This window comes from Microtus pennsylvanicus, chromosome 6 (genome assembly GCF_037038515.1).
Source record: "Microtus pennsylvanicus isolate mMicPen1 chromosome 6, mMicPen1.hap1, whole genome shotgun sequence".
In the NCBI taxonomy this organism is placed as follows: Eukaryota; Metazoa; Chordata; class Mammalia; order Rodentia; family Cricetidae; genus Microtus; species Microtus pennsylvanicus.
Window position 1 is genome coordinate 80,740,577 of NC_134584.1, and position 144,179 is coordinate 80,884,755.

General features: G+C 43.0%; 1 protein-coding gene and 1 pseudogene across 1 annotated transcript; both read right to left on the bottom strand.

Moving 5' to 3' along the window:
* Nucleotides 1–19,544: 19,544 nt before the first annotated feature.
* Hhip (hedgehog interacting protein) lies at nucleotides 19,545–109,201 on the bottom strand. The gene is made up of 13 exons (XM_075976542.1): nucleotides 108,276–109,201; nucleotides 102,536–102,728; nucleotides 94,767–94,923; nucleotides 93,767–93,968; nucleotides 48,284–48,435; nucleotides 47,660–47,833; nucleotides 47,022–47,165; nucleotides 42,948–43,069; nucleotides 40,605–40,728; nucleotides 39,481–39,611; nucleotides 37,129–37,210; nucleotides 24,800–24,948; nucleotides 19,545–22,748 (listed from the first exon to the last, which is right to left on the bottom strand). The coding sequence occupies exons 1-13, from the start codon at nucleotides 108,552–108,554 to the stop codon at nucleotides 22,555–22,557; spliced, it is 2,103 nt and encodes a 700-aa protein (XP_075832657.1). The 5' UTR covers nucleotides 108,555–109,201; the 3' UTR covers nucleotides 19,545–22,554.
* A 24,406-nt stretch (nucleotides 109,202–133,607) lies between these two features.
* Nucleotides 133,608–144,179, bottom strand: part of LOC142853070 (large ribosomal subunit protein uL6-like) — a 12,766-nt pseudogene continuing 2,194 nt past the window's right edge.

The following is a 144,179-nucleotide window of genomic DNA, read 5'->3' on the forward strand; positions in this document are numbered from 1 at the left end:
TTAGCTGCCCCCCCCCCCCCCCCGCGCCCCTCGGGAGTGGGGCTTCTGGAGCAGAAGAACTGGGGTGGAGACGAGCAAAGAGGCGCCCAGCTCCCTGACAGCCAGAAGTACAAACGGGGCTGCAAGATTTGTGTTCTGAGACAAAATGGGAAAACCCCAATTTCATTCGTTCAACCCTAGGCATGGCATTTAAAAGTCGGCACTTTTCTGTTTCTTAGTAATCCTGTGCTTTCCAAGGTCAATGTTGCTGATGTCACTATTGAGGTTCTCTCCTTCCTTCATCTAGCTCCATTCTCTAAACCCCTGGAACCTTTCCGGCTGCTCTAGGTGAGCCTCGAGCTCACCGTGAGTTCAGAGCGACACCCGATAGTCCACAGTGCTTTCTTTCTCCTCCTGGGAAATGGAGATGGGAATATTTTCCATATATTTCTCAGAAGTTGTCGTGAGGCTTAGTGAGATCATATGGGCAGGGTGCTTCGAGGCCTCGGAGGAAGAGCGTCCCAGTCGCCTAGCGTGATCCTCGTCAGCGTTATTCAAACTGCAGCCCGTCGCCCACTCAACAGCTACAGTCAAGACGGCATTAGTAGGGCTTTATGGATTTCTCTCCGAGATTACTCCTAAAGCCGAAACTGCGAAGTGGTCCCCGCTGTGAAAGTTGAAACCGCCGTAGAAATGAGTGCTCCGCGCTGGTTCACAGGAGTCCCAGGTGGTGTGACGTGGCCTGGACAGGCTCCAGGTTCCACCAACTCTGGTGACCTGTGGGGTAACCTGCCCTTCTGCACTTTCAGAGGTGGTAGACAGTTAACGTGGTCTTGGCGGTTCTGGGAATTAGGCTAAAAGTCCGAGGTCTGGGATGTTTTTCCAGCCAATGGGGAGAAGACAGCATAATTATTACTAGCCTTATTGACCTAAAATGTCGGTCACTTTAGCAGGCTGCACACTTGCCTGGCTCTATTTGAGCAGAGGGAAGTGGGTTCCATGCCTAAAGTGTTTCAGTCTGATAGCTTCCGTACCATTTCCCCACGGAAGTGGGATGACCGGATGCTCAGAGATGGGCCTAGACTTTCGGAACTCCAGCATCCTGTGACCTGGGCACTCCAGGTTCTAATGACTTGTCTTAAACGCATATTACACTGTTCAAGGCTTTTGAATGAAGGTTGAAGAAATTTGTCCTTTTTATTACATGTTCATTCGTTTATTGTATGTGTGACATACACACAAGCACACACTTGCATACACACACACACACACACACACACACACACACACACACACACACACTGCAGTGCTCATGTAGAGGTCAGGGACAACTTGGAGAAATCGGTTGTCTCCTTCCACCAAGTGGGTCTTAGTGATTGAGCTCCGATTGTTAGGCTGTGAGGCAGGTTCCTTTAGCAACTGAGCCATCCTATTGGCTCTGAACTCATCTTTAGAAGGAAGTAATTGCTGGGGATTTTTATGTAACCATTGTCCTCCGGTGAGGGACTCTACTGTAGATCTAGAGCTGAAATCGCTACATCTGAAACAGGCTGACTGCAAAGCCCTTGACTATGAGAAGAAAGCCTGGAGACAATGGCTGAAGCTCTTTGATCCCTATCTTGGTATTTTGATTACATCTTTGTTGTTGGACGTCAGTGACCTTGAGTCAGAATTCTGAAAACAGCCCCCTAGGGACCTCTAGAATAGGTGATCCTGATCAGTAGTTTTAGTGTAGGGGCCAATGGTTTCCAGGTAAAGTTGATACTGCTGGACATGAAGTCATGCCTCTCCCCCCAACCCGTGTGTGTGTGTGTATGTGTGTGTGTGTGTGTGTGTGTGCATGTGTCAGGCGCACATGGAGGCCAGAGGTCATTCTCTTTGTTTCTGTCTGTGTCTCTGTCTCTCTCTCTCTCGTGTGTGTGTGTGTGTGTGTGTGTGCATGTGTCAGGCGCACATGGAGGCCAGAGGTCATTCTCTTTGTTTCTGTCTGTGTCTCTGTCTCTCTCTCTCGTGTGCGTGTGTGTGTGTGTGTGTGTGTGTGTGTACATGTGTCAGGCACACATGGAGGCCAGAGGTCATTCTCTCTGTCTCTGTCTGTCTCTCTGTCTCTGTCTCTCTTATGTCTGTGTGTGTGTGTGTGTGTGTATGTGTGTCAGGTACACGTGGAGGCCAGAGGTCAATGTCTGGTGTCTTCCTCAATTGTTCCTCCACTTTATTTTTGATGGTTTCTCATTGAACAGGTTGACTGACTTGTCAAGGATCTAGCTCTCTCCACGTCCCTCCAACTCTCTCCCCCTCTCTTTCTCCCCCTCTCCAATGCTCCCATATGCCTGGCATTTTACAGGTGTGCTAGGGGTCCAAACTTAGGCACTCAAGCGGAGCCATCTCAGCAGCCCCGACAACTACTCTGGAATTCCTGTGCTCAGACTACGGGATGGAGAATCTGAGTCTGACCTCCAGCAGTCTGGTCTGTTCCCACGATCTTGGCATGCAGCCTTACGTTCCACTCCCAACATACGGCACTGGGATCTGTATTTTTCACGACTCCAGGTGGTTAGCACAGACCTTGAATCGAGAAGCCCTGCTCTAAGGTCTCCCCCGTGTTTGTTATGAAATCTGTGGGTTGTTTTAGATGTCCCGGGACGGAGCCCTCCAGCTGAAGACACTGACTGTGGTCAGTGACCGAAGCTTAGTGCCGTTGAGCCCAGGCTTCACTCATCTCCCGGATGTTTTGTCAGACAGTGAACAGGGACCCACATTGGCTAGAGAGCACAGACAAATGACACTTGAACACTGAGAAGCTTGCTCCAGCACAGGAGCCCCAAAGTCCCAGAGGGCGGCACACTAGGACTCTGTGGGAGCAGAATCCTGTGAACCACAGAGAGCCAATGGTGGCCACGTTTGGGCCTCACTGCACAATTCTCTAAATTCTGTGCAGCAGAAATGTCAATACAGCTCTTGGCAGAGCTGGCTGCGGTGCTGTGCGGAGAGGCAGGTGTTTAACATCAAATAACACTGTCTTGAACCTGAGCAACCCAGAGAAAAATGTAAATGAAATTTAAACAGTTATGATAAGAACCAGTCGACCACCCGGCCCACCCCCATCCCCCCATCCGCCCTCACCTGCCACCCCCCCCTTCCTACCACCTCTTCGCACACAGAGCTAGAAGTCTTCGAGTATCTTTAGACTTGTAATTGTTGTTAAAAATCAACAAACAAACAAAAGCCAACTGCGACAGGGTCTGATTAAATGAAGACTTAAAAGCCAAGAGTGTCACTTGGAGGGGTTTATCAAGATTTACAGTTAAGGGGAAGGTTAGATTACAGTTTGCTAAATGTGTACATTTTTTTCCCTAATCAAATATTTAGTAAGTCTTTTGCGGCTTACACTGTTCCAGACACCAAGGGCTAAGAACATGGAGAGTTACAAGGCAAAACTCCTTGGGAAGGAAAATTACAAAAAAAAAAAAAAAAAAAAAAGCCCAGAGTGTAATGTTGAAAGGCTTTAGAGAAAGATGTCCTACTGGTCAGGAGACCCTGTGAAGATAGAATTCCTCCTCCCTGAGGCCTGGAGGTGAGGGCCACAGCAATGTGGGCGGAAAATGGTGAGTGTGGTCGTGTGTATACTTTCTCTAGATGCCACCCATTTGATCTCATTTTGGAAGCCTCATCTTTGGGCTCCCACACACCAAGAACAGTGCAGAAAGGATGAGGGAGCCGAAGCATCTGGAGTGATGGGTGTGGATTTAAGGGTTCTAGGGGCTTTAAACAATCCAAGGGCTTTCCCCGCACTTACAGTGAAGCCCAAAGTCCTTATCAATTCCCAAAGGCCTTATGTAATCACCTCCTGCCTTTGTGTCCAGCTCCATTCTTCCGTTTACTGACACTATTGGAGCTATTTTGAGACCATACCTGTGCACAATTTTTTCTCTCCCTTTGGGTCTTGGTTTCTTCCTGGGATGCATTTCCATGACTTCCTCTTATCTTTCCCCCAGGCTGTGATTTCTGGGGCATCCTGTTTAGAATGGTGCTTGCTTCCAGCAACTGTCCTTTATCATCTTGTTCGTCTCCTTCATAACTGTTCTTTTGCCAATTTCCATGCAAGGAGAAAGCCCGTTCAAACTGAGTTGTTTAAATCAAAAGCAGTAATTTATGCCCGGCTCACATTCCATCTGTTGGGACGGAAATTGAAGGTGTGGCTAGGTGCCTTTGATTTGGGTCTCCCACACAATTTCAGATGAGGAGAGTGGAGCTAAAATAATCTGAGGTTGAAACGTCTAGGCAGCATAGACACCCTTCATTGTCAATCACATGGTCTCTCCATGTGAGCCAGTTTTAGTATCTTCACAGTTTCATGACCTTAGAGCAGTCCAACGGTTTACGCAGTAACTGAAGTCTTCAACAGCCAAATGTTCCTGTGGCCAAAATGCAGACATTGCATTATTTTTTTTTGACCCAGCCTGGAAAGCCACTTACCAACATTTCTGATTTTCTACTGGCTCAAGTATATAAGCAAAGGAATAGAGTCAGGGCTGACTACAAGAAATCTCTCTCTTGTGGTCTCACGGTCTCTAGAGCAATTTTAGCATCTTCATGGGTTTTCTAAGGCTCCAGAAGCCCATGCCGTTGTCCTGCCCCTTGGAGTTTCCTGTTCGCTTCCTCCCCGTCTCCTGCTCTGAGTTCTCCAGTTCAAGGCAGTGAGCATGTGAAAGAAATTCTCTGCTACAACACTTAATCTGAGGATTATTAGTTATTGATTGCCTAGCTATATATGAGTTACATTGCCTTATACTTTTTCAGGCATTGGGTAAGGAGCAAGTTTATGGACATTTCTTGACTTCAGTTCCATTCTTTAGCCCGTCTTTCTACCACATTTCCCACAAGTGTTTTGTTCAACAAGCAGAATCCAGTATGAATGACTCCAGGCAAAATCTTCCAAGTGGACTTTTGAATGCCGGTGAGGGGTGTGATGGGCCACTCGAAGGGATGCTGTGCATACTGCTCTGGGAGCATCTTCCTAAGGACAGTGATGGCGGATCTTGTGTGGGAACTTCTAGACGAGGTTTCTTCACAAACAATTGCTCTTCTTCCACACTGAGGCTAGGAGCTGATTGGACCGTGAAGTCAGCCTGTTAGACTAGGGTGCTGATCTTGAGAAAACATGGATTTTAGGTTTTCATCTGTGGCAGCATTCACATGTGTCTTTGCACTGGAAAATCTGACTTTATCCTAAGTTAGTTGAACACACTATGTTTCAACAGAGTGCAGAAGCCGTACAGTTACCGGTCCAGGCTACCTACCTTCAACTTTCCTAAATCTCAGTGAAGTAGCTTATGCACCAAACAGCCAAAGAAAGGCAGTGCTAATGGACCCGAGGTAAACAGACAAAGGCATTGAAGTTAGAAGCTGGGGGCTGTAGGAAGGTGTTGCTTGCTGGCCCAGGGCTCCAGCAGGCTGCCTATGGCATATGATGATAGCAGGGAATCTTAGCAACACCCAGAGTGACAAATGGTGTTGGCCTCATCTAATGGACTAAAGGAAAATCTTACCTGGAATCTCAGCCATGACATAAGTAGGATCTCACCCTTTTCTCTTGACCCAGTACCCAAACACAGGACTTAAGTAAATAACCAAAGTGGACTGGATATAAGCCAAAAATTTCACTTTGCCTGCTAAGTACTTTTAGACACTAATAATGTTTTCTTTGCATGTCTGGATATTGTTTCTCCTCTTGGATGCTAAGCATTGCGAGACTGAAGGGCCTGCCTTGAATACCTTTATCTTCCCAATAAGGCCGGTTTGGTCTCCAGTAAATCATCTATCAGTTGAGTGGCAGATTGCACAAGTATTCTTCACATGACTATGCAGTGAAATCAGCGTTTCCTGGCCCCGATGCTGGGTGTTATTATGTAAAGGGAAAGACAAACTCTATGAGAAAAAAAAAAGCCAGTAAATGTCCTCCTCCCTCCTTTCTCTCTCCATCCTTTCCCCCTCCTTTCTTCCTTGACTCTTTTTCAGTGTAGAAATGTAGGACTGTGTTTACTTTGCATCTGTTTTCTCCTAAACACCCTTTACATGTGGAGCGATTATAATGCATTCACTTAAGTGTTTAGCTTTACATATAGTATGATAGGGGGTTGGAGAGTGGCTCAGTGTTAAAGCGCTTTCCATGCAAACATATGGACCAGAGTTCTGATCCCTAGAAAAAGGCAGGGTAGGTATGGTTATCCTACCTGTAATCCCAACATGTGGGGACCAGGGACGGGAACTCCCTGGGACAAGCTGGATAGTCAGACTAGCCTAGACGAGCTATAGGTTCAGCGAGAGACCCTGCCTCAGACACACACACACATACACACGCATGCATGCACACACACATACATGCACACACACATGTACACAATGCATACTTGGACTTGTGCACACACACATGCACATACATGGATATGCGCACATGAAACACAAATGCGCACGGATTGTACAGCACACAAACATACATATACAAAAACATGTAGTGTCACAGACAGGATGATCAATTAGTGGGGGCCCATTGCTATGAGATCCTAAGACAGAACAAGTTGAAGAAAAAGACTTTAAAACATGCTTCTAAGGGGCTGAAGAGATAGTTAATAGCATTTGCTGCTCCTGTAGAGTTTGGTTTCCAGCACACACACGCCAGGGAATCTGATGCTTTCTCTGACTTCCACAGGCACTTGTACTCAGACGCTCACACCCCCACCCTTCACACGCCCATGCACATAATTTTAAAATAAATCTTTTTTAAAATCTTATTTTTTTAAAAAAAATTAAATAACCTTCTAAGAGGCAAAAATAGGTAATTTCTTACCATGAAACAGTGGAGGCTGGTCTTCGCACAGATGCGTGAGAGAGGATATTGAAAATGAATTTAGACACTTTAAGACCCCGCCTGAGCAATATCACAGGCTTTGTGAGGTAAACGCAAGGGAGCCTCCACATGACTGCTGTTTGATACTCACCATGCTTTATGGACTCTGTTTTTTACCAAAGTTGAGAATGCAGTGCTCTTTAACCAGATAAGGGCAAACTTACCGATGAACAGTGCCCATGTATCAAACTCATCACCAGCAATAAATATCTGAAAAGGATGAAAATAGTCATTAACTTGGCAATCTCATTATAGAAGGCAACACAGATATCCAGGAATTTTAAGTAATTAAGTCATTGTGGCCTTAATTAGCTTAGAAAATACTAATTGGGCCCATTTAAATAAACTTCAAATCCCCATCCCCTTTTTGTCCTAACCAGAAAGAGCTGATGCTTGTTCTTCTGCCTATGAGAATCTAGGCCAGTTTAATCTGTCAGACTTTTAGCAAATCCATTTTTGTGGATGGAACACTGTCCTCAAAATGCCTTCATTGTATTATCTCATTTGATATTGGCAAAAATGTGACAGCTATTGGTCTATTCATTCTGCCAAAAATGAAATGAAGTACTAATGATGTTGTCTTGTGGACGCTGGTGTTTCAATGTCTCTTGAGCATAAGAAGATACCAGAAAGGCCACCAATCCAGGCATGCTCAGAAGCTAACTTGAATTCTTCCACTACTGGTCAAGGATCTTCCTGCCAAACCATCATCTGGTCCATGTGACTGTGAGACAAACTAGGGAAACAGAATAGTGTAAGAAGACATTAGGTCAAGACTAGCACTGACCTCAGTTTCCATTGTGAGGTCAAGGGCATGGAAGAATTGATATGCTATCCCATTGTGAGGTCAAGGGCGTGGGTGGAAAAATTGCCATAATATTTCATTGTGAGGTCAAGAGTGTGTAAGAATTGCTATGTCAACACATTGTGAGGTCAAGGGTGTGGAAGAGTTGCCTGGTTATACCATTGTGAGGTCAACGGCATGGAAAAATTGCCGTGATATTCCATACTCCTATTATTTTTGCTGAAAATGTGTTCTAGAAGAAGAGCTTGTTCTCTCTGATGCCATCTTTTTTTTTTTTTAAAAAAGTTCAGGTGTATTTAGTTTACACGAGTCTTCAGGTCTTCTCGCATATGTTCTCAGGAGAAAAGACGGCAACTTAGCTTCACAATTCTCTATTCTAACCTTCTGGCAGTTTCTCTCTAAAGAGAAGTCATCTTACTCTGTCCTGGGAGCTTCATGAGTTGCAGTTTAACATGACCCAGTTAATGGTTGGTGGGGATGAACAATGAGTACTTGTTAAGGGATCTGGTAAGGGTGTCTGAGGTTGAGGAAGCAAGGGGGTTGGTTCACTGCGTGTTCTCTAGGTGTAGTGAGTCCTGCAGTTCAAGGGTTTTGGCACTAGAGGGAGATATTGGGTTACACAGATAAGTGAGTCAGCCCCCTCTAGGGAAAAGAAATGCCATCTTGAAGATGGGCTACATACGCTTGGTCATCCAAATTAAATGTATTCTACTTACTAATAATGGCTAACTGGTATTTACCACGAGCTATATGCAGACACTATACTAGGCTTCTTACAGGAACTTTTATCCTTTGGTCACTATTTATTATGACTCTAGTTTAAGATGAAGAAATGAGAGATTAGGGAGGCTAGGAAATATGTTTATCGTCACACATCCGAGAAGGGACAAGAAATAATGGAGCATGGGTCAGATTGAATGTGAGTCTGCACTGTGACCTTCCAATATGATTGTTTCTCTCCACAGCCCTCGGGGGCAGACATTAAAATAAGCAACTGTGGCTCTGTGAAGTGACAGAAAAATGAAGGACTGACTTTGAATTGTGGGTATTTTAACTATTCTTTTTTTGGGAGGCAGGTGACCAGAGAGCATGCTCGGCTCTAGAGCAGCAGTGTCAGCCTGAGGGTTGAGGTGACGTCTTGGCAGACCTCTATCTCCAAAAATATTCCATTGTGATTCATAACAGTAGCAAAATTACAGTCACGAAGTAACATGGAACTAATGTTATGGTTGGGGGTCACTACAACATGAGATGCTATCTGAAGGGTCACAGCGTTAGGAAGGTTGAGAACCAAAGCTCCAGAGCTTTGATCTCTAATTCAGAAGACATTTGTCACACGTGGTCATCAGGCCCCAGGAAGGAGGCCACTTTCACCCTAAATGGACTATGTAAATGGCTTAATTTTCAATAGTTTAACTATAGAAAGGAACAGTTGATTCTATAATCAGTTGGAAAACTTTTGGGCATGATTATAGTATTGAGTGTATGTGAATCTATTTTTTTTTCAGTGAAAAGCTTCCCAATTAGATAGCAGTCAAATATTTCTGATGAAAATTTAGTGTTCAAATTGAGATGGGTCGTCAATGTAGAATGTGCAGTTGTTTTCAAGGACTTATTTATTATACAAATGTAAGGTGTTTGATTAATAGTTTTTATATTGAGTATATGCTGGAATACTAGATGTGTAGTGAATTACAGAAAATGAACCATTAAATTTGTTTCATATATTTCTTCTTACTTTCGAAATGTATTCAATAGAAGGTTTAATTACACATATACACATGTATACACATACACATCACACACACAAATGCACACACATGCACATTTAAACCTAGCCATAGGTATGTCTCAAATGCTATTCCTAAAGCATGATGCTTCCCTAGAGGCAGATTGCCTGTGATAAGATCTTAATTCTACAACCAATAACTGGGGCATCTTATCCCCTTCAAATTGAGCTTTCTTGACATGTTTTTGACTTTCCAGATATATTTGCCATTCTGAGTACCATAATTATATCTTTGTGTTAGAACAGAATTATAAAATCCCTTTCTGAAAACGCAGTGCACACTGGCCAGTTCAAGCGCTGGCCAAGATGTGAAAACACAGGAACTGCTGTTTACTTAAATAATATTGATCAATCGATTGACTGATTCCACCCCCACTCCATGTGTGTGTGTGTGTGCACACGCGTGCGTGACTAGGCCCAGGACTCTGACTCAGGTCAGCAGGCTTGACTTCAGCCCTCTTTACCCACTGACGCGTTTCACTGGTTCAGGAACAACCACATTGCTGGGCAGCGTTCTATCAAACTATATGTGCTTCATGGCCACACTCCAGCAATTGAACGCTTAGGTATTCACCCAGAACAGCCCAGAAACACACCCCCACAAAAACCTGCTCACAAATGTGTGTAACCTCTTTGTTTATAGTTGCCAAAAGTTTGCAAGCGAAGACGGTCCCTTTCAGTGGGCGTGGAAATAAATAGATTGTGTTATACGGATGTATGATGGAATACTGTTGGGCATGGGTCTGTAATGGGCTGTCGAGTCATAAAAATGAGACAGAAGAAAGTTAAATGGGCAGGGCAAAGAGAAAAGTCAACCCAAAGCAGCTTCGTACTGTGTGAGCCCAAGCACAAAGCATCCCAGAAAAGGCAAAACAATGGAGATACTAACAGGCTGGTGACAACAGCCAGGGCTTGGTGGAGGAGGGATGAGTGGGTGGAGTCTCTGCGAAGCAGTGAAACTGCTCTGTGTTACACTGTCATTGTGGGTACCTGTCACGCCCCATCTTCCAAACACCCTAGGACGTGAATACCAAAAGCAGACCTTAGTGTGAACCATGGATGAGGGAAAACAATGTGCCACTTGTGGATACATTATGTCAGTTGTCACATCTGTTGTGACAAATGAATTTCTGGGGAGCAAGTATAGATATTGGTGCAGGCAGTGCATATGTAAGAAGGGGGGATATTTTCTGTACCTTCCGTTAAGTTTTGCTGTGAACCTAAAACAACACTACAAAATAAGGTCTATTAAAGTAATTTGTAAGGATATTGAACATCTGACTTCTATTTTCCAAGCCCTGTCTTTTCATTTAAGCATATTAATTTGTGGTGATATTTACCTTTTTAGCTTTTTTTTTGTCCTAGCAAGAATCCTTCTTGATACTACTTCCTGCTGGCATGACTGAACAACTTAAAGCTAATCTCAATGAATGGCTTATATGTGGGGGCCACAGAAGCGGGTTCATCCCACCTGGACCAAAGGTCAGAGAATTCAAGCCTATTCCTGATCCTTCAAGGATATGACAAGGGCCTTGACCCAGAGAGTGGCTCCCTACAGGATGCTTGGTCTAAGCTGTGGTCACTTCATGTCCTGCCTAAACAACAGAATACTTAACTCAGGATATAGTTACTTGATGCTTCTGATGCTTCAGGCATTGAAGCAGGGAATTGCTCTGTGTGTTCTTTGTATTGTGTTAAAGCAGTCTTTTGCTTTCTTTTGCCCTTTTTGGATTGGGGTATATAAGCATATGGAAAATAAATGCAGGCAAATTCAGTATTCGCTGGATTGTCCTCCCGATTTTAGTCTCTTCTGTGTCTCTGTTCTTTTTCTTTCATATCTTTGTTCCTCCTGCCTGGTAATTCTAATCCTTCTATACTCTGGAACATGCAAACCCCATTGAGGCTGGATACCAACCATCACGCATTTTATTGTGCAACCCAGCGTAAGTTTAGCTCAGGTGCGAGATCAGCTCCAGCATGTTGATATTGCATGTTTGTGGGATCATAATTCTACGCTGGGAAGAGCAGTCACTGCGGTGGAAATCCCTTCCAGAACCAGTATCCTGATAACTGTCCCCAACACACTGACTTAGTACCACCACATATTCTACTTTGTAAGCCCGAGCCTGGAACCTATGGTTGCACTGTGCTGTTCAGATCTGGAAAGGGATTCAAACTAAAGGCTTCGTCCCTAGCTTGGAGCTACTGAGTGCTTATCAAGGCTTTCCAGGGTGGGGTGTGGTGGAGGATTTAGGTTATTAGGGGACTCTCTGCTGTAGTTTTCTCTGACCTGTTATAACTGACAGAGGCAAAGTGGACGTGAAGGACCCTGGAGGGAGCTGTTGTTGCCTCTCTGTGACCACACCTTTGACAACTTGAGGAAATAAAAGGCACAGATCAGACACCATAGGATTTGAGAGGGAATCAGAATGAACCATCTAGGATGGGAGAAGCAATAGCGACAAACCCAGAGAAATCAAAGACAGACCCACAGAAGGGAGGAAGAACTGTGGGGGAGGGATGGAAAGAAGAGGAAGATGAATAAGGATGTCCTTTAACATTATTATCCATGCATTTGGTGTGTGTGTGTGCGTGTGTGTGCGTGTGTGTGTGCGTGTGTGCCCATGTGTGTGCGTGTGTGTTCGTGTGTGTGCGTGTGTGTACATGTGTGTGTGTGTGTGCGCATGTGTCTGGGAAGTATGCTTGACTGTAAAGGCATGCTGACATTCAGTGTCTTCTTCAATTGTCTTTCCACCTTATTTATTGAAACAGAGTTTGTCATTAAACCTGGGGGTTGGTGTTTTGCCTATTTTGTTTGGAGTTGCTGACCATGATCGGAGTCTCACTGGAGTAATAGATGTGTCCTGATATGATGGGCTTCTGTGTGGTGCTGGGGTCCAAACTCAGGTTCTGAGACTTGAGGTGCCTCCCCAGCCCCAGCTTGGAAGGAACCTAGTCTTCTTCTTCTTAACAGAAGAAAGCTGATTCCCAAGTGTAGTGAGAGGTGTAAGAACACCAACCAGGTAATCCATTCGAGATCCAGACCTGACATCTGCACCTCACAGCCTTCCCCGAGGGTCCATGCCAGTGTCCCTGACATGCGTGACTCCTGGTAGCTGGAGATCATGGCGCAGAGTGTCTAAGATAAGCGAAGTCGCTTTCCACGAAGCACATGGATTTTGCATCAAGGGGTCTTAATTACAAGGTTGTAAATATGTCAGAGGAATCTGACAGCACCTTATTAAATTCCAAGCCTGAGCTCAAGCGGCTTCTGATGCTGGCACAGTTCCCCAAGGAGCCTCACAGTCACTGCCAACCCAGCCTTTCGCTCCCTTTCCCCGTCCCCCTTCCCTTTTAAATTCTGTTAATTATAAAAAATGGCGCATAGGAATGCACTATAAATCAAATTATGAAAACACATTAGAAATACTTCATTCACAGTGTTTGCCTTATTTTTATCCTTTCATTTCTTTGAAGGATGCTACAATTTAATCTCTAGAGACACCTATTTGAGTGCTAAATAGGAAAAAAGGTAGATTTTAAATGAGACACTAACTTGTGGCTGGTATTTAAGGTTATATTTCTCAGGAAATAGGACATCAGTTTCAAATCTGCTTTGTGTGTGTGTACGAGTGAATGTATTTGTATGACTGTGTATATATATGTGAGTGTATGTGTCTGTATGTATGAGTGAGCATGTCTGTATGAGTGTATGTATGTACATAGGAATCAATGTGTATGAGTGAGTGTGTCTATGCATGAGTGTGCTTGTATGAGTGAGTGTGTGTATATGTGTGTGTGTGTGCACATGTGCACATGTGCACACACGCACACACAATTGGAAGCCAGAGGCTAACATGGAGGTATCTTATGTCACTCTCCACCTTATTTTTATGAGATAAGGTCTCCCTCTGCACCTAGTGGTTACCTTTTCAGCTAAGCTGATCCATGCCTCAGTCTCTCCAGTGCTGGGGTTACGGACGTGTGTAGTCGTGTCCTGGCTTTTTATGTAGGTGCTGGGATCCTAACTCATGTTACCACTGAGCTAACTCCCCAGGCCCAAATGTCCTTTCTTTTCTCTCTTTTAAAGTGTAAGTGTAAAGGGGCAAGTGCTTAGAAAAACTGTCACACGGACTGTGATGCCCAGAGAAAACTGAAGCTGGTAGTTGCATTACGAATATAGCCTGTGCAAATCCTCAGTGATGGCCAGTAGGTTCCATATTTTCCTAACCTCATTTTACTGTGCTCATACTGGGTTTCAAGAGAGCAGATTCTTATGACATCCCAGAGAACATTTCTTCATGTCTTCTTCTTCTTCTTCTTCTTCTTCTTCTTCTTCTTCTTCTTCTTCTTCTTCTTCTTCTTCTTCTTCTTCTTCTTCTTCTTCTTCTTCTCCTTCTCCTTCTCCTTCTCCTCCTCCTCCTCCTCCTCCTCCTCCTCCTCCTCCTCCTCCTCCTCCTCCTCCTCTTCTTCTTCTTCTTCTTCTTCTTCTTCTTCTCATCGTTTATTCTACTCTCATCTTTTTGTGGTGCTGAGGATGGAACCCAGGGAGGGGCCTGAGCCTGCTAAGCAAGCACCCTGCTGCTTAGCTACAGTCGTACCCTGCCATGTCCCATTCTCATGGAGGAGCACCATCTCGCTTCCCACCCCTCTCTAAAGCACATGTTAACGTATGTATCAATTGAGAGCTTTAAAATCAGCATGGAAGCAACTTTAGATGTTCACAGATCACGGAATTTCAAGCAAGGAATTCATTTAACCAGTGACGGCAGAGCTGAGAAGCCAAATGAGGGACCCATGAGGAACCCAGAGAGATCAGTAAAAGCAAGACAGCTTCCATCTCTGGCTGTGTGCAAACTTTTTAATTTTACTTGTGTGTGTAGCAAGTCTTCGAGGCCTGTCAGGGATTCAAAATGTGACAGACACATGCAGGAGTCACATGCTCTGTGTGCTGAGGCAGGGGGATGTGCTCTAACAGCTCGAATTAAAGTGACTGAAAGATGTCTCTGGTGCTTCCTGGGTCCCTATGGAACCTGCTAAAAGGTGCATTCCTTATGTCATTTTCCCTGAACTTCTAGGAAGCAACCTAAGTTCTGGGCCGCTTTATGAATGGATCCAACTACATGTTTTATTCTCTTAGCAATAATCTTTTATAAAAGCCGCCATTCAGGAAGCTAGTGAGCTATGTTTATTTAGGAACATGGGGAGTGGGTTGAGATGGAAGTAGATTGCTCTTCTAATGTAGAAGGGAGCTGTGGGCCGCTTCCTGCTGCCCGGCTCCCAGCCACCGGCTAGATTCACCCGAAATAACAACACACAAACTGTATTCACATAAACACTGCTTGGCCCATTTCTATTAAAGTGTGTAGCACCAAGAGGTGGTGACTTACCAGGAAGATTCTAGCCTATGTCCATCTTGGGTCAGAGCTTCATCGCGTCTGCCCTGGAGAGGAGCGGCATGGCGTCTGCCTAACTTCCCTTCTTCCCAGCATTCTGTTCTGTTTACTCCACCCACCTATGTTCTAACCTATCAGGCCAAGCAGTTTCTTTATTAATTAACCAATGAAATCGACAGATTGATATATGACACTCCCACATCATTCTAATATCAGCTCCAACTCACTCATCAGTCTTTTGAAAACACGTATGCGTGATTATCGGCCAGATGTGCCCCCATGCATCACAGGACCTCTGAAAGTCAGAAGAGGGTGTGGGGGCCCATGGGACTGAAGCGACAGATGGCTGTGAGCCGCTGCCTGGGTCCTGAGGATCAACTTTGTGTCAGGACTCTCAACCACTGAGTCATCTCTCTAGCTCTGCCGATCAGACTTTTGACAAAAGAAAAAAGTCTGCTTCAATTAAGGAAAAGCCAGATAACACGGCCACAGAGTTGGGGGGTACCTGCCTTAGCCCTGTTCCCTGTCCCCATGTGCTTCTTCCTTGACTACGGGGCCCTGTATCACACATGTTCTTCTTTGTTCTCTATGTCTTAGCTTTCACTTGACCAGTAATTCACACTTCAAAGGATTAGGTTTATTTAGGTCAGTCGTAACTTAGAACAAATGTAGACCAATGACCTATCTTCTGGTGCCTAATATAGCTATACAATGAAACTGACCCTGACATTAGGTATAATTTGGATGGGAAATATTAAAATTAGAACATAAATAATGACAAAAGACAATAACATTTACACGTAGCTTGAGTATAGACTATTTCAAAACCAGTGTTTGTATGACAACCAGTCTGAAAACTTAGGAGGAACTTTTTAAAAGTTTAAAATAAAAACAAATTTTGAAAGGGCACATAACATAAAGTCATAAGATAAAGTTTAATACATTTGATCATGTTAAGACACAAAACACAGCCAATCTAATCAAATTTCAGGCATGCATTTACATAAATATATTAAATTAAGAAAAGACATTATACACTTAAAACATCCTTTCACCTAAAAAACATTAAATCCACAGATCAACAATAAAGCCAATTCTCTGCATTTACCACTTTTCAAGATAACACAAATACACTTGTTAGAATTTATATGCATTATACATATATTATATATTACATAGATAGTGTGTATACATATGTAGTGTTTGTACAGATAGATAAATATATATATACATGGGTGTGTGGACATGTACAGATACATAGAGATGTACTTGAGACCATCTGTACTACTCATCGCTGCTGGGGTCTAAGGCTCAGGAAAGCTGGAGCTAGTTGGAGTGAAAGTCTCTTTTGTTTTGGACATCTTAATCATCCCAGTGAACTTCCAGCCCTGTCCTTGCGGATGCCCTCGCCTCTCAACGGTGGGAGGTTATACGAGGCACGTCAGCGTTTATATTGCATTAATGAATGGATTGCTGGTTGAATCAAGGAAAACTGCATATTTTTACAGACCGATTTAATGAAACCAGATTAGTTCAAACTCCGGAGGATCATGTGAGCCAGTAGCCATGCGTATTAATTTTTAGAATGTTCTAGAAATCATAAAGAGTTCCTAGCCTAGTCCTGATCCTTTCAGCTTGCACCTGGGCTTCCTAATCGTTCCTACTATCTGCTGCCTCTTATTAACAGAAACCCAAGGATGGATTGGTTCTGAAATGTCCTGTAACATATGGACAGACCGACCGCTTTAATTGTCAATAACCTGAGGGAAATAGACAACTCAAAACACCAAAATATATGAGAAGAATCAAACACAAAACCACCCCTTAACACTTAAACAAAAAACTCAACAATCACAGATAAATCCAAAGAGTACACCAGATTTTCCTATTACAATTCTTTTGTGCTTATGGTCATGACTCAATAATTTTTTTTCATTGTAATTAGGTAGATTTATTTTAAATAGTAGTCTGTTAGCTTGTCCCAGAGAATCGAGTTTCCCGAATTCTACAGTACTTCAGTATGACTATTACTTCACGGTTCTTAGCAGCATGCAGGTTCATACACATCCTCTGAGCAGAGAAAGATATGGGGATATCTGATATCATCAGGTTGTCAGCTTAGCTTTTCAAATTAATATGATGAAATGAACCTTCTTAACATGGATTCTTAGTTCATTCCAGAAAAGTCATGCCCAGATTTTAAGATTATGGGGTAAAGAAGCATCCAATGTTTATTCTGGCACAGACCATCCCCAGCCTAGTCACCCCTCATTCGTGTGAATGGAAACAACTGATTAGCCAACTTTCAGTCCAGAAAGAAATGTTCAAGACTGAATCTTTAACTGTGAAGAAAAAACTTATATTATTTGGCCACTGTGAATTTTCCATCATAATATATAGTGTATATATATTATTGAGATATAATATACATATACTATAGAGAAAAATTAAATATATACATTAGATTATATATATATATATTAGATGAGAAAAAGCTATTCTTTTTTACTTAAAGGAATGATAGCCAACTGAGATAATATACTATATATAGGTATGTTTACTTGCCAGGATGTGGATATATGTATTTCAAATCTATAAAGAATACATATTCAGAAAAGAAAACCTGAATAAGCAATGACATCTTACTTTGTGATGGACATGAAACATTACCTTAGAATGAATGCTGAATTAGTACCGTTCTTAAAAATTTTACTGTTGACTGACAAAAACAAATGAGAAGGTTTAGGTGTAAGGCTTTTTATTGATACAAGAAATCTATTACTTATTTGCATCTTCTCAATTGGCTGATACATGCCCTAAATAAATTGTATGGGAAAACAAGGCAAAGAATGGGTGGATCTTGGCTTCACACTTAATAGAACTTTAGGAAATGCCAATCTCATAAATGAAGAAATCTCTCCAAGGCTGCTAGAATTTTGGGAATCAAGCATATAGCTCCACTTAATCTTCCCATGAGTATTTTGTACTCTGGAGTGACCTCAAGCCCATTCCAGAAGTTACTCAGAGGAGATGGTACTGAGGAAGACAGGCAGGATTTGCTAAGACCCGCACCTGACAGGCTCAAAGAACATGTTCTCAACATCTAGATGTGTCTGCTCTTAGACTTTGTATCTCATTTCATGTCCTATTTTAATCGGATGTGTGGCCCATTTGTGCTGTTGTGACAAAGAAAGAAAGAGCAAATGCATGTCTCACATATAGAAAGGGGAGCTTGCTGATGGGAATCCATCAACATTCCCAGAAACAGCGCCACCACTTTCCCCAGGGAATAAAAGTGTGTTCGTTTTCTGGGCATATAAATTTGGTTGAGTTCTCTGACACGCAGACCTCATGGCAGGGAGGATAAGTGTCTGAGGTCATCATCACCAAGGCACTAGTTTCCTGCCAAATGGATTTGGATTAGTTTTCTTCAAAGTAGACTCTGTAGAGATGGCTGTCACTTTGATAGAAAGTAGCTAGGAGTGTCCCTCCTGTCATCTCAAACTTTCTACTATGGTGGCTCTCCTCCTCTTTCTAGTGACTTTGCTGGAAGACCTGCAAGGGGCAAGTACGCCGGTGGATCTGTGTGCTTTTTGTCATTTCTTTCAATGACTGCAGCAGACCAGCCTGCTGTGCTATTTCTCTACTCCTTAGTGAGACTGAACTTAAGTCAGCGTGGCTCCAGGAGAGAAAACAAAGGAAAACAAGCCCCAGCAGAATGTATAGGTATCTGTCCCAGGACAATGTCATGACAGGCATACGTGGTGCATCTGTTCAGAGAAACGAACATAAAATGCAGGAAAGTGGAGGAAGAAGAGATCCAAAGAGAGATGGTAGAAAGGTACGGGTGGAGGAGCAGAGAAGGGTGAGGGTGGAGAAAACCTAGGTAACATTCTAGACAGAGGCTCAGAAAGTAAAGTGATATACCTCGTTGACTGGCATATTTCTTCCCCTGACCAACTTAACCTGGGCTTCTCTCCTGTGCTAAGAGAAAGAAGAGGGGCTCCTAGCAGATTGGTGTGTGCTTAGAAAGACCTCAGCTGCGCAGCCCACCTCCTACCTCATTTTCTCACCCTGAGTAGACTCGTTGGATCCTTTGTGGTTCAGGTAATTAAAACAAAGGTCATAAACAAACAAAATGGCAGTATGTTATTCTGTAGCCGTTCCCAAGACAGCCACTAGGGAAGCCATCACTACTCAGAGGGATGCAAATGATAAGGAAATAGTTTTCTAGCTGGGTTTTGTAGACATGCATTCTTTGCCCATCCTTCATGAAACTGATCAGTTAAATTGTAGAAACTTCTGAGTAAGCTTGCGAAATATCTTTCAATACCTAACATGAAAAGGTATGAACAAAAACATTTTTGCCATCACTGAGCTTGCCTAGATGTTCCTCCTTTGCAATTTAATGATATTTAGTTTTCCTATCATTGATTTATGTGCTTTGAATCAGGGCAAAAGTTTGGCAGCAATACTGGTAGGAGGGTTACCTCACACTCAGCTGGTACCTGGAGCTAAGATCTAGGATGGGCAGGGGATAGTAACTGTTTACTTCTTCTTTGTCATACACAGCAGTGTTCACAGAAACGACATTCTTCCATTTTAGATTGTGTGCTTTGTTAGATGGGTAGATTTTGACTTTTAAATGATTAAACATTTATTTTTCTTAGCTCATACTTTTTTTTTTTACCAATTCCCATCTATCTTTCACAAATCATTTATGATAATCCCCAGTCATATATTTTAAAAAACAACTTCAAGGAAGAGGTCAAAGAAAATTTTGGAATCGGTCATGTAGTCTAAAACACAAAGTCATCTATAGTCATTGTTATCTACTTTCCTCCTAAGGACAGAAAGAATGGAGTCTAAGAGACCCTTTGCTTGGGTTAAATATCCTATCTTCTATAAAGAGAATTTGGTATTACATTTGGATAACTCATTATAGAAAAGGCAATAACATCTCTAAGTCACTTGAAAGAGAGCTATGTAAAACAGCTCTGTCTAGGCTGCTTGAGTAGAATTGCCTACCCATGGAACATCTTCTCTTTAAGATGTAAAAAGAAGCACTTGGGCTTTAAGACTTTGCTGGATTTCCAGGGGTATCCTTCTTGTTTTTGTTCAAACTGTGAGCGGGGGTATGTGTAATAAAACTGTACGATTTGACAGATTTAGACAGCTGGCTGCTTCATGAGACATTTGCCTTCCGCCAGTGTCACCCATGCTGAATAAAGGATGATTTGATAGGAAGGTCTGCTTACAAAAATGGTGGTCTGATGGAGGAAGGTCATTGGTTAAAAAAATAAAGAAACTGCTTGGCTGGCCCTCATAGGTTAAAACATAGGTGGGTGGAGTAAACAGAACAGAATGCTGGGAGGAAGAGAAAGTGAGATCAGACTCGATAGCTCTCCCCTCTCCCGGGCAGACACGCAATGAAGCTCCGACCCAGGATTGACATAGGCTAGAATCTTCCTGGTAAGCGCACCTTGGGGTGCTACACACATTATTAGAACTGGCTAGTCCAGGTGCGAGAAGAGGCTAGATATAATGGGCCAAGCAGTGTTTAAAAGAATACAGTGTCCGTGTAATTATTTTGGGGCAAAGCTAGCCAGGCGACCAGGAGCTGGGGTGGCCGGAACGCAGCCCCACAGCTCAGACAACAGTGGTCAGGGCAGTTTTTCCTTTTGTTTACATTGTAAACCTTTCTGTGATGGAATTCAGTAAAAGGACTACAAAGAGAAAGCCACAGAGACAAGGGGTTGCTCTTCACCTACAGATGCAGGCTACTGCATGGTTCATTGCGAGATTTGTCACAGTGCTGGGCCAACGGAGAGCTGGTGCGATGGCAGGGACCACCCTTCTTCTGGGGTAAGAGGGCAATTTGGTCTCCATGCTCATTTAGTCGCAAGACTTCTCTGAATGGACTGTCAATTGAAGCTAAATTGTGCACAATTATGCATGCACTTTTTAATGCAGGCTATTGTTCACTAAGCACCAAGATTTCTCAACCCATTTTCATTGGTATGAGGTCATTGGAACCCCATGTAATCATATATGGAAGACAGGAGTAAGTGGAGCCAACAAATTGTTCTACATTGTGGATTCCTTAGAACTCCTTCGAATCCACAATGTAATTGCAACTCTCTCCCTGAAAACAACAGAGGACTACTATCCGGGAGGCTGCTGTTCGTGTTTCAGGATTAAGACTCATATTCCTGAGGATGGGGAGCCTGTGTGCAATATCATCCAGGGCTGAGCACTTATACGATTCTACAATTTGGATTCCAGAGGAATGGATGTCATGGTAGAGGGTGTGTGCTTATCACAGTCAGTAGTACAAAAACCCTTACACACTGTTAAAACCCAAACGTGGAAAGATGGCAAATGGAAAACCGTTAAGAAAAATGCCTGTCAGATGCTTGTAATTTAAGTTTAGAGTACATTATTTCTTTAAGAAAATCTGAACAGAGCGTTTGTAGGAAATTGATCGAGGCAAGAACCAAAGGGGGTTGTCCCAGCATCCTGAAGGGACCTATGCACTGGCAGTTTGTGATGTCAAGAATGAGGATCCTAAGAATCTGCATTTGGCAGCTTACACAACCTGAGCTGGCTATGAACGAGCAGGTCATTCTCCATGGAGGGTGGATTCAGAGTGCACGCCGTAAACTTTTAATCCCTCAGATTGACAGATTGGCTGTGGCAGAAGGCACTTCACGAGTGCACGATGCTGGTGCTCTGGAAGGACTGGCTGCTTCCTTGCTTTTCTGTCTGACCAGCCTGACCAGCGTGATTACACGGTGTCATAAGGACACACTGCTAGACTGGATCCATAGCACATTAGAGGCTGTTTGCTTTCCTGCTCCCCTTCTTTCCAATTAAGCTGGTGAAAAATGTAACTTTAGTATTTTACAGGACGGGGAGAGGTGTTTCATCTAGGTGCTGTCTATATTATAAAAATAAAATAAAAAATATCAATATGTAACACAAACCCAGTGCCTATTGTTACACAAAATATACAATAGAAGCGGTCTATTCAGGAAGATTGCTTTTTCAAATAGGTCATTCTGATTTAATCATGAAACATTTGAAAACCATCTTGAGGTTAAGCTGAAGTAGCTAGAGTGATCTATCAAATAAAACGGGAAATGCGCAACATTCTGTAATAGACATGGAATGAAGCTGACAACCTAACATCAAGTTGCTTGTTCGGAAATTCACCAAGGAGTTTGGAAACATGCTCTCTTATAGACCTTTAATATAAAAATATTTCCACCACATTGCACAACAACACTTCAAAAGCCTACTATGGTTGACGGTAGTAATCATAGACAGAAATTTCCCAGGAACTAAAAGCATATCTTCTGGTGCCATAAACATTCTGAGATCAATCCGCAATGGACCTTCTGTGTGACGCACTCCACACTAGGAAGTAGATATTAAAAAAAAAAAAAAAAACTCAAAACCTTGAGTTTCGGGATTGTGTGTGTGCACACGTGTGGACGTGTGTATGTGAACAAACGGCCAACATACACACTGAAATCTGCACATTTCTGGAAATTGCTTTTAAGTTACTGAAAGAGAATGAACTCACGGGAGTGTGTAGCAGGAGGAGAGTCTCTCGTTTTAATGACAAGATCAAATAAATGCCCACCAGGAAGGAATACTCAAACTGTCCCAGAAACTATACAATGTAGCTTGTAAGATCCAGCAAATAAGATGTCATGTCAATGATCTGATCCAGAATACCTGCCCTGGCAACTCTGCGGATGCTTCTGTCCACTTGTTCACACTGAGGACCAAGATAGCCTTTCTTACAGAGACACTTGTTCGGTCTCACACACACCCCTCCGTGACGACATGCTGGCTCACATTTGGCTGCAAGAAAGAAGACAACATGAGAATTCTTAATCTTCACATCAGAAGCTATCCACGGATGAGGTCAAGTATTTGATTAGTAAGGAAAGGTAGAAAAAGAAGGCGGAAGACAGTCACAAAATGGTGGGCAGAGGAATATGCAGGCAGGACAGTTTCCAGACATGCAGGTTTTTAGGGACAGAAACCAAGCTAAATGTCCGGGTGTCAGCACACTGAGAAGTAGGGCTCATGAGAAACTACGGCGGTCATCTGAAGAACTGGCACTAACACAAATGTCAGCCCTTTCAGCTTCTGCTCCAAGGGGCATTTCAGCCAACAGCAATCCCTTCCTCCAGGGTAGGACGCATGGGAGGGAGAGAGGCTGGCCTTGAGAAAGGGGACACTTGCTGGAGCACTTGCACTGTGACACTGAAATAAAGTCAGTTTGGGACTGAAGCTGCATGCAGTATCCGGCATCTGGTCTCCCTGGCAATCCCTGCTTCCCATTCTAAGACAGGATGAACAGGCACATTGGTCTCTGAGTATGTCCGAAGTCCCATCCTGGGCTCAGTGCAAGAGGTTGGCAGAGGGCCTACGGTATAACGTATTGGTACTTAACATAATTTGTTCACCCCCAGTTTAAGCATGTTGCCAAGAGAAGATGCTCAGAAAATATTTTTTAAGCTACATTTGTTCGCGGTAACACAGCAGTTAGACAAAGTGCAATGAAGCTAACAGAACTGGCTGCCGTATGAAGAAACAAGGGGTTAAGAGGAGTACATATCAAACACAAAAAGAAGTGAGGAACAATATCCAGGCATATGACTATCATTGCATTTGTACATTGATTCTTAATATGGGCTCAACTGACCAAGAGGGAGATGGACTTGGTCCATAGAGTGGAAGTTCTTGTTCTAAATAGCTACCTGGATTCTGCTGAGTTGTAATTTGTCGCTCTAATTCTAATCAGATATTAGTAATGTTACGAAATGGCAAAAACAATTTAAGCTAAAATATATACTGTCTATATGACTCTTAAGTATTGATTGCTTTTGTTAGGCAATGTGGGAGATGGACAAGTCATAATTATAATATATCTTGAAACGAATACATGTTTAGAATAAAAAAATCAGCATTTATGTGTCAAGAGAAATAATATTCATTTAGATTTTGGTTTTCATTGGCAGGGTATACTTTGCTGTGTAAGACTGTACGGGTCAAAATCACTATTGATTAATGCGTGCACACACCTTGCTGAATTTGTATTTAAGTTTCTAATTCATTCACTTTTCTTTTTTATTTATTTATGTATCTGAGTGCTCTGTCCTTCTGTATGTGTGCAGGACAGAAGAGGGCATCAGATCCCTCTGTAGTGGGTGCTGGGAATTGAACCTAGGACCTCTGAAAGGGCAGCTGGTGCTCTTAACCACTGAGCCATCTCTCCAGCCCTTATTCATTTTTCTTAACTTCACACCGATTAGCATTTAACATAGCACTAAATGGAGGGAATCTCACACGAGGGGCTAGAGCCTCGCACACAGATGTGCTTCGGTCCCTTTGAGCCGCTGCGCACTTTATGACGAGGCACAGGGGCAGAGCAGAGTAGAAGAGTGTTTAACTGTGCCTAGATAACTGCGCTTTCCCCTTTTAGCCAGACCTCCCCCCGCCACCCTGAGAACCTCTGCTCCCAGCATGCCGCAGTGAGATGCAAGCAGAGAAGCTAAAGTGGGCATTGGTGGGGTGTCTGGAAAATGCTTGCACTTGGCCAGGACTTTAACAAGCGCTAACTCTTTAGCGGTGTGAACAATGCAAATGTAACTCTGTGGTGTGCTGTTTTCATTTTTCTTTTTTTGTGAAAGGATTCAGTCATTTAAAGATCTTTTATGCTTTTGATTACCTGAAATATATAAACAGCCCATATTAAAACATGAAAGGTTCCATTTGTACCTTCAGAAAGAGATATCGTAAAGCGCCAGCCACTGTATACTAGATGACTCTAGAGATTGATGATGCTAGTTTCTCAGGCACCAAGGGCCACTTTCAGTGTCCCCGATGATAACAGAAATACTAACCAATTCTGCAGAAGTCTCCTTCCCAGCCTGGACTGCAGCAGCACTTGCCCGTGGGGGTGTAGTAGCCATTCCGACAGAGCCGGGAGCAATCCGAGGTCAGGGTCTGTGCAGGTTGAACCGTGACTCTGCATTCCTCAGGCATTAAAGGTCTGCACCCCAAAACAAGAGTTGACATAGCACATCAGTTGAAAACCAGTATGATGAAACTTAGTGATCTTATGGCTTACCAAGGATGTTTGTTGCTTTCAAAAGAGATCTTTTTTTGTCAAGTAATACAGTCAACTCACAGCTTCAGGAGAACAGAAAATCACACCAGTGATGCGAAGTAAGTAGCCTAAGAAACTTTATTACCATTAAAGTTCTCCATAAAAACATAAGGAGAATAATATAGCTCTTTTGTATTCGTTACAATTCTAGAAACTGTAATGTTAAATGTTTAAAATTGGTATTTGACGGTATGTGTGTTTGTGTGCATGCATGTGCGCAGATGTGTGTGTGTGTGTGTGTGTGTGTGTATGGGTGTGTATGGGTGTGCATGTGCCATGGTTGTGTGTACGTTAGAGGTCAACCCTGTGATGTCAGGTCTCTCTCTTCACCTTTCCATGGTTTTGGGGATGGTGCTCATGCCATTAGGCTGGCTCAGCGAGGGCTTTTACTCCCCAAGCCTTTTTGCCAGCACTCAAACTGCACTTTTAAAAATAGATGGGCATGAATATTTTGAAGCTTCCTTCCACTACGATCCATAAACACTTTTATAGATAGCACCTGGGAGTTCCTTCTTGTGATTGGCGTGGCTGACAATATCCCAGGGCTGGTTATGTCTGTCATAGTGAACACTGGCTGCCTAACAAACAGGAATGAATCCCTTTGGTTCCCTTCTCTCTTCTTTCTTTTTAATGGTTCTTGGGGTCACACACAGGGCTTTGAACACATTAGGTGCATGTTCTGCTGAGCTACATGGCTGCACTTCTCTCTGTCCCCCACAGTCTTGTCTTTTGGGGCAGGGCCTCTTAGTACCTCTCTCTTTCTTGTCTGTCTGTCTCTCTCTGTCTCTGTCTTTCTCTCGTTCTCTCTCTCCATTTGTGGCAGGGTCTCTCCATCTCTCTGTCTCTGTCTTTCTCTCGTTCTCTCTCTCCATTTGTGGCAGGGTCTCCCCATCTCTCAGTCTCTGTCTTTCTCTCGTTCTCTCTCTCCATTTGTGGCAGGGTCTCCCCATCTCTCTGTCTCTGTCTTTCTTGCCTTTTGGGGAAGGGTCTCTTTGTAGTTCGGGCTGCCTCAGATTCGTTTGTATATTGGACTTTAACTGGAAAACCTCTTGCTTTAGTCTCTCAATTACCAGGATTACAGTTGTGTGCCAATGCACCCGGATCATTTTGTATTTATTTTGAGATAACAGCCTTCTGATTTGTTCTCCTTGAAAGAGATCCTAATATGCATGCATAGGTGAATATTTACGCTACTGAGTAAAAATTTAAACTATTGATGCAAAGAAAGGCATATAGAATGGAGATTTTATGGATTATATAAAAAAGTCAAATTAATTTTTTGTATGTAATAATTTAATTAACTCCTGTTATAAAGAGAAAGAATGTTAATAACAAGCACAAATATATCGTTTGTGATGTGAAACTTCATGCATTTTGTATGAATTGTTCTACACTGTTGTCATTTATAGAAAAAGCTAAGCCATCAAAGATTTTTTAAATTATTCTTCTGCTTCCCTTTCTTTAGTTCTGAGCTTAAAGGTGTCTATCACCACACCCTGACCAACTGATAAACTTTTATGTCATCAACATAAAACTAAGCCCCCATAAAACCCCCAAAATTTACTGTATTTTTATTGCCTACCAATCCTTATAGTATAGTTACATTTATTTATTATATATTATTATAGCATTATATATACTAATATAAATGATGTGCTTTTATACTAGCTACAATATTAGAACATCAAAGGCTAAAATGTCAAGGTCAGCACATCCTGAAGACAGGGATTTGTTTCCTTCTCCAGAGAAGAGGCAAGCCAACATATTTAAATTCATTTCTCTAGGACGATGTGTGATCAAGTCTGACAAAGATCTTTGGTAAAGTCACGTGCTCCTTCCCCTCCCCATGATGTTTGTTATGGTTCCAGCCTCCTTTCCAGTAAATAGACAGACTCCTTTACATGGACTGAAGGAGGAGGAGGAGGGACAAGGTAGTGCATAAATACCGCCTAGCTATACCTAGAGGACAGCTAAGCAGAAATTGATAGTGTGCATCTGTTATACGGCAACTAATTCAAATATTATTTTCAGTGGCCTAGAAAATTGTGTGTTTAGTATATAATCTAATTAGAATCATTTGAATAGTTCTGTTCTTTTAAACAATCATTTTTTTTAAATGACTCTGGGTTCTGGACTCTGAGTTCTACTGAATGGAGTCAGAAGTAACTTTCAAAACAGAAAATATAGCCAACAGGGTGTTTGGCCTTGCAATAAAAAAAAATACACTGAGTCTATGTGATGACAGCTATCCCCACAGCTCTTAAGCTTAATTCGAGTCAGAAAAACATATTTCCTCATCTCCTGACATGACAGATAATAAAACACTGAGGGGCTATCACAGAAAATTGTCCCACAGTCTGCAATTTATAAAATACTGTTTTCAGAAAGTTAAGGCATTTTTCTCAGAAACTCGCTGTGGCTGGTTTTGTGTAGTGATGCAAAGGTTTGGACACTTCTTTGAATGAGGAGGGACAATGGGAAACATAGGTCATTTCCAACACACACTGTCTGTATTGACTTTCTGTGACTAGAAAAGGCCAGCAGTGGCTGTCTCTGGGTAGTGGGGTTTGGGGTGGTTTTAATTTAATGCCATGTAATTTAATAAATGAAGAAATAAGTTAATAGATGAAACATCTCCTGTCAGCGTGTGTGGAATCCTCTTCTTCTGAGTGAGTAGTGTTGACATCCATTTTGCATTTCACCAAAAAAAGGCTCATTCTTAATTTTTTCAACAGTATACACATTCCAAATCCATTCTCTTATAAAACTGGACACGTAAATCTTAAATGCAGCTTACATATAAAATACTGGCCCACTAGAGGTATTAGCAGATTGGGTAATCCCATGGCTTCTGTTGGTGACTTCCTGAAGGGGCAGGGGATATAAGAACTGCCTTACTCCAGTCACTTACAGTCATGCAGAGCTCGTGGAAAGTGTCTCCTAGCTATCGTCACATTTATGACGCCGTTCCTCTTCCATAGTTCTCCCATTCTCAATAGCTAAGAGAAATCAGTTGTCTAAACCTTCGTTACTCACAGTCTAGGCTCTGGTGAATGGCAGTTAGCAGGATGGCAGGAAGCGTCAAGAGCTCTTCTAACTGAGGGCCCATTTCTTAACCAGAAGCAACGAATGCAGTCATTATGAATTAGTGTGTTCAGGAGCTTCCGTACCGAAAGCTTTGGAATCTTATAACTGGGTGGAGTCTGTTCTCGGCAGCCATCTTGCTATGCCATGACAGCTAATCCTATGGTTTGGTGGATTCCCCAACTGTGTGATACCCTGCAATCACCTTACTGCTCCCTGTGTCTAAAGGCAGCCTCAGCTCCTCTGCTTCAAGAGGGGGAGGAGAGGGAAGCTGCTTATGATGGTGTAGATCTGCCTGTTACCCATTTGTGTAAGTCAAGGCAGAGAAATGACCCCCGAGTGCTGTGCTATCTTGTGAAAACCTCGTTCCTAGTCTCATCTTCCAAGGTCAATGCACACATAAATTGCTTTTCTTCCTATGATGGTCTTTGGTCTGGTTAGTCAGTGCGACATTTTTCTTTTACAGGGCACTCATGAGGATAGAATTCTAGAGAGCAAAGGATGGCCAGCAATGTGTGACTGTCCACAGACACCGTGTAACCAATTTTGAAGTTGCCATTGACAATTTATCAATTCAGGTGGGCTGTGAGGACTCTTCCTCATCGGGAGTAAAGGCATAGCCCAGGTTCAACATCAAGAGGGACTTTCCTGTGTGACTGAGAAACAGCCATCTTCTTGGGATATGGGGTCTGTGTGAACAGGAAGAGGTGCTATTTTTGTTTTTGTTTTGGCATTTACCAGCATTCTCCTCTTTGGAGATCCTGAACGCTTTTGAGACCATGAGTCTATTCCAGTTTCCAGTCATTCCTGAGTCCCCGACAAGTGCTCCTGGGGAGGGTAGACTTCAATTCAAGAATAACTATAATCTTGCATAGGTCATATTATATGTAATCCCATTGCAACTTTTTAGCTTGTACTGTGTTTCCTAAAGCTATAATTTAGACAGCTAGGTTCAGTGTTCTGTGTCATTTCTAAACAGCATATAGAAATTTCTGTTCAGAAATACATTGAACAAAATGGGTCTGGGCAGTCTGAGGGTTCCTGGAGTCTAAAGCTTCTCCCTCACAGCCTGGACTCACCAACTTTCCTGACACGCTCACTAAGAGGGCTGAGTGGCACTAACACCTATAATGTGATTACGGTCTGGTCACTACCTCAATCCCACAAATATCTAAAATGGCACGGGAATCTCTCACACCAAAGCTTACATCATCAGCCTCTCTATTTTCATGGGAAAATCAGGAGGTAAAAATCATGTTTTTTTTTTTCTTTTTTCTTTTTTAGAGTGTGGTGTCTAATCCCAATATTCTTTGGGAGGCAGAGACAGGTGGATATATGTGAGTTTGAGGCTAACCTGGCTTACAAAGCGAGTTCCAGGACAATCAAAGCTACACAGAGAAACTTTGTCTTGAAAAACTAAAAAGAAAAAAAATGATGGAGGAGGGTCATTTGTCTATCTGTTGCTTTCATTGGTTAATTAATAAAGAAACTGCTTGGCCTTTGATAGGACAGAAAATTAGGTAGGCCGAGTAGACAGAACAGAATGCTGGGAAGAAGGGAAGTGAGGCAGTCGCCATAGCTCTCCTCTCCGAGATGGATGCAGGTTAAGAATATTCCCGGTAAGACAGTACACCACCTCATGGTGCTATACTCATTAGAAATGGGTTAATCAAGATGTGAGAGTTAGCCATTAAGAGGGTAGAGCTAATGGGCCAAGCAGTGTTTAAAAGAATATAATTTGTGTGTTGTTATTTCTGGTATAAAGCTAGCCATGCTGGAGCTGGGCGGCAGCCCACTGCTCCCACCATCAACAAAAAAAATTGTAACATTTCTTACTCTAGGCAAAGTAGTTAAAACTGAATGATAATACCATTTGCTTTTAGATGGGAAGTCAAGTTTATCAAATTACCATAGATGTTTGATACATTTACAGCCTCCTGACTCTAGACAGACAGTTCCCGATTTATCGTAGGATTGGAGGTTGGGAGAGAGCTTTGGCAGTTCAGTTAACAGCACAACTAGAGCAGGAAGCTAGCTCGCTGGCTTCGGGGAGACTGGAAACACACACAACCAAACTGTGATGGATGTGAAACTCTGAGCTCAGGAGGAAGGAAAGATCAAAGAGCTAAGTCAGGGTCCCCATAGGGGTGGGAAACTCGGACTTTATTTTCACCTGATCACTAAGGCAACTACTAATGATAACGTAATAAAAATAAAAATAGAATAAGAACGTAAGATATTCAGGGGGTTGAATACTATCAGGTTCTAGCACCGAGCCAGAGGGAGCTGGTGGTGAAAGGAAGATATATGAATTTTAGAAATGCCTTTAAGAATCTTGAGCTCTTAGTAAATGAACCCATTTTTGAAGGACAAATTTTTCATTATTCTTACTCTCCATTTTAAGTATTTGTAAATAGAAGCCATTTGTAGGTGTCAATTCAGTCAAAATCTCATGGCAGTTGTATATTTATCATAGGGATTAATGGTCCAGCATTCAAAATTGATAGATTAAGAAAGACTATAATGGAATAAAATGGAAAATTCCTTTGAATGTTTGGTTATATGTCAAATCTATAGGATATAGGGAATATATAGATATATTTATATGTGTTCTTACCATAAAAATCAGTATGAGAGCTAGTGGATATGCTAATTAGCTTGACTTAATAATTTCACATTTTTCACATAATTATAAAAAATCAAGTTATCCCTACAGCGTTGTGTTTTTTTTTTGTTTCCAGTGGTCCAAAAATGCTAATGGAAAATTTCAGAAATGAACCAGTAAAGCTTTAAACTCGGCCATTCTAGCATGCTGTTACAAGTTTTCTGCTTCACTGTGAGTCATTGTTGTGACTCTCTCTGCTCCTAACTTCTGTGTTAACCTTTACCATGGGCATGTGCTGGAGAAATGCTCATAGGGTAGACGCCGTCTGCAGTTGCAGGCACCCGGTAGGGTTCTTGAAACAAATCCCCCAAGGGTAAGGCTTGGGGGCGTGTGTGCACTGTAAACATCTCCAGTTCTTGTTGGTCAGTTAATTGTGAACTAACAGAGCTAGGGAAAGCAGTTTAGATTCATCGTGATGGCTACAAAATCAGGGGAAACTTCAAGAGGGGGAGAAGCAGAATTAGCTTAGCATTTTATAAATATAAATCTGTCATCATTTTGAATAAAGGCATGATTGTTTTCAAAAATAGGACCCAAACAGTATTTAAAATAACATGGACATACTAGTTTTTCCTAGGTTATGCAAGACTTTGCTGTGAAGCAGGTAAAGGTTCTGTGCAATACTGCAGGGATCACACATGTCTAAGTCTGCCTGTAAATACACACATGTACACATGTGCAATACTGCAGGGATCACACATGTCTAAGTCTGCCTGTAAATAAACACACGTACACATGTACAATACTGCAGGGATCACACATGTCTAAGTCTGCCTGTAAATACACACATGTACACATGTGCAATACTGCAGGGATCACACGTGTCTAAGTCTGCCTGTAAATACACACATGTACACATGTGCAATACTGCAGGGATCACACATGTCTAAGTATGTTTGTAAATACACACACGTACACATGTGCAATACTGCAGGGATCACACATGTCTAAGTCTGCCTGTAAATACACACACGTACACATACACAAATCTTGTTAAAGTTTGAGAAGATTTTAGTTATATCAAAGTTGTTACAATAGATTATGCAACCACGATAATCCATTCATTAGAAGTTTTGACCTTGATTTTGCCTGTTTTGAAATATAAAACATCTTTAAATTTTCAGATGATCCATGGCAACTTAAAAAAATTTGCTAGCCAAAAGGACATTTTTTTAAAAAAAAAAACTACACATGAAATTAACTTTATCAGTAATGAAAAGAAATGCAGGGAGATAAGTGTACATGCAGTTCTGGTTATCTGATATACATAATAAAAATAACAGCAAAAATGTGGAAAATGCTTGCCTGTCTTTTAGACTTCAAATTGACCATGCTGGATGGATTTTTATAGGGCATATACTTGTTCATGACCCCTAGTGTTAAGAAATTCCGCCCTGTTTGGGAACTAGTCCCCTGTGGATCTTGTATCCCAGTTAATAGCTACAAGGTCAATGGAGCTGCTAAACAGTTTGTATTACTGTCAGGGTGGCCACGAAAACACCACCTGCCGCAAGAGGACTTGGCAGCTGGGTCAACAGGCACTGTGGGAATTTATCAACTTAGGGGGCCACTTGCATAAAACTGACTGATGAATTGGGACTCCAGTGGCTTATTGGACGAAAGCTGCTCTGTGATGCAGAAGTTTCTTTAGGATGACAGAGCTGCCAGTGCACTCCCAGACATGCGCAAAGGGTGAATAGGACTGGCTTACCCTTGTGATTTTTTAAGCAAGACTTTAGCATCCTGCATAATGAGGTAGGATGAAGTGATTAAGAAAAAAACTATCAAAACAGGGTTAGTAAGTGGCACCTCATGGGCATGGAGAGGCAGCAGAGAGATAGGTTTTGATACTTGTCACAGAGGAGTTTGGGGACACAGCCTTCTGAAGGATGACCTCTCAAGCTTGGGATTTGTGTTGTTGATTTATAGATCTCTTAAAGGGAAAGTCCCCGTGTCTTGGTTGGAGAAGAGCTAAGCAAGGTGTTGAAATACAGGAAGAGTGGACTCAGAGAGGGGGAGCAACAGGGAGAGCATGGCCTTCCACCTTCCTGGACAGTTAGCCCTGGGAACATCTCAAAGTCAAAACAAAGGCATTTCGGTTTAAGTTCATTTGAAACAAAATTGGAGTCCTGTGTTCTACAGTGGTAAAACTTCGAAGTCACCTGTGTCAGACTTTTGAGTTTCCACCATTGCCAGAGAGTGTTTGACCCCGATTCTTTTCCATTTTATTTATTTATTCGTGCAGTCATTTATTTGAGTGTGCGGGGTTTCATGTCACAGTTCCTATTTGGAGTTCCGAGAACCGTTTTGCAGACTGCCTTCTCTCCTTCTGTCTTTAGATTATGGGACTCGAACTCAGGTATCAGGCTTGTGCTGCAAGTATCTTTGCCTGCTGAGCCACCTCACTGCCCCCCACCCCAACATTTGGTTAAGTTTGAGAAGAGTTCATAAAGAGCAAGCACGTAAGGAATGACGCCCCGAGAGCATTTGTTCGGAGCTTCGGTAAGCTCTGTGGACACCTGCATCCTAATTTTAGAAGTGAGAGAAACTTAAAAGTTGAGAAATCACCTGAAAATGATTATGGAATGCCAAGAATGAGGCCTGACAAGACTAGAGATTAGAATACACTTTAAATACACTATCCATCTCACGTCAGAAGCCATGGACGTGAGAGGCAAGAGGCAATGGTCATGGGCAAGTCTCTGATGGGCCCAGGACACAGCACAACAGCAATTCGTGTGCTGTTCAGCTTCAAGGAGATCCACTGCCCAAACTGTATGCTCAGTGCGTCTAACCTGCCCCCTGTATGGAGCTTCCAAGGGCAGATCATGGGGCACACTGAACTGAGTACAAGAGAGTTTGGGGACCCAAAATTGACTGAGCTGTTGACTTGATCCAAACTCCATTCTGACATAGGAGGCAACTTCCCAACTTTGAAGATATCCTTGAAGTGGTTAGTGTTTTGGCATAAGACAAATCCATTTTTATTTTTTTGGTTTCTCGAAACTGGGTTTCTGTGTCTAGCCCTAGCTGTCCTTGAAGCAGCTCTGTAGGCCAGGCTGCCCTCAAACTCCCAGAGATCCACCTGCCTCTTCCTCCTGAGTGCTGGAATTAAAGGCATGCACCATCACTGCCTGACTTTTTATAAAAATAGTATTTTTATGTGCATGGATATTTTGTCTGTATGTATATCTATGCACCTCATTATGATTGGTACACACAGAGGCTAAAAGGAAGGTATTGAATCCCCTGGGACTGGAGTTACAGACAGTTGTGAGACGCCAACTGGGTGCTGGGAACTGAACCATGACCTCGGGAGGAGCAGCTAGTGAGTACTCTTAACCTCAGAGCCATCTTTCCAGTCCTGACAAATCCATTCTTGTCCTGTCTACCCAGGGAAGGCTCTTCCCTAGATAACTAAGGGAAACTGGCTGTTTTTTATTTCCAAATTTTCATTATAAATGATGACCACTTGGAGGGGAGAGGGGACGGAAGAAAGGCAATGAGAGAAGCAACATACAAATACATATGAGTATAAAATGTATAAGAAGCCCCATTATTTTATACACTAACTTATAAGTTAATTAATTAAAATTTAATGGCCTTTACTTTCTTTTAAGGAGCTGTTACACTGAAAATAAATTAAACCTACAAAATGATTCTTCAGTTACAGCCTAGACCAAACTGTTCTCACCAACTGGAGGGACAATCCTGGGACCTCATAGGTTTTGCCAAATTTGGTTAAGAGTTATTACATTTTATTTCTAACTTCGTGTGTGTGTGTGTAAGAAAATATAGTATAAATACTATGATAAGTATGTAACTTCCATGATACCTTATATAAAAATATAACAAATTGCAATTTTCTCTTCCAGGGTCATAAATCAGTTGGCATATGAAATCTATTTTGAAAATATTGTAAGAAGTCTAGGGGTTTCTCTATAGGAAGATAGTGAACTTAACTGTTCAGTCTGAGTTAGACTTTTGAAATAACAAGGAATAACTATATATGCATACATACGAATATTTAAATTTGGTGATGTTCTTCCTTGGAAAAATATCTTTCCTTTAGAAAAATACTTCTACTCTTCCTGACCTCTTGAGCATGCCTATGCTAACAATTAACTTGTGTTGCCCCAAATAATCCTGCCTGTCCAGAGTGTCTGCTTATATACCAGTCCCTCTTGGGAAAACACTGTAATAATAATCACTGGCATTCACATCAAAACGGTAAGAGGCTCCCAAAAAACACTGATGAAAACATTAGCTTCTCCCACCCGCTTCAGTTAGAATACGCTGCTGCCTGTGTAGGAGGATGGGTCTTCGGGATTCTATTACTTCCCCCATCTCGGCAAAGCAAACACAGATCTTAACCCTGGCCCCACACATGACATGAATCACCAGAAACAGGCCAATAATGAGAAGCCAGGCCTTTGGGTATGTCACTCTGAGACCACCCTACTAGAGGGGGCCCTCGGATCACAAAGCCAAGGTCACTCATGGCAACCCTGATAATTAGATCCTAATAATAGATTAAAGGTGTAAAATTCACCTCTACTCACCAACAGACTAAACAATCCAGCTCAAGAGAGATTGGAGTGTGGAGGGGGGTGCGGGCAAGGTAGGGGGAATTCATTACCCTTCTAGGGGAAGCTTCAGAAGCTGATCGATCCTGACAGCATAATGGAGCAACAGTGACCATTGGGAAACTAATTGCCACAGGTCCGGGTGAAATCCCACGCCTGCGCTGCAGGTCACTCGAGCGCTCTGTGTTACTGGTTCACACTGGCTTGCTTTGTCTTCGCAATGTTGCCAGTTTCAGCACCCTCCTGGGTGTCTGATAGCTTTTCATTTCTTTTCTCAAAGAAGACACCGATTTCACACATAAAGAGGAATAGCCGCTGCCACTACTGACGGAATGGCAAGCATGCCTCTGACTGTGAAGGAGTGAGGTCACGCTCTCAGCGGTGAGCGGGGGGACGGAGACTGCTCCCCGTTTCTCACGGCTCTCCTTGCCGTGCAGTGGCCAGTGCTAACCTGTAGTCTTCCCAGGAAAGGGAATGTTTTATGGTTATAGAAAAGGTAGTCCGACCAGTCACTAGTCCATGACTTTCCCAGGAAAACACCAATCGACAATTGACAAACGATTTAAGAGCTGAATGCCGTGGGCTAACTTTTCTGATCCTTAAAATTGATTCCCTTGAAAAAGACTTGGAAGGAGTTTGAAGTTTGCAGCATGGTGCTGATGAGTCAAGAGTACTAGTTAGTTTGCCACTAATTGTATCTATAAGAATGATTAGGGTCTGTATGGACAACATCCGTGTGGCTGTGTGTAATTTTAACAGTTTCTGAAAGTTCAACTCTCATATTTGAAAGACGTGACTGATGCGCCATGATTGTAACATCGGGAGAACTGTGCGTGCCAACTTTGAGAGGGGTAGCTAGGGAGGGAACAGCAGCAGGACACACACACGTATTTTAAGCATGTATCTGTGTGTGCTTGTTCACATGTATGTGGATATATGTGTGTATGCACACATGTGTGTATGTGTGTGAGGAGGCCAGATGCTAACACTGAGTATCTTCCTCGATCATTTTCGGCTTCATTTACCGGAACTGGGTCTCTGAACCAGGAATTCACTCATTTGGCTGAGCGAGCCAGACAATCTGCCCTGGGGCTGCCTTGGGTCTTCCTCCTAGATGTTGCATAGTGTGTAGCCAGCTCGCCCACTCCACACTGACGTGGGTTCTGGGAATCGGAACTCTTGTCCTTGTGCTTTCAAGGCAACATTTTATCTACTAAGCCATCAAAATATACTCTTTAAAATATGAGAACGTCCAACCTTCCTTTTGCTGAAGTGAGTAACAAAATATTCCTTTGCCCTGTCAAACACTTCCTGAATGCTAGGAACTGTGAGTTTTGAAACAAGGCTCATTTGTTGAGCTGTTAAAATAAACTATCTTGTTTATCTAACAGGAATCGTGCTAAGAAGGACAATGTCTGCTAGAACATGTCTCGTTTTCTCAAAATTAAAGGTTTTGTTGCTTTTCTAACATGAGAGCTGAAGTCACTGTCCTCCCTGACTTTTAACGGGGAATGTTGATTCCACAAGTCTAGGCCAGCTCTCTGTGGACAAGAATGATATGAATGAGCTTTTCAAGTCCGTCAAGGTCAAGTGCAGTCCTCTGTAGTGGGAAGGGTAGAATGTTCGCTCCAGCCTATCACAAACGCTGTCTCCTCTATAACACCGCTGAGTGAACTAAACTAACTGGAGAATGGATATTGAGTGGACTCAAAAGGAAAAAGAAATTACCTTTTCGGGTCTATGATCTTGTAGAGTTTTCCATTGTGAGTCTGGGTCATACTCTTACTGCTTGATAGAATGTATACTTCTCCTGATGAAAAGAGAAATAGTACAGAGTGAATTCATAGCATGACATCAGAGCCAAGCAGAGTCATGGGTCTCCCCTCGTCCCCAGGAAGATGCTCTGCCTCCAGGTGTGACAGCACCTTACACATCCTCCTCTGCACTGTACCTTGAGTCCAGTCACCTCTTCCCCATCCCCAGACGACTCTTGTTCAGGAGGACATTGTTTCTCACCTGAACCACAGCCAACAACCTCCTCCCTGGGATCCTTGTCTCTCCCTTGGTTCTGAAGGTTTATTCTTACCCAGTGATTCTTTTCAAGAATGAAATGGCTTAAGTTAGGTCAAGCCGAATTTTCTTGCCTTCTCTTGAGGTTGCTTGGATAAGCCCCTCCCTTTGTTCTTTCCTCATTTCCACCCCCATTCCCTTCCTGTTCCGTTCCTCCCATATTTCCTTTCTTTCCCTTCTCTATCTTCTTTCTCTCCTTTCACCTCTTTCTTGTCAAGTCTAGGGGCAAACTCAGAGCCTTGAGTGTGTTCTAGCCAAACACTCTACCCCCGATGCCCACCCATAGCCCTAGGCAGTCTCAAAATTAATAATGTCTGACAACAACATCTAAATTATTCCACAGAGCTTATGAACAAAAGGTGAGTATCTCTCTGACTCCCTTGAGTGGGGTAGAAGCACATTAAAGAAAAACTCAGACATAAAATGCATTTCCTTTGAATGTTGGACGATGGTGGAATGCAGTTTTGATCCCTGCATTCTGTAGGCAGAGGCAGGCGGAGCTCTGTGAGTTTGAGGCCACCCTGGTCTACAGAGCGAGTTCTAGGACAGCCAAGACTATACAGAGGAACCCTGTCTAGGGAAAAAATGCTTTCACTTTGGAGCAAAACTAGACAGATACCCCATGCTTCTCAAGCCCTCCCACCATTTCTTCTGATTTCCCCCATTTAAGGTACAAATAAAATCAACCTGGACTTTCATTATAGAGAGAATATTCTGACTTAGGAAAGAAACATTCTTTCTTTCTATGCCTTCAAACTCATTTCTGAGTGGAAGGAGCATAGTCCTCATGGATTTTTAGGGTGTAGTTAGTAAAACCCCACACAGACTACACTGAACTCTGTAATTTAAAGCAGTGGAGAGCGGGCAATGGCACTTTCCCATTAATCATACCCCAATTACAACTCCCTTCGGCTCATCAGGCTCCGTGTTTCTTTCTTTCTTTTTCTTTTTAGTGGAGGGAAGTTTGAGTTTAGCTCCTGGTTTTAGGGATCGCAGTATGTGTTAGTCTGACTCTGTGACTTGGGAGATGTCACTGCAGGAGTGCATGACAAAGGATATCCCTTGCCCTCACAGCAGCCAGGGAGCAAGGATACAGAGAGACAAGGTTCTGACTTGAGCACCAGTTTGGGGGTTGGAGAGGTGGCTCTGAGGTTAAGGCAGCTGTGTTGCTCTTGCAGAGGACCTAGGTTCAAATTCCAGCAGCCACATGGCAGCTTATGACCATGTATAAACTCTAGTGCAGGGATCTGACACCATCTTCTGACCTCCTCAGATACCAAGCACGTATATTATATGCATATATACATGCAGGCAAAATAGCATAAATATAAAATAATAAAATAAGTTAAAAAACATTTTTTAAGAGCATCAATTTCTTGGCATTGAGGGTCACCTGATAAAGGTGCCACCACCTCCCAGTGGTACCAGGACATGGTGATGAGGTCTTCACCACACACATAAGCTCCATATATTGATAAGCATGCCAAAAATACTGTTGCATGGATGGTCAGTAAGATAATTTCCGTTCTATGGGCAAGGCTCTCCAGCCCTCAGATTATCTTGCACAAATTTTATTCTCAGATGGGCAAAATAAATAAGTTAACAATACAGAGGGCAAATTAGCTTCAGAATCTACCCTTCTAAAATATATTAAAGAGACATGGACAAGTGGGACGGTTTTTCTGTTGGAAATAAAAGGACCGTCATAGTGTGCAGTGAAAAGTGTCGGTAGGTATGGAGACATCCTCCCTTTGGAACTTAAGGTTTTTTCTTGTTTTTTTATGCTTTATTACTTTAATATTTCTAAACTATAAACCAGCTATAGAGATCCTTGGGGAAGGATGATGGGAAGGAAGGTCTAACTGTACCATCCTGGGATTCTGTGGAGATCGCCTTTGCTGTGGGCACATTTCCAACAAATGAAGGAAGACACCGTTATTCTAGAGGGCAGAACAAAGTTTTACAAGCAAGGAGTGAACCTAGAACTTCATGGGGTAATAGATATGGTACCTAGTTCATCTTCTCCAAATCCCAAGACGTGACCTGAAAAGTAGCCTCGACAGGACCCGCTGGTGCCCAGACAGAGTGGCTTTTCTGTCCATTGCTTGGTCACGGGACTTTGCTGGAGAGTTAAGAAATTCCTGGAACAAAACACACCACAAACCTACAGTGAAATGCAATAAGAAATTGTCAAACCAGACTGTACATCACTTCTCAAGGGAAAAATATACACTGTCCTATATGGGAACACTGTGAAAAGAAAACCAGATGAGGATACAGGACTTCAAGACAAGATGGGGTTTAAAAAGGGCAATGAAAAATCCAAGTAGGAAGCTGGGCAGTGGTCTCATTACTTAGGGGGCAGAGGCAGGCAGATCTCTGTGAGTTCAAGGCCAGCCTGGTCTACAAAGTGGGTTTCAGGAAAGAAAGAAAGGAAGGGAGGGAGGGAGGGAGGGAGGGAGGGAGGGAGGGAGGGAGAGAGACAGAGACAGAGACAGAGAGAGAGACAGAGAGGAAGACCCAAGTAGGAGAAAGTCCCTCCCCTTCCTCCGTCTGGAGAGGACTCTTCCCAGGTAGGCGGGTCTCAACCTCAGGGTGTGCTGCTGAAATCAGTGTGACAAGGGTGGGTGGAGCCCAGGGGAGACACAGCCAAGCATGGGTGACAACGGCAAGGGTTTCATCAATTCCTTATAATTACCCACCAGGAGACCTTGAAAATTTAAGCTACATTTTTATTTTGTAGTAGGTACTTCTGTAGGTGAATTACACGCACAAGGTCCTGAGAGCTTGGCACTACCAAAATTCTCAGTCTTCCGGGGTAATTTTTCAAACAGCTTTCACGAATCCCGTAAAACACGTTTTAGAATTAGGCTGAGGATAAAGGGAACAGTCAAAATAAGTGGGAAGTCCCTCACAAGACTGCTTTGCCTTCAAATGTTATCCCATCAAACCGATGGAGCCTACTGAAGAATGTTTTTTGAAGCATCTCCTCAATTCAGCTTCCAGATGCGACGAAACACAGGAAGCCATAACATTTGTGTGTGTCCAAGGTCTGACTTGCGGGCCACAGCCGCTTGAAAATATTTTGGTAGTGTGCCAAGCAATACAAGAAACTGTGGCATTGGGAAACATACCCATTGCGATCTCCAAACACGTAGCTTCCGTACAGTCTTTCAGACTGGCAGCCTCTGTAGATGAATCCACCAACCAAAGGACCGTTACTGAATGGCTTGAATTCTAAAAGTGACGGCTCACTTTCTGAAAAGAAAAATAGCATTAGAGCAAATGAAACATTCTCAGAAGTAAAAGTGGTACAGACCAATTAACGAGAATTACAATAATTTAATTCCAAATTGTGTTTCAAAAAGCAAGACAAAAATTCTTTACAGGTATACTTATAAAAATAATGAAACTCTGTTAAAATAGTATCAAACCATAAGTTTAATGAACTGAAAATGCCCACCAGGAGCTTGCTATTGTTATCAGCCAGGAGACACCAAGATTCCAACACCACTCAAATCCAGGTGTTTTTGTTTTTTGAGACAGGGTTTCTCTATGTAACAGTCCTGGCTGTCCTGGAACTCACTCTGTAGACCAGGCTGTCCTTGAACTCACAGAGATCTGCCTGCCTCTGCCTCCCAAGTGCTGGGATTAAAGGTGTGTACCACCACCACCGGCCAAATCCAGGTATTTTGAAATCATTGTTATTTACTACAGAACCAAAATACTTGAAAACTTGAGTTTTGAACAATAAACATCTGTAAAAATGGTTCTGCTTATGTTTGGTCAACCAAACAGACCTATGAAATTATATAAAACGTTTAAAAAGTTTTAAAAGTTCGCACGTGAATGAAAAATAAAAGCCCAGCCCATAAAGGTTTCTAAGCCTTCATTTACTGTATTCGTAGGAACAGTCTCTCAGTGAGTGGTACCTAACTTGTGGCCCTGTGATAGTTTTGGTCATAGAGCTCTAAGGTTGATAAACCCAGAGTCAGGATGCTCCTTGCATGTGACAAATTCACACAAATTCATGAGGACCTCTTTTCATGCATTTATGGAAAACCAGTCAAATCAGCCACAATCAGCGGCACCTTGTGGAGGCACTTCTGGGGCAATACAGTCCTTTTAAACAGTGAGCCTGTTCTCCTCTCACGCCTATGCTGAAACAGAGCTCTGAAAACACAAGTGTGAGGTGCCCAGAGCGGGACAGAAGGTAATGGACACTGGGCTTAGGCTGCTGACATCCACCCTTTACTGTTCAATTCTGTCTGACAATTAACCTTTCTGTACCCCAGTATCCCCCTCAGTTCAAGGCAGCTGTCACAGTGCCTGTTATTTTTCAGTAGTTCTGTGAACGTCTTCACAGTGGGAGCTGTGGGCACTTTGGGTGCGTTTTAAAATATGAAAAATAAGATTGTTATTCCTCTAACTGTTTTGTCTGGATGTTGATGTAATTAGTAGAGTTTAGTTAAATCTCGTGGTATAGCCAAAATCCATTGAACCAGTTAGTGTCTTGTTAGATGTTTTTCCAAACAATGTTATTATTTGATTTGACTTTTTAAGGTGCACACACACACACACACACACACACACACACACACACACGGAGGGAGAGAGGGAGAAAGGGAGGGAGCAGGGAAGGGAGGGAGGGAGGGAAGGGGAAAGGGAGAGAGGGAGGGAGAAAAATACCTAGGGGAAAAAAAAACAAAGTAAAATAAGCAGATATGGCATGAACTCACACAGCTGCCCCATTCCTAGTGCTAAAATAAACAGCTCTGTTGAATGGGTAAATAGAAGGAGCAATCAATTTAATAATCTCAATCTACTGTGCTCCCTAAGTCATAATAACGCTCACTATCACGCAGCCTTCAGGAGTACTCACTACAGCGCGGAAAACAGCTGAGTTTTGGACTTCATTTTCCAACTTTATGTCCTAAGTTCTCTGTAAATACTCCAGTGATCATGTTATTAAAAATAACGTTCAAACATTTTATTCCCATGACTTGTTTTTACAAGTCAATTACTTTGTTTTCTCTAAAAGAAACCCATTTTAAAATTATTTTTATTAGAAACATTATTTTCTTAATTGCTCAGAATGTTCAGTAATCTCTTACCTTTAAGCTTACTTCTCTGCATATAAGATACAAAGACAAGTTCCCCTATATAAAGGGAATAAAGAGACATTCCTCATCCTGAGTCTCAGAGGAGCAAAATGCAAGCCACTGACTTCTGAGACTATTAAATGATTTGAACCTACAGGGAACCACGCAATCCAGGGGAAAGGCAATTAAGTGGAGGAGCCCTCAGGGCTTGGAGGAGTCCTTGAACCTTTAAAATGGAGCAATTTACTCACTGGCCTGACAGAGGCCACTGTTTTTATGCTTTCTTGAATGCTTAGTATGCAAACCCTCTTTTTCTCCAATTAATATACTAAAACCAGTCTTCACCTTAAACCAGCCTCCGTAAGCTTGACTCACCGTAATCTTTCCCTTTTATGATCTGTAGGATTCTGGCTGATGATCTGTTTTTCCCATTGGAATCTGAGCAAAGTATTGTTAAGTTGATGTTTATGTCAGTGGGATGTCGATCCACGGCGCATCTACATAACAAAGGAGACAGATACTCATTAATCTCTACCAGGGTCTCTTCCTGACAGAGAAAGGAACGCTGGCTTTGTGGGCTGGCTAGGATCCTAGGAGCAATTTAGTTGGGATGTTCTTGAAACCACTGAAGGAAACATCTGATGTGTTTGTTTACCCTACTGAAGCTAATGACCTGGGAGTGTGTTTCTTCATTTTTCTGACTATCTTCTTTCTAATGAACGTTCTCATCATCGTAAAGGCCTTTGTTAGCCTATCAGGAAGGATTACCTCATGCATAACACCTTGGCAGAGTTTGGAAATATGAATCAGTGCTCGTCAATTCATCTATGCCACACAATGGATGTAATGTATTAGCCTTAGAACTAGTGCTCTTTCCTACATGGAAAACTAACTTTAAAAAATTACATACATTAATATACCGTATGTGCACGCACGCGCATCATAGTGTGTAACGTGTGGCGGTCAGAGGACGATCTGTGGAAGTTGGTTTTCTTATTTTCCTTCTATTCCTGGGAGTGAACTCAGATGTTACGTTTGGTGGCATGTGCCTTTACCCGGTCCCTGAATGGTCACCTTCTGATATACTCAGGGAGCTATAGCGCAATAAACCACACTCTGCAGCCCAGGGACTGAAACACGGCTGGCAGGCACACGCATGGAGGACAGAGGTCTTTTACGTCTCCCTTGTCTTTATGTCCCCCATACCTAATGTGGAGATCAGAATCTCCCTGTGGTTCTAACCGCTGATGGAGTTTTCTGCAGGGGCCAAGGGTCACTGCATTCCTGTTACCTAGTCTAGGTCTAAGAGGTCACAATATTCCTGGCATGCATCAGTGAATAAGGGACTAGGATTGGAGAAAGAATGAAGCCTGGTGACAATGTCTGAAAATCTCAAAAATGCAAAACAAGCAAAAAAAAATCAATCAAACAAACAAACAAAACAACCAGGCTTCTTGACATGTTGGGACCATGTAATCTTGTTCCAAGGGTGAGGGGGTACCATTCTACAAATTATGGGATTCTAAGCAGTCTCCTTGGCCTTGACCATTAGATGACAGCAGTGTGGTCCAGCCTTTACCCCCTCTCATCCCAATTGTGAAATCCCAAACTGTCTCTAGACATTGTCAAATGTCCCCAGCGGCAAAAACATTCCATTGAAACTGCTGTTTGGGCCAACGATATACATTAACTACTTATAAACCAAACCCACTGAAAAATGAAAAATGTTAAATGGTGAGAGTAGGGGCTTCAGAGATGCAAATTCCTTTACTAAAATAAAACAAAACCACTGAGGGCTCCAATCAGCCCACTGCTGATAGAGAAGCAGGAGCTGGGGCAGCTGTACAGACAAGACCCCCACTGTCCTCAACGGCACAGTCTGCCATTATGTTGTGACGTAATGAGGAACTTTAGTCCACATTGGCTGAGGCGATTCCTTCAAGTACCTTTTTTTTTTTTTGAAGAGGGAGAATTTATGTCAAAAAGAAGCTTGACTCGTTTCCAACAAGCAGCAGCGACCATGCTGACAGAGGCGGCATTCCCTGAGGTGAGCTGCTGGCGACTGTGACCTCTGCAGCCTCTCATGTGGAAAGGAGGCAGATGTGAAACTAAGGAGAGGCTAAGATGGTGGGAGCCTGTCCCCCTCCAGAGCGCGTACCACCCAGAGTGGCCACTGCCGTCAGCACTGATGTGCCAACGCCATCTCTTCAGCTGTCTACTGAAAGTCATTCTACTGGGCATGATGACAATGGCAGGGGCCTATGTCAATGTGGGCACAGGGCTTACCACTGCTCTTTGTACCTTATGGTCACATTACTGTGAACCTATGACTTATTCTTTTTTTTTTTTTTTTTTTGTTTTTTCGAGACAGGGTTTCTCTGTGGCTTTGGAGCCTGTCCTGGAACTAGCTCTTATAGACCAGGTTGGTCTCGAACTCACAGAGATCCGCCTGCCTCTGCCTCCCAAGTGCTGGGATTAAAGGCGTGCGCCACCACCGCCTGGCAACTTATTCTTGAAATTAAAAAAGAAGACATTGGGCTGGGGAGATGAATCAGGGGGGTAAGAATGTGTGCTGTGCCCACAAGAGGACCTGAGGACCGCCATCCTCAGAAAGGTCAGACACGACACCAGCCTGTACCTCTAGTATTGGGAATCATGTGTGTATGTGTGTGTGTGTGGGGGGGGGGCGTCGGCATTAGAAAAGACAGAGCTTGCTGCCCAGCCAGGCTCGCTGAAATACCAGGCTTCAGGTTCAGTAACACATCTGTTTCTAAAAGTAACGGAAAGGAGGAAGGGGGATGGTCGAGGAAGACATCTGACTTCCTCCTGGGCTCTACTTTCTACGTGTGAAAGCATGAGTGTGTATACACACCACACACACACACACAAAGTTAAAAAGGTGCTGTATGGTCAGTTACCCAGAACACCACAGGAGGTGTACCTAGTCTAGCACCCTGCAGGGGGTGCATACTAGCCATTAATGGTTTTAGTGTCTTTTCTCTTCATTAAATCTTTATCTGTCTGAGAGTCTCTGCAAGGAGAGCAGAATACATAAGAATTCCTCTCTAGCCTTCACTTGCCAGAGGAAGCAGGGCTCCATGGCACAGGCATCTTGCCATGGGAAGGGTCTGGAGAGTGCCTCATCACTGAGGCTCGGACCCCCAGGATGGTTGCAGGACCGCTCTGGAGGGAGGGTGGTGACTCAGGCTGCTTCACTTCAAAGTACGGCTTTGTGGCGGGTGCGTTTCTGAGGTATAGGAATGGAATGTGACTGTTTCCTCCACATCCTGACCCCACCGTAAGTATTCCCTGCTGAACAGATTTTAAGATCTGTGGAGATGCCAAAAAGGAAATGAACTGTGGACTCGGGCTTTGATGGAGGGAAGATGAAGGGCATGAGGGATTATAAAAATAAAAAGTTTGAGAAATATTCACCTTGCACATAGTGAACACTTAATAAACATTAAATAGCAATAATAACTAAGCTAGTAAATGAATGAACGTGGCCACATACGCCCAGTCTGAATGACAGACCAGACTGGAAGGGGTTTCATCAGAGAATTTCTGTTATTGGTTATAGAATTTTTAAGGTGCCCGAAACCCTTCGTTCTAGAGATTTCTTAGTTTTCTCTTCTTTATGGTTCATTATAGTATAAGCAGAAAACAGCCAACATGAATTCCTTTAGTAAGTTTTTAAAGCATGAAAGACATTAACATTTACCTCAACTCCTTGCAAATTAACACCCGACCATCTTGTATTAAGTGAGATCATGGCAGTAAGAACTGCTGTGCGTGAGGCACCAGGCAGCACTCTGAACTTTACCTGTGATTCTCGGCTACAATCCCGACAGAGCCCTTAGAGCACACTCGTTACCTACCACGTCTGTGTAACACACGTGCTGTTGTCTGCGAGGCTCACATCCTGGCATCCCAGTGCCCTCTACAGTCAGGAGGGCAGACAGGACCACTAGGGGCTGATAGCATCACAAGAACACCACTCTCAGCAATGGAATGATGCTATTGTTGTGAGAGGGGGCTGGTGATCCTAGGAGCGAGTTCCCCGTAAGAGGATGAGTTTGGCAACTTTCTGTCTCCCTCCCTGCCCTTTGCTCTCCCCTCCCACTGTGAAAGGAGGAAGCAAGAAGGCTCTCCGCAGACACTGAGCAGGTACTGGCACTGGAGCCTCAGATTGCCCAGAACCAGAACTGTGAGCCCAAAACTATTTGTGAATTACCCAGTATGTGGCATCCTGTCGAAGCAGCACAAAACAGACTAAGGCAACAGGAAAACAGAACTTAGAGGTATTTAAAGGAAGAGAGCCAAAGGGCTTCTAACAGTGGTTCAGTGGTTCCCCTCCGTTTTTTTCTAAGAGCTTGTGTCTTCCTTTGCTCAAGCTTTTTTTCTTTCTTTTTTTTTTTAAGTAGGGACAGAATAGGCGGATGTCCTCACCTGCCTGGATCATGGAGCCCATGGGCAAACACTTCTGGGGGCTGGTTGGTGCTGTTGAAGTGGGGGTTGCTCCGTGGTATGGCGTAAGGCACACTGCACACGTCGGTGTCCACATCCAGCCTCAGCACGGAGCCTGTGAAATCACTGAGAAATTGAGGGCAGTGAGTACTTCATGTTCGGGTTGTGTGTTTCATCTGCATACCTGGGGTGACGTGGCTCTAGGGAGAAAGAAACCACCCCCTCTTTGAACTCAGAATTGCTTGAGTTCCAAATTCCATATGGCAAGGAGTGAGACCAGGGGCAGTTTGGGCACAGATGGAGGTGGCCAAGTATGTGGCATAGTATGTGCCTTGCTTTTTTTTTAAATCTGTCCTTTATCGTCTTTGCCAGGCGATGTGTTTTATGTCCTCAAGACATTAGTGTAGGGGCACATCTACTACCCAGCTGCTGGGCCCAGAGGAAGACACAGGGCAGCCTCTGCAGCAATAATTTTAGGATAAAGCAAAGCGACGCTTCAGCATAAAATAACCACGTGTTCAACCATCAGCGATAGCTTCTAGTTGCTGGCTCGGAGCCTACGTCCAGGCATTGGAATGATGTTGATGCCAAAGAGTACTTGTTGGTAATCAGACTGTTACCTTAACCCATCCATCTCTTCCATGTCATCCAGCGTGATCATACCGTCCCCAAGGATGATGTACAGAAAACCATCAGGACCAAAGAGCAGCTGTCCTCCGAGATGCTTTCGGTGGAGCTCGGCCACTTCCAGAAACACCCTGGCTGTCCTCACATCAACTTGATGGGGATTCTTCCTGCGTGAGGGAAGGGAAAGCGCCATGAGTCTTCAGGTATAATGTGAATTCACCGGAGAAGTAGCAGTGTACAGATACATTTGGAACGGAGCTAATCAATTACTCTGAAAAATTACTGAAATTTTACTGAATTATTGAATTACTGAAGAATTACAATAATTTCTACATTTTGGAAACATTGCTGAATTGAAGATAATTAAGAAAAAGTACCAAAGATATTATTTTACTTAATTTCCCTTATACACACACATGCACATATATATACACACACACACACACACACGTATGCACATACAAACATATACATGCACATGTTTTATGCCGTGAGAAGATTCTGCTTTAATTACTACCAATTCATGGCAATCATTTCTAAATAGTTAGTGAAGAGATGAAGAAGAGAAAGCAATATGGCAGAGTTTGCAGGCTTCCAATCAAATTAGTTAGGGATACCTGGACACTGTATATTCCACAACCCTAAGGATGTGGTCATGAGGCCCGATAGCCCACCGTTCTTGGTTGGTGGTATAAGACACATACAGCTTCCCATTTTTCTTGTAATTGGGATGGAATGCAAGGCTTAGCAGGCCCCTTTCATCTCCTCCCTGCAGTCAAATGAAAAACACAAAGAAATTGTGAAGTTAATTATGTTCTTTATTGTGTTTTAACTGGGACCCCCGAAAAAAGTCTCTTTCTTTCTTCTGGGTAATCTTTGCCCAACCTTTTTCCTTTTCTCCTTTGCCTACTGCACAGAAAACGATTATAAAACAGTTCTCTATGCGGCTCTCTTTAAAGGTTAAGAACAAGACAATTGTCTGTGCAGTTATCTAGGTACTCTTAGGCCATGTTAGTCGAGAGATTTGTGCAGGTAATCTTGGGAAGCTGGGCAGAGCAGAATTCTTCCCTGGGTTACGAGGTTGCTTGCAGTGCATAGGAGACAAATAAAAACACTTCACAATCAACTGTTACTTCTAATCCAGCTCACCAAAACCTAAAACACAGTGCTGGCTGCCAGCTCCCATTGTCATGGCAATATGTTTAGAAAGCAGTTAAATTGCTTGTGTAATGTATAAACCTTTGCTTCACCCGGAGGCATCGACATCAGCTGTCGCAGCGATGGTGGTCTGCGCATCACAGCGAGGTAGCAGCAGTCTTGGCCATCTATACAGAGAGGAGGTATTTTACATGCATCCTAACACAGAGAATAGAAGGATGAAGAGATGAGGAGAGCAAGGAGAAGGACCAGAGTGGGGGTGGGAGAAACATGAGAAAGGAACAGAAATAAAAGAAAAATCTCAAACAGCCCTCCTTTGTTATTGCATGGACGTCAAGGATGTATACATTAGACATGCCAAATACTAGAGCAATTAAAACGTCATCATGTTCGGAAATAGAAAGGCATTTTATCTTCATTTTCTGCTAATCCAGCTTGTGGAAATTCAATACGGTCTTAGCATTTGCTGCATCCCACGGGTAGTCTAGGAGGGCCCGTCCTGGAAGGAAAGCATCTGAAATGACGTAGGTCAGAGACTAAATGCCACACTCTAGGAAGTGAGTGAACGTTCTTCTCTGAAGCCTGGTGCGTTATCCACGGCAGTGACATCCTGCGACGGAAACTGAATTCTACAATTGCTCATCCCCTATTTACGCTTTTAGCATTGCATCTGCTTTGACAAATATGGTGAGTAACTAGCTTCTGAAGTGTTAAATGGGGGGAAATTGGTCTTTGCAGGGTCACGGTCAGCAATGGTCTACAGTCAGTCCCATTCCACAGCCTCGGCCACCAGCCCAGAACAGATCTGGGTGCAATTTGTATGGTCCATCAATCTGAGAGCATAAAATTTTAGGCATAAAAGTTCATTTTTAATCAACCTTGTTTGATTTGTTTCATGGCTCAGAAATAAATGTGCTTGGCTACATAGTATCCAAAGTTGAAATATTGAGACTTTGAGAGTTGCATAAATAAAACACTGGCTGGAAATGTCCGGTAACTACTGACTCATTCATTCAAGTGTTAACTTTTCGCACATTGCCATATGCCTGACTTTAACTTTAATCATTAGAGTCAGATGCTAATGACTATGATTTATGAATGCGCCTCTGCTCTGTGATGATGATTTTAATGCGGACTCTGTGCTGGTGTTCCACTCCTCACATCAAGAGACAAATATCCCTTGGCTCTTAGAGGACTCAGAAGCTGAGATGTATAACTCAGATCTGGATGCAGGGTGTCTGCACACTTTAACCACTCTGACAGATTGCAAGAGGAAGCCCACAGGTGGGGTTTTGTCTGTGATTAATTGTCCTCCCCAATACTTCTCTCTAAAACTATGGGGCAGGCTAAATGCCGCCTGCCTGCTTCCCAGGCGGCTGTGGTCACTGTAGGAAACTTTGGTTGAAAGCAGTCCTCTGTCGCTGTTAATCAAAGAGTCAGAAACACAGCCCGGAGAGGAGAGAAGCATGTTTCAGACTGAGCTGTTGCTTTTCAGGGATGAAGGAATGGTCATTAGCAGGCGAAAGGAAGGGCCACACACAAATCGACAAGCAGGCGTGGCTATTGTTCACTTTAGAAACACATGGCTTACACCCCGAATCCAGAGCACCACAGACATTTAGCCAAGTGCCAAATCCAGAAACCAAATGAGTTGTAAATGGGAAGGAAACAGATAATACACTTTTTGAAAAAAATCAAAAATTTGAACATTTTTCAAGCTGCACAATTGACATTTGATTAATTTAGGATGTAGGATCTGCTCTTTTCAAATAACCTCTGGTACGAAGTTGAGTTCTGATTGGTTTAGAAACGACTACTTAAGTCATTTCCAAGAAAAATTTCATAACTATATTGGTGAGAAAATTTCATGTGTTGTATAAATCTCATGGCTGTCTCTAATAACAGCCAAGGCTCAGGCATTAGGAAAGTCTGTTAACTCCTACTGAACCAGGAGACTGAAATATTGATAGGTGATTCACCTGAATTAGCTTTGACAGTGATGTTGTCTAAATTAAAATAGTTATGAACAAATCATGAGTGAACTCTCAAATGGAAACCTGCTTTTGAGGTCTGGCTCCCTTCTAGAGGTCTACATGGAGAGACATGTTGATTGGCACCGAAAGTTGACTTCATGGCAGAGTCATGATATTTCAGATATTTCACGTCTCAGGTCCCTGACATGGCTCCAGCTTCGGCATTAACAGACACTGTCCCAGCAGAGGGACAACGGAAGATGGGTTCCTGTGATCATACGCCCTACCCACCCAAGCTCTAACTGTGTGGTTTCACCGCCTCCTTCTGTTCTCCCTCGGTGCCGGAGCTTCATTGCCTCCCCACTATCAGAAACTCCACTACACCGCTTTTAGAGGCTCAGCAGGAAGAAACAACCATCCTTCTGCCGACTTCACGGATGTTCCTCCTTACTCCTCTCATCCTTCCCCTCGTGATGGGTGGTTTTAAGGCTCAGAGCTTATGGAATGGAAACCATGTGCTCCCTCCAGAAATGCTTGGAGGTAAAAACTGATCCCAGGAGCATCCGAGGAGAATGAATCGTTTAAGATGAGCTGAACTGACTAAGGGTACAAGCACACTCACTGAGTGGAGGGTGGAGGGAAGCCTCATAATCCAGGGAGCTGGGCCATTTAGAAAGAGTCTGGCTTCTAACACCATGCTTTGAAAATCTATTAGCCAATGTCCAAAATGATGATCATCATCTGTGTGCATGGCAGTGACTTTTTTCCCCCCTCAAATCCTCACATTGAACTTTGGGCTTCGTGATTAGTTACAGAAACTTCGTATGCAAGTTGTGCTTCAAGTGACTGTGCACACTGTATCATGAGACCCAAACCAGAAGCTAACAGAGCAAGATACTTATGATATTGCAAAACAGGATTATCTTCAGCAAAGCTTATGTGTGAGAGTTTTCCAGTCAAGCTAAAAAAAGAAGGAAAGAAGGAAGAAAGGAAAGAAGGAAGGAAGGAAGGAAGGAAGGAAGGAAGGAAGGAAGGAAGGAAGGAAAAAGTTTACAAGAAAACCCTCATGCTATTTTAAATAAGATTGTGATAGCATGCTAGGCTTCAGGTTGGACAAACTCATTACTCTGGCTAGAGCCTGGTGCCTCGGGCTAGCATGCTAGGCTCTTTTCCTTCCTCAGCTCTCAGTAGTGCAGCAAGTCTGGACAGCCCCACACCAACCACAAGTAGATATTCAAAACAGGATTGTTGAATGAGTTGAAAACAATGTCCTTAATCTGTTTGGAATCTTGAGCTTGATCCATGTTTCCAGGTACATCAGAAAAGCTTCTCCAGGTCCTTCTCCTGGTCATTCAGCTCTGGGGAGCTGTCTCACAGGGCCACAGTGTAAGAGGTTCAAACCTCTTAGCTGAATACTAAGATTTAATAGACCAGCTCTTCTCTTCTAATGTTGGGATAAACTACCCTTTGGGGCAGATCAAAGTTCTAACAAATTTTGGAAGAGTGTTCTTCTTTGAATAATATGAAGTGTCCATTTGGAAAAGAGAGGTCTCTCTAAAATGATTATAACAGAAAATATATTTTTCTCTTTAAGGGAAATTTTGAGGTAATTGTCTTTCATTGTCATGTCATCTACAAAAAGCATTCTCTTTATACTTTTTAGAAACATGTTTAGGCTTACTTATCTTTATCTTATGTGTGCGAGTGTTTTGTCTGCATGGATGTGTGTGAATGTCAGAAGGCACTAGATCCTCTGGAACTGGAGTTGCGGAGGGAAGCAAGCTGTGGATGCTGGAACTAAACCCAGATCCTGCCCAAGAGCAGCAAGCTTTCTTACCTGCTGAATCATCTAGCTACCTCCCTCTACTTTCAATATGGGGTAAACTTGGCTTATTCTGAGTCTTTATTTCTCTTACATTTGCTTCCATCCCCTTTGGGGACTGCCGGCTTGAGTGTTTTAGCACCATGCAACGTGGAACCGGAAGCTGGGTGCATCACTCCTCATTTTTGCATAGTTTTTCTTCAGTGTCCTTTGATATATAACTAACTGGACTTCAGAGTCTTTCTTCTGGAGCCCTTGTCGTCTGAGGTATTCACAGTGTCTAGGGATTAGGGCAAGGTACCTTCGGGGCAGGTTATTGTACTGACTGCATGGACATTTTAATTTAGTTTTTAACAAGGCTCCTAACAGACAGGGGTGGTTGAACGTGCCTATATTCCCAGCACTTGGGAGATAGATGCAGGAGGATCAGGAGTTCCAGGCCAGTGTCTGTTAGATAATGTGTCTGAGACTGGCTTGAGTTATCCAAGTCTCTTGTTGCTAAACAAAGCAAAACTGAAGCAAGAAAGAGGTTCCTAAGCACATAAGGCTTAGCCTTCATGAGTGTGACTTCACCATCCATAACGGCCTATGGCTTTAACGGCGAGGAAACATAAGTACACCTATAATCAAGAAATTATTACTGCCTTGATAATTAGGAACTAACACTAGCTGAGGAGAAGTTTATTGAGTTGGTGTCAGATTTTGCTTGGCAGTCAGGATAAGGCCTCTTGGTCCTCAAAGAGCAGACACGGAGGCAAGTGTCTCATTTCTACCTTGCTCTCTGAGATGCTGAGGTTTCTCAGTGGTGAAACCGTGCTACGTCATTAGAAACAGACATTTCCAAACAGCAGGAGCTGCAGAGAGTCCATAAACAGTTGGGCGATCTTTTCACCAAAGGTTTATTTTTTCAGGTACTCACAGACCTAGCAACTCCAAGACTTAGTAACAAAAAGAAAGAGCTTGACTTCTGAGCAGCTAAATGACTTGAAGAATTAGGCAAGTTTCTACAGACGGTAAGGCCATTTTCTTACGTGACACCAGGGCATAGAAGGGAGCGAAAGCCTTGGGTAAAATTATTGTTCCCTTAATCCCAAAGGAATCTCTGAGAATTAACGGCGGAACAGAAGAGTGGTATTTTTAAGTATCTCCAAACCGCATCACGCTGACTTTCTCACTTCCTTTATCAGCTGTCACTCACTCATCTACGCTTCATGCTACACAGAATGTGAGGGAAAAGAGGACCTGGCAACCAGCATGGCTTCTTGTCCGGAACTTTCTGCTATCCAGAATTGAGAAAACAAGTGACTTTTTAACTATATTTATTCATTTGTTTATTTCTAGAATTGTCTTCCCAAACACAATAGCAGATTATATCTTCACAAAGCTCACAACTGGAAACAAGACACATCTGTCATCTTGGTCTGGATGTGAAGATTCAACAGGGGTCTCAAGGGTTAATGCAAATGTCGGCAGAACTGCCTTCTTTACTAAAGTCTCCGGGGATTTGGTCCCTCCTTTCCAATTTTAGCAGCCTCTTACATTCCTTAATCTATGACCCCTTTCCTCCATCTTCAAAGACAGCAATGGCAGGTTGAATCTTCACACACCCATCCAGTCCTCCCAGCCTCGCTTTCTGCCTTCAGAAAATCATGAGTACCGAAAGCCTGCCCAGATATTCGGCCTCCCATCTCTGTGTGGGTTTGCACTCTTGATCCTTCCGTAACCGAATTTTCCTTTGACAGTTAGGTAACAAATCATAAGAATGAGGACATATTTTGGTCAGGGTCAAACCACAAAAACAGTTTAATCTGCCTGACCCTAAGCATTTAAAACTTAAGTCTTTTTGGCCATGGCCTCTAAGTGGTGAAATTTATTTGCACACTCACTGAAAGGTACGGAAGGAAACTCTATCATGACCCACCTAGAAATGTAGCGGCCATGGTAGAAATAGTCCTGATGACCTTCAGAACGAGTGGGAGCAGCCATCAGAAGTGAGGGAGAAAGAGAAGACAGTTTTACAAACAGTGGGCAAATGAAACTTGTGTGCCTGCGTTAATCAGGAGCAAAACTCCTGTGCTGTGTGGGTCGTCATGACACAGGAGATACTACCGAATATGGGAGGTCCTGCCTGATGGGGAATCTTAGCATTTTCGGCACCTAAGACTGTTCTATATTCCTTTTCTTTGTTCTCAGTTTTGAAATATGCTGTAGGGTACTTTTGCTTTTGTTTTTATTTTGTTTTACACCTTCTGGGAAAGGTCGAAAGCACTGCCTTTCAGCAGTTCTGACAGTGTAATTTCATCCCTGAAGAAGAGCCAATAGCAGAGGGATCTTGAACGAATTTACCGGAAGGAATCCACACATAATAAAAAACACAATTTGTCTTTGTCTTAGTTTCTGGCTCAGAGCCCCAAAACCTCTTGGAACTTCCCGAGTGACAGGACTGTCATTTTATTTATAAAGCAGTCTTTCCATTATACCTGAGCTTGTGCTAATGGTCTGACTACTGGGAGCCCCTAGGCCGGTCAGGTGTGCCGGCAGTGGCCAGAGAAGACAACCACACGTCTGGAGAACTGAAGCCTTCAGCTCTCTTCTTCCCACCCTGAGTGGGAGCTAATGACTAAATTCACTCACCAATGGCCAACAATTTAATCCATTCTGTCTATGTAACAAAATCTTTATTAACAACTCGTGAGTGAGCTTTTGAGCTTGTTCAGTCGGTGAAGTGCTTGCTGAGCAAGTGCAAAGACCTGAGTTTGAATCCCTGGAGCCCACATAAAGCTAGCTGTGGTCCATGTAATCCCGGCGCTAATGTTTCAGAATAAACAGAGACTGAGCATCCCCAAATGCTTGCAGGCCAACACACAGCAAGAGACCCTGTCATGAAAAAGGTAGAAGGCAGGGACTCACATATGAAGCTGTCCTGTGTCTTCTACATGCAGCCCCGCCCACACTCACATGTCCCCCTCCAATCATACACGTACAGTTTAAACAATCAACCAAAACCAAATCCCTCCGCAACAGTAGAGTCCAGGGAGAAAAATGCTTTCAGAGAGGGCATGGGCCATCCTCAGAACCTTGCCTTCTACAGGGTTCAGCTTCATGGCTCCTACATTTGAAACCTATGAGGACAAGTGCACATTCAGATACTGAAAATGTGTATCAAAATACTTTATGTACCTATGTTTGGGATTTATTTTCTGTTGAATCTATGCTTGTCAAGTAGAATTAAACCATGTTTATACTTCCAAGTCTTTCCCAGGCTGCATTTGACGCAGTATAGGTGTTTGGAAAATGAAGGCACTGTTCCCATTCCCACGTCCAAGTCGTGGTCATGTGCCATAGTATTGCTAATACATGTGCCATAGGAATTTAAGTTATGCCAGGAAATGGCTTGAACACTAGGGCTGTTTGGCTCAATATATGTTACTTGGTAATAATTTTGAGACATTCCGAAATTCAGTTTGCTAAAGCATCTCCAAAAACTGAAAGGCTTCAATATGGTTGAGCTTTGTGATACACAAATTTGTAAAGATAAAGGAACAAAACAATAAGCTTACAAAAGCGTTAGCTCCTCTCAGAAACAGTGCTGCACATTTTTCTGAAGAAAGATTTTAGAAATGTCGGTGCCATTTAGGGAAAGTAAAGATCTTACTCTGTGATTTTAGGCTAAATAAAAATAAATAAAGCTATAAGGCAAAGTAAAGGAACTTCATGGGATTGAGAAGTAAGGGGAAGTGAGAATTGTTTTGTCAAAGAAAAGCATTAGAGTTCACTAAATTATTCTGTTATGACCTACAGGCTAAGTACATGTTGGATCTTAGGTATTTCTGAATGAGGGCGTAAACTGGTAGCTGAATGTATGCTTAGTCTGCACAGAAGGCTCTGTGTACAAAGAGCGCGTGCGCGCGCGCGCGCGCGCGCGCGCACACACACACACACACAAACGTTCGTGCTATTTTTAAGATAACCGTAAAAGGGTAAAATATTGGGTAATTACATTGTTAAAAACACTGAATGTCAGTTATGTAAAATAGGAATTGAAACAATTCTCCCTGAGGCTGGAAACTTCTTGAAGGTGTGCTCTCACCTCCCTGGATAGACATGTCCCAACAGTAGCCTGTGCTGTGCCCTTTACCATGTCCCAGAGACGGCATCGTGAGGGCTAGCTTAAACTCTACAGCAATTTTAGAGCTTGGCGCGATTTCACTGGTACCCTTGTTCTTTCTGGACAAGGGATTAATGAATTTGTCCAGAATGTATCATGAGAAATGGAAGATTAGGGCTCATCTCTGCTTGGAGCACAAAAAAAATGAAAACCTTTGTCATAGTCTGTGACCAACTATTTCCTAAAACAGAGACGTGGGGCTGGGGCTAGCTTTCCTTCCCGCACTCACTGCTCAGTAGCCGAGGTTTGGAAATAGTTTGGCTTAGTTTTATCAGTCCTACAGCGGAAAATGGTGGACACTGTATCTTAGTTATTTTAGCTAATAGGTGGTAGTTTAACTGAAGTCAGCTATTTTGAACTTATACAGTCATGTATGCATCTAGTTATCTTTTAAAAATGCTTTTCTCTCTGGGAAAACAGTAATTAATTTTTTAAATACAGACCTTCAAAAGTCAAAAGAGAAGGAAGCTAGAATGTCAACTTTGTTGAGACAGAAGAAACAAATAAGGCATTTACACAAAAAAATTGTCTACATGGACAGAATTAAACATGAAAAATATTTATGTTGCTTATTGATTTTATCATGCCAAAGGGATATGACCCATGATGCAACAGAAGGAGGCACAAGGCAGGATTAACTGAACTTGTCTTAACATTTCTTCAGCACCTCCTCCCAAGTAATGTACAATAAAACTAAGCTTCGGTGACACCCTCCCCCCAATGTCACTCTCTATTATCCTTAACAATGTAGTACTATATTGATAAAGAAACTAGCAGAGAAGAACAAGCCCTGCCTTGCGTCATTTCTGTGCTGTGCTGTAAACAATCTTACCAAAGCCAAGTGATGATTGGTGGTTTGTTGCCATGGCTGCTGTGGTGTGGAGAGATGTAGGCACTCAGCTCCTCAATGCCGGCAGACACCGCTGCAGAACGACCCACAGACCTAGGCTCATTTCCCCTGCATTGTTACTGTGCTCTCGCCATGATCCCTCTATTTTCAAATCCTATTCCCTCACTGTTTTGTGAAGAAGTAACCAAAGATGTAAAATGATTAAATAAACAACCCGTTAAGCACGAGGGGAAGAAGTGTGTCTTCCTGATTTTTTACCTGAACCGTTTACACAAACTAGTTCCACCAACTCTCCTCCATGGAGTAGGACACTCACAGATCATTTCATGGTAGAATTTGCTTGGTCATTTGATGAGGCCTAAAGGTTCATGTAGCATCTCTTTGAGAAGAGCCATCCAAGATTGCTCAGAGACTTGGGAAGATAAAGAATGTCAAGCCACTGACCTCCAAAAGCAATGCTTGAATTGAGCACAGCAATGGCAAGGGCAGAAAGAAACTGAGGCTCCATGGCACATTCAATCATTATCCAGATAAAACTTTCAGTGGGAGACTGTGATTTTCAAGTAAAGAATGCAAAGCCTCCATTTATTTTTACGAGAAGCTGTGTGTTATGGGGAGCAGTCTTCCCTTGCTTGGAGCCATCCAAAGGACGCCTGGACCTCACAAAACTGCAGGCATGGAAAGACAGATTCCAATTTCTATTCTACAGCGGGCCCCCATTTACTTATGATAAATTCTTGTCTCTCTTCTCAGGAGATGTAGGTGGGTGTGTTAACGGTAGTTTATTAATGAGTTGTAGGTATATACACTGGACCATTGTAGGGATTTAGTTGAGTTTTTAAAAAATAATATCACTTAAAAATAGTTTGAGTTCTGAAGTTAAACATAAAGCAATTTATTTAGTAAACAAAGAGAAGATTTGGAGCCACTCCAACGTTGCTGTGTTCCCTGGGGAGAGTGACAGTGAATCCCGATGGTGTCTCCGACACATTACAGATGAGTCCTCTATGAAAGGTGCTCCCAGACTTGTGCTGGAAGAAGACACACTTCTGATGTGGCACATAGCTCTGAAAATGACTTGTGAACCATGTTGACTAGCATAGCGCACGCTTATTTAAGCTCCACACTTACTAAATTTAGATTCAAAGTTGGATATTCAACGATAAACCGAAGAAGACTGCGAGATCCTACAAGGCAGAGCTGTCATCCACGGAACGAATTCACGTGTCAGAATATTAACTTATGTAACAGAATGAAATGAACATTGCTTGGTTATGATTGGGTAGGATCAGTTTTGCCTTCTTTCATTCCCTCGGGGATTCTCCTTAGGACCATTCTCAAAAGTATTAGCCGTTAATAAAAACCTGTTAGGTAGAGCCTGGTGTGTGGGCTGATGGCCTTTAGTTTTAGTACTCTGGAGGCAGACGCAGGTGGAGGAATCTTTGGTGAACACAGTGAATTCAGGGCAGTCAGAGTAAGACGCTGTCAGTTCACAATACTGGGCAAATCTTGTTTGTAAACAATTCCTTTGAGATAAAGGAGAAAATTTAGAAAAACATGCTAACTTCTTCAGACTTTCTTGTGTATTTCCATATACATACATATGTGTGTGTGTGTGTGTGTGTGAGAGAGAGAGAGAGAGAGAGAGAGAGAGAGAGAGATTCTATATATTTGCCATTTGTGTATGTATATACTTGTTTATGTATTAATTTATTTAAGGCAGAACTTCACCATTAACCCAGAGGGGCTTGTAACTGGCTATGTGGTTCACATTGTCCCCATACGCATGACTCTGCAGCCTTGGATTTCAGAGGCTGTGTGAGTGAACAAGCCTAGGTTCAAGTTCATTTTATTTCATGGGTGAAGTGTCGTTCCATTGTCTTAATACTTGAAGCTGGTTTTTGTTTGTTTGTTTTTGAATGACTTAGTCATTCAAACTTTTAATGAACTCATAAGCATCAGGAATGTACTTTCATAAGGATGAAATGCAAGTCAATTTTTTGAATGATTTGGAATATTAGATTTTTATGATGAGAATGAATGAAATAAAGAGAGTGGTGAAGATGCGTTCACCGCTAGGATCTCTGAGGCAGGAAGTCTGGCTATTGGGGTTTCAACATTAGACACAGGACTATAAAGTATATTTCTTTCATAGTTTCATGTGATTTATATCTGTGCAGTTGGAAAATATTTTTTTTTCCTGCCAGAAAAGAAGAGATTTAAGGCTTTTTCAATAAGGGCAAAAAGAAAAATCACAGTATAAAAGATAAATGCTCCACTCTAGCAAAGGGTATAAGATTGCTCTTAATGAATCTGACTCTTTGGGTTTATAAAGCCTGCTTTTTATGAAGTGCGGTGGATACAGCGGTGGTGCAGCCAGAGCGTTATCTCCCATCGTGATGTGGATCTACGGCTGGTGCACCTGGCTTTCCTAGTCCTGCCTCCGTGCTCTTTGCCATTGCGCCTCTCCTCCTGTGACTCCAAACAAGAGCTCCGACTGCCTTCCATGAGAACAAGAATTGAGTAATTAAATGAGATTATTGCTTTAAAAGGGAGCCTTGAAGAAAACAACCCCGGCAGTTTAGACCACCAAGGAACACTAATAAATTTAAGGAACTATGAGGTTCCCTTCAAGTGACCTCTCTTGAAAAGTTATATAACAGATTGTTGGAACTTCAAGGCCACATAAAAATTATGGCACTTTAAAAATTATTTTCTGAGTTAGAGTTTGAGCAAATATGATTTATGTGTCAATTAAACTTGCAATTTACCAAAGTAGCAAAATAAAATTGCTTGCTCTTTGATATTATCATGAAGCACCATTTTATAAAACAATCAAAATGCAGGGTTCTAACGACAACAACAGAAGGACTGGTTTACTGTAATATATATATATATATATTACATGTATATATGTGGTGTGCCTCCTATATCTAGATTGAGCAAAGGTGGTTGATATTTTATGTCTTATGTACTTATGTTAATTCTTTTTTTAATGGCCTTTTTTGTGACACAGTCTCTCTGTGTAGCCCAGGCTAAACCCATCCTGCTTCAGCTGTACACACCATCAACCCTGGATTAGTATTTATGTATTTATACTAATTCTGGATGAAAGAAACAATGAAAATTTGCAAATAAATGCATCTTTAATATGTGTAGAAATGGTATGTATATTAATTTGGATAAAGTCTAGATTAAAGAATATAAAATCATGGTTGGGCAGTGGTGGTGCACGCCTTTAATCCCAGCACTCGGAAAGCAGAGACAGGTGAGTTCGAGGCAAACCTGGTCTATAGAGTGAGTTCCAGGATAGGCTCCAAAGCCTTTCATTAAGAAAGTCTAAAGGGAGACCTTAGATGTTTTCTTATTTCTTCTTATCACTATTAGTGTGTGTGTGGTGTGCGTATGTATGTGTGTGTATATATATATGTTTGTGTAAGTACGTATGTGTGTGTATGTCTCTGTATGCAGGTATGTGTGTGTCTGTGTATGTATGTTTGTGTATGTATGTCTGTGTGTTTGTGTATGTGTGTGTGTGCGTGCATGTATGTGGTGAGGAGAGAGAAAAGGTGGTATCCGGGAGCATGTGAAGATCAGAGGACCACTTTGTAGAACTGGTTCTGTCCTTTCTCATCTTTACATGACTTCCAGGGATTGAACTCAGGTCGTCATGCTTTTGTAGACAGCTCTTTGACTCCCTGAGCTATCTTGCCAACCCCCTAGATTTCCTAGGTTTTAAAAGAACCAACGGGAGGAGCAGAGTCTTTACTTGAAATAGAAGTTTGCCGTCCACTGTCTTCATGGACTTCTGCCAGTTCTCAGTGGAACTACGTACTGTTCCCTAGAGTTTCTCAACATTGCTGGGGACAATGTGATGTGGGACCCCAGGACCGGTTTGCAGGAATTGCTGACGTTTTGATCACATGACACTGCTCTCAGTTAATGGACGGAAGAATTAGTGAAAGACAAGCAATTATTTCTAGTATGTTCGTTATTTCACACATGAGGCAATCTGGACAAAACTGAAGAAGATGGATGCTGTGCACTCTAATTCTCAGCACCCCATGAGGAGGAGGAAGAGTTTAAGCTACCAAATCACAGTGCAAATACTGTGCTCATTTTCCTAGCAGGCACCATCTCCACTTTTCATTACCCAGGGCCTCATTCACGTTCATTCTCTTCGGTCTCAGAGCTTGCCCTGGGAGTCCAGCCCTTCGCTCAGTTATCTGTGTGATAAGGTAAGCCAGTTCCTTCTACAGCCTGGACACCAAATTCCTAGTCATGCAGACTGCCACACTAAAGGGCATGAACTCGGGGTTCAGACACCAAAGTTTACTGTCAGCTTCCCACTTATAAGCCTTTGATTTGGGGGAGTTCATAGAACCCCTGTGTTTTCAACATACCACAAACAAGGGCATTGGGCATTTCCTACCTTGTGAATCACTGTGAGGTGGTTCACAGAAAGACCAAGGGATGGCTTTGACACATTCTGGTGCTTAGTACAATTTCAAGTTATTCTCTTATTCCATGGCCTGAGCTAGTATGTTTTAGCTGAAAAGTCAGATTTTAAGGAAAGATGGTTATAAATAAATGCGCAATTCACTTTTAGAAAGAATTCTACAGGAAAATATAGACTGTTATGGGAAGACGCACTAGGATTGGGGATCAGTTTAGTCTAAGGGCTCAGGAAAGGTCTGCCTGGATTGTGTATTCAGACTGACAGAAAAAAAGATACAGCCCCTCTTAGAGCGGCACCTCGTAGAACTGGAGTAAGACAACAATCGTGTCTGTCTGTGAGCTCTCGCCCTTCTTTGGAAAACGAGAAGGCATAAAAGTGTGTGTGTTCTCCACTCTCGCTCTTGGGTCGCGGTGAATCTCAGGGCTGCGAGCGTGTGTGGACACAGTGGAAAGAATGTGAGTTCTAGCAGCACTTTATTGCCTTAACCCTTGCCTCATGGCTTGTAGGTTGTTTAACTTTGGAACAATAACTCACTCCTAAGCTTTTGGTTCTTTTCCTATTGCCTAGCCTTTGTAAGCTCCTCTCACAAGGCACCCACCGTACAGCAAAGGACAGAGAAACCAAAGTTGAAGCTTCTAGCACTTGGATCCCTTGCTGTCAGCATTGGCCAATCAGCTCTGCTCCTCTCAGAAGTGTGGGACGGGTTTTCTGTATCTTAAGGGTCAGCTCCCACTTCCCTGATAAGTCTAGACTCAAGGGTTCTGCATGTCTTTCTCTTTCCTTTCTAGTATTTTCCACACAATCCTAGGACACCACTCAACTCTCATGTTGTGTTAGTTGTTTCTACCGTCTCCCTTTACAGAAAGAAAGAGTCTTGAAGGGAAGTCACATTTTATTGCTCTGTGACTGTATCCAAGACTTAGCAACTGAGTACTGCAGTTTTGAGCATTCGGGTAGTAATAGCATGAATGAATAAAAGGCGGTAAAATCTATAATTCTATTTTATGTATGCGTGTATTTTATCCCGTCATTGCTTCTCTTTTAAAATATAACCATGTCAAATAAAATCATTCAAAAGAATTTATCAATGAAAATAATGTCAATAACAGTTGTACTCAGCTGTAAACCCTGGCAACTACAATAGTGTTCGGCATGACAAAATAGGCCAGTAGTAGAGGCATGGGTGTCATGAGGGTTAACCAATTGCTTTCCAGTTGAACATAAGGGCTGCTGCCCTACAGGAGGAAACACATGTCTGGTGCTGGAAATGTGGCCAAGAACCCACAAGGGAGCAGCTCATGGCCTCAGGGTGGTGGTGGTGAACACAATGCTACTCTTCTGCTAAGCAGGCCTACTATCAAACCGCCTTCTACATTATCTCTCTACCCATGGTGCAGCTCTCAAACCGTGGTTAAGAGACAACTCGCAGCTTGTCAATATCAGAGAATAAGTTTCAGCCATAAATGGGGCATCTCAGATCCTCCCCTAAGGCTGAGGAACTATCCAGGGGAGAGAGAGTAGTGAGATCGGAAGAGGAGTCCCAGAGGACTGGAACGAAAGGGTGTCTTCCCCATACAGCAGGAGGTCTGTGCTTGTGACCTCAGAGAGCACCTGGGGTTGCTGTGTAAGGCCAAGCCGGCCGGCCGACATTCCCAGATAGGATACCAAGAGGTTCCCGAGTCCGCACCCGCTGAGGAACTATGGATGACTTTCGAGGGAGGGACACTCAGCTTTCTCTCAGGGTGTGGCTCCTGGGAGGCTGACTTGCTCTATGGATGCCCCACATCCAGGGGCACATGGGCAGCATAAATAGGGGTTGATGAGTTACTAAAGAAAAGAAGAAGATAGAAAACTGGGGGCGGGTAGAAAGACGGTGTTAGATCTGGGAGGAGTTAGGGGAAGAAATTATAGAGTAAATACGATTAAAACACAGTGTCTGAAATTCTCAAAAAAAAATCCATAAAGTGATCTAACAAAAGAAAAAGCACGGAAGCAAGGAGTTAGTAAAAATAAAGTGTCAGCAATCCCAACTGGCTTCTTCTGGAAGCAGTGTGTTTAAACTGTACAAACCGGTGTGACAAGGGAGGGTGCTGAGGAAACAGTGTAAAGTTGAAGGAAGTGTCAGTGAAAACTGGTGTCTGGAGAAACGTGAGGAGTTCAGACAAAAGCCAACAGCCATCAGTTTGCATTCTAAAATTTATGAAATTTCGCTTTGCTTTCTTGTTGTGTCTTATGAAAATATTAAGGAGAACTGGCATAGTAGAGCGATCCCAGAAGCGCTCCCCGAAACTAATGTCTCCAGAAGACATCGTGTGAAGTATCATCCCAGAAGCGCTCCCCGGGACTAATGTCTCCAGAAGACCTCATGCAAAGTATTAAGGGATAACACCAGACAATTTGTTTTTCTTTATAACGCCTGGTCTAGAGCTTTAGAGCAAAACACTACTAAAAGTCAGTCATCATTATGATGTCATCGGCACAATTTCCTTAGAAATAAACCAGCAAGTACAAAAAATATTTATAAGGCACGACATCATCTATATGCCTTTCCGTTGCTCAGAGCTTGGATTAAATTTAGTGGGGTTTTCTGTTTGTTATAAGGAGCAGTTTGGTGTGAAAGCAAACACATTAATAACAGCCCCGGGAAATCAAACTATCTCTGCAAACTGCACGTGCACAGGTGTGGTTTTTTTTTTCACAGTGGACAGAGTTAATCATATGACTCGATCCAGACATTTATGAAAAGTTTTTTTTCCCCTCCAACTTTGGCACCTCAAATTCTTGAAAAGGTGTTTATCCATCACTGAAATGAATTGTGTATATAAAAATCGAGCTTTAAGTGCCCACTGATGGGGCATGGATCATGATCTTCGGAGAAATGAGCACACCAGTGACGTGTTTTGGTTGCGCCCCCTTTACACCCACAGATTCACTGTCTCAACAGTAACGTAAGCTGAATGGTAGATGCAGGGGAGCTGAGTTTTGTGCCAATGTTCTAGTGTCCTACTTTTTGGGAGACCCTGTCCTGATGTTTCCCAATTTCTTACTGTTTTACCTGACAGGGTTCATTAGCACCTACCAGTTTACACAGTTTCATGGACATTTAATGATCTCTTTGTGATTAGTCTTTTGAAATATTGAAACCAACAAAGCCAGAGAACAAAAGAGAAAAGAGCCATTTCTTCTAGTCCCTTTCGAAGGCACGAAAACCTGACTGCCCCTCCCAAATGGCAGAAAGGCCAAACGCGGTGTTCATTTAGGATGGGAAAAAGTCTTATCTGGGCACAGGTGAGACTTCTCCCCAGACCTGAATGAATTCAACTGTGGGCTGTTTGGGAATTAAAAGACAAAACAAAATAAAACAAACCAATTAATTCTGCAGAAGGCCACCCTGTCAAACGAGCACGAGGCTGGGGGCTTTTCTAGCAGAGTACACTTCCGGAACAATTCCCGTTGCCGACCTAGGCCAGATCAAGGGCGGCTGGTTTTCTGCCTCAGCAACGAGCTGTTTGTTCTGGGATCGATCCACTACTCTGAAAGGGCAGAGGCCGCCCACAGCAAGACCGCCACGCTTTGCGCCTGTATTCACTGACGGAGTGTTCCTAGAAGACGACACTCTGGGAGTCAGTGCTGACTCTTCGGATGCATTCAGAGGCTGGGTGTGGCCTGAGTATTTATTGACTTGATTTTTCTTGATGAGTGGTGTCAGACTGACAAGAGTTTAATCTTGGTCTCTCTAGTTGCTATACTATATGAGCTGTTGGGACGATCTCAGCTTCTCTGAACATGAGTTTCCTTGTCTATAAGTTGGGTTGGGTTGGTACAACCCAGATAATAGGACAGTGGCAAGGATGCAATGAAGGACCTAGTAGAAGATCTCTGGAATACAGTGGTACGTCCACAAGAAGCAGTATTAGTTTCTATCAAGAAAAAAAAAAGAGTATGCTCTCACAACTTATAGCCACAGACTGGATATTCCTGGGTTTAACATGTGGACCAAGGCAATTCCTCATCTGATGTGGTTTAGAGAAGCAGAAAGGTTTAACATTCTGGTTTAGTGCATCAATACATGTACGCACGCACGCGTGCGCACACACACACACATGAACACACGCCATACATACTCACACATGTGCATACACATATTACATGTTCACACACATGCTTGCACGCATGCATAGACTCAAGCATGCATTGACATACATGTTTGTGCATACACATGCACACACGCACACACAAGTGCACACATACAAGCACAGTGTAAAGCAGCAACACATTGGCCTCTGATAATACTGGGACGGCTCTTTACCACAGCCATTATTAGGCGCTTTACTACAGGTCAAATGAACATTCGAGTTGCTTGTATGAGAAGACCCAGGGCATCTGCTTCATCTAGGCCAGTGGTTCTCAACCTTACTATACTAACTGTGACCCTTTAATACAGTTCTTCACGTTGTGGTGACCCCCAACCATACAATTATCTCATTGCTACTTCATAACTGTAATTTTGCTGCTTTTATAATAGTATTGCAAATATTTTTGGAGATCAGCACTTGTCAAAGGGCTTGAGACCCAGAGGTTAAGAACCTCTGGTCTAGAGCAAATTCACTTGGAACCAGAGACTTGGGAGCTATGGCCTCCCTGTCCACAGAGGCTCAGTGAAGTACAACAGAGGGCTGGGATGTCCTCTGAGAGGTTGGTGGGGTGCAGCAGACAGCAGCATCGGGAAGGGGGCTCTAAGCTAGGCCAGGTGTGCAACCTTCCCATGTCTCTAGGCCACACTGCAGGCCCACATGTTAAACCCAGGAGTGTCTGCCCTGCGGCCTACAGGTTGCAGGAGCATATGTAGTTAATGTTGTGTGACATATAACTTGAGCTATCCTGGGTCATATATTGCAGAGAATGGCTGCATCAGGGTAGATTTGTCAAGGGTTGTAATTCAGATTTTGAAATTTTTAAAAATTTTATTTCTTTATCTCTTTCATAAATGAGGATCAAATTCAGGTTGAGAAGCTTGGTGGCAAGTACCTTTTACCCAGTGAGTCATCTTGCTGGACCTATATACAGTCTTTTAGGGTACTGGACTAGAACCACCCATGGGGTCCTACCCTGCATAGAAAGTGGCCATCCTTCTCTCTCCAGGGTCTTCTCCTCATTGGGAAGTGATGTTCACTGTAATGTAGCTTCTGACCTGGACACAGGCTACTTTGGGAGCTGTCCCACCTATGTCTGTAATATCCGAAAGCTAGACAGCAAACATAAGTACTAATATGTGCATCATGAGATTGTAGCCGGCGAGACACAGCCTAATTCAAAGTCACCGTGCACGGAGTGATGACGCTGTTGCACATTACCGGAAACATAAATTACCCTTGACCGGAAAATGAAGTCATTTTCAGAAAATCTGTCACGGAGCCCTGAAGAGATAAGAGCACGACCTTGAACAACAACCATCTGGGACAAAGTACTAGCAAAGCATCCTTCCGTTAGCACACACGCACTCATGCGTGTTCCCCAAGCCTCCTTGTCCCTGAACGTAAAGCTCAGATTAACCATACCAGAAGGCTGGCAGGCATGCACGCGCGGTTTGGCTGTGATGGTTCTGATCGGTTGGGGCTGGCAAAGGACTCTCTCATTTCCTCCCTCCACCCCCACTGCGCAATCACTGGTCCTCAGACACACTTTAGTAGTTTCTACGTCTGCAGCTTGATAGTCTCAGTTGTTCCTGTAACCACCCAGTGCCATCCTTACCACTTGAGAGCCAATGCCCACGCAATCATTTCTCTAGGACTGCTTTCATTTTCTCTTTATTTTCAAAATTTCTAACATACTTTATCCCTCCATTCCAATTCCAATAACATCATTAATTTCTGGACACCCCTTCACCCCACTTAGCTGATTTTTTAAATTACGGACTAAAATGTACTCAGGACCACAGATAATAAACTTGTATCAGAATAGATTATATTCTTGAATAATTCTAGTGTGTTTTTACTGATTATTATTATTATTTTCTAATTTTGCAACATTTTCCTAAAGACTTTTTCTCGCTAATTTCCTCTTGGAAATTCCTCTTCTTTAGGTTTGGTGTCATGATGATACTTTTTAAAGTCTTTAGGGAGGATACTGAACTTAACTACATCTTAGCCACTATAATTTGGTCGGCCAGCCACACTTGCTTCCTCAACCAAGCCATACATGACTCAAGCCGAGCCCAAGAGCAACCTCTACGCTGCAGCAGCAGGAAACTGCTCCAAGAAAGCAGTTGCTGACAGCATTGAGAAACGGCTCCTCCAAGCCACATCCCAGGGTAATGTTCGGTTGGCAAAAGAGGAAGTTTTATGCAGTTCAATGGGGAAATCTGCCTCATGCGACCACCCATGAGGGCAGCAAAAATAAGTCACCTAGTGAAGGTGGTCTTTATACAAAGGTCAAATCGGACTTACTGGAAACTTCGAGTGGATCGGAAAGTCTGGGCTTAATATAGTGAACTGCCTAATTTAAGGCATACTCAAATTTGACTGTATAAGTAAAGCTTCTTGTAAGATCAATGCATGCCCCCATGATGCTGAAAAACAAGATGATTAAGATGAAAACGAAACAAGATGGCTTGTGCAATATAGTACTTCCTAATTTTGATACAGCCCTTTCTTAGTTTTTCTCCCCCGTCCCCACTTCTCTCTCTCTCTCTCTCTCTCTCTCTCTCTCTCTCTCTCTCTCTCTCTCTCTCTCTCTCTCTCTCTCCCTCTCTCCCTCTCTCTGAGTGTGTGTGTGTGTGGTGTGAACAGATGCCATATGGGTATGCCAGAAGGGGGCATCAGATTCTACATCTGGAATTACAGGCAGTTGTAAGCTGAAAGACATGGACTCTGGGAATCAAAACTGAGGTCCTCTGGAAGAGCAGAAAGTGCACCTAACTGCTGAGCTTTCTCTCCAGCTCTTGTGATTTTCCTGATGACAAAATGGAGCAGAAGAAGGGGTGGGAGAGCAAGAGATGTCTTAGCCATGGCATTGCTTTATTAAGCCTAAGAAGCTAAATTCAAGTCATCTAAAGTCTCCCAATTTAAAAACGACTTTGGTCTTAGTCTTTCCATAGGCACCCCAAGAGCATTTTAACGATGTCATGTGTCCCAGGCAAGGAATTGCAGTTTTTAAACCTACAAAAATTAGAGTCACAAATGTGCTGTTTGGGGTAGCTCCGGTTCTGGTTTATAAACAGTTAAACTGTTCAGACTCTCCTGCGTCCCCCAGAGTTCTACAGTTAAAGATAAACTAAGCAGAACCCTTCCACCCATGCTGCAACTGTTGAGCTTAGACAGAGGAGGAAATTCCAAAACTGTACCTTTAGATAAAAATGTCAGTTTTGTGAAGCAAGGGTGCTAAAGGACGGTGTGCAGGTAACAGCGAGGGTCCAGCCCCGCTCCTGAGGTGACACGGGAACGCCGCAGATGTGAAGAGAGATGCTTGCACAACCTCCTATAAGGCTGTAAGCTATAGTCTAGAGAGAAGTCATGCCGACGTTGTTGGCTTCATGGAGATATTGCTACTCTTTCCCACAGCATACCAAGAGAATTAACTGAAGATTGTATGTATATTACATATTTATAATTCTATACCTGTGTATACATATACACACATTTACGCTGTATAGATATGTACTAATATAAATTGTCTCCAGGTCCTTTAGAGCTGACAGTCACAAAGCACGCTACAAGTAACCGTGTCACTTTCTCTTCCCCGGCAGCCATCCTCAGCAGTCCTATAGCATGACAGGATGTCTCAACAGGTAAATTCCTGCTGCCTCAGGACCCACATGCGCTCTGACCTCACAGTGCACCATGGCGTGTGCTGCCAAAATAAATAAGTTCATTAATTTTTTTTTTTTTTGAGAAAGAATCTTACTATGTAGCTCTGACTGTCCTGGAATTCACCATGCAGTCCAGGCTGGTGTTGAAGTCACAGAGATCTGTCTGCCTCTGCCTCTCAAGTGCTGGGCTTAAAGGAGTAAATCACTACAACTGCCTGCAAGTTTAAAAAAAAAAAACCATGGTAATGATGTTCTAAAAATTTCAGAGCCCTAAGAATATAGTCCATAAAGAAATTTGGATTCTTTCTGATCATACTAAAATTTGTAGAGAAATGCTAACATTTTTATAGTTTCTATAATTTTGTTCAAATATCCCTTAAAATGTTATTTTAGTGTCTTCAAAGATTTATGACAACATCATTTCAAAGAAGAGTGTATTTGTGACTACTTCCTTAAAGGGCCAGAAAGTGAATATTTAGGATTGAGGATTTCCTCAGAAGGTACTGAATCTCTACGGCAACTACTCAGCCTTGGTGTTGAGAACAGAAGTTGCCATGGGTATCATGAAAGTGTCCCAATGAAACTTTATTTAGAAAGGCAAGCAGTGAGTCAGATTCCATCTGTAGTCTGTTGACTCCTAATTGAAGTCGTTACCACACACTCCATCTTAAACATCCTTCATATTGGTCCACACATGTGGAAGTAGCTGCCATAATTTATGACAAATCTTATTTAATTGTTGGACTATAGTCCTAATTTCCAAGAACCAACCATTGTAACCATGTTTTGGTAATTCTTGGACATCCCTAGAGCAAGAGAAATGCATATCTGACATCAGCGTTTTAAAGTCCAAAGTTTCAAGTTCAGAAATGCCTCAGAAGTAGCCAAAAGGAGGAGGTGTATCGTTGTGAGTGGACTTTGAGATTTCACAAACCCACACCGTTCCCAGGTAGCTATCTCTGCCTTATGATGGTTGTCGCAACTTCTGCTTCAGCATCATGTCTGCCCGCTGCTGCCACACTCCCAGTGATGGCCACGAGCTCACTCTCTGAACCTGGAAGCCCCCAATAAGTTGCCTTGATCATAGCAATGAAAAGTAACTAAAAAATACAGGACATGGTTTGGACACCTCCTGATTCTGTCACAAAGCTGTGACATTTTTCACCATGTATCTTTCAATTTATCAGTTTTAATCAAACTATTCAGTTAATGAGAAGTTCCCATTCTTAAAGGCAGATGGAAATTTTATGCATGTTACTATTTTCCAGGTTAATACAGGGAACAATCTTGCTATCTTTAAGAAACAGGCAAATGGGGAGACACTTGGATCTGTTCCTAAAGCAATCCTGGGACACAACTTTAAATGACCCCATTGTCTTCCTCCCTTTCTCTTCCCAATATTCACATCTTTACCAAAAGTCTCACACCTAACTCATCATAATGTATCACTAAATAAAGACACATTTTCTGGGCTCTCCCCAGTGTTACCGGCTCATTTATCAGATGCTAAGTAAGTCAGTAGTTCACCAACTCTACCAATGAACAAAGCAATGAGCCAGTGAGTGACAACCCTGTACCAAGCTACTTTCTACAGAGCTATAGAACACATGGACAATATCTAGTAAGTCCCTACACAGAAACCTCTAGAAAACAAACTATCCAACTAAGCTGAACGCCATAGCTCTTGTTGAATTTTGCTCAAACAGAAAGTGGCTTTCCAGCCACCATTGCTAACAATCTTCTGTATCTCACTACAGCGTCCATGGATAAGAAGATAATTTTAAAGAAAGTAATCTTATCATTTGACATGATCAAGGGGCAGACTGTGACAAGGAGTCACAGCCGTGACAATAAAGTTGAAGGTCTAGTTCCTTCAGCTTTCCATGGGACTAAATTAACCATCTCCCTTTGAAGGAACAGATGTGACAGATAACTTCTATCACATATGCCGATAGAAATAGAGAAATGCTTTCAGAAAGTCATATTGACAACACAGGCTTGCTTTCAGGAAGAAAGATCCATAAAGGAAAAAAAAAAGATCCACTGCCTACATAAAAAAACACTAGTCCTATTTAGAATTCATCCACTTAAGGGCTGGGAAGATGGCTCAGTGGATAAAGTGTGTGTTGTCCAAGTGTGAAGAGCTGAATGCAATTCTCCAGGACCCAAGCAAAATTCAGATGTGGTAACCTGTGCCTGTAATCTCAGTCTTCCTCAGTGAGATAAAAGGGCAGGGACATCCTGGACACCCACAGGAATAGCCTGTGTGCAGCAATGAACAACAGGGACATCATAGCCACCCACAGGCAGGGAAGTCTGTGAACAACAGAGACCCTGCCTCAGAAAGGTGCAGGGGAGAACTGATACTGGGTGCTGTTCTATGACGTTTGCATGAACACTATGATGTGCATATAACCACTCTCACACACAGGAATATGCATGCACACACATACACACGTAACTACCCAAGACTATGCACACACCCATATACACACATACAGAATCACTAAAGAAAAAAACAGATTTTTGGTTTTGAATGTTTTTGTTTTTTAAGTAGATTTAGCATTAATTTCAAGAACATGCTTAAATGTGACAAAGACTATTACTCAAAAAACAAATGAATAATTGAAATATTTTCCCTAATGGTTAGAGAGTAAATGAAAACACACATCTCCCGGGTAGAGAGTCAAGATCTGTGCTTTTCAAACTTTCTCTTGTTTTTACTTAACCGAGTAAATAAGAACAGATTTTACTAAGAACATTAGCTGTCTAGCAAAGGCATGCTAAGTGACTCTGGGGATCAGAACCACCCATCATATTTCAAAATGTAAAGAAATAACAAGCACATTACACTCAGAGTAGCTCGCAGTGCATTAATCATCCCATTACAACTAAAGACAAATTAAAACGTGTCAAACTGGTTTGCCAAAGTTAATTGAATTGCACATGATGGAACCCAGTATCATTAGTTAGAAAATGGGAACCTCCAAGCCACAGGATACAAAAAAATACCAAAACTATGTTACAATACTACATTTTTCCCCCCGAATGGTTCTTGTTCTCTATGAAAGCCTTTTGGGGACAGCTCTTTACACTTTACCATTTTTCCTGGAGGTTTGACTGCAAAAACCATAGGGACTCACTAATAAATATGGTTAATAGACAGAGGGAAACTAGACATGTCATGAATGCCTTTCAAAGTGAGAAGCCTTTGGGCGGTATAGATATGCTTTATCAAAACTTCACCCCCCTTAATTCTGGCGATGGCCCATTTTCTGCAGCTGAGAAGTTTTTGACTGCATGGCACTTGGAGGTTCAGCGATGCTTTCTTGTGCATGTTTTACTGTGCATCAGATGTGGGCGTCTGGACTACATGATGTTAACCATAAGGCAGATTAAAGATGGGTTAAGAATGAGTACTGGATACACACCGAGAAAACGTGGAGTCAGACTTCCTGCACCAACTGAATGCTTTAGTGGGTCGCGCTGCAACCTTGGATTTGCTAAGCTAAGCCTTAGAAGAAAGCCCAGGAGCTCAGTGGTGAGAAGTCTAGGAAGAAGGTCAGGACCATCATCAAGAATCTCGAGTCCTGATAAGGAAGTTTATATCTTAGATTCCAGCCGCTTAAACTTTCAAGGTCCTGATCCAGACTAGACGGGAACTAATTTGAGGCTCCTGACAAATCTTAGCAACAACACAAGATTTCTGAATGCACAATGATCCGAAATTCAGAACCAAAGAGGGCTGGCTCCAATAGGCCTCTCAGTCTCCGAGGGCGACAGCACACTCAGGTGCGTAGACACTCACAGACACATGTAAATAAATCTTAGAAAACAAGGTCCAACTCAGAATGAATGCGAGGTGCTTCTGGTAACACTCACCTGTTGTGCACTCGGCGACCCTGTTGTAGCATTGGTTGTGAGCACATGGCACGTGTACTTTGCGCAGCACATGCCCGCACACTCCCACATGCTAACCAACACTGTAACATCTGAGAGTTTTCTCTCTCCCAGGAGCACCGTGTTTTAGTTACAGAAAACAGAAACCTCGGACATTTCCTACTATCATTCCTCAGCGTGAAACTATCAAATTAGTTTATCATTGGGTTGTATTGTATTTGAGTATTTTATTTTAAAAACTGCTTTTTGAGATGCCAAATTGAGTGTCATGGACAATCATTCAACGAAGTTTGAGTTGAGTCTGGGATAGCCTACCAGTAGTTTCTGAAATGGCTGACATATTTCTAATAGTTTGTATTATGTATTTATGTGAAGTTGTATTCTCAGTATTGATAATTATAAAATCAAAATCTGAAACAGGACAAAGGTACTCATCACCCTATAATATCAGATATTCAGACAAGATTTTTTTGATGTAAAAATAAACAAATATGTCCATTGTATTAGTATGATTTTGCTTTTGCTTTTGTTTTTAATAAGTGGCAGAATTACATAAAAAATTATCTTAAAATAAATTTTATTTCTGGTTGATTCGTATAATTTTGTAATATACCAGTAGTTGTGTAATAATGTCCTGAATGAATAGGTGTTGAAAGTGGATGAAGTTTAATAAGCCACGGTTTAGGCTGCCCAGCATCCTACCCTCTTCTCTCCTCATAGCACGCAGGTCTGAGCTAGAGTGTGTATTCTATGACCCTTGCTTAGAGGCTCTATCACGGCTCCAGGAAAGCATCATTGACTCAGGCCTAGCCAAACACTGATAGCACAAACCACCTGTGGTTTGAATGAGCATGCCTTGGCTCCCCCATCCTTTGAGTAATTGGTCCCTGGTTGGTGGAAATGTTTGGGAATGATTAGATGTAGCCTTGTTGGAGGATGTGTGTCCCTTGGGTTGTGTTTGTATGCCAGTCTCTCTCTCTCTCTCTCTCTCTCTCTCTCTCTCTCTCTCTCTCTCTCTCTCTCTCTCTGCCTTCCACTTACAGATCAAAATGTAAGCTCTTAGTTATTCCTGTTCTAACTCTAACTCTCTTAAAATGTAATCTCAAATATTTTATTATAAGTTGTCTTGGTCATAGTGTTTGGTCACAGCAATAGAAAAGTAACTATGACACATACAACGTGGAACAGGAAAGGTATGGCTTGTGTGTGTGTGTGTATGTGTGTGTATATGTGTGTGTGTATATGTCTGTGTGTGTGTATATGTCTGTGTGTGTATGTGTGTGTGTATATGTCTGTGTGTGTGTATATGTCTGTGTGTGTGTATATGTCTGTGTGTCCGTGTGTGTGTGTGTATGTGTGTGTGTATATATCTGTGTGTCTGTGTGGTTGTGTGTGTGTATGTGTGTGTGTATATGTCTGTGTGTGTGTATGTGTGTGTGTATATGTCTGTGTGTATATGTATGTGTGTGTATATGTCTGTGTGTCCGTGTGTGTGTATGTGTGTGTGTGTATGTCTGTGTGTCTGTGTGGTTGTGTGTGTGTGTAGTGGGATCCATTCCTTACTGGACTTGTCTTGGTTCTTTGGAGGAAAAGCCAGGATTTGCTACACTTTTAGAAGAGTGTGAGATCGCTATAATCTGTACTAGGAAAGGTGAAGTTGAGGGGTGTTGGGCCTCATGAGGCCCAGTATAATTTCCTGAGCCTAACTTGAGTTGGCATGAGGCCTAGTGTAACTTCCTGAGCCTGACTCGAGTTTAGAGACCTGTCTCTGGCTACCTGACCTAGGCCCACCTCTGTACAGCCACTGCTAATGTGGCAGAATATTATTGGCCCTTGTTCCTTGCTCCACCTTGGCCCATCCCAGGCTTCTTCACCCCCATCACAACCCTATAAAAGTCCCTGCTTGATACCATTAGCCGAGTTCCTGCTTTGACAGACTCCTGACTCAGTGGGTATGTTTCTCATGCCCAGGAGGAGGGCTGAGTCACAACACTCACCATCCTGTTCAGCCACTCCCCCTTCTGCCAGAGAACCCGGCAGTGGGGAAGTAAAATCTTAACTAAAATAATTAAGCCCATTTGTGTTGAATTTCAGTTTCTCCTTGGATTCTCTCTGCGTTCAGTTTTTGATTCAGTTCTTAACCTACCTTGCTCCCAGACAAAGAAAAACTGTGAAATCACATTCATGGAGCAATAAGCACAGCCAAAGTGATGCTTGCTCCAAATGCTAAGTGGGTACAGAGGCAGACACTGAGCTGGGGGTGACCTTGCTGTATACTGCAGACACTCAGAATCTCAGCAGAGCACAGGAGATGTACCACACATCTCCTCTCTGGCCTCAGCTGCCCCATCCTGCCCCATGTCTCCTAAGTCCAAGGCTCTTCCTTTATCTATGTCTGTTGAGGGGTCTCTTACTAAAGAAGACAGTCATCCTTAGACAGATGGGATCACCTTCTCTTTCTTCTGGAATCTTCCAGATTTCACTTTGATGTTAGGAGACACCAATCATTTTTAGAGTTCGGATTCTGTTTCCTCTTTCTCTTTAGATCTGAGTCCCCCCCCCCCCCCCCAGTGTTTGTGCGTGTGTGTGTGTGTGTGTGTGTGTGTGTGTGTGAGTGTGTGTGTATGTGTGTTTCTGTATATACAATCTGGGACGTTGCTCCCAAATTCGAAGTCCTGGTTTGGGGAATGGTTTCAGAGATGGGCCGTTTTGATGGGCATCTCCCAATATTAATACAACCTCTGATCCAGGTCTTACGGTAACTGAACAGCAAATCTCCAAGGAATAATAGCATGGAGCACTCTGCAATGGATAAAATCATCTGGATATTTTCAACAAAACAAGCACACAAAATATCTGCGTGAAAACAAGTAGACGGTCTAAGCTTGGGCATCAGCAACTCAATGAAACATCTATTTTAACTATTGTTTCCAAATTGGCTTTCAGATTTTGAGCTTGGTTACCATTTTCTCAAGTAAAATCTACCCACTGTTGTCAGAGAGTGATGTCTATTGTCTCTCTCGAATGTGAAGATAAATATTGGGGAGGAACATCCTATGTTCGGAAGCATATGACTATACTTACAATGTTAAGGTCATCAATTTGATGCTTTCCCATCATTTAAAGACTGTGCCCAGTTTGAAAACTATTTGGGGCTGCTAACTTTGCAGTTATTCTGGGTGGTGGCATGTAAATGAAGTTTAAAACTTCTTTTTTGTTTGCATCTGCTCCTGAGCCAGAAACTTCCATTCCAGAAAGGTATTGGCCAATCTATTTCCTTCCCCACTGCAGCACCATTGACCTCACTTCTTTTACTGCTCTGACTGGGAACTGTAGTTCTGCCTGAAAAGGTGGACATGAGCTGCAAACCCTGTGCCGCCTGATTCACTTTACTACACACACACACACACACACACACACACACACACACACCATTCAATGATATGACACACTTATAGAAAATAAAGCCAAGTTATAAAGGACTGCATGAAAGAATTTGAGATACTGGTCCCTCCCGTGCCACAAGAGGAAAATTAGATATTCAGGAAGTTGAGACAGATATCTAAGTCTACAGAAGTTATGCCCTAACTGAATAACATTTTGTGTCCTATAGCATATAAAAATATTATTTTGTAATACTTTTAGTCTGATTTTTAAAAAATCTAAAACAATATGAAGTCCTGTGCTTGCTATCCCACCAAGGCACCATAACAACATCTTATGACAAAAAAAATAAAAGTATTAAGATTTTTCTCCAATAGCTTAATAGTTTGTGGGATTAAAAGCCAGAACACAGTTCTGACATGTTATCTTTATACATGTCTCCTGTTTCCTATAAATGATCGATCATCACAAAAACTTCAAATTAGGAAACAAGAGAAACAGACTTCAAGGCAGCTGTCTTCTATTGTCACCCAAGGCTGTCACAATTTACCCCAATCTGTTCCAAGCTCAATTCTAATTTCAGATCATTCGATGTTCAGTATTCAAATTTAATCACAGAATCAGGTGTTCACTATCAAGTTTCATCTGGAGGTGAAGTAAGAAGCGCGCAGTGAGCACGTCTCCTGGTATATAAGTCTCTTCTTCTATGGTAGCCAACAAAGCAGCTAACAGCCAGCCTGCAATGTGGAATTAGTAGTGGGAAGGTCAGATAGTGTAAAAGGCCAAACCCCCTCTAGGCAAGAAGACCCCACCCCCCCCAAATCCTGGCAGACCTGCTTCCCTAGGGCACATCATAAAAGTAATTTACTGACAACTCACCTTACCAGGGGTCACTGGGAGCTTCAAGTTTTCTGGAATTTACTTTTAAGAGGTATGATTAAGTGGGGACCACCACTGGCCCCAAGTATTTATGCTGAGAACGAATGTCTGTCAGAATTAAATTCTTTGTGTGTGGTGGTTCCAGACTTAAAAAGATGTGTCCCCTGATGAAAAGCACATATATTCTATTCACCAAATTAAATCTTAGAATGAATATTGGTTAATTGATTTATTGGGGTTTAAAAAAACACTGCAGAAATCCCAACAGACAACACTACCTAATAAAAAGAATGCAGTGGCTAAGTTTATTAAAGCCTTTTTGAACTTTCGTGTTCCAGTCTCTTCCTCTCTCACTCCAGGGAAAAAATGCATACACATGATTTCAAAGGAGAATGGAGATGCCATTTAACGCAATCCAAGAAAACCAACTTAAAAGAATATTTGCAAGAAAAGCTGTTTTGTGACTGAAACAAGTCTCTTGCCTTCAGTTTTAAAAAATAAGTTAAATATGAAAATTTTGGTTTAATATTAGGCAGAGAAGGATTTTTCACATTAAAAAAACTGTTTAAAGTTAAACTATATGTGCCTGGGGTGAAATTAAAACAGATTATTTGGCTCTGCATGTGGGATACAGTGCTAATCTAGCCAGGGAATGGAAGTGCAGAGAGCACAGTCCTCCTCTCTGTAATGACAGGGCCTCGGCGCACAATTTCAAGGAACACCCACAATGAAAATCATTCTTTCCAAACAAAGGATTGTTTTGGAATAAGTTAGGTCAATTGGCACCAGGGGAATCCTCTCAAAGCAACGCTGAGCACAGAAACCCGTAAGTGTGTAAGCAAAGTCAGCAAGTAGCACCCTCTGTCCCATGCAAGCAGCACCCTCTGTCCCATGCAAGCAGCACCCTCTATCCCATGCAAGCAGCACCCTCTATTCCATGCAAGCAGCACCCTCTGTCCCATGCAAGCAGCACCCTCTATCCCATGCAAGCAGCACCCTCTATTCCATGCAAGCAGCACCCTCTGTCCCATGCAAGCAGCACCCTCTATCCCATGCAAGCAGCACCCTCTATTCCATGCAAGCAGCACCCTCTGTCCCATGCAAGCAGCACCCCCTATCCCATGCAAGCAGCACCCTCTATCCCATGCAAGCAGCACCCTCTGTCCCATGCAAGCAGCACCCTCTGTCCCATGCAAGCAGCACCCTCTGTCCCATGCAAGCAGCACCCTCTGTCCCATTCAGCGTTTACAACTCATTTCCTCTGTCCCCAGCCCAATTAACTTCTGCAGACGCCAAGCAGGTAGGAGAAGAAACTGCTCCCGGTAGGTTAACAGACAAACGGCTTAAAAAGCTGATTTGTTAAGCTGAGATCATTTGTTCAAATGCCAGTGAGGAGGGAGTCTACTGAGAATATTTGGAAATACTCTACTTTTGAGCGTGAATTATAGGTATTTCAGAAACAATTGCATTGTTGGGCAATTTAAAAAGTCAGAAACTCCCAACAGCAGCTCATTTGCATCTTCCTTATGAGAAATGTATACTTCCGGATTTGATTATCACTTCATCTTTGGTGTATCTGGGCTTGGGACCCTCTTCTGTCTTTAACTGTACCTTCCTTCCCCCAGAGGAATATGGGCAGGGGTATCTCAACCTGTTGTGGGTACCAGTCAGTGTTTTTATGAGTTAGCATTGACAAGAGGTAAACACTGAACACCCTTCTTTACCACAACTGATATTTCCCTGTGATCTAAAACATCTTCCTGGATCCCATCAAACATTTTAGGTTGCTAAAACAGTCAGTATAAAAATTGCACCTTAAGAGTCTTAGGAAGGAAATAGAAATTCAGGAAGTGCAATGCATCAAATGCTTAACAGGAAAAGTATCTGAATATTTCTCTATGTACTAACCCCATAACTGCAGAAACTGACAAGAACCATAGTTATTAATGATTCCATTTCCCAGGTTAATCACTGAGGTTGGCAGGGGCAAGCTGGTGAAGCCATGGGCACAAAGCCCTTTGAACAGAGCTGGAAGTAGATAGAAGCTGGCATTTGACCCCAAGGCCCGTTTTCACTCTTCCCCTTCTCTGTCTCCTCCCAACATGATTGTTACTGATCTTGTCTTTAAAAAAAAGATCAATTCAGATCATGCCATTCTTCTGTTGAAAGCCTGAAGCAATTCCCTTTTTCACTGTAAGTAAAAAGCCCAAGACTTTCACAATAAGACCCAGTGTGATCTATGTGTGTTTCCTACCCCGCCAGCCCATAGCTGCTTGGCTCTGCAAACTCTCTCGCTCTCCTCGCTGTCCCTTCCCCCAGCACACTAAACCCTGTCCATGGAAAGGTCATGGAGTGTCTTCACCTTCAAATCCAGGTTTGGACAATCATTGTGTTGCTATTCTGAACACTTAAGACATGACCCTATTGTTAGTTGAAACTTGAAGCCTCAGGCCGGGCTGAGGTACCCGGGCTTTGAGAAGCACCCTGAGCAACAATGACCACACAGAAAGGTGGTATGTGTTATCTGACAGCATGTGAGGTGCCCAGTGAGCTCTGCCTGAGGGAGAGTTGCCTTAGGTTTCTTTTCTGGATCATTAAATCAGAAGAAAGAAAAAACTACTTTCCCTGAGGCCAGGCCAACATGGATCACATAGGTCATTTCTCTTGGCCTTAATTCTCTTGTAACTTGTACGGCTTTCTTCCTTACAGGATTTTAGAGCCAAGAAGCATCTGTGGTGTCGCATCCTTGGCTAGCCAGGCTGGCCAGTGAGCTTCGGGTGTCTACTTGTCTCTGCCTCCCCAGCATTGAGATTGACAAGCTCTAGTCACCATACCATGCCTGGTACAAGCTGGCTTTTTAACGTGGATTCTGGGGATCCATCTCAGGTCCTGTGCTCGTTTAGCAAGTCCTTTATCAACTGAGGCATCTCTTTAGAAGAAATTCTAATAATTGATCCCAAGGAAAGATGAACATCTCGTCATCACGTCTAAGAGGCTGTTTTTTTCCATTTATCTATTATTTTGCCCAGAAGATCACATACACACACACACACACACACACTCAAAGCCAAGAAACTGAAGAAAAAAAATCCGAGAAAGAGAGGCCACCTTGTAGGTTGCAATTAAGGAACTATCCAAACTATGGTGGATCTCACAGAAACCTGAGGTCAGCCCCAGGGTGATGGGTATAAATACATTATTAGCATCCTGAGGTGATCTGACCTTTCAAGTTCCTGGAGGCATAAAGAGAAGCCGTAATTGTGACCCAGGCCAGGGAGGAGAGAGCGGCTGAATTCAGTCCAGGACAGTTGTTGATGACTTGTGACAGATGTTTGGTGACCTGTGTGTGCCTGGGGGTTGGGGGAGAAGTGGGCTCAAATTCTGCCTCACTTTTCCTGAACAGGTGCGTTCACCCTTGCACACAAAAGATGGTTGCTTCCTCCCTGCATCTTTCTCAGGAAGTCTAGCATTTAACAGGAATAAGTGGGCTCCCCTTTTAACCCTCTGAAGAGCAGTACTCCCTGATTTTATTTCCAATCTTGGGCATCTTATCCTCTGCCGTGGATGCAGCCCCCGGCCGCCTGCAGACATCCTTCATGCAGCTTCCAACTGCTGGCTCCCGGGCGGCTGTGCAGATGTGGGCCCTACCTAGAAATAGCCCGAGGACAGATGTCTCTGATTTAGGTTCCTGATCCTGTTTGGATCAAAGGTGCTTTAGGCTAAGAGGGTGGTTTGAAAACAGTTTATTAGAATTAAAAAGAAAAAGTAAATAATTTGGCTAGTCTTGAAGAGAAAGACAACATAGCCACAGTTGAATATTTGAACTGAATGTTCTTTTCTCGGGAATTCTGTAGCCATGGATGAAACTGGACGGTTCTGTTCGACACAGCTTTATTTCTGTGTTAGCTTCAGTTTTTTAGGTTCAGTTCTATAATCCAATTAAGCAGTTCCAGTCGCTAGCAGTGAATGCATTAGCGCGGGTCAGCTCTTTTCCTTGCTCAGCCGTGTATCGGGGATAACAAACAGGGTAATGAATACTACCTTAAATTATTTTTCAGAGTTTTCCTGTGATTTGAAGCCTCAGTCTGTATGGGAGTAGATGAGGTTAATGATTAAACTGGATGCAGCATGCCCAAGCAGAGTGAAATGGAAATTTGTTAGATAAGAGGATTGACGTTTGAACTCCTTTGTGGTGGTAACTCTGAGCACAACTGTAACTAGGTGCCTTGTCATGAAGTCACATGTGGATAGAAAATGGCATGGTTCAGAAATGCTTTTCAGAGACCTCCTGCACGATTATCACTGTAAAACAATCCTCATAAACAGGTACCTGAACTCTTAAAGCACATTTTGATTGAAAACGGGAAAGATGGTTTTTATTTCTAACCAATAATCAGGTTTTTAAAAATACTTCAGATACACCCCACATCTGACAATTTCAATATTATGATAGTTTGGCAGAATCTCAGATTTTACAGTCTTAAAAAAAACCTAAATACTAATTAATTGATAGAGATCATTAATAATTACATTAATTAAGGCAACATTGCAATAATCGAAAATATTTTGTACATGTTTGGTGAAGATAGCAAATACACTGATAAAATGTGCATATATACATATATATGTGTGTGTATATACACATACGAGAGAGAGCCCCGAGAAGCCACATGCCAGAGATGCAAACTCAAAAGATGATCACAAGAGTGCAGAACCATCAAAGTGAGGATTTGCTTATAGACTGGGGTGTCTTTTAACACACTGAGCGAGAGTGATAGGAACAGCAGCTTCTACGGTCAAGGTCTGGAGAGGGAGTAGCTAAGGCCGTTCTTTTTGTACATTCTTCTACTGGGCATCCAGCCCATTTCATTGCATTTACTGATATTTGTCCCTATTGCTTGGCTGTAAAACATTCTTTTAAAGGGTTTTATTGACCTGCTTTAAGACCCCAACCAGTTGAGTAAAACAGTCATTGTAACATGACATTATACGTTCATTTTAAAGCAGCTAGAGCCAACGACCCCACCCTTTCTGACAGCCTAAACCTGTGCTCTGAGTAGTAGCAACTTAAGGGCAAAAGTATGTGCTTCTTAGTTTTCAGTCTCAGTGTTTCCTTCGCAAATCCCACGATTTATTGACTCGATGGCAGACTGACACAAAGCCTGCTCCAAAGTAAAGACAGGAAAGATCCTACACTACTAGACTAAACTACTATGAAAGCAGCAGATCCCGACGACAGGTCAGGCTCCTGGGTCAGCTGCACAGTGCTTTGTCCCCACCACGCATGTGCTCTGAGGATCCCAGGATGCAGGGTCTGCCTCTCCGTCATCTAGAGTCCAAACGAGAGCCTACAGAAGTGAAGGCGTTTTTTTTCTCTGGTGCCATAGTTCTCTTCTGAATTTTAAAGATTATTTTTTTAACTATGTATGAATCAGTATGTCTGTATGTGGGTATGGGCACATCAGTGCAGCTGCCCTGGAGTCCAAAAGAGCATGTGTCATATCCTTGGGAGCTGGAGTTAGACTGCTGGGAGCAGCCGGAAGTGGGTGCTGGGATCTGAGCTCGGGGCCTCTGGAGGAGCAGCAGGTTGATCCAGCTCCTAGAGTCACATTCAAAAGTTATGTTTTCTCAAAAGACACATCCCAGGCTTATTATTTTTTTTTAGTAAGGAAAAACTCCATATGTATCTGTGTAGAACCATCAATTTTTTTTTGACACAAATGATAACACCATTGGAAACTTTCCATACATATCAATCGAACATCTTTTAAGGGAGAGTTGTTTTAAAACCACAAAGCAGAGTTATCAGTGGTCACTAGAGCCCCAAGTCATGGTAGGGGCTGCCATCCTTTCCTCCCGGGCCCTCTTTTCATGTTAATATCACAGATCATGGTACTAGTTCAGGCTTACAAAGCACTTCATATTTCTATGAGTTGTGCATGCAGCTGTTCCCGGGTACTTTGTGAAGACACTGAACCAATGGGGAGCATGCTCAGCCTGTCCAGCGCAACAGCCAGAAGCCAAACCTACTGCCTGATTCTAGGTCCTAGGCCCTCAGCCCCGCAGCCGACCATCAGCGGACCTGTTCCAGCCCTTCTTCTGGCTCATCAAAGCCAGGAAAGCAGCTCAGGGTCATGGTTGGAACTCAACAGTGCTCAATCGCTGCTAAAATCTGGCGGTGGTGCCTGGAGCTGTGTTATCTCACATCGTTTACTTTTGGGGCCCAGTGTCTTTATCTGGGAGATGGCATATTAATAGCTCCCCACAGGGGTCCTGTAGGGACAGCAGAGGTAATCTGTGTAATGACTTAGGAAAAAAAGTGCTTAAAAGGAAAGAGCTGAGTATCTGTGTAGACATCAGGGTTTGCTGGCGGATTACAGTATCAGGCTACACTGTGTACTTGATGTTTGCTGCAAGGGTAGATCTTAGGTCTCACACACACACAACATACAAATGCATTGGCTATCTATAAAAGGGAAAGGCATGCTACCATCTACCATTTACAACGGCTCTGGTGTTGTGTCTTCTTCATGAGGTCTTAGGCCATGGGAGGCTGACACTCAACATGTCTGAGCAGTCTGCTCTGCTGGTTCTAGTCAACAGTATAGAGACAGCAGACCCATGCTCGGAACTGATGCCTTTCAAAGGTGACAGAGGCTGTGTCTAGAGTCCATATTTCTTGGAATTTCCTCATTTTACCTGATTACTCTAGGAGTTATCAGATTCGCGATTTACTCTTGAAATCTTGAGTAAATAGGAAGACGTTCACAAAAAAAAACTTGCCTCATCTAACGCATAGGAGAAAGCATACCTTCTCTACTCAGTCACCAAAGAGACACTCTAGCTTAAGACAGGATGCACGAGGAGCCAGAATTTACAGATGAAACTGACTCAGGGAGGCATAAACCACAGCACACGTTCTTCTCGCTAAAAAGGTCCTCTCAACGGGACAGGTAGTTCATGCCTTGCCCCATTTTTCTGCTTTGCCTGCCAGGCTAGCCATCCCTGAGCTCACAGGGACCGCCATCTCTTCATCCTTACAGAAGTTCTCAGAGATGTCTCTGCTCTCTGTCCGGCTCTACACGGGGCTTCCGGTATTTGAATTCAGGTTCCTATGCTTTCCCAGCGAGTGCTTATCCACTGAGCTATCTCCACAGCACCTCATAAAAGATAATTTTACTACAACATCTTAGATCATGTTGCGCAGGAAAAGTTTCAGAGTCTGAGACTTCCCAGTGTGTAAGAGCTCACAAAGTCTCCGATTCTGAACCATTTCAGATTTCAGATTTTTGGATCTGAGATGCTCAATTTGGAACAAGGGTCTTTTTGTTTTATGAAAAATACTAGGTACTAGATTTCAAATGAGATTAAATTAAACACTTAAAAGATGAAAACAACATTGTTTTCATAGGGCTCAGAGCATTCTGATGCAAAGTACCAGCAATACCCAATAAGGTAAAGACATTGCCTTGATTAAAAAACAAAAACAAAACAAAACCCACGGTAGTAAAGACTTTGTTTCTATTTTAAACAAATTAAATCAGGTCTGGGACCAGATTTCTAAATAATTAAAAAAGAAGGTGCTTAAAAGTGAGTATTTGGGGAAGACAATGTCTACCACTTTTTATGGTTATTAAAAGTATGTTTATTTCTGCCACCATAGCAATTCTCTTCCTGGTGCAGTTTAATAACTTATAGGTAGTAATTGATATGTCAAAAACTTTTAATATGAAGCTGGATGTGTTGGCTGATATCTGTAATCCCAACACCTTGGAAGACAGATGCAGGAGAGGTACAAGTTTGAGGCTAGCCTGGGCTACAGAGACCCTATCTTAAAAACATATAAAAAAATTGCAAACTCTTTAAATAACAGGCAGTATACAAAAACCTCTCAGAATAGTAATGCCCCCATTGTAATGTTTTACAAATATAATTTGCTGCCCTCTTTCAGCGGGATGTGTGCTTTCTCTCGAACTGAAACACGGGAACTGGTGCTTTCTACGCATGGCCCAGTCACTGCTGCATGGACACAGGCAGGTGAGTTATGTTCACAACGCTACTGGCAAAAGCAGATCCTTTCTCTCTTCTGCTTTGAATCCTATCACACAAGCAATGATACACCAACGTTTCAGAGGTTGCCATAAGATTCCAACTCAATGACAGAAAACATGAAAATTCTGAAAAACTAGAACATTCCCCCAGTGTGCAGACAGTGAGCACTTGGATTTCAGCAAACTCCAAATGCTAGGGATTCTGAGCGTGAGTTCCAAGGCAGGAGCGATGCAGGCAGGGCTGGCCCCAAAACACCCTCTCTCGTTCTCCACATGTTCTTGGGACTGCTGGGCACTAGGACTGGGTATCTCAAGAGCTCTACCTCAATGGGTTCAGTCACCCGGACAATCAGCAGCTATCACCCTTATGTCCTCCCTCCCCCATCAAAGGATCACTTCCAAAAGCATCTTTTGAAGCGAGGATCCAAGTAGACAGAGAGGGACAGGGGTCCAATGACATTTGCTCCAGTGACAGACAAGTCTTTCAGCTTCAATGCATGCTGCAAGCTACGGGCTGAGGATGTGGCCCTCTCTGTCCACTGACCGCTCACGACAGCCACATGGTGAGTGATGCCTGCCAGGTCCCTGCAGGGGTCAGGTGCAGACTGCTCCTTCCTTCTGCACATTTGCAAGACCATGGCTGACTTCTGGGTCCCCAGAAGTGTAAGCTACTCTAGTGAGATGATGTTAGGGTACTTTCCAGGGTCCAGGTCCTTTGCAAGTAGGATTTACATAGACAACAGCAAACTACATGAACACTAATGATAATAATTTTGCAACTATTCAAGCATCAGATTCTAACATGGAGAAAATAAATAAAAATAAGAACATAGTGGATCTTTTAAAAATAGCACTTTTTTAAAAGTACTCTTTTCAAAGCTTGATGTCAGCCCATGAGATGGTTCAGCGAATCAGGGCCGCTTGCTGCCGAGCTTGATGACCTGAGCTCAATCTTCAGGACCCACGTGACAAAAGGAAAGCACTAACTTTCGCAAGTTGTCCTTTGACCTCCATATATATGCATGTGTATATGCACACACATGCACACACATGCACACAAAAATGCACACACACATTACAAAAAATACCATTTTTCAAAACTCCATGTCAAGTGTTTTACATGACCACAGTTAGCACATCCCCTCTCTTAAACAGGACGAGCCACACGCACAGCATGAGTAACAAAAGACACGGGGGAAAGACAACTAGCGCTCTGCCGTTTGCTCCCAGTGATCCTGGCTGACGCAGAATCTGGGTGTGGACCAGGCAGAGAAACTGAGTCTCAGCCTTTGTGAAACTGACCAACCATTAAAACAATGCAGGAAAGCATTCTGCCTGAGCCCGACTCTAATCATTGTGATTTGGGGTCAGAAATTTGAGAGCTCTTGGGTCAGTGTGACAAGGGAGAGTCCATTCTTGAGACCTGTTGTCTGTCATCTCTGAGTTCAGACAGGGAAAGCTGCTTTTGAGCTTCAGAAGCTCTGGTTCAAGTTAGAGAGAAGCAGCTTAAACACTCCACAGGCTGGCCATTTAAAGGTCTTTTTGGAGACAGAGTGTACTTGTCCATGGGACCAACACGGTGTGTGTGCACAAGGTCAGACAATGCAGAGTTCCGTGTCTGCTCTCTTGTGTTAGGATGAGTGACTGGCTTAGAAACTGCATTTTAGACTGATTCTTTCACTGTAACTTCCAGGAGTATTTCCCACAGAAAACTTTCTTCCTTAGCTTGGGCTTTATGTATTCACAGATCGCCCTCATGTGAACTGGACGTAGTCAGCCCCCCAGGAGGCTTTGATCTCACTCTTGCTGTCCACAAAGCTTCTACATACAAGCACAGTGGCACCCATCTGTGCCCTTAGAGCTGTGTGAGCAGAGACAGGTGGATCCCTAGAGCTCATTGGCCAGCAAGCCTAGCCAATCAGTGATCACTGTGCTGGGTGAGAGCTCTTGTCTCAAAAACCAACGTGAAAAGTGATCAGAGAAGATACCCAATGCCCTCTAGCTGCTGGACATGCACACGTGTGCATGTGCACCTGTGTGGCACGAGTGTACACACACACACACACACCAGACACACACACACACCACACACACACACCAGACACACACACACACCAGACACACACACACACCAGACACACACCACACACACACACCACACCACACACACACACACCACACACACACACACCACACACACACACACACACACACACACCACACACATCACACACACACCACACACACACACCACACACACACACCACACACACATCACACACACACCACACACACACACCACACACACACACATCACACACACACCACACACACACACACACACACACCACACACCACACACACATCACACACACACCACACACACCAGGACCCAAGTGGAGAAGGGTGGTCCCTAGCATCTCAGTTATTGACTAATTGTAGTGTCAGAAATCACTATCCATTCTAAACTGATAATTAGAAGAGAGAATATTCCAGAGTTCTCGTAGCCAGCACTAACTCTCAGAAAGTCTTGTAATCAGGAATTCTTCTTTATGTCTAATTTGATTGACTCCCACGGGTCATTAATTGATGTCATGTGGCCTTTCTCTCCACTGAAGTTTCTATAATTTTCATTTAATTGGGCTGGTGGAGGCTGGGTTAGAATGTATTATTAATTCTGAGATCTGAGTGTTGTAGTTAAATGACTTTCTGCCACCACTCAGGACTTCACTGAAAGAACAGAAAAGAAACAGCATGTCAAGTGACTTGTGGAAAGTCTTCTTGTATCATTTATGCGGAATAATTGTAAACAAACACAAAATTCACACCTACGTTTGCTAACTATCCCTGTTATCAAAGAAGTCTGAGAAGTATCTGTGAAATATCTTTGTTTCCTAAGTGTCTGAGAGACTAACAAGAACAAGTAGTGGTATAATTCATGGTCCATTCATGAATGTGGTGGCGTCCACCCCGTTATACCAGTAGCTGCCTCCTTTTAACACTTTCAGCCCCAGAGAGAAAGATAGAGGCGCATGCAGCATGAATTGCTTTATCAGAGTGTGGTCTCACTCCTCACTAAACACACTCAAATCTCTCAGGGACAGACTGCTCTCTCTGTGGTATCATTAGTAACAAACCCTAACAGAATTGAAGACGCCACCCTTTACGTCATGTCCTTGTCATTCGCTGCCATAATGGAGTCCGAAGTTTATGTTAAAACCCCAGAAGTTCTGGGGCTCCTCGGGAAACTCAGATGCCAAAGTCAACAGGATTTCTTCATGCTCCGCAAAATTCCCGGAGACTTCCAGTACAAACACACTGACGACCCCTGGACTGGGATGTCCTGCCTTGGGCAATTTTATTGCAATATGAAATGTCTCCCTGCCAGAGTAGAATAGCCCACTGGATCTTCCATTCACTATCCCAATGAACGCAGTGTCATTTGAAATAGAAAGACTTCAAAGTAATTGCGACTTTAAAGGCAGCCATCTGTTCTCTGGGCAGTTAAATTGAAGTAGAAATAAGATGATCACTTTTACTACTTTGTGCAGCAATGTTTCCGGGGTTCCGAGCCCCTTTTTACAGCTACTTTTGATCATATGTATCTTTTAAGCTCAACGTTTTACTGAAATAGTGTGAGAAAGCAATGTACTATATCTTTAAATATTAGAAAGTATGTTTTAAAGCAAAACAGAGAATGTATATTTATGGCATATATTCTACTTGGAAACATTTTTTGATGAATGAATCAAAAAGAGAATAATCATCGGCCAGAGCGATCCACGACTTTGCTTACAGTGTTGAAACCAGAATGATGGAGCCATCCTAAAAGACGAATTAGAGTCCATCAATTTCCATAGAACATCTAAAAGGAAGTTTCTAATGAAATTTACAAAGTGTGTGTATGTGTGCATGTGCGCTGTGTCCCTGTGACCAAGGAGGCCGGACCTGGGCGTCAGATCCTCGGAAGCTCGACTTACAGATGGAATTGAGACAACTGACCTGATGAGATCAAAACTCGTGTTCTCTGGAAGGGCAACAAATGCCTTTAACCCCTGAGTTGCCACTCCAGCCCCCAAAGGCAAGGTTTTGAGAAAAGTTCCCAAATCTTAGAAAAGTCCCAAAATACAGTAGAGGAAAATGTGTGTGTGATTTGGTTTTAATGTTATTTAAAAGTTGCTTTGAATAAAAACTAAAAATTGTTTCCAAGAAAAAGATCACTTAATTTTAATAATTAAACAAACAAAAAAACCAGAAGGAAGTGTGTATGAACCTAAACTGCAGTTGATTCTAATCAGCGGAAGGACGAAGGATGGCCCTAGCATGTTTGCTGCATGTCTCCTGAGCAAGTGCACATTTTACTCACGGGCGGAAAAGCCACCACGGTGAGTAGCAAGCATCCTAGCCACTCTTTGTCTTTGCTCTGCAGTGACACCTCAGAGAGCTACCAAGACCCATTTCAGAGAATATTGATCGAGCACAAGCTATTAACCCATTAATGCTTGCTTTAGATTGTCTGCTGTAAAATCTAGGGATGTTTCCTTTGGGGGAAAAGTTGAAACTATCAAAGTCCAAACAATAGTTTATTCAAACAATCTGCCCTGGTGTCCAAGCTGTTTCCTGTCAAAAGCCTCCACCTTTCCCCTCCCCTTTATCACACGTGTGCACGCACAAACACAGGCATGCACAAACACACACGCACACAGACTCGCACGCACACATGCACGCACAAACGCACGCACGCGCACACACACAGACTCGCACGCACAAATGCACGCGCGCGCACACACGCATGCATACACACACTCTCACAAACACACACACGCACATGCACGCACAAACACACACACACACAAACACGTGCGCGAACAGTGATAGGACTGGCAGTTGGAGAGATGGCTTAGCAGTTAAGAGCAATGGTCACTTTGTCAAAAGATCCAGGTTGATTCCCAGCACTCAGGTGGTGGCTTACACAGACACCAGGCATGCATACGCATGTGGTACACAGACATACACGCGGGTGAATCACCCATACATACAGAATAATAAGACACTTTAAAAAATACCAAAAAATTGAGAAAAATAATACAAATGATAAACAAGGACAAACACGGGACTTCGCCATCTAATGCAGACAGGCCTTGAATTTATGATCTTCGAACGCTGCGATCACAGGAGCGCTTGAAAGGAAGGGTTTCATCTCCCTCCCCAGTACTAAGGATTGAACCAGCGACCTCATACATACTACGTTAGCCCTCTATACAGAGCGATAGCCCCAGGCCAAAGGAGATACATGTATATCATATTAGATACATCATTTACTATTAACCTCTGGGCATGGATGTGGGTGTGGATGTGCACTGGTACAGATAGGGAGGCAAAGGACAATGTCCAGGAGTTTGTTCTTCTCACTCTGGGGTTCAGGGCTTCTATGACATTGCCTGAGAAGGCATCTTGCTGGGTAGGTGATTTGTTTGTTTTCTTTTGCTTCATTTTTATGGTATTGGAGATTAAACCCAGGACTTCACATATGCTAAGCAAGGGTGCGCCTACTGACCTAGATGCCAGCTTAAGGTTTACTTATTCCACCAGGTTCCTTCATGTACAGGATCACCGTGATCTCACTGACCCCAGCATCACCGTGTTCTCACTGACCCCAACATCACCACGACCCCAGCATCACTGTGCCCTCACTGACCCCAGCATCACCATGTTCCCACTGACCCCAGCATCACCGTGACCCAAGCATAACCATCTTCTCACTGACCCTAGCATCACCGTGACCCCAGCATCACCGTGTTCCCACTGACCCCAGCATCACTGTGACCCCAGCATCATCGTGTCCTCACTAACCCCAGCATCACCGTGACCCCAGCATCACCGTCTTCTCACTGACCTCAGCATCACCATGTCCTCACTGACCCCAGCATCACTGTGACTCAGCATCACCATCTTCTCACTGACCACAGCATCACTGTGTTCCCACTGACCCCAGCATCACCGTGACCCAAGCATAACCATCTTCTCACTGACCCTAGCATCACCGTGACCCCAGCATCACCGTGTTCTCACTGATCACAGCATCACCCTGACCCCAGCATCACCATCTTCTCACTGACCCCAGCATCACCATGTTCCCACTGACCCCAGCATCACTGTGTTCTCACTGACCCCAGCATCACCGTGACCCCAGCATTCCTGTGTTCTCACTGACCCCAGCATCACTGTATTCTCACTGACCCCAGCATCACCGTGTTCTCACTGACCCCAGCATCACCATGTCCTCACTGACCCCAGCATCACTGTGTTCTCACTGACCCCAGCATCACTGTGTTCTCACTGACCCCAGCATCACCATGTCCTCACTGACCCCAGCATCACCGTGTTCTCACTGACCCCAGCATCACCGTGTTCTCACTGACCCCAGCATCACCATGACTCCAGCATTACTGTGTTCTCACTGACCCCAGAATCACCATCTTCTCACTGACCCCAGCATCACCATGACTCCAGCATTACTGTGTTCTCACTGACCCCAGAATTATCGTCTTCTCACTGACCCCAGCATCACCGTGTTCTCAATAACCCCAGCATCACTGTGACCTCAGCATCACCGTGTCCTCACTGACCTTAGCATTACCGGGTCCTCACTGACCTTAGCATCACCGTGACCCCAGCATCACCATGTCCTCACTGACCCCAGCATCACCGTGTTCTCACTGACCCCAGCATCACCATGTCCTCACTGACCCCAGCATCACCGTGACCTCACTGACCTTAGCATTACCAGGTCCTCATCGGCTCATTTTGTTTTTTAACCCAGTATTTACTGAGCAGGTATTGGGAGTGTATTTTTCTTCCATTATTCCTTCCTATTTTGGTGGTCTCCCCACTGAGAATGAGACACAGATCAAGGAATCCATATCTCTGAGTCTCAGAATGTAAATCTCGAGTTCTATTTCCAGGTGAACAGTGAAAAGCACGAGCAGTTCTTTCCGGAACTCAGGACTTTTGTGTCACTGACACCCCCAAGCTGGTGCGTGTGTCTCAGTCTGGGCAGCTGTAGCTGCTGCGCTGCCTCCGCCTGCCAACAACATCTGCTAGCCACATCATGTGGGCTTCAGGACAGTTTCCTTACAGACCTAGGGGATTTGACTGGAGAATTCAAACTAGGAGAGGGAAAGAAAGTGATGGGTATGCTTAGAGTAAAAATGTCTGACTTACCTGCAAAAAACATTGTACAAAGAAGTCATTACAAGAAACATTTTTTTTCATGGCCCAAACAAATAAAAGGCATGATAAAAGAATCAACTACAATCTCCAAAATTACATCTTTGTTGTACTCAGAAATGTGAATATGTAATATGCAATTTTATGCCCAATAATTAAGACCTAAAAGCAAAAGTTATTTTCAATGTAAACACTATATAGGGACAAAATACCACCTGATTATATTTCTCAATAGTCAGTAGATCAAACAAAGATGTCATTGTCCCTGAGTTGTAATTATTGATCTCTTAAGGTACCTCCTTATTTTCTCTTTCAGATAGTCTTTATTTTATTACAAATATAAACCTCCAGTGAAGAAGAAAGCATTTAAGATAACCCCCACACAATCAGAACAAAATAAAGAAATAGAAAAAGCCAACCTTTATTCCACTTTGAACAAGTTTGTGAATGTCCAAGTAAGGCTCCTTGAAAAGCTCTCCTTCTGGGGTCAGGATCTTCACATACCCTTCCTTCTCTAGAATGAAGAGGCGATGGGAGCCATCCCCACTGTGTACGGCGCCCACAGGCTGCCGCAGCCCACTCACGACCTCCTGCACGCAGAAGCAGTTGTGTTTGTGTTTTCTAAACAAATCAGAGAAGACCAGTCAGCTCTCCTGATGGAGGTGCAAACAGATGTGCACAATATACTTCCCCAAATGCATTCATTTCCTCAAAGAACCAATGGTTTTGAAAATGAGAAAGGGCTGCTAAGACAGGCATCCTATAATAGGATTATTTTGGTTAATTCGTATTATCTTTTCAATGGAAAATAGCAAGATATCCTTTTCTCAGAAAGTAAAAGTGAAAACCCCAACGGTTTATTCTGAAATGGCATTAGCTCATTATTTCATCTTTCAGTGACTGTAATTAAAATTTGCTTTTCCTCACAATAATGAGTTCTTATGAGAAGGCATTTAAGGAGAAAGTTCTAAGATCCATTTATATAAAGAAAAACCGATTTGCTAATAATAAACGTGCTGAATATTTCCATGGTGCGATAAAGCTAACAACAATCATAAAATCCAAGTTGAACACTGTGCCCATAAAATTCCCATGAGTCATGGAGAAGCCAAGCTCATAACATAGGATTAGGAGTCTGAGTATTAAGTGCAGTTAAGCTGCGATGCGAGAGGAACAAAGCAGTAAGAGGGAGAGGGAAGTTAGTGTGTGTGCAGTCTGTGGATCCTGGGTGTAAGCAGCAAAATCATCCATTCGTTCATTTTTTCTCTAGGAGTAAAGAGCATTCACACACACACACACACACACACACACACACACACACACACACACACACACAGAGAGAGAGAGAGAGAGAGAGAGAGAGAGAGAGAGAGAGAGAGAGAGAGAGAGAGAGAGAGAGGACTGTCAAAGTGTATGGACCTGCTGAGCTCCTCCACCTTCTCGTATTCCTCCATCTGGTCCAGGTAGTTAGATGCTGGCCCTCTGACTTGCTTTCTTGGGAAATCTGGAAAGCACAAGCCGCCATCTTTTCTCGAATAGTAAAAGCAAAACTCATCAGCAGTTGTTTGAAGAAGCCCTTTAAACAGACACAAAGAAAGACTCATTAGAACCATGAAGTGTTCTAGCCAAACCAGCTCATTTGGGCATCTGGCTCTAAGAGGACTTTGAGAAAGTATGTGAATATTCACAGGAGAAAACCAGTCATGACACTGTGAAAGGGCACCGGGGAGGGGTTGGGGTTCCCTTTTCTCCTTTAAACACATTTAAGAAATCCAGTGAAGTGTAATCTCCTTATGTGAGGTAAGTTAAAAAGATTGACATATCCATTCGTATGATGCGTATGTGTGTTCCCTCATGAGCTTACACGTGCCATGTGTGTGCAGGAGCCTGAGACAGCCAGGAGGGCATCGAATCCCCTGGAAACGGAGTTTATATACAGGTGGGAGCCGCCAATGTAGGTGCTGGGAACTGAACCTAGAACCTCTGAAAGACCAGTGAGCCGTCTCTCCAGCCCCTGGACTAACCACTTGAAAGGCTAATGAACAGCACGTTGTAAAAGCCTTGGTTACTCTCACTACACTTACTCTTCTCAAGCCGCCTCACTGATCACAGGAATATTTATGAGCTCACCCCATCCCATCACCAATTAGTCTAATTTTCCTACAGTCCTAAATGCTTTCCGAAAGAGAACCCACGACAACTAGAAAAGCGACAGTCTGTTGTCCGCCAGTTGTCTTAACACAATGCATCGATGGATGTAACAAATACCCCCACGTGAAATTAACGACATGCTGTGCAGTCTTCAAGCAAGGAATTGTTGCTAAGGGAAATCCTCTTATTCCAAATACTTTGAACCTTTTTACTGTACTTTTTTTTTCTCTAAGGGACAATGATGAAATATTTTTAAGTGATTTTCCTATCTCTTTAAGGAGAAAAACGGACACACCCCTGAACCAAAACAAAATCACACGGTGTACTGAAGAGGTGACAAAATAAAGATAGTTCTTCTCTTTCATGTTAAAATTGTTGGTGTATCTGTATGCTGTGTGTGTGCATGTGTGTATATGTGTAGGTGAACATGTGGATGTGTGTGTGTTCATGCGCCTGTGTATGTGAACACAGCTGTAAGTGTAGAGGTCAGAAGTCAACATCTGGTTTTTTCCTCCTCCTAAGATTTTGAGACACAGTCTCTCATCGAACGGGAAGCTCACTGGTTCCATGATACTGAGCAGCCAGGGAGGCCCAAGGAGCCTCCTCTTTCAGTCTCCCCACCAAGAGGGTCATAGGCCCACTCCTCTATGCTCAGCTGTTTCCACGAGTTTTGGGGATTGAACTCGGTTGTTGGGTTTGTACCGCAAGCACTTCACTGACAGAGCCATTCCCCAAGCCCACAAAGATGTTTTTGAAAATACACCTCTCCTTGAATGTAAAATTAAAAGCTTCAGACCTGAGGAAAACTATAGAAAAAAAAATTGAAAACTGTAGTTTGAGGTAATAAGATACTGGCTTTATTGTGCTTGTCAATAAGGTCTCTGCTGTATCCTGGAGACTTCTGCTTTCTGAGTATGTTTCCATCCGGATCTGGGCAGGGGAAATAACTGCTGGTGTACCTGTCCAGCAACTCAAAGTCCAGGCTTGATCACTGCAAACAAACAGGAAGCGAGCAGCACAAACCCCTGCTTGATCTGTGCTTCCCAGAGTCAAATCAGGTGAGAGCCTTTGTTTGCCTGGAGGAAGGATGCCTCTCACCTCCTTTGTGCACCGTAGTGAAGTTTCGGTTTTTACATAACAAATTGGACTTTTCATGCCTACTAGTCTTGGGATAAAAGTATCAGGTAACTTAGTCAGAGTTTGAAAACTATTTAACAAATTCAGGTTTTGCAAGAATTTCTAAGAACAAGATTTGGAGCTCGGCCAAGCAAGGCTTATAGATGGAGTTTGCAAGACACTCAAAGCTCATTTCCAGGGAGCTTGACCTGGGTCAGCCCAAACCTCAAAACAAACCAGCCTTAGGGTATAAGAGTCCCACACCATAAAGCTTGGGATACATTTTGATCTCACTTTTGGGTAAAATGTATGACCCTTAAATTGCCAACAGAGACTTCAAGAGTAATTTCTGTCTAGTGTGTTGGGAAATATCTTAAGTTGGGGAAGAAGGCCAGAAAAAGTGAGTGCCCTCAGGAGTGTATGCTCTCAGGAATGTGTGCACACAGGGGTCCAGTGTGTACTGTGTGTGCCCTCAGGGGATGTGCACACAAGGGCGCAGTGTGTTCTGTGCGTGCTCTCAGGAACACATGCACACAGGCGTGCAGGGTACTGTGTGTGACCTCAGGGGGTGTGCAGTGTGCACTGGGTGTGCCCTGGGGAGCATGTGCACACAGGAAAATGGATACTGTGTGTAGCTCCAGGGGGCTGTGCACGCAGGGCTGCATGGAGCTGTGTGTGTCCTCAGGGGTTGTGCACAGGGATGCAGGGTATGGGAAAGGAGGCATAGCAGTTCAAGGATCCTCCTCAGGAGAGGCAATGAGGAGGTGTCCTTCCTTTGAAGATCCACCGGCCTCAATCAGACATGGAAAGGAACATAGAGTTCACTCCTCGTTGGAAATTCACTACAAAAGATAACCACTCTCTCCTCATTCTTCAATGGCAAAAAAGCACCCAGCTGAAAGCTAAAGTGCCAAAAACAAATCTATTTGAGCAAAAATAACAAAAGGAAAATTCAAGTTTGCTTTAAAAGCAATTGTGTATCTGCAAACTGGGACCATCTTGGAAGGGAATTAATGGAACCATGGCTGGTTTCACTTCTAAGAGCATTGTAAGCTCCAGATAAATAGCGGGACATGAGAACTCATTTTTGAATCGACTATATTAATTTTAAACTACAATGCATCTTCTTAAACTTTGTATATCCAGATGCACGGACTCTTGACCAAACACACACCTTTAGTTTCTAAGAAGTCACTGGAGAGACTCTTACTGAAGATGTGTGTTTAGCCCAGCGGGTCTACAAATGTAGATTATCCTTGCAACTGCTGTATTTGTTAAACCCTTGGTTAAATAACACTTAAATAATTAAGTGTTCAGGTCTGTAGCCATTTTCCAGGATGGTGAATCCAGCGGCACTGCTGTCCCACAGAGAACCATGTAAAAATACTGACTCGGAAAATAAACACTGTCCAGAGTGTGTTGTATGTTCCAGCTTCATTTCTCATGATGTATTCAAGAGAAGCGATAGTTTCCCTAGGTTCATCCATCATGATACCGAATAGGGGAAGAACCCCTGAGTCCCTGGAAGGAAGGCTTTCAATATATCCATCTCGTCCCTCTAGCTTTCTCTCCCTGGGACTAATAAGACACACGTGTTAGGTATCTGATGGAATCAGGGCTGGAGAAACTCAATGGATTCAAACCCTTGACCTTGGCCTCATTAGCCACAGGATTAAACCAATTGAACTAATTGGGTGCAGACCTTTCACAACAACTGGAACCTACTGCTGGGACAGGACTGTCTTAAAGTGATAAAAATTATTATGCTAAACAGGTACAAAGTATAAAGCTATGCCGGTGGGTGTCTCTGTGTGCCTTTCTCCGAGTGTATTATACCAGATTTCCTGAATCAAAAGGATCTACTCTGCTCATTCAGACTAAGGAAAAGGCCCGTAAGGGTATGCAACTTGGCACTGGAGAAATTTTAGGCAATTATCTTTCTCAGAAAGTCCACGAGTGGAAAACATTTTGATTAACAGTCTAGAGTATATTCAATTTGACTACTTTTAAATCTCTTTCTAATAAGTAGAATCTGATCGTTTCTGAATTTAAATTTCTAGAAATGAACTCTCTTCCAGTTTCCAGGAATGCTCTAACATGTCATGCTTTCTTAAAGCCAAGGCGATGAAGTATTTTGTATCATGGTTTGAGCAGTATAGGAGAAGGAAAGGAATCTCTGAAATTGCGTTCTTATGATCCCACTCAGAATTCTCCTTCTTTTTACAAAACACATTCCCTGGGCTCCTCCTCTCCAGGGTTTTGGTCTGTAGAGAGAAGAGAGCACTGGTAGGAACAGCTGAGCCGCCTTGACCACACTTTCTATGAAATGGAATCTCCAAGTAGCTGTTTCCCATAGGTTTGCATTTCTGAGAAGGGTAAAGCATAAAACAGACTTAAGGTGACATGATTACCCAATTGTTCTTGCAACCATTTCTAAAGCCCAGGTGCTCTAGAAGAACAGACACACTGCTAGGCTTCCGGCAAGGCTGATGGGTGGGCTTCCGGCAAGGTTGATGGGTGGGTTCCGGCTTTGCTCGTCACAGTTTAGGAAAAGGTGGCCTCCCTCCCAGGGCTCTAGCTGCCTACTAAATCAATGAGCATAAATGCTCCAAAAAGTGGGCTATTACAGCTCACTTCAGACACAAATATTTAAAATGATTATCAGCATGTGACCTAGGAAGGGCGGTCCCTTCGGTTTGTTGCGAAAGTCTCTCTGGGTCTTTAGACAGCATCCTGATTGCCCTTTCTACCTCAGGAGTGCAGCTTTCATGTGGTTATCTTTCCAGGCAGCCTGGGTGGCCACGAAGAGCACTTGACATCTTGATGCACTTCAGCAGTTTTACACATACACAAACTTTGTAGAAAAATAAATTTGTCATTCGTCACCACATATGCTGATCTGGGAAGTGATGCGCTTGCAGTTCGGGCTCTGAGCTGTTTGCTGGCCTCATTCAGTTGATCTTGTAGACCTGTTTTGTTCTTTTGGATGCTAAATAACTTTGCATATATAAAGGCCACCGTGGAAGAGTCTGTGAGCACAGCATGTTGTATTTGCTGTGAAGTGATAAAGGAAATGAAGAGGCCAAGTGCTGGGATCACTCGTAACTAAGGTTGTGAAGGCAGAGGTCTACGCTAGCCCCCACCCCAAGCTCTCCAATCTGTTATTGGTCTCTGTGGGCCACTGAGGCTACTGGGAGCTGCTCCACTTTGCATTGAGGAATGTGATAAAGGGGGGAAAACAGCTAGTTTAAGAAAAGTCAGAAACACAGCTACAGTTTATAAAAACAATAATATTTTCACATCCATTTCGTCTAGGTACGTGTCATGCTGTATGCAGAGGGATCAAGCAGACGTAAAGTGTTTATTATTTATAAGGAAGTTTTATTTTTTTTCTATATTTTTGTGGGCCAAAAAATTTTGAGATGTATACAGCACTTTCAAAGAATTATCTGAGTCACATCCTACTGTACTTAAAGCTATCTCTTTCTTAAATACTATTTAGTTTTATAAATGGTTCACTGCAGTGATTGGTGTGTGACTTGGACTAGCTAAAATAATGTCTTGTTAAATTATGTTCTTCCTCCATGATTACAACTACACAATTTATAAATGTGTGTGTGTCTGTCTGTCTGTCTGTGTGTAGGGTGCATGTGTGTGTCTGTTCATGTGCAGGGTGTGTGTGTGTGTGTTTGTTGGTATGTAGGGTATGTGTGTGTTTGTTTGTGTGTAGGGTGTGTGTCTGTTGGAGTGTAGGGTACATGTGTGTGTGTTCACGTGTAGGGTATTTGTATGTGTGTCTGTCTGTGGGTAGGGGGTGTGTGTGTGTTTGTTGGTATGTAGGGTATGTGTATGTATATTCGTGTGTAGGTATATGTGTGTGTCTGTTGGTGTGTAGGGTATGTGTTTGTGTCTGTTGGTGTGTAGGGTATGTGTTTGTGTCTGTTGGTGTGTGTGATACATGTGTGTGTCTGTTGGTATGTAGGGTATGTGGGTGTTTGTTCATGTGTAGGGTGTGTATGTCTGTTGGTGTGTATGGTATGTGTATGGGTGTGTGTGTCTGTTGGTGTGTATGGTATGTGTATGTGTCTGTTGGTATGTAGGGTATGTGTGTGTCTGTTGGTGTGTAGGGTGTGTGTATCCGTTGGTGTGTATGGTATGTGTATGGGTGTGTGTGTCTGTTGGTATGTAGGGTATGTGTCTGTTGGTATGTAGCGCATGTGTGTGTTTGTTTGTGTGTAGGGTATGTGTATGGGTGTGTGTGTCTGTTGGTGTGTGTGGTATGTGTGTGTGTCTGTTGGTGTGTATGGTATGTGTATGTGTCTGTTGGTATGTAGGGCATGTGTGTGTTTGTTTGTGTGTAGGGTGTGTGTGTCCGTTGGTGTGTATGGTATGTGTATGGGTGTGTGTGTCTGTTGGTATGTAGGGTATGTGTATGGGTGTGTGTGTCTGTTGGTGTATAGGGTATGTGTGTGTGTGTACTCATAAATGTAACGGCCAGAGACTGACACAGGTTATCTTCCTCAGTCACTCTCAGCTGCACTGAATTAAATTGAATCTGAAGCAAACTCCTGGAATTGGCCTGTCTCTATGAGCCCTGCCCTGGGTTAAACGAGTGTATGTCTATGTCAGTCGTTTTTTCCCCCTCACATGGGTGTTAAGGATTTGAACTCAGGTCTTTATGATGGTGTGGCAGGTAGTTTACAACTGAGCTTCCCTTCCACAGGTTACAAACTTCTGATGATGCCCATGTTGGGATCTATCTCTTTATTAGAGTCTGAAATGTGATGGTGACCAGGTATCTTTCTGTCACCTCGTGCAGAAGAGTTTCTACTGTCATTCTGTCATCTTCTCTTTATACAGCTTGGCTAAAGCGGGAGAGTTCTTCCGGGGCTCAGTTTTTCTCCTCTGTCCAGAAAACACCATTTTATCGTGTTTCTAAGGTGTCAATTAGTCATTTGATGTGAAAATACTTGGTTCGATGTTATTTGGGGCATTCTTAGTCACACTTTTTCTAACGATGTATCTTTTCATTTTTTAAGTTTATTTATTTATTAAAGATTTCTGTCTCTTCCCTGCCACCGCCTCCCATTTCCCTCCTCCTCCCCCAATCAAGTTCCCCTCCCTCGTCAGCCCAAAGAGCAATCAGGGTTCCCTGCCCTGTGGGAAGTCCAAGGAACCCCCACCTCCATCCAGGTCTAGTAAGGTGAGCATCCAAACTGCTTAGGCTCCCCCAAAGCCAGTACATGCAGTAGGATCAAAAACCCATTGCCATTGTTCTCAGTAGTCCTCATTGTCCGCTATGTTCAGCGAGTCTGGTTTTATTCCAGGCTTTTTCAGATACAGGCCAGTTGGCCTTGGTGAGTTCCCGATAGAACATCCCCATTGTCTCAGTGTGTGGGTCCACCCCTCGCGATCATACAACAAAAGTATATGCTCTACTATGTTCATAGCAGCATTGTTTGTAATAGCCAGAATCTAACGATATATCTTAAAGCCAGTGGGCACCCTCTTTTCCCATACCTGCTGTGTATTGGAAGCAGTGGCCTTGTTAGCTAAAAAAGGTTCCAACAAGAAATATCTGTTGTTGCTGGGGTATAATTCAGAGGGAGAAAAAGAAAAGGAGGTTTTACTGATAATAACTCAGCATGTATAAAGTTATACTGATAATCCAATGTGCAAAAAACTTACCATTTGTATTAGTATTTAACAAGATATTAACTTAGAACGAAGTTAGTGTACTGTTTTTCATCTGAAATTGTAATACTCTCTTTCACAATAATAAAACATAAGACTTTGGAAAAGTCAACTATTAAGTAAAATAGGAACGTGAAGCACAACTTACAACTCCTGTAAACAAGCCTTAAAGAGGAGTTATCTTATAAGGCTTGGCAATGTTTGAACTTATGTATTTTTCCTTTTACCTGGAATATGGCCCCGACAAGTATAAAAGAATTCTTTGCAATAGTCTTTGCAGAGGAGCGGAAGTACTAGATCTCCATCCAGGACGTCTCTCTCGGGTGAGGAGAACAGGCTTTGAGAGTGTGGGGAGCAAGGAGCGCATTTGATCTCCTCCAGTAATTTGCCACATTCTGTGTTGTTGGTGGCAGAAAAGATCTGAAAACCACAAATCAGAAACACATCTTGTTAGTCATGAGAAAAATGAGCTTTGTTGGGTTTTCTTAGCCCCCACCCCTTTGATCATGTAAGTAGAAAAGTCTAATTCAGGGAAGAAAAAAAAAAAAGAATGACTACGTCACAATATAGAGTCTTTCAAAAGAACACACGTTATCTTTGAGGCCAGGATGGAAAGACAAAGGTCAGAAGGAAACACACGGAAGCACTTCTTGCCTTTGCAGATCCAAGTGTGTGATTCTGTCCTTGTGCTGTTAAAATTGAGATGTTTATGGACTGTTGAATGTTTGATTCATTTATTCTACCCAAGAGCATATACTGAATCATATTTACCTTGAAAATTCTACACCGTTATCCAACGGATAAGTGTAATTTAAAGACATGGCTTATTTTGTGTCATGGGTAAAAAAATCCATTTAATTCCTAAAGCCTCTAACAGGCTTTCAAAACTGTATTTAAATAGCATTTTGGTAAATTTCTGCTTGTTCCCAATCTGCAATCGGTACCACGCAAGTTCCTACACTTGCATGTTCTATAAAAAAAATTCCAAACTGAACCAAATGGGCTTAAGACCCATTTTTAATATTCATTATATCTTAGCCAGGAAAAACTTTCTAGCTAGTTCCTTAGACATTTTATATGCATGAATAAACACAGGGTTAATGAAAGTGCTTTTATATAGTAGGTAGTGAATTTTCATGAAAAAGAAGACTTTTATTACTATTTTTACAATGATATGTCCTTTATTTCAGTAAGATTAATTCTGGAGGATTGATGATTCCTTCAAGTTAATAAGTTGTAGGTAGACTAGATCTTAGCATCAGTATTCACTTAGAAAGCTGACTTGAGGAACCCTTCAGTAAATATAAAGAACAATATCAGCCTAATATCTGGGAAATAAAATTAATGCTATCTAAATCAATCACTGATCTCCTTCCCAACCACACTATAAAATGCCATAAATGAATTTTATAATGTTTTCAGCTAGGCATCTGCTTGAATATTTCTCTGGAACAATGTATTAAAATTAAAAGTTTGAAATTTTAGAAAATTGTTTAGTTCTCTAAAACAAGTATTTCTTTTATAAGTCGAGCTGATTTGAGTAAAGAATCTAGCCTCTGTTTTTCTAGATTATGACATCACAGGGTCATAAAAGCCCTAGATCAAAAGGACAAGGTAACCTAAAAACAAATTGCATGGAGGTATTCAACAGTCTAAAGAGGCTGCTCAAGTTCAGAAAAAAAAAAGATGTGTATTGTAACTACTTAGAGTATTCAAAAGTTATTAATCATGGTTGCATTTACATTTTAATTTTTATCAGTGTGTTTAAGTGACAATTGCTTAAATGGTCCAAGTTTTGTAAAAGAAAACATCCACCAGATACTTAGGGTTTGCATTCCAAGAATGTTTTCAATGTCTTTTATTGTCCAGCCTGGAATCCTCACCAGATCTATTCAATATGAATAGTGCTCCGCTTGGCTCTGTTTATTTCACATACAGCAGTCCTCCAAGACCTAAACAACTGCGGGGACCCGAAGCCAACTCCTGCTGCCTGAAAACTGGGCTGCAATTACCTTTGCTTTTATGGAGACTATTCGTGCTTCTAGTTTTTTGTTTTTCTTTCTTTCTTTTTTTTTTTTAATAGTTGACACAGAATGGTCCCATGTTCTCTCCCAGCTGTTCTTCGGGAAGAGCTTGCTCTTAGTGCCTAAAGAATTCTGTCTTTTACAATTTTTGGAATGTGTCCTGCCCACAAGATTCCTCATCAAAAGTTTCACAAATAGGATTCAATAAATTATCTGAAATCAAGTAGAATAGTATTCTTGTTAAGGTTTGCCGCTGTTCCGGCCCAGCAGGATGGTAACATTTTACTCTGTGTGAGGTCTGCAATATAAACACCTATTTGAAGACAGATAGAGCCATCATTCTGGCTTTGGTTTCAATGAACCAATAGTCTTGCTGAAGTCAATTAAACTGACTCAGTCCAAGCAACAGCGTTGGTTTAGGCAGATGAGTTCTAGTGTGTGTGTGTTGGGTGGGTGGGGGGTGGTACCCCCCGTCTTTTCTTTCTTTCTCCCCTCCCACACGTGTATGCCAAGCACACAGGTTCTTAACTTAATACCTCACATTGCCATGAATCTTAAGAAGAAATTTAAGTTAATTTCCTGTTTCAATTTTTAAAAGCCAAATACAAAGTCATCAAGTTCTAGTGGTTTAGCTAAATATACTTTGGAAATCGTGTAAAACTTGCAAACATGATTACAGCCAGCCCAGGAAGGACCGAAGCTGTGGCTAGGACTTGTCTGTAATGTTTGGCAGCTTGTCCTTTAATCTTCAGCCACGAGAAAGTAAAATCTGTGGAAGAAAGGTAAGTGCTGGGACAGAAGAAAGCCCACAGCTACAGCGCATCAACAGAGAAATCAGCACAAACAAAGAGGGTAAAGAGGCACCCACATGGGTTTCATGAAGGGATAAAAGTAGAAAATACATGGCAGTATATTCAGATGCTGCCTTAAGATCACTTGGTCCACAGAAAAGCTATCTCTAAAATATCCCATGCCTCCAAGACTGTTCAGCTGTAGGGCAGAACACACGCGCCTCTGGACTCTAGTGCTGGATTATGTCATTAAAGAGTTCAGTTTCAATTTTAGGCCAATATGTAAATAGATCATTGTACGAAGGCAGCTGTTAAAGGGACCCCAGGATGAGTTATTTGTTTAGTTGGATGTGTTCAACAATAGCCTTTGTCCCGGCAAGAGCCTGAGCAAACAAATGATTGTAAAAGGCACTCTTGAAAACAGTTACTCTTCACCCACTCCTTGACAGCTTTGGCTGTGAAACCACCAAGGCAGGGGAAGAGAGAGAGAGAGGGAGAGGGAGAGGGAGAGGGAGAGGGAGAGGGAGAGGGAGAGAGAGAGAGAGAGAGAGAGAGAGAGAGAGAGAGAGAGAGAGAGAGAGAGAGACTCTGCAAGTTAAGTTTTAGAAATTGGGTATTTTGGTGGGCTGTAGACTCAGCTTGGCTAATGAGAAATAGATACTTTTAGCATGCTATATTTAGAATCTGCAGCAAAATTTCTAAGACAACATAACCTACTAAATGTTGGCATCACTCATGTCTCATCATAGTTAATAATCTCATTACATTTCTTAACATTATTAAAACCTACAGGAAACTCAAACATAAGAGCCTAGTATGGAGCCTAAGGAATTGAACTTAATTTTAGCTCACCAAAGAAAGTCTGTTAGCCTACCAACTGGATTTAACTGCTTAGCTGAGCATGCTCAGTCTTCTGACCTTTTTCATACTATTTGTCTTTGAAATTTCTTCTCTGATGAAAAGCTACTTTTCCTGAAAAGTTGCAGAAATGCAAATATCTTTTCTGGAATTTTTTGTAAACAACAACAAATGACTCAGCTGGTGTGTGCCATCATCCCTCTTGCATACACATTTATGAAATGAACCCTAACAGATGTTATAATCTAGGAAGACTTATGGGGTAAAGGGAAACACTTGTATTCTTAAACTGTGAAAGTTTGAGAACACAGGTCAAGAACCCATGGGCATGACTGTAGTGAGTCTCTTGCCTTGGGTACCTGGGGTACTGTTTGCTTGTGAGTCACTCGCAATAGAGGGGCAGAGCCTACAGAATCCAACCTGATACAGACACATTTTCCAAAGGAACTGTAATTTGCAGGAGACTGGAAAAGCTTAGACAAGAAAATGCACAGCTAACATGGCAGACCTTTCCTAAAGAATTGTTTTTTTTTAATTGTAGCTTCTCTGAAGGATTATTAACTCTCCTGTCTGCCCCTTTGTCCCTTCTTTCCACTATAGTAAGAGCAAAGTTTGCATTCCACGTTTCTGGAAGAGGTCAGTAGTCTCCGGATCCTCGTTATAATCACAGCATACACTACACACAGGAACACTCCATGGTGAGTAAATATTTCTACACCTTTCTCCGAGCTTCCCCTTGGGGGTGGGGGTGGGGACTCCTGGTGAAGTCTTTAAGATGCTCTGACTGAGCTGTTTCTGTAGCTTCATTCAATTAGGAGGCTGGGGCTTAATGACATTGTTGCGGATAAAATGCTGGCGTATCTCTTCCCCGCATCTCAGACTACTGCTGCATATGGTAAGAATAAAGAGCGGGCTGCAGCTGAAACCTGCAGCAAGACAGCTCCCACTCATCTGGGAATAGAGCGAGTTAGACAAACGCTCCCTCAAAAGGCATGAACATTTGGACAGAGCTGAGGACTGAAAGAGAATGATGTTCTCTAGTTTCACCCATTAGTGAACCAACTAACAAATACAATGGTGGTGTTGTTAGTCTTTGGCCATAAGCAACAGGACGCTGTGTGTGGGCAGCAGTTTAGTGGGGAGGAGGATAAGTCGACCCCTTTTTGTCCTATTGATTTTTTCCCTATTTGCATGACTTGAGCAAATTAAATGATGCAATATGGCTTTTTGTTACAAAACAAAGTGAGAGGTACCACCCAGACACATATGTTGATTCGCAGGAGCTGTTTACATGATAATAGGGTGAAATCTACCGTGAACTGAGCATAAAAATTAGATTCAGCCTGGGCATTTTTTTTTTTAATGCCTGAGCCAGCAAGAGTGGAGCACAAGTTTTCCGAGTCTCTCAGACCTTGACAACTGCAGGGTTGTAACAGAGGAATTCTTAATTAAAGTTAAAATGGGCAAAGACAGGGGGAGCAGAGACACCTGATTGTCTATCCCCCGTGAAGTGATTGCTAATGACAGGATCCCACAGAGGGCACACAGCCATTCCCTGTAAAAAAAAAAAAAAATCTCATGCAGAATCAAGACCAACGACATTTCGCACTGGGCAGACACTTCTTGGCTAAACTAATCAACGCATGGGAAGTGCATATGTCATCACTCATAAAAATAAGTTTCTAGACAAGATCCTTCTAGACAACGCTGTACCGGCGAAAACCTGGATTTCTAATGCTACAAGATGGAGAAACCACTGAGCAGAAGGCTCCAGCAAAATCTCCGAGTTCTTAACGCACCAGGAGTTCCCTTCCGCTGGTTTAACCATTGTCATTCAAGCTAGACTCTTCAGCAGCCTGGGCTTGGGATCATAAACCAACAGTACCTCGATAACCTTTAGAATCCAAGCCGCTCTAGCACGTGGAGAAAACAGAACAAATCTTTTCTACCCCAGAAAAATAAACGGGAAACCACAGCTACCCTAATTTACAGTTCCACCTCACCAAGAGCTCGATTTGATCCAAACTATACTATTAATCCCGATTTTTTTAAAAAAAATATTTACCCAGTCCAGGACGCGGCTACCTCAGAAACGTCTCTCTTGAGATAGGCAAGTTTGACCAACATCCCCAGAACAGACTCCAGGGGAGGGAGAGTTATCTGCACACCTCCCAGGAACACACACCGAGAACACCTAACCATCGTAGAAAAGTTATATGAGCTATCGAAATGAGTTTAGCCTCTTGCGCTTGCAGCTACCAGCATCTCAGCGAGCCACCTCTGCGAGCGCCTACCTTGTTCTCCAGACGTCCCAAAGCAGTACTGTCACTCTGCAGGCAGCAGGATACTCTGGGGTAGAAGCCACCACACAGGATCTCTCCTCCACTCAGCAGCTCCAGCTGGGTCATCATCCGCCTGTCTCTCCTTTTCAGGCGCTTCGGGGGGTTCCCATTCAGGCACCTTCTCCTTCTCGCTCCACTCCCTTCGCTCCTTTCCCCAAACTTGGCATCTCCTTCAAAAAAGCCCAGAGCCACGGCCAGCAGTAGCAGCTTAAACGAGAGCATCTTCAGCATCGTCTACCCGGAGCAGCAGTGGCAGGACGCGGGAGGATGGGGAGGCGAGGGGGGAAGGCCACTGCCCAGCAAGGGCACTAGGGCGCAGCTCCAGGGGAGTGCTGCGGGGCGGCGGGACGCTCCAGAGGCAGAGGGAGGTGGCGGGGGAGAAAGATGCAGAGCGCTGCAACTTTGCCCTAGGGCAGCCGGAGCCGCGAGATAAAGTGCAGATGACACTGTCCGCAGCCTTGCCAGCGTCAGTTGGGTTAGGGGCTTTCCGCAGCGGCTGGGAAGTGGGAGGAGAAGGAGTTGGAAGAGGAGGAGGAAGGAGAGAAGAAGACAGTCATGGAACTTCGCTTGTCCGCTCAATGGGAGTTGTTTAGGTGAGACAGTAGCAGGAACCGAAAGGGCGGCGGCGGCGGCGGGCCGGGCGGAGGCAGGGCCAGCGCTGGGCTCCCGAGGATGCTGAGGTCTCCTCTGTCGGCGGCTGCTGCTTCTCACACAGCCTCTCATGTTTCGCTCCCTCTTTTCTTCTTCTTTTTAACTAGCGCGCGGGGAGGTGCTGCCACCGCGCGCCCCTTGACGTCACCACCGCTAGCGCGCCCCCGCGCGGGGTGGGGGAGAGAGGAGGGGGCAGCCGGCCCGGGAGCAAGCGCTTGCTGGGACCCAGGGTGGCCTCGGGCTGCGACGGGGCGGGGACCGCGGGGCGGGGGGGGGACAGGAGGCAGGACAGGGGACGGGCGAGGGGGGCGGGGAGCCCTCAGAGCCAGCCTCCGGGCTTCGGAACCCAGAGCGCCACCGTGCCGGGGTGGGGGTGGCCCAGTCGCGCTGCCCAGCCTGGGCCGAAAGTGCCTGGGGGCGTCGCTGCCGCTCAGGGCTACCGGGCTGAGGCTCCCGGACCCCGTGAGTAAGAAGGGACCACGCAAGGTGAGAAGGAGGGATCTTTCCCCGGCTTCGCCCACGCTAGCCTGGATTTGGTTACCTAGCCCAGGAAGAGATGGACTCCGTGGGCTGGAGACGGCTGCTGGGAGCTTGTCCGCGCCTTTCCTTCTCCTGCAGGCATGACAGTCGCAACTGGTCCCCAATGATCCCTGAGATTTGGAAACAAGAGAGGAACCCAGATGTTGTAGGTTTTTGTATAGGTGGAGGGGCCACCCACGGGTCCGTATTGAAGTTCCTGGAGCTACTGTACTAGTAGGGTTCGGTATCCCAGAGCAGGCTACAACTGAGTCCTTCTCCAAGCGGACTTAGGTAGGACAACCTTGAGGGGCCACCTGTAACCCCAGACTAAGTCGCCTGGGAGACACCTGTAGCTTCGTGTGCATTTATAAAGTACATGCGTGCGTGTACACACGCGCACACACACACACACACACACACGTGCACAAACTTTCTGGTGTGTAAATACAGAGGAGGAAGAGTTTAGTCTTTGAAGCAAAGTGCAGAAGCACAATCCTACATAGCTCCGTGTACGAGTAAAATCACCTTTCCCCTAAGAGGACAAGTTCTGCCTAGAGCGATGTTGACATTACCAAGAGCTGTGATTTCATGTTTACTGGAGGCTCGCAAGTTGTCAGTGGGATAAGCCTCCCAGGAGCCACACACGAAATGTGCTTTTTGTCTATTTGGTTACTAAACAGGGACGCTGATTTCCTGGTGGATGACTTTTGATGAGGAGATAAGGCTGTTTTTCCCATTTTGGCAATAGGGGAATGTTCACCATATTTGGACACATATTTCGCCAGCTCCCGTGAAAGTTGGTGGTGGTTGAGGCTGGTAACTGACTCCTTAGGAAGTGGTATCAGTGGCTAGGTGAGCCTTGCTCCTTCCAACCCCCGAATTCTTAATTACAATTTATATGTGAAGTTAGAGTTTCTAAGCAACACAAATGACCTGTTAGAATAAACCTAGAGTCCACTGAGACATTTGGCCTACCCCTCAGCTAAAGCAAATGCCCTGGAGCCAAACTTAACCCCTTTTCCAGATACTGTCATGCACCACTGTATACATGGGCACCATCGTCATGCACCACTGTATACATGGGCACCATCATCATGCACCACTGTGTACATGGGCACTGTCATGCACCACTGTATACATGGGCACCATCGTCATGCACTACTGTATACATGGGCACTGTCATGCACCACTGTGTACATGGGCACTGTCATGCACCACTGTATACATGGGCACCATCGTCATGCACTACTGTATACATGGGCACTGTCATGCACCACTGTGTACACGGGCACTGTCATGCACCACTGTGTACATGGGCACTGTCATGCACCACTGTGTACACGGGCACTGTCACACACCACTGTATACATGGACACTGTCAAGCACCACTGTGTACATGGACACTGTCAAGCACCACTGTATACATGGACACTGTCACGCACCACTGTATACATGGACACTGTCAAGCACCACTGTGTACATGGGCACTGTCATGCACCACTGTATACATGGGCACTGTCATGCACCACTGTATACATGGGCACTGTCATGCACCACTGTGTACATGGGCACCATCGTCATGCACCACTGTGTACATGGGCACTGTCATGCACCACTGTATACATGGGCACCATCGTCATGCACTACTGTATACATGGGCACCATCGTCATGCACCACTGTATACATGGGCACTGTCAAGCACCACTGTGTACATGGACACTGTCATGCACCACTGTATACATGGACACTGTAGCGCACCACTGTATACATGGACACTGTAAAGCACCACTGTGTACATGGGCACTGTCATGCACCACTGTATACATGGGCACTGTCATGCACCACTGTATACATGGGCACTGTCATGCACCACTGTGTACATGGGCACCATCGTCATGCACCACTGTGTACATGGGCACTGTCATGCACCACTGTATACATGGGCACCATCGTCATGCACTACTGTATACATGGGCACTGTCATGCACCACTGTATACATGGGCACTGTCATGCACCACTGTATACATGGACACTGTCATGCACTATTGTATACATGGGCACCATCGTCATGCACCACTGTATACATGGACACTGTCATGCACCACTGTATACATGGGCACCATCATCATGCACCACTGTGTACATGGGCACCATCATCATGCACCACTGTGTACATGGGCACCATCGTCATGCACCACTGTGTACAGGGGCACTGTCAAGCACCACTGTATACATGGACACTGTCAAGCACCACTGTGTACATGGACACTGTCATGCACCACTGTATACATGGACACTGTCAAGCACCACTGTGTACATGGGCATTGTCATGCACCACTGTATACATGGGCACCATCGTCATGCACCACTGTATACATGGGCACTGTCAAGCACCACTGTGTACATGGACACTGTCATGCACCACTGTATACATGGACACTGTCAAGCACCACTGTGTACATGGACACTGTCATGCACCACTGTATACATGGACACTGTCATGCACCACTGTATACATGGGCACTGTCATGCACCACTGTGTACAGGGGCACTGTCATGCACCACTGTGTACATGGACACTGTCAAGCACCACTGTATACATGGGCATTGTCATGCACCACTGTATACATGGGCACTGTCATGCACCACTGTATACATGGGCACTGTCAAGCACCACTGTATACATGGACATTGTCATGCACCACTGTATACATGGACACTGTCAAGCACCACTGTGTACATGGGCACTGTCATGCACCACTGTATACATGGACACTGCCATGCACTATTGTATACATGGGCACCATCGTCATGCACCACTGTGTACACGGGCACTGTCAAGCACCACTGTATACATGGGCACTGTCATGCACCACTGTATACATGGACACTGTCAAGCACCACTGTGTACATGGGCACTGTCATGCACTATTGTATACATGGGCACCATCGTCATGCACCACTGTGTACACGGGCACTGTCATGCACCACTGTATACATGGACACTGTCAAGCACCACTGTACATGGGCATTGTCAAGCTCGATGGTGTACATATTATTATAGTGAACATACCCTGAGTTCCCACATGGTTTATCTAACATTCTTCCTGCTTAGAAATAATTGATGATAAACTAAATCCCACTAAGGGTTTTAAGCTCTCCCACTAGTAGTTCCTGAGATGAGTTCTATCATGATCAAGCCACTGGCATAATTCCATATGATCTGGATCCCAGAACCTTGTCTAGAATGTGTTTAGGGATTTATTCCTAAATTTTAGTTTAATGTCTTTCTCTAAAATGAAGATGCTTCTAAAATCATATCTCAGTGATTGGCACGCCCACTCTGAAACGATAAACTGATGTAAGTAGTGTCAGGCAGGCCTTCCTGTGCAGTGCACTCCCAGGGTAAGGGCACCTAAAGTGAATTAATACTGGGTTTTACAAAATGATGCTTCTGTTATAGGCTATGATCCTAAATGTCAAAATGCTGATCACTTATAAATGATCAAAAGGAGACAGGCATTTTTCCTTCTTTTCCTTTTGGGACAAAGTCTCATGTATTTCAGGATGGTTGTATACTTTAAGGATAACAGTGACTACGGATCCTTCTGCATCCACTTTCTTAATGTTGGGATTACAAACGAAGACCATCATGCCTGCCTGAGGCAGTGCTCAGAGTACAATCTCAGGGCTTCCAGAGGCTCAGGATAGAACCAAACACAGAAGTGGCCAAAATAAAAACAAAAACAACAAAGCAACACACAATGAAGTGATTCCTAATGAAGTTCTGCTATTCTCATAGATTGAGGCCTCAGCTGTCATCAGACAGGCCACCTTTTACATATGATGGGAGCAGATACCGAGGCCAACACCAAACTTTAGGCGGAGATCTCAGTTGGGTCCCTGCTTTCGGAGTTCAAGAAACCTTGCAGAAGAGGGGAGGAATTGTAGGAGCTAGAGGGGAGAGCAAGACTTTTGGAATCAACTGAACAGTGTTCATGGGGACTTGCAGACACCGAGGCAGCAACTGCAAAGCCCGTGTGGGTCTACACTAGGTCCTCTATGGTTGTCAGTTTGGTGTTTTGGGGAAATGACAGTGGAAGTGGGGGTGTCTCCGACTCCTTTGCCTGCTCTTGGGACCCTTTTCCTCCTAATGGATGGTCTTGCCCAACCTTGATATGAGGGTTTGTGCCTGGTCTTGTTGTATCTTGCTGTGCCCTGTTGAGTTGATGTCCCTGAGAGATCTGCTCTTTTCTGGGAGGAGATGGGCCGTGGGAGAGAATCTGGAAGAGATGGGGGTGGGGGAACCGGAAGGAGTAGAGGGAGGGGAAGCTGTGGTCAGAATGTATTGTATGAGAGGAAATCATTTTTAAAAATTGCAGGGCTTCATACATGCAAACACTCTATAACTGAGCTCCATTCCTTCCCGTTTTCTGTGCTGACACATGCACCTGGAACTGACCCATGAGCAATTCATCACGAAAGGCAAGTAATCGGGTTCCTTATAGGACACTGAGCTTATTCCTTGTATCACTGATACAATTTCTTTCTTTTTTGGTGGTGGTGAGGATGGTTTTGGTTTTGTTTTGTTGTTGTTTTCAAGACAGGATTTCTCTGTGTAACAGCCCTGGCTGTCCTGGAACTCACTTTGTAGACCACACTGGTCATGAACTCACAGAAATCTGCCTACTTCTGTCTCCTGAGTGCTGGGATTAAAGGCATGTACCGCCACCGCCTGGCATGATGCAATTTCTAAACAGTACCTGACTGTTGTTTCACAGGTGGACTAACTTCTGGTATTTTCCCTCAGAAGACAATTTAAAAACTTTACTCCCAGAAGATCAACCATCAAATGTGTTTGGTTGTTTTTACTCTTTGTTCTTTTGGGGGCCCGCTACCCAGCTCCCAAATAAGTTGCAAGGAGGCTTATTCTTTCTTATACAGTAGTTTGTTTCTATCCAACTTTCCTTAAATTATCCCAACTACCTTTTGCCTCTGGGCTTTTATCTTTCTATATTTTTGTATACCTTTCTTTATTTCTTTACTGCATGGGCTTGCTGTATAGCTGGCCCCTGAAGTCCTCCTCTCCTCCTCTTCTCACTCCTCCATCCCTCCCTTCTCCAGATTTCTCCTTCTATTTATTCTGTCTGTCAATCCTGCGTTTCTTTTCTCCTGCCTTGTTATTAGCCATTCAGCTCTTTAGTAGACCAAGCAGGTGTTTCAGACAAGCAAAGTAACACAGCTTCACAGAGTTAAACAAATGCAACATAAAAGAATGCAACACATTTTTGCATCATTAAACAAATGTTTCACAGCATGAACGAATGTAACACATCTTAAAATAATATTCGACAGCAATCTAATTTCTTAGGAGTCAAGGATCAACACTGGGGTGTTTCCTAAGATTAAAGCCTCCTTGGAGGTTGCGGCAGGGGAGCAGAGCCCTTTGCATACCTAGACAAGTAGGAAGGCTCACTTTCAGCCATTATGCCTTGTTTAAGAAGTGTGAACACGCTGCATTGATTTTCATCCATGCATTGTTGATAGCCATCAGAAACTTTATCATGTGTGAATGAGCAGTAAGCGCCAGACCCAGGAATTAAACGCTTCTCTTCTTGATCACCCTGACTGAGTCTAATTTGGTCTTGTGTACGTTACTGTGACCACTCTCAGTAAGTGTTACACACTGGCCATCTCACTTGACCTGACACTTTTTTAGAGGTTTCCAATGAATTAAAAGATCTTTTCAAATGAAATGGCAGACTACAGTGTGACTCCGCAGAGAAAGACCACAAATCATTTAACAATTATAGATGAGTGTTAGTCCAGCTACAGGGCCCGGCACAATGGCAGGGTAGCCAGCTGGATTTATTCAATCTTTCTTGTCGCAGTTAGTCCCTGGGCCAGTAAAATGGCTTAGCAGATAAAGAGCCTTGCCCCACGTCTGATAATTTGAGTTTGGTGCCTGAGACCTGAATGATAGAAGAGAACCAGCTCCCACAAGTTGTCCTATTACAGTCACACAGGTACTACAGTGTTCATTGGCGTGTGTGTACCTGCGCGCGCGCGCGCGCGCACACACACACACACACACTGTTTAAATCAGTACCTGTGTGTCAAACTCTGCTCTGGAACTTCCTCTAATGGGGGAGGCAGATAACAGCCGGATACAGATTGTACCAGATGTCCGTGAGAAGAAAGGCACAGGCCTTGAGAGGAATAACCATTTAGATTAGAGCAGTGAGCCACGTGGTCACAGGGCCTTAGGAGCAGGAAAGCCAACTGAATGAAGTAGGCAAGCTTGGTGTGCCCGAGGTTTAACAGAGGCTTAGCTCTCAAGAGTAGACACCAGTGAGTGGCAGAGAATGACAAAAATGTGCAACATCATGAAGTAACCAGGTCCCAGATTGTCTAAGATCTCTGAAGTTTGTCCTCTTAATCAGATACCTCTGCTACAGTAGGCAAGCGCTCTACCACCAAAGCATATGCCCTGCTCCAGCCAGCTGTCTTTTCAGAAATAAACTGCAATTTTATTAAAAGTATGCAATTGAGTAAAGGAGTATCAGAGACCTGGAAAGTATAAAGGGGACTCGGAAGCAAAAGGAGCCATGTCCCAAAAGGGAACACGGAAGCAGAAGGAGCCATGGCCCAAAAGGGGACACGGAAGCAGAAGGAGCCATGGCCTGTAAGGGGACACAGAAGCAGAAGGAGCCATGTCCCAAAACGGGACGAGGAAGCAGAAGTCATGGTCCAAAAGGAGACATGGAAGCAGAAGGAGCATGTCCCGAGTGCACTGCATCACCAGAGATGAGGAAGCAGGGACAGCCGCGAGCTGTGGAGACAGACTGTCCATTAGCCAGTGCTCCAAGGTGGTGAAATGGATTATGGGAATTCTGGCAGAGGCTGGAGACTAGCCATTTAACCCTGTCCAAAAGAATGCCTTCCTTAATGTTTCCATTAACGCTACAAACTAAGATCTTAAAACAACAGAAATTTACTGTCTCTGAGTTTTGGGGTTAGAAATCCGTTATGAATCTGATGTCCAGGATCGGTTCCTTTTAACTGCCTGGGCTTTTCTCTAGCTTCTGGTCTAACTTCCATCACCCCTTTCCCCCCCATTTGCAGGTAGTGAGCTCTCTGTGTCACTTGTGGGTGGGTTTATTTATATCCGAATTTCTTCATTTTGTGTGAACATTAGTTCTGTTAACGTCCATCCTAATAATACTCATATGTTAATAATCTGTGAAGATGCTATTTCCGTGTAGTGAATTACACGGATACTGACAGGGCTTCAGAATCTTCTGGGAGTTGGCCTTCCTTCCTTCCTTCCTTCCTTCCTTCCTTCCTTCCTTCCTTCCTTCCTTCTTTCCTCTCTCTCTCTCTTTCTTCCTTCCTTCATTTCTTTCTCTTTCTTTTTCTCTACCTTTTCTTTTTCTCGTTCTGTCTGTCTTCCTTTCCTTCCTTCCTTTTGCACTTCTTCCTTCCTTCCCTTCCTCCCTTCTTTCCTTCCTTTCTTTCCTTTCTCTTCCTTTTCCTTCCTCTGCCTTCCTTTCTTCCTTTTTGTATAATCTAGCTACTAATTATAATATGTATAGCTGATAAATCAAATGATGCAGAGACAATAAAAATGTTTTATATTTACAAAATGGAATATTATTGAACAGTTAAGAACAAGGGAATCATGAAATCTGCAGGTGAACAGGTGGGACTGGAAATTATTGAGTGAGGTAACGCAGACCCGAGAAGACAAATGCTGAGCATTTGCTTTGTCTGGAGACATTAGTTTTTATCTTCAGATACGTGTATTTCATTTGAAATTCCTCAGGAGCAAGAATAAGGAGCTATGGAATGTTCATCCTCCCTGGGGCGTCCATTTCACACCTCCACCTTCTAAGGCTCAGCGATCATTGCAGAAATATGTGGAGGAAAGACTGTAGGAGAGAGGTGGTGGATGACTACAAGGAAAGTATTTCCCTGACACACAAGTGTGCACACGTGACCTCCAGCAGTTGTGACAGCCCATGTGAGACCCGCTGAAGCTTTTCTGGACACACAAGTGTGCACACGTGACCTCCAGCAGTTGTGACAGCCCATGTGAGACCCGCTGAAGCTTTTCTGGACACACAAGTGTGCACACGTGACCTCCAGCAGTTGTGACAGCCCATGTGAGACCCACTGAAGCTTTCCTGGACACACAAGTGTGCACACGTGACCTCCAGCAGTTGTGACAGCCCATGTGAGACCCGCTGAAGCTTTCCTGGACACACAAGTGTGCACACGTGACCTCCAGCAGTTGTGACAGCCCATGTGAGACCCGCTGAAGCTTTCCTGGACACACAAGTGTGCACACGTGACCTCCAGCAGTTGTGACAGCCCATGTGAGACCCGCTGAAGCTTTCCTGGACACACAAGTGTGCACACGTGACCTCCAGCAGTTGTGACAGCCCATGTGAGACCCGCTGAAGCTTTCCTGGACACACAAGTGTGCACACGTGACCTCCAGCAGTTGTGACAGCCCATGTGAGACCCGCTGAAGCTTTCCTGGACACACAAGTGTGCACACGTGACCTCCAGCAGTTGTGACAGCCCATGTGAGACCCGCTGAAGCTTTCCTGGACACACAAGTGTGCACACCTGACCTCCAGCAGTTGTGACAGCCCATGTGAGACCCGCTGAAGCTTTCCTGGACACACAAGTGTGCACACGTGACCTCCAGCAGTTGTGACAGCCCATGTGAGACCCGCTGAAGCTTTTCTGGACACACAAGTGTGCACACGTGACCTCCAGCAGTTGTGACAGCCCATGTGAGACCCACTGAAGCTTTCCTGGACACACAAGTGTGCACACGTGACCTCCAGCAGTTGTGACAGCCCATGTGAGACCCGCTGAAGCTTTCCTGGACACACAAGTGTGCACACGTGACCTCCAGCAGTTGTGACAGCCCATGTGAGACCCGCTGAAGCTTTCCTGGACACACAAGTGTGCACACGTGACCTCCAGCAGTTGTGACAGCCCATGTGAGACCCATTGAAGCATTCCTGGACACACAAGTGTGCACACGTGACCTCCAGCAGTTGTGACAGCCCATGTGAGACCCGCTGAAGCTTTTCTGGACACACAAGTGTGCACACGTGACCTCCAGCAGTTGTGACAGCCCATGTGAGACCCGCTGAAGCTTTTCTGGACGCACATGTGTGCACATGTGACATCATAGCAGCGTGACAACCCATATGAGACCCACTGAGGATCAATAATCCCAGCATGGAGAGGGGAGGTGGACAGGGAGTCCCATCTCTGACTTAGTTTTCTTTAAAGTTGACCACTCTACAATGGAAGGTTATACAACCAAGGCTATATAAACATCATACTTAATGGATTAAAAAAATAAAGAGGCAGCAAGTTAGGTGAGTAGGAAATGAGGGTGAACATGGGAGGATTCAGAGGAGAGGATGGATGTGAGCAAACACATTGTATGAACTCTGAGAGATAAGGAAAGTAAGAAGAGCCTTTGGAAGAAGCAATTCTTGGCATAACACTAGATACAGTCCCAGCGCATGATGGAGACAGCAGCAGCGCTCTCAGCAGAGCGGGCTCGTCTTGTTCCTCTTCCTTTGGCCTCTGGCTTTTTAGAGAATTTTATAATATAATATAATTTTAGGCATTATTACTGCTTTGGCCACATCCACTGATTTTGAAATAATAAAATTTCTTTTCCATTTCATTCAAAATATGTTCTAACTTCCCCTCCCTGCCCCAGCCACTGCCCAAAACTCTTTGAAACAGAAATTATTAAAAACTGTCTGATTTAATTTTCAAATACTTAGAGTTTGTTTTTTTTTCCTCTAAAGACATTTTGTTGTTGGTTCTAACTCTGTCTCATTGTAGTCAGAGTATATTCAAGACAAATTGAAATTGCAACTGTTTGAGTCTTTTTCGTGGGCAGGAGAATGTCTATCTTGGTAAATATTCTGTATACAACAGAAGAGAGGATGTGTTCTCCCGTGGAGAGGTGTGTGGTCTAAATGCCAGTCAGGTCAGTTTGGTAGAAGGTGTTTAAGTCTTCTCTTTCTTTTTAATCACACTGTCTTAGCAGTTCTTATTGGAGTCACACTGACTTCTAGAGTGAAGAGCTTCCTGCTCCCTGCTGCAGATCCCACCAAGTTTGTTTTGTATTGTTTGAAGCTCTTTGCTTATCTGCGTAAATGCTTATGATTTGCCTCGTGAATGGACACTTTGGCTATTATGAAAATGGTCAGAATTTCTTTATCAATGGTCAAAATTGCTTTTGTTTGCCATTAACATGAGGTATCTTTTTCCACCCTTTTTCTTTTAACCTATTTTGTTTACTTATTAAAAACTTTCTGCAAGCTGCATAGAGTTGGGCTTTGCATATTTTCTTTACCCATGCAGCCACCTACAATTCCTGGTGAAGATGGTAGAGTCTTTATATTTGAAGTGACCACTGATACAATGGATTCAGAAACTCTCTTCTCTAATATTTTATTTCTGTTTGTCTTATCTATTTATTTCTCTTTTACTCTTTTTTAATACTTTGGATTATTAAATATTTTTTATCATGGTAATTTGTCTCTGTTACAAGCTTATTTTTCCTTTTCCTTTCCTTGGTGGCTATTTTAAGGTTTAACTTATCACATTGTGTCTTCAGTCACCATGACACCAGTTTATTAAGAAAATCTTAAAATGACAAACTTATATCCTTTGTGTCTATGAAGGGTGGGTTCCAGAACACTTGCAGATACCAGAACTGCGCATATCTAAACCCACTTTATATAACGGTGCATCGTTTGCATGTGGCCTGTGCACATTGTTCCGTGGGCGTCCAGCCACCCTTAGATTGCTTGCATAGCACTAGCAGTGTAAAGGTTGTAAGGGTGAGTGTCATACTGGGTTGCTTAGGGAACAAGGACACACTCGGTATAGACACGAGCACTTGCAGTGCCATGGATCTGCAGTGGTTGAGTCTCCAGATGCAGAACGCATGAACATGGAGCCCATGGATTCCAAAGAGCTTTCTCAAGGCCACCAACCTCTGTGCAGACACTTCAGAATGATAAAAGATATGATTATGGCTTTCTTTGCACAGATATTTATCTTTTAGGACTATTTTTAAATAGAATAAAGGTTCGGGGTTTTTTTTTTTGTAATTTGCCATTATACTTTATTAAGTGATGTTAATCCTTCACTAAGTTAATGTTACTGCCCAGCACAGCCAGCTAATGCTACCCGTATCCCCAGGGAGAGAAGGAAATCAACAACTGAAAGTTCTTTCTGAGTTTTCATTTTGCATCACCATAAAGTAAAGCAAAAGAAAACAAACTGTAAGTCCAAGTGACCTGTGTCTAAACGGAAGGAAAGTGAATCAGACAAAAGTCAGCCTACAACTCTAGACCCAGGGAAGAGCATCTCAGAAGGAAAGGCAAAATAAAACACATTTTGCCTTCTAAAAGGTGAAAATAAGATGATCATCTTCAGTCTTTACTACAAGAACTATGGCCACATTCCTCCAGACAGGAAGAAACCACACCAATCAGGAATCCAGATGTACCATAAGGGCATATTAAAGCATTAATATTAACTTAAGGAAGGATTAATACAGCTTAATAAAGTACAGTGGCAAATTACAAAAAAAATCTGTTTAATAAGGGAGAACCAGGGGGCTTTCTTACTGTTTTTTCTTCCTGAGGGGACCAGGAAGTGACAGCTGTCTGCACCCTGGAAAGGGCCCTCATCAGAACCTGACAGAGACCTTGCACTTTCAACCCCTAGAACTGTAAGAAATAAAATTTTGTTCTTTCAGCTATTTGGGTGGCTGAAATAATTAAGACAGATTCTAAAGGTGACTTTTACGGTGTTGGGCACTTGACATTGTATTGCCATACATTTAATTATTGCCAGTGTCATCTTTCAGCTATAAAGCGCAGCTAATCAGCTCGAACTGTTCGGTTCTCTTAAGTGTGTTGCTAAGTTTTGCTGGTGAATGCAAAATCAACTTTAATGAAGGATTATTTTCTTTACTATTATGACAGTTCTAGATACATTGCTTGAGTTTTTGATTTATGTCATTTAAACACACACACTATCTATATCTATCATCTATCTATCTGTCTGTCTACCTACATGCATTCATAAAATAGAGCGGGTCTAGTCACCAAGCCTGTGAGTGATTCATTTGAATTATAAAAAGATTTATTGCTATGTTATGTATGTAGATGTTTTGCCCGATCTATGTGTACCTCATGTGTGCAGTGCCTGAGGGGGCTAAAAGAGTGTTTCAGGTCCTTTAAAACTCGAGTTACAGCCTATTGTTAGCCATAAGAATGCTGGGAATTGAACCCTGGGTCCTCTGCAAGCGTAGCCAGTGCTCTTAACCACTGATCTGTCCCTCCAGCCCAAATGTTTACTCTTATTTTTCAAAGAAGATGCAGCATATTCTGAGAGTTTTTGGCTTTTCCCATCCAGGTTTTCTGTGTGACCTGTGCTCTGAATGGTCACCTGCTTCTGAAACACTCTGTCCTCTCTATCACATAGTTGTCCCTTGGAGACAGAACTTTTCTGAGACTTATGTGAGGCCCCCAAAGCCCCTTCCGAGCGGCTCTTTCTGTGTCCTTTATGAATGTTCGGCTACATGCTTCCCATAGGGAGGACCCACTACCTACAGGCTTCACAGCCTCCCAAACAGCACCACTAGCTGGGGACCAAGTGTTCAAACACATAAACCTGTGGAGATACTTCACATTCTAACCACAACATTCTATCCCCGTCCTCTAGATGCTCATGGTCATTCCATAACGTGAAATGTGTTTAAAGGTCCCTAGAGTCTTTAAGATCCCAAGAGCGCTTAAAAGTCCAACATTTTCTTTCCACAAACATGGCAAGTGTTTAACTGTGAATCCTCGTAAAATCGTGAGGCAAATTACATACTTCCAGTATCTAAAGTTCCCATTCCAGAGTGGAAGGATGCTATAAGAACAAGGAGACCAAAACAAGATCAAAGTCCAGCAAGGAAAACACTAGACCTTGAAGCTCCTTGTCTGGAATCCGGGCCTCATAACGGGACAATCTGAGTTCTTGCAGACTTGGGCAGTCCCACCCCTCATGGCTTCTTTCTTAGGTCACTCTGTACCTGTGTGTGTTTCCTCTGCAGCTGTCCCACGGTTCTGCCATCTCCAACACTCTGCATCGCCATTGCGATACAGACTATGACAACGACACAAAATCTCAGGCCCTCTTTGCAGGGTATCTGACCCTACTATGCATGACCAGATCTAAATGGCATTCTCCCACCTTGGCACAAGCCAGCAGGAGCCCCTGTAAAATCAGTACTGTGATGACTCAGCTGCATGGGCCTCTGTGTGCTGACCTGAAGGAACACTTCTGCTGCTATTGGGCAGGGATGCTCTCTCCTTTCAAAGGCACTTGCATTTTTTTTTTTACAAGTTGACACCTCTGATGAGTGGGTGGAGTCTTGCTTTGAGAGCTTTCCTATTCTCTGTCTGGGGCACCAGATTTCCCTTTACGAATCAATTATTTCCATGCCTTCCTTTATACAGCTTGGAACTCATCCACGTTCCTTTCCTCACCCAAGCGTCCATTTTCCATCTTTCTGCTCCACCTGTTGCTCTCTCTGTAGACCAAGATGAAAGCAGTGAGCAGGGATGACTCAGCTAGATTGGGATCCTGTTTTGAAATTTTTCTTCTACAAATCAACTAGCCCATTACTTATTAATTCAACCATATTCAAGTTCTCAGAATACAGGCAGAAAACAGCCAGCTTCTTTGACGGAAACATCCTCTAACCTAATTCAAGATTCAAGAAGGGAAACAATTCCTGTTGGCAAGAGCATGAGGTGGTTGTTCATATTGTACCCACACTTCGGAAGCTGAGTGAACAGGAGCTGGGGACGGGATGCCAAACCCCAGTCCTGCCTCCAGCAACCTACTTCCCCCAGTGAAAAACGTTTCACAACCTTTGAGACAGCATCTCTAGCTGGGGAAAAAAAATTTTAAACACATGAGCCCATGGGGAAATAAGCCATATCTGAACTACATTATCTACCCTGTACCCTCACAAGGGGATGCTAATGCTGTGAATTCATCTAGTCTTTTCTCTTTTGCCCTTCGTGATGAGTCGTGATCCTGACCTCGGGTCCCCATCTTATACCTTTTAGCCTTTTAGTTCTGTTCATCCACAGACCAAGCTGTTCCTTCTCCCCTGCTCTGCCTCAACCCTGGCAGTCAGTGTCTTTCAGTGTCTCTAACTTTTTATTTTTCCCTGCCTTCAACATCAAGGATCTTTTTTTTTTTTGATTGGGTTAGATGGTTTGTGACTTTATTTAGAATACAAAATAAAGAAGTCTGTGTAAAAAGCATTTTTATGCCTCCCTGTTGTGTATTCTATCTGTATGGAAGGAAAACTCCGCAGCAAATGGCCCCAAATAAATATCTGCCCCTTCCATCTCCTGTCATGTGCTGCCTGTCATAATGGCACCGTGGAGTCATTGACTCTACCCCAGTCCTGAGGGGCAGGGGTCTCCCTCCTTGTCTGTAATCCACACCACCATTTATTCCGGAGTGTCTTCGCTACTCTGCCTCAAACTCCACTTGCTTTCTGCTTTCTGGCGTGATGCAGTTCAGCCCTGGCTAAACTCTGTCCTCCTTGTTTCTTTGTTCTGGCTGACCTCTCACCCTGTACACTGCACTTCTTATTTGAATAGGATCCTAGGAACAAGAGCAGAGGAGCCCATGGGCTCAGTTTGTGGTATTGAACTTGTGCCAAACAATAGTGGATAAACTTCAATATTATCTCCTTCTCTACATAAAGAATTTCTTTTTCAGTGCTGCAGATTTACCAAGAGCATTAAATCTGTTAGGCAAGATGCTCTTCCACTGAAGTATTCATCCGTAGATAAAAGTATGTATATATGTATATATAATATTCTATATAAAATATGCTATAATATAATATAACACACACACATATATATTCATATATATGATACTTTCCTCTTCCTCTTTCATTGGTACTCTTGACAAACTCTTTTTGAATTGCTTCTTTCTTTCTGCAGCTCGGGTCCCGTATTTTCCTAGGTCCCCCCTCTTATCCGTTTGCTCTCTGTTCAGTCTCATATGCTGTTACACCTCCGCTTTCTACCCTTGGCTGTCTTCTCATTTTAGGATGCTGAGTAGATATTTTCACTTGGATAGCCAGCTAATCTTTCAAGCCCAGCATAGCCCAAACCAAACTTACTACGCTCCCTTCTAACCCTGCTCTTCCACAGACAATGCCAGCTTCCGTGAATGGAAATTCTGTACTTCTAACCATCAGTTAGGATACTGTCTTCATTTTCTTTTTAAAAAGTGTTTGTGTGTATGTATGTATGTGTGTGTTAGTGTATGGTGGGCGGGCAGGAGGGAAGGAAGGAGTAAGGGAGGGAAGGAGGGAGGGAGGAAGGGAAGAAGAGAGGGAAAGAGGGTTGTGTGTTTGCATGTGTGTAGTGACGCACACATAGAGATGAGAGGACAGCTATGCGGTGTCAGGCTCTCCTTCCATGATGTGGGTCCTGGTGATCAATCTAAGGCTGTCAGGCTTAGCAATAAATGCCGTTATGGACTGAACCATCTCGATATGATTTTTACAGGAGTGCTTCATGGAAGCAAAGCATATAAATGCTTCATTTTTCTTCTTCTACAGCGGTAAGATTTTTAGCAGCTTTGCTGTTATACTAATTTACTCACTGAAAAGAATTCCTCTGAGCTCTCACGTGGTGACTTCAACACCTGCCAACGATCACTGTCTAGGTACACAATTGGGGGAGTGCTTATACCTATTTATTGCATTGCGTTCATATGTGTGCTCAAGAGTGTAAGAATGAACACGTGTTCAGATTTGCACGCATGTCATTCCTCAAGACAGCTGTCTGCTTGGCTCTTTTGAAACAGCTTCTCTCATTATGACCCAGGGCTTGCTAATTAGACAGGACTGGCCGGCCAGGGAGCTCCATGGGTCTACTGTTCTCAACTCTCCGCTTCTTGCCTACAGGCTTCTACTACCACTGCGGGCATTTTATGTGGGATCTGCAGATCAAATTTACATCCCTATACTTACTTAGCAGTCACTGTGGGCCCAGTATTCCCAACCTGGATTACCCTTTCTCGGGAGCTCTTAAACCTCTTACCTCGCTACACTTTTTCTCTCTCTCTCAAATCTACTCCATTATGTCCATGGCAACCACATTATTTTCATGTCACTCCTTTCAGTTAAGTCTTCCATGCATTTATATTCCAAATAAATTGGCATTCTGTAGGAAAGTGTGCGTATTTATCATCTGCTCCCTGCTGACATGCCTGTTCCTTACTCCACATTTATAAGTGTTGGAAGTTTTCTCAAGTACATTTCTTACAGTAGAGAAGTTACAAATATTGGTTGTATATTTGAGGCAGCTGAAGAATGAGGATAGACAGGCGCACTTATTTTTGTGAGCCAAAAAGTCTATGTATTCATTTCTTGCATTTGAAGCACTCTTCGATGGTATCCTTGGCATGCAGTTCTTTGCCATAGTCCTTGACCACTCCACAACTGCAACCAACCATTTTCACAGCTTCCCTCCAAACACCTGTTGAAGCCTACCATCGCCCCAGTTTCTCCTTGTCTTCCAACTTAATGAGGTTGGTTAGATGCTCAGCACAGAGCAGCTGGGCCAGCTTGACTTACGTTGGATGCAGACACACAAAGATGGGCTAGATACCCATTGGAGACTTACAGTCGGATGTGAGCACGCCAAGATGGGCTAGATAGTTGTCGAAAGCTTACAGCTGAATGCAAGGACACAAAGATGGGTTAGACATCTATCCTTATGCCATGCGCTATGACATCGTGGATGAGGCCGGGCTTCAGTACTTCTTAGAAAGCAGTGTTGCTGTCCACCACACCTCCAGCAGCAATGTCTTCCTCAGCTGTAGTGATGAATTATACCTAGGGCCAAATCTTGGAGGTATCCGATCTTCCTCAGCGGCAGGGGAAAAGTCAGGCACATTTTTTAAAAAAGCAATGGCGTACAGGCCATGAAGAACTAGAGAACTTCGAGGAAACTTTGACTATGACAGCAACAGAAATTTGCAATGCTTCGCTCTAAGGAAAAGTGTACTGATTTCACAAAAAAGGGAACTCAGAGAGGACCGAAGGATATGGCAGCAGGACTCATTTGTCACTGATAAATGGTCCAAATGGTACCCTGATCAGCTGCTCCTGCAGTCTTCAAGCTTCATTCCCATGCCACTTCAACGTGATTGATTGCAAGTTAATTCACATAAACTAATTTAAATTCTCTAGTTGATCAGTTTTTTATTGTATTCCAATTATATTGGATTCAGCAGCAGCAAAAAAAAAAATACTGTTATATATAAAATGCCTAGAACAGCAGCACCTGCTGGCAGGTGCCACTACGTGAATGCTCTCATGGAGAGCGGGCTTGCAGAGGTCCTCAGCCGTGCTCAGGCCTGGACCACGCCGCTGCTGCATGTGCTGTGACCTACCACTTCCACTACAACCACAACCTCCTTTGTCCCTCCAGCCTTACCCTCCGGTGCTCTGCTGCTGCTCCTGCTGAACTGACTTGTTGTGCACCTTGGCTGGGAACAGTGTCAGGGAACATTTGACACCTTCTGTAAGAGGGTGGGCTTCCTGGGGTGACTGTCTCTTAAGCCAGTGTCTTGTCAATTCATACTGACTGAAAGGAAGTGGCTTAAATCAGGGTTTTTATGGCGCACGTGAGAAGTTTTTCTACAGTAACGTCAATTTCCTATGGTACCTGAAGTAGCCATGGTGCTGTAATTGACTAATACATTTTCCTTCATTTGCTTCAGTTCGAAGGATGACTAAAGACTGGAGGGGGTGTAGGAGTAGCACTTAATTATAAAGCATCAAAACAGTCTACATCATGAAATCACCTTGTAACTAGAATGATTGAAACTGAGGTGATTCAGTAATTAATGATTGCATCAATTAAATGAACCCAATTTGTCTACAACCCCCACATATACAATGTGAAAAATATAATACCTTAACTATGGAGACAATTACTAAAATATGGAAGGCATGATAAGCTCCAAGATCAAAAACCTACCTAGCTATCGAGTTAATTTCTTCTGTGTGTAGTAAGGAACGGCGGGCTGTGTCCTGCCACCCAGCTAGCTTTACACCCAAAATAATTACACAGAAACTGTATTCTTTTAAACACTGCCTGGCCCATTAGTTCTAGCCTCTTATTGGCTAATTCTCACATCTTGATTAACCCATTTCTAATAATTTGTGTAGCACCACGAGGTGGTGGCTTACCGGGAAGGATCTTAACCTGCATCCATCTTGAAGAGGAGAGATATAGTGTCTGCCTCACTGCCTTCTTCCTCCCAGCATTCTGTTCTGTCTATTCCACCTATCTAAGCTGCTGTCCTATCAAAAGCCAAGACAGTTTCTTTATTAACCAATGAAAGTAACACATAGACAGATGACCCTCCTCCATCACTTTGTGTGCACTAGGTGTTTTGGAAACTAAGCATTTGTTTCCTGACTGTGTTTCTTATAGAGATCACCCTGCAGCAAAATTTAATTCCTCAGTGCATACCTATTCATCATTTATCTAAACATGTAGCTAACGTGCTGAGTCAAAATTTGTAAATGAACATTTAACCTTTGATTAATGAAGACATATTTTATTCCAGGATGGTTTTAATTAAATAGTAATATAAAAATATTAGGGTTTATCCAAAACAGGTTACATTAGTCAAGATACTGAGGATCGAGGATCCTAAATTGCATATAATTTTGGTAATTAGACAACCTAGCAAAACATTTCTTTGAAAATATAAAAGATGAGTGTATTATAGACCTGATTGGATTCAAATCTAAATATATGATCAAGAACATTTAAATGTCAAAAATTCAATTTAAAACATCACTCAGAGATAATTGTCCCGAAGAAGATGTTGGATGCCACAAATAGTTCATGTGACTTATGTATATGTCCAGTAGTATTTGGCTATTTAGACTTGAAGAAGATAGAGACATTTCTGAAACACTATTTTGAGAAACTAAAACAAAACATATAAAATTTGTGTGTCAAACAGATATTCATTAAACTCAAAGCAGCAGAATGATCAGTGTAATAGCATGTGATAACACTAAAACATTATTTGAGTGGTGTAGTTCAAGACCACAGATTCTGCTTTGTTCCACAACTCATGAATTATACATATTCTTTTATTTTCAAGGTGTATGGCTTACTTATAAGGAAATTCTTCAGTGTTTTTATTTTTTTAAATGAGCATAAATTTTATGTTCTGCCCCAGGGCATGAAATTCTGCAAACATTTTCATTTATTAATGGTTGCAAACACCTGGGAATTTTGTAGACATTACAGATATTTTCATATGTGTAAACTTAGAATAAATGTTGAATATAAGGGAAAGCTTTCTACGTTTCAAATCCATTTGTGTTTCATGAGACCGGGAGTTCCATTAGAGTCAGCTTTCTGGTGCTTGAGTTTATTTCCATTCCATAAAAGATGACAAGAGGTAGTGGTTGGGGACACAGTTCAGTGCTCCAGCACTTGCCTAGAATGCACAAGCACAGAAAAATTCTTTCCATTTAAAATATATAAAATATGTATATACTCTCAAATATCAGCTAATTCTTGAAATACATTTCTACAGTTGTGAGTGTAAATTATATAATATTAGGATTCCATATCCTTTAAAATGTAGTTTTTCTCATTATTAAAGAATTGAAAGCCAAGAGGTGGTAGTGCACGCCTTTAACCCCAGCACTCAGAAGGCAGAGGCAGGTGGATCTCTGTGAGTTCGAGGCCAGCCTGGTCTACAAGAACTAGTTCAGGACAGGCTCTAAAGCTACAGAGAAACCCTGTCTCAAAAAAGGAGAACTGAAGAATTATGGTTTTTATTTCTTATGAGAGCATATCTAAAAATTTATCGAGCCAGACTTTGTTTTCCTGTGAAAAAGAATTCTGCTTTAATCATGGCAGCTGCCTTGTTGATTACTTTAAAAAGACAGCTAGATAGAATTAAGTACCTAAAGGAGAATAAATTTATTCTCATGCTATACTCAAGGTTAGCCCCAAAGCCGGCACCAACCCTGGAGATCCAGCAGCCCCACCCCCACCCCAGAGCCTTTGTTTAAGAGTGAGAACAAGTCTTGAGAGAAATGTGTAGATCGGGACTGGGGAGGTGGCTCAGTGGTAGGGGCACTTGCCAATTAAATATGAGAGCCTGGGTTTTAATCCCTAGCACCCACATAAAGATCCAGGTATGGGAACAGGAACATGTGCTTCTTAACCCCAGAATCTGGGTGGAGGAAGAGATGGATGGACTCCAGAACCTTGCTGGTTAGCCAGTCCAGTAGAAACAGTAAGCTGTGACTTTGTGAGAAAAAAGGCAGAGTGTGACAGAGGAAGGTACCCAATGTCTGCTCTAGTCTCTCTGCTTGTGTGTGCATGGACACGGACGGACACAAACACACACACAAAGAGACATGGAACAGTGATTAAAATAACCCACTGCACCTGTAAGACCATGATAGATTAAAGCTGGATTTCAAAATTAACAGAAGCAACAGAAAATCCACGAACTCATGGAAACTGAACAATTCTCCACTGAATGCCTACTGGGTCAGAGCAGACATAGGAAAGAAATAGAGTCTTCCTAGAGCCAATGAAAATGAATGCACAACATACCCAAACTTATGGGACACAATGAAAGCAATGCTAAGAGAAATTTCATAGCATTAAGTGCCTACATAAAGAAATTACAGTGATCTCATACTAGCAACTTAAGAGCACACAGATGCCCTAGAACAAAAAGAAACAAACATATCCAAGAAGAGTAGGTGCCAGGAAATACTCAACCTCTGGGCTGAAATCAATAAAATAGAAGCAAAGCGAACAATACAAAGAATCAATGAAAGGAAGAGTTCTTTGAGGAAATCAACAAGATAGACAAACCCTTATGCAAACTAACCGAAAGACACAGAGAAAAATATCCAAATTACCAAAATCAGAAACAAAAAGGGGGACATAACAACAGACACCAAGGAAATCCAGAGCATCATAAGGACATTAAAATAGTCATTAAAAGTCTCCAAAAAAAGAGTCCAGGGCCAGATGGTTTTAGTGTAGAATTCTACCAGACTTTCAAAGAAGAGCTAATGCCAGTACTCCTCAAATTATTCCACAAATTAGAAACAGAAAGAGCATTGCCAAATCCATTTTAGAAGGCCATAGTCACCCTGATACCCAAACCATATAAAGACTTAACAAAGAAATATAATTACAGACCAGTTTCCCTCATGAACATAGGTGCAAAAATACTCAATAGAATACTTGCAAATTGAAATCAAGAATACGTAAAAAAAGATCATCCACCATGCTCAAGTAGGCTTCATCTCAGAGATGCAGGGATGGTTCAACATATGAAAATCAGTCTGTGTAATCCATCAAATAAACAAACTGAAAGAAAAAAAATCACATGATCATCTCATTAGATACTGAAAAAGTCTTTGACAGAAATCTAAGACCTTGATGGTAAAATCTTAGAGAGATTAGGGATAAAAGTGGCATCTCTAAACACAGTAAAGGCAATTTACAGCAAGCCTATAGCCAACATCAATTAAACGGAGAGAAAAACAAAGCAATTCCACTAAAACCAGGAACAAAACAAGGCTGTCTCCCAACAGAAGAATGGATAAAGACAATGTGGTACATTTACACAATGGAGAATTACTCAGTTGTTAAAAAAAAAAGACATCATGAAATTTCCAGGCAAAAGCATGGAACTAGAAAAGATCGTCCCGAGTGAGGTAAGCCAGACCCAGAAAGACAGACACGGTATGTACTCACTCATAAGTGGACATTAGCTGCTATGTAAAGAATCATCATGCTACCATCCACAGACCCAGAGAGGCTACGTGATAAGGAGAGCTGGAGTAGGGACTCAACGGTCTGTCTTGGAAGGGGAAATGGAATAGATTTTGTGGGTGGACTGGGCGAGGGAGGAAAGTAGTGGAGGGAGAGAGTACTGGGAGGGATGACTGGAACTGAGGGCATTTAGGGAGTGATGCGGAAACCTAGTACAGTGGAAACTCCCTGGAAGCTAAGACCCTAGGGAGACTCCTAGTAATTGGGAATACGGAGCCTGAACCGGCCACCTTCTGTCATCAGACAAGGTGCCAGTGGTGTGACTGTGACAGCAACCAAAGCCACATAACCTTTGACCTACAATCTGTCCTGCCTGCAAGATGTGTTGGGGTAAAGGTGGGGCAGAACTTGTGGGAGTGGCCAACCAGTGACTGGTCCAGCTCAAGGCCCACCCCTGAGAGGGAGCCCGGAACCCGAGGGTGGATATCACAGAGTCCTAGGATAGAACCAAACATGACCGAGGGTGGGGAGGTGGTGGGGAGCCTAGGAAATGATCGGTGTCTAGCCCAGCTTTCACCAGAGAGGCTCCGTCCACCAACTAATGGAAGCAGATGCAGAGACCCAGAGCCAAACATTTCGCGGAGCTTGGGGAAGTCTGCGGAAGAGTGGGAGGAAGGGCTATAGGAACTAGAAGGGTCAAGGACACCACGGGAACACAGCCCACAGAATCAACAAAGCAGAGCTCACAGGGACTCACAGAGACTGATTACGGAGCCTGTACGGAACTGAACTAGGTCCTCTGCATATATGTTAGAGTCATGTAGCTTGTTTTTGTGGGTCTTCTAACAGTGGGAGTGGAGAATGTCCCTGACTCTCTCACTTAGTATTTTCCTCCTTCTCCATCAGCCTAGAGATGAGGGGTTGCGCCCAGTCTCATTGTAAATTGCTATGCTGTGTTCAGATAACATCCCTGGGAGGCCTGCTGTTTCTGAACGGAAAAGGAGTGGACTTCACTTCGGGGAGAGAGGACTTGAGGGGGGGAGCTGAGAGGAGTGGAGGGAGTGGAAACTGATCTTGTAAGGGAGAAAGACAAAAGAAACAAATGAACAAATCCCATTTGTAGGGGCCCATTTGCACATTTTCCCATAGACTCCATTATTCTTGGTGACTATTTGGTTGAATGACATATCATTTGTAGTGGTTCTTGTCCATATTTTTTTCTCACGACTTAGCAGAGAGCCTGGTACACTGTAGGTGACTGGTGCATATTGAGTATAGAATAATTGTGGCCTGAGATGAACATAGTGAAGCTGAGTTTTTTTTTTTAAAATATTTATTATGTATGCTGTTTCTGAAGTTTAGATGGACAGAATGTAGCATTAAAATGTGAACTAAATATCGAGATTCAGTTGTTACAAGTAAGATATTAGTAAAAATAAATATTATCAATTCTTCTTAACTGTAACGGACAGCAGTTCTTGGGCATGTGATGCATGTGATGCATGTGATGCACGTGGTGCACGTGGTGCACGTGGTGCATGTGATGCACGTGGTGCATGTGGTGCATGTGATGCATGTGATGCATGTGATGCACGTGGTGCATGTGATGCATGTGATGCACGTGGTGCACGTGGTGCATGTGGTGCATGTGATGCACGTGGTGCATGTGGCGCATGTGGTGCATGTGGTGCATGTGGCGCATGTGGTGCATGTGGTGCATGTGGTGCATGTGGTGCATGTGATGCATGTGGTGCACGTGGTGCATGTGGTCCATGTGGTGCATGTGACGCACGTGGTGCATGTGATGCATGTGGTGCATGTGGTGCATGTGGTGCATGTGATGCATGTGACCTCACGAGACAGAGGAGAACGGCTTCACTGCTATAGCTAGCAAACTAAGCAAAACAAAAAAAGTGTTAAACAACTTCCATTGGAATATGTGAAATAGAAATAACCGTGAAATTGCAGAGGGAATCTGAGCAGCCTAATTCTTCTATTGTTGGGAACTAATCTCATGACAGATATTATTAATCAGGACAATAAAAAGCAGAGAATTTTTTTTCTTGTTTCTTTTTTCTTTTCAATAGGAGTCTTTGACTATTCCCAAAGACGTCCTAAGTTGTACTTATAATCCAGGATCTTTGTTTTGGAGCTGGGTGACTCAGGTCTTACTTATCAGCCTGCTGTATTGTTGCTTTCTAAGACACATAGAAGCCATTCAAAACCTTTTTTGATATCCTTATTTTTTAAATTTATTTATTTATTAAAGATTTCTGCCTCCTCCCCGCCACCGCCTCCCATTTCCCTCCCTCTCCCCTGATCAAGTCCCCCTCCCTCATCTGCTCGAAGAGCAATCAGGGTTCCCTGACCTGTGGGAAGCCCAAGGACCGCCCACCTCTATCCAGGTCTAGGCATCCAAACTGCCTAGGCTCCCCCAAAGCCAGTACGTGCAGTAGGATCAAAAACCCATTGCCATTGTTCTTGAGTTCTCAGTAGTCCTCATTGTCCGCTATGTTCAGCGAGTCCGGTTTTATTCCAGGCTTTTTCAGACCCAGGCCAGCTGGCCTTGGTGAGTTCCCTATAGAACATCCTCATTGTCTCAGTGTGTGGGTGCACCCCTTGTGGTCCTGAGTTCCTTGCTCGTGCTCTCTCTCCTTCTGCTCCTGATTTGGACCTTGAGATTTCAGTCCGGTTCTCCAATGTGGGTCTCTGTCTCTGTCTCCTTTCATCACCTGATGAAGGTTAATATCCAGGAGGATGCCTATATATTTTTCTTTGGGTTCTCTTTATTTAACTTCTCTAGGATCACTAATTATAGGCTCAATGTCCTTTATTTATGGCTAGAAACCAAATATGAGTGAGTACATCCCATGTTCCTCTTTTGTGGTCTGGCTTACCTCACTCAGGATAGTGTTTTCTATTTCCATCCTTTTGTATGCAAAATTCAAGAAGTCCTTGTTTTTTACTGCTGAGTAGTACTCTAATATGTATATATTCCATACTTTCTTCATCCATTCTTCCATTGAAGGGCATCTAGGTTGTTTCCAGGTTCTGGCTATTACAAATAATGCTGCTATGAACATAGTTGAGCATATACTTTTGTTGTATGATAGGGCCTCTCTTGGGTATATTCCCAAGAGTGATATTGCTGGGTCCAGGGGTAGGTTGATCCTGAATTTCCTGAGAAACCACCACACTGCTTTCCAGAGTGGTTGCACAAGATTGCATTCCCACCAGCAATGGGTGAGTGTACCCCTTTCTCCACAACCTCTCCAACAAAGGCTATCATTGGTGTTTTTTATTTTAGCCATTCTGATAGGTATAAGATGGTATCTTAAAGTTGTCTTGATTTGCATTTCCCTGATCTCTAAGGAAGTTGAGCATGACCTTAAGTGTCTTTTGGCCATTTGAACTTCTTCTGTTGAGAGTTCTCTGTTCAGCTCAGTGCCCCATTTTATAATTGGGTTGATTAGCCTTTTACGGTCTAGTTTCTTGAGTTCTTTATATATTTTGGAGATCAGACCTTTGTCAGTTGTGGGGTTGGTGAAGATCTTCTCTCAGTCAGTGGGTTGCCTTTGTGTCTTAGTGACAGTGTCCTTTGCTTTACAGAAGCTTCTCAGTCTCAGGAGGTCCCATTTATTCAATGAGGCCCTTAATGTCTGTGCTGCTGGGGTTACACGTAGGAAGTGGTCTCCTGTGCCCATGTGTTGTAGAGTACTTCCCACTTTCTCTTCTATCAGGTCCAGTGTGTTCGGACTGATATTGAGGTTTTTAATCCACTTGGACTTGAGTTTTGTGCATGGTGATAGATATGGATCTATTTTCATTCTTCCACAGATTGACATCCAGTTTTGCCAGCACAATTTGTTGAAGATGCTCTCTTTTTTCCATTGTATACTTTTAGCTCTTTTATCGAAAATGAGGTGTTCATAGGTTTGTGGGCTAAAGTCCGGGTCTTCTAATCGATTCCATTGGTCGACTTCTCTGTTTTTATGCCAATACCAAGCTGTTTTCAATACTGTGGCTCTGTAATAGAGTTTGAAGTCAGGGATGGTAATGCCTCCAGACGATCCTTTATTGTATAAGATTGTTTTGGCTATCCTGGGTTTTTTGTTTTTCCATATAAAGTTGATTATTGTCTTCTCCAGATCTGTGAAGAATTTTGATGGGGATTGCATTGAATCTATAGATTGCTTTTGGTAGAATTGCCATTTTTACTATGTTGTTCCTCCCAATCCAAGAGCAAGGGAGATCCTTCCATTTTCTGGTGTCCTCTTCAATTTCTTTGTTCAAAGACTTAAAGTTCTTGTCAAATAGATCTTTCACTTCCTTGGTCAGAGTTACCCCAAGATATTTTATGCTATTTGTGGCTATCATGAAAGGTGATGCTTCTCTGATTTCCCTCTCTATTTCCTTATCCTTAGTGTATAGAAAGGCAACTGATTTTTTTGGAGTTGATCTTGTATCATGCCACATTACTAAAGGTGTTTATCAGCTGTAGGAGTTCTTTGGTAGAGTTTTTGGGGTCGCTTATGTATACTATCATATCATCTGCAAATAACGAAAGCTTAACTGCTTCCTTTCCAATACGAATCCCCTTGATCCCTTTATGTTGTCTTATTGCTATTGCTAGAACTTCAAGCACTATATTGAAGAGGTATGGAGAGAGTGGACGTCCTTGTCTTGTTCCTGATTTTAGTGGGATGGCTTTGAGTTTTTCTCCGTTTAATTTAATGTTAGCTGTCGGCTTGCTGCAAATAGCTTTTATTATATTTAGGTATGACCCTTGTATCCCTAATCTCTCCAAGACCTTTATCATAAAGGGGTGTTGAATTTTTTCGAATGCTTTTTCAGCATCTAATGAAGTGATCATATGGTTTTTTCTTTCAGTTTATTTATATGGTGGATTACATTGATAGATTTGCGTATGTTGAACCAGCCCTGCATCTCTGGGATGAAGCCTACTTGATCATAATGGATAATTTTTCTAATGTGTTCTTGGATTCGGTTTGCCAGTATTTTATTGAGAATTTTTGCGTCGATATTAATGAGTGAGATAGGCCTGTAATTCTCTTTCTTGGTTGGGTCTCTGTGTGGTTTTGGTATCAGGGTAACTGTAGCTTCATAAAAGGAATTTGGCAATGACTCTTCTGTTTCTATATTGTGAAATACATTAAGGAGTATAGGTATTAGATCTTCTTGGAAGTTCTGGTAGAATTCTGCCTTGAAACCATCTGGTCCTGGGCTTTTTTTGGAAGGGAGATTTTTGATAACAGTTTCTAGTTCTGCGCGACTAACAGGTCTATTTAGATCGTTCACCTGATCTTGGTTTAGCTTTGGTATATGGTACTTATCTAAAAAAATGTCCATTTCTTTTGCATTTTCCAGTTTTGTGGCATACAGGCTTTTGTAGTAAGATCTAATGATTCTCTGAATTTCCTCTGTGTCTGTGGTTATGTCCCCCTTTTAATTTCTGATCTTATTTATTTGTGTGTTCTCTCTCTGTTGTTTAATTAGTTTGGATAGGGGTTTGTCGATCTTGTTGATTTTCTCCAAGAACCAACTTTTTGTTTCATTCATTCTTTGCACTGTTTTCTGTGTTTCTATTTTGTTGATTTCCACCCTCAGTTTGATTATTTCCAGTCTTCTACTCCTCCTGGGCGCATCTGCTTCTTTTTTTTCTAAAGCTTTCAAGTGTGCTGTTAAGTCCCCAATGTATGCTTTCTCCATTTTCTATAAATGGGCACTTAGTGCTATGAACTTTCCTCTTAGCACTGCTTTCATCGTGTCTCATAGGTTTGAGTATGTTGTCTCTTTATTTTCATTAAATTCAAGGAAGACTTTAATTTCTTTCTTAATTTCTTCCTTGACCCAGGTGTGGTTCAGTAGTTGACTGCTCAGTTTCCATGAGTTTGTCGGCTTTCTGGGGGTAGCGTTGTTGTTGCCTTCTAACTTTAATTCGTGGTGATCTGATAAGACACAGGTGGACACATATTTTTTGTAACTGTGGAGGTTTTTTTTTTGCTTCCAAGTACGTGGTCAATTTTTGAGAAGGTTCCATGAGCTGCAGAGAAGAAGGTATATTCTTTCCTATTTGGGTGGAGTGTTCTATAGATGTCTGTTAAGTCCATTTGCTTCATTACCTCCAATAATTCTCTTAATTCTGTCTGATTGACCTGTCCGTTGGAGAGAGAGGTGTGTTGAAGTCTCCTACTACTAATGTGTGTGGTTTGATGTCTGCCTTGAGTTCTAGTAATATTTCTTTTACATAAATAGGTGCTTTTATATTAGGGGCGTAGATATTCAGAATTGAGACTTCATCCTGATGAATTGTTCCTGTTATGAGTATAAAGTGTCCATCTCGATCTCTTCTGATTGATTTTAGTTTGAAGTCAATTTTGTTAGAAATTAGTATGGCCACACCTGCTTTTTTCTTAGGACCATTTGCTTGAAAGACCTTTTCCCAACCCTTTACTCTGAGTAGATGCCTGTCTTTGTGGTTGAGATGTGTTTCTTACAAACAGCAGAATGTTGGATCCTGTTTTCGTATCCAATCTATTAGCCTGTGCCTTTTTATAGGTGAATTGAAACCATAAATATTAAGTGATATTAATGACCAGTGGTTGTTTACTCCGGTTATTCTTATTGTTTTTGGTAGTAGAGTTTGTGTGTCTCCCTTCTTTGAGTTGTGCTGGTAAAGGGTCGCTAAATGCCTGAGTTATGGTAGGCAGTCTTGACAATGTTGGATTCCTTGGGTTGCGATTTTCCTTCTATTACTTTCTGTAAGGCTGGATTTGTGGCTACGTATTGTTTAAATTTATTCTTGTCCTGGAATGTCTTGTTTTCTCCATTGATAGTGAACAATAGCTTGGCTGGGTATAGTAGTTTGGGTTTGCATCCATGGTCTCTTAGCTTCTGAAGTACATCTATCCAGGACCTTCTGGCTTTCATGGTTTCTATAGAGAAGTCAGGTGTAAGTCTGATCGATTTACCTTTATAAGTTATGTGGCCTTTTTCCTTTGCAGCTCTTAATATTCTTTCTTTAACCAGTATATTTTGTGTTTTGATTATTATATGGTAAGGGGATGTTTTTCTTTGATCCAGTCTGTTTGGTGTTCTGTATGCTTCTTGAATATTCAAAGGAATATCTTTCTTTATGTTGGGAAAGTTTTCTTCCATAATTTTGTTAAAAATATTTTCTGGGCCTTTTAGCTGTGATTCTTCTCCATCTTCTATTCCTATTATTCTTAGGTTTGGTCTTTTTATTGTGTCCCATATTTCCTGAATGTTTTGTCATGAGAATTTGTTGGCTTTGCTGCTTTATTTGATCAGTGCATTTATTTTCTTTATGGTGTCCTCAGAATCTGAGATTCTTTCTTCTATCTCTTGTATTCTGTTGATTATGCTTGTTTCTATAGTCTCTGTTCGTTGACCTAGATTTTCCATATCCAGCTGGTCCTCAGTTTGTGTTTTCTTCCTTGCTTCCATTTCAGTTTTCAATTCTTGAACTGTTTCCATTACTTGTTTGATCGTTTTTTTTCTTGGTTTCCCAGTGTGTCATGCACGTATTTACTCATTTCTTCAAACTTTTTGTTATACTTCTCATCCATTTCTATAAGGGCGTTTTTTATATGTTGTGTAAGGGACTCTATTGCTTTCATAAAGTCCATTTTTTCCACTTCTTCTGTGTTAGGGTGTTTAAGTCCTTCTGTTGTAAGATCATTGGGTTCTGGTGTTTTCATGTTGTTTTTCAGATTATTGGGTGAATTTTTGCCTTGGCGCCTGCCCATCTCCTCCTATTGATGCTATCTAATCGGTCTTTTAAAACCGGATCAGGTTTCTCTGCTGGCCAGGGGCTCCTCTTACAAAATGCCCTCGTTCTGTTTCCTGGCTCCTGCTGGGGGCCAAGATCCCTCTCACCCCTCAGAAGGGTCTTCAGGAACAGGACCAGGCTCCCCGTTTGCCAGGGACCTTGCCAACCAAAGGCCTACCTCTTTGATTAAATTGTAGTGGGGCGATCTGCTCTCGGTGTTGTGCTGGTCCCCACCGCCTGTGGCCTGTGTCTGCTGCCGAACCAGACCCCACTGCCTGCGGCCTGCATTGTCTGCCCCTGCCTGCATGACATCCTTATTTTTGATTGTTGTAGTTTCCTGCGTCAAAGGTGCTAAATTTGAAACAAGTTCAATGTCATTTCCTTCAAGGATTAATTCATCCTTCTGGGCTTGACAACCAGATCAAGCAATACCTGTTTTCATTTGAATCCTGTGGATGCATTTTTTTACCCAAGAAATTTCAAATTCCAACCAAAGACCCCTTCTCCTGAATAATGATGTTGATGTCACGCAGGTGTTATCTTGTAAGAGAAACCCTACATGGCACCCTTGATTTGGTTCTGAACTGCTGCAGATGGTGCCGGTAGGGGCCAGCTCTTTGTTTCCCAACCATTTGTCAACCTGGGTCCTCTTCTTTATCTTAGCAAGGAGACTCAGCTCTCCACCGATGTGTTTGAAGTCCCTCTAGAGGGTCCCCCTGGGGCCCTCCACTGTAACTTTGCTGTGGACATCTTCTGAAATGTCGACAATCTAATGGCTAAGAATGGTCTTTATTCTGTCAGCAGATGTGGCAAAGAGAGAAAAGCAGAGTCTTAATACTTCAGACCTTAGCAGAACGGTAATCAAGGAAGCCATTCATTTTTATATGTTTTGACTGTTTTTAGAGATATGCATGTCCCACAAATTTATTCTTATTTGAAGTACAGAGAGGCCCTGGGTCTATGTGTATTTCTCCTGCTCACCGCACTCACAAAACACCAATATAAAGTATTAAACTGTTTTTAAATACATGAATTATAATTTCTTTCTTGCTTTGGCTTGGACATCAAGATGATGGCTTAATAATACGTGTTTAGAAACATTCCCTTTAGCTATATATTTTTGGAAAAATTTAAGAAATATTGGTAATAATTCTTGGTATGTTCGTTAGAGTGAAAGCCATGAAGCCATCTGGCCCTGGGCTTTGTTGGTGGTGAGGGAAGGTTTTAATTACTTGCTCAGTCTCTTCATTTGTTGTCTCCTCAAGTTTTCTGGTTCTTCCAATTCAATATTAGTGTTTTCTAGAAATGTGTCTGTTTCTTCTTGGTTATCCAGCTCACTGGCTATGATAGCTCACAATAGCCTCTCATGGTCCATTTTATTTCTGAGGCATCTGTTATAATGTTTCCCCCTTATTTCTGATCTTATTTATTTGGTTCTTTTCTTCTTCCCCTCTTAGTTTAGCTATGGGATTGCTGATTTATTTATTATTTTTAAGGAACTCACTTCATTAATGTTTCCCCTGTGGGTTCTCTTGTTTTATTTATTTTTGTTATGATTATTTCCTCCTTCTAACTTTGTCTTTAGGTTTTTTGTTTTTTGTCTTCTTTTACTAGTCCCAGAAGTACAGTTCTAGGCTATTTATCTGAACTTTCTTTCTTCTTTTGGTTCTTTGGGGACAGGATCACTTGTCTCCCAGACTGGCCTGGCTTTGCTAAATAGTTGAAGCTGGGTTTGGACTTGTAATCCTCCCACTCTATCGCCTGAGCACTCTTACTATAACTGTGTCCCAGGCTCATTTCTCTCTCTCTTTTAACGCAGATGTTCATGGCTAAAAATGTTTCAGAATTTCCTTTGACTGCATTCCATAGATTGTTTTTGGGTATGTCATATCTCCACAGTAATTTATTTCAAGATGTCTTTAATTTCCCTTCAGATTTCTTCTTTGATCCATTGATTGTTCGGTAACGTGGTGCTTAGTTTCTATATATTAATTTCTTCGATGCTAATTGGTACAAAAGTCTTCAATAAAATATCCACCTGTATCCATACCATATAGCAAAGAACATGCATAATGGTCAAATCACTGGCATGCAAGGCTGGTTAACAAGTTGATGTGATGCAGCATGGTATCAGAGTGAAAGAGAAAGCCACATAATCATCTCAATTTGATGAAGAGAAGACACCAAAGGAAGCCCAGTGTCCTTTATTTTTCAATATTTATTTATGTGTTTTGTCTGCATGAGTACCTGTGCACCACATGAGTGCCTGGAGCTGTAAAAGCCAGAAGAAGGTGTCAGATTCCCTAAAGAGGGAGTTACAGATGTTTTCCAGGCACCATTTTGCCTAGAATTGAACCTGGATCCTCTGAGGGAATGGCAAGAGCTCTTAACCACTGAGACACTTCTCCATCCCTTTAATATTCTCAATAGTTTGATTATAAAGGAAAATTCTTCAACTAAAAAAGAATATTTATTAGGAAAAAAACCCTACAGCTGGAATCATAACCAATGAGTAAGATTTGAAAACATTTCTAACGACAAAGAGCCAGTAGAAAATGGAGATGCCTGCTCCCACCGCCCCTATTCGATAAAGATTTCAAGGTGGGAAGTCAGACCAAAAAAAGAAATGCCAAACACCCAAACTGGAAGAGTAGTAAATTGATCTCTATTTGTAGATGGCCATGAGCTTGTATGTTAACAACAGCAAAGATCCAACAAAACATTTAGAACCAGTAGATAAATTCAGTAAAGCTTCAGAATATAAAAATTCTCATATAAAACAGTGGTATTTCTGTGAACTTTAACAATAAACTAGTTGTTAATGAAATAAAGAAAATAATCCCATTTAGTGATAGCATAAAAAACTAGAAATCGAATCTAATTGAAAAAGTGAAAAATTTATTCACCAAAAACTACAAAATGTTGGTAGAAGAAATTGAAGAAGCCTCAACTAAATGTGAAGCTATCTGGACCAGAAGACTTGATAGTGTGAAAATGTCCCTACTGCACACAGATTCTGCAAACAAATTCTGCACAGTGCCTATCAAAATCTCATTGTTATTCTTGACAAACAAAGAACAAATGTTGTAAAAATATATGCTAATCCAAGAGACCCCCAAACGCCTAAGGCAATTCTGAGAGGACAAACCACACTGGAATCACCAGGCTTACCTAAAATCCCTTGGCATTAAAAACAATATGGTAGTAGCATAAAAGCCGTAATATGAACCAGTGGAACAGAATTGAAATTCTGCTGCCCTTACAAGTCAACTTATATTCAACAAGGTCACCCAGAAGACATAATGGGAAAAGCTAGATCTTCAGTAAATGGCGCTGAGAAGTAGGGATGGTGGTTCACGCCTGTCATCTCAGCACTTGGAAAACAGATAGGAAGGTTGCCATGAGTAGGTACCAAATGGGGCCACATAGAGAGCTCCAGGCCAGCCTATGCCACTGAGTGAGACTTTGTCTCAAAAGACAATGAAGGAACAAGCAGAAAACCCTCGAGACAAAACCAACATGAAAAAAGAAATAGCAATGAAATGGTGTAGAAGGTTCAGTGGTGGTAGCACACACCTTTAATCCCAGCACTCAGGAGGCAGAGGATCTGAGGTGGAGGTCAGTCTGGTCTACAGAGTGAGTTCCAGGACAGCCAGGGAAACAGAAAAATCCTGCCTCCACTCCCCTGTTCCCTCAAAAGAAATGGCGTAGAGGAGAACTGGATTCCCACCTTGAATAGAGTCAAGTGGGACTCTAGCACGCGTGGAAAGGCAGACTTAAAGTTTACACATCCTACATGTGAGACCTTGCATAACAGCGATTCTAGAAGGGAACATAACAGAAAATTCTCCTTGACATTGGTTTTGCAACGGCCTTTAACAATATCACACCAGAAGTAAAATCAAATAGGACTGCATTAAATTAAACCTTCTTTACTGTGAACCAATTGAGACAATGTAAAGGCATCTCAAAGAGTGGAGAAAACATCTGCAATACGTGCATCTGGTGATATATTTATGAAGAGCTCTTACAACTCAATAACAGAAAACAGTTCAGTTGGAAACTGTAGGGCAGTGAGGTGACTCACTGTGGAACAGAGTTCGCTGCAAAGACCAACAGCTTGAGTTGAGCCTCAGGGACTCTCTCAGTGGAAGGAGAGAGAGCCAGCTCTAGAAAGTTGTTCTCTGACCTCCGTGTGCACTGTGGAACACACACACACACACACACACACACACACACACACACACACAATTTGTTGAAACATTTGAAAGGTGGGCTATACACTATGTGAAGGCACAAAAATGTCATGAAATGAATGATCATATCTAATTAACATATGGTAATAAAAAAGGTCAAAGAGCTTGAACAGACATTTCTCTAAAGGAAACTCAAAAATAACCAACAGAAGTACAGATACCTGAAAACAAACACTTATTTCAGGGAAGGCAAAATAAACCCTGTGAACTCCCACCTCCCCACGAGCGCGGCTATCACACCCTACAAAAGGGAAACCAGTGGAAGGAGGTAGAGAAAAGGGAGTCTCACTGCCACTGGGAGAAACGTAGTTTACTGATGCAGCCACTGGGGACCAGCAATTTCTCTTCAGCAGCCATAGAGAACAGAATTGAAGTCACCATCACACCCCAGGTGGTGGCACATGCCTTTAATCCTAGCACTCAGGAGTCAGAGGCAGATGGATTTCTGTCATTTGAGGCCAGCCTGGTCTACAGAGTGAGTTCCAGGACAGCAGGACTGCACAGAGAAACCCTGTCTCCAAAAACAGCAAAGCAAAAAGGCAAGAAATCACTGCCTGTTAAAACACGCACTGTCATGTTTGCTGCTGCTTTATAGACAGCAGACAAGGTAAGGAAATGATGTTAATGTCTGCAAGCAAACTAAAGGAATACCTTGTATGTAAAGGTGATCT

What these genes read in the sequence shown, in the direction of transcription:
- Hhip (XM_075976542.1), bottom strand. Translation starts at nt 108,554, where the DNA reads ATGCTGAAGATGCTCTCGTTTAAGCTGCTACTGCTGGCCGTGGCTCTG. An exon ending in GAAGAGATGGATGGGTTAAG is followed by an intron (nt 47,166 to 47,659) that starts GTAACAGTCTGA and finishes TCAATTTCTCAG; the next exon opens with TGATTTCACAGGCTCCGTGC. An exon ending in AGGAGACTTCTGCAGAATTG is followed by an intron (nt 22,749 to 24,799) that starts GTTAGTATTTCT and finishes TCTTTCTTGCAG; the next exon opens with CCAAATGTGAGCCAGCATGT.